General features: G+C 40.1%; 10 protein-coding genes, 1 long non-coding RNA gene and 2 other non-coding genes across 22 annotated transcripts in view; 4 read left to right on the forward strand and 9 right to left on the reverse strand.

The window, feature by feature from the left end:
• The window catches only part of baz2a (bromodomain adjacent to zinc finger domain, 2A), a 15,868-nt gene extending 15,854 nt beyond the window's left edge, over positions 1-14 (reverse strand). Inside the window, exon 1 of the mRNA XM_019276083.2 lies at positions 1-14. This exon is cut by the window's left edge and continues 111 nt beyond it. The gene's annotated coding sequence lies outside the window, so the exon portion shown is untranslated.
• Positions 15-2,793: 2,779 nt separating this feature from the next.
• Positions 2,794-8,871, reverse strand: ptges3b (prostaglandin E synthase 3b (cytosolic)). 2 transcript variants are annotated; one of them, XM_010731702.3, is made up of 8 exons: positions 8,557-8,868; positions 6,897-7,010; positions 6,681-6,750; positions 6,472-6,570; positions 6,223-6,312; positions 5,522-5,566; positions 5,355-5,382; positions 2,794-3,865 (listed from the first exon to the last, which is right to left on the reverse strand). In XM_010731702.3, coding segments are annotated over exons 1-8 (468 nt in total). In that variant the 5' UTR covers positions 8,559-8,868; the 3' UTR covers positions 2,794-3,845. The 2 variants fall into 2 exon arrangements, with proteins under 2 accessions (XP_010730004.1, XP_027133021.1); XM_027277220.1 differs by lacking the exon at positions 2,794-3,865 and adding an exon at positions 4,721-4,873 and having other exon boundaries at positions 8,557-8,871.
• Positions 8,872-11,156: 2,285 nt separating this feature from the next.
• Positions 11,157-19,225, reverse strand: naca (nascent polypeptide associated complex subunit alpha). 4 transcript variants are annotated; one of them, XM_027277218.1, is made up of 10 exons: positions 19,110-19,224; positions 18,496-18,570; positions 14,389-15,371; positions 13,212-14,304; positions 12,647-12,732; positions 12,286-12,363; positions 12,036-12,182; positions 11,699-11,827; positions 11,490-11,612; positions 11,157-11,274 (listed from the first exon to the last, which is right to left on the reverse strand). In XM_027277218.1, exons 2-10 carry the CDS (start codon positions 18,563-18,565, stop codon positions 11,260-11,262), a joined length of 2,724 nt encoding a protein of 907 aa, XP_027133019.1. In that variant the 5' UTR covers positions 18,566-18,570; positions 19,110-19,224; the 3' UTR covers positions 11,157-11,259. The 4 variants fall into 4 exon arrangements, with proteins under 4 accessions (XP_027133019.1, XP_019131630.2, XP_027133020.1 ...); XM_019276085.2 differs by having other exon boundaries at positions 13,212-15,371; positions 19,110-19,225; XM_027277219.1 differs by lacking the exons at positions 13,212-14,304; positions 14,389-15,371 and adding an exon at positions 15,880-16,560.
• On the reverse strand, positions 11,351-11,424 carry LOC113745592 (small nucleolar RNA SNORD59). Its single transcript, XR_003462216.1, has one exon. It is a non-coding gene; the product is annotated as a small nucleolar RNA SNORD59 (small nucleolar RNA).
• On the reverse strand, positions 12,454-12,527 carry LOC113745593 (small nucleolar RNA SNORD59). The gene has a single exon (XR_003462217.1). It is a non-coding gene; the product is annotated as a small nucleolar RNA SNORD59 (small nucleolar RNA).
• A 1,890-nt stretch (positions 19,226-21,115) lies between the features above and the next one.
• Positions 21,116-31,584, reverse strand: prim1 (DNA primase subunit 1). 2 transcript variants are annotated; one of them, XM_027277282.1, is made up of 15 exons: positions 31,536-31,584; positions 25,413-25,453; positions 24,926-25,037; positions 24,683-24,840; positions 23,982-24,088; positions 23,632-23,705; positions 23,393-23,529; positions 22,947-23,005; positions 22,716-22,825; positions 22,519-22,610; positions 22,290-22,422; positions 22,133-22,202; positions 21,942-22,054; positions 21,496-21,594; positions 21,116-21,405 (listed from the first exon to the last, which is right to left on the reverse strand). In XM_027277282.1, exons 1-15 carry the CDS (start codon positions 31,567-31,569, stop codon positions 21,386-21,388), a joined length of 1,359 nt encoding a protein of 452 aa, XP_027133083.1. In that variant the 5' UTR covers positions 31,570-31,584; the 3' UTR covers positions 21,116-21,385. The 2 variants fall into 2 exon arrangements, with proteins under 2 accessions (XP_027133083.1, XP_010730006.2); XM_010731704.3 differs by lacking the exon at positions 31,536-31,584 and adding an exon at positions 26,430-26,519.
• Positions 31,585-31,652: 68 nt separating this feature from the next.
• On the forward strand, positions 31,653-40,048 carry rnd1a (Rho family GTPase 1a). The gene is made up of 5 exons (XM_010731705.3): positions 31,653-31,921; positions 32,857-32,944; positions 38,458-38,567; positions 38,671-38,805; positions 38,941-40,048. Exons 1-5 carry the CDS (start codon positions 31,802-31,804, stop codon positions 39,184-39,186), a joined length of 699 nt encoding a protein of 232 aa, XP_010730007.1. The 5' UTR covers positions 31,653-31,801; the 3' UTR covers positions 39,187-40,048.
• Positions 40,049-51,630: 11,582 nt separating this feature from the next.
• ddx23 (DEAD (Asp-Glu-Ala-Asp) box polypeptide 23) lies at positions 51,631-59,511 on the forward strand. The gene is made up of 17 exons (XM_010731706.3): positions 51,631-51,788; positions 53,526-53,701; positions 53,815-53,934; positions 54,819-54,906; positions 54,993-55,058; positions 55,150-55,288; positions 55,380-55,513; positions 55,811-55,923; positions 56,018-56,161; positions 56,286-56,511; positions 56,607-56,752; positions 56,846-57,023; positions 57,322-57,564; positions 57,651-57,802; positions 57,899-58,007; positions 58,526-58,700; positions 58,799-59,511. Exons 2-17 carry the CDS (start codon positions 53,526-53,528, stop codon positions 59,020-59,022), a joined length of 2,433 nt encoding a protein of 810 aa, XP_010730008.1. The 5' UTR covers positions 51,631-51,788; the 3' UTR covers positions 59,023-59,511.
• Positions 59,512-61,426: 1,915 nt separating this feature from the next.
• Positions 61,427-83,845, reverse strand: cacnb3a (calcium channel, voltage-dependent, beta 3a). Of its 3 annotated transcripts, none has more exons than XM_027277263.1 (15): positions 83,757-83,845; positions 81,369-81,493; positions 80,591-80,683; positions 71,713-71,832; positions 70,921-71,043; positions 70,711-70,826; positions 70,551-70,630; positions 70,418-70,437; positions 69,699-69,776; positions 68,617-68,675; positions 68,428-68,528; positions 68,192-68,343; positions 68,013-68,108; positions 66,693-66,863; positions 61,427-64,334 (listed from the first exon to the last, which is right to left on the reverse strand). In XM_027277263.1, the coding sequence occupies exons 2-15, from the start codon at positions 81,447-81,449 to the stop codon at positions 63,903-63,905; spliced, it is 1,722 nt and encodes a 573-aa protein (XP_027133064.1). In that variant the 5' UTR covers positions 81,450-81,493; positions 83,757-83,845; the 3' UTR covers positions 61,427-63,902. The 3 variants fall into 3 exon arrangements, with proteins under 3 accessions (XP_027133064.1, XP_027133065.1, XP_027133066.1); XM_027277264.1 differs by lacking the exon at positions 83,757-83,845 and adding an exon at positions 66,442-66,487 and having other exon boundaries at positions 64,229-64,334; positions 81,369-81,633; XM_027277265.1 differs by lacking the exons at positions 61,427-64,334; positions 83,757-83,845 and adding exons at positions 66,107-66,227; positions 66,442-66,487 and having other exon boundaries at positions 81,369-81,633.
• Positions 83,846-83,899: 54 nt separating this feature from the next.
• LOC104919645 (adenylate cyclase type 6) lies at positions 83,900-120,398 on the forward strand. Of its 3 annotated transcripts, XM_019276039.2 has the most exons (25): positions 83,900-84,099; positions 87,751-87,986; positions 91,400-91,653; positions 91,761-92,700; positions 107,411-107,560; positions 109,727-109,848; positions 110,492-110,603; positions 111,237-111,364; positions 111,462-111,620; positions 112,216-112,357; positions 113,783-113,911; positions 113,996-114,024; positions 114,112-114,259; positions 114,374-114,471; positions 115,230-115,317; positions 115,401-115,517; positions 115,610-115,768; positions 115,922-116,097; positions 116,946-116,972; positions 117,059-117,088; positions 117,174-117,306; positions 117,454-117,717; positions 117,800-118,004; positions 118,095-118,219; positions 119,276-120,398. In XM_019276039.2, the coding sequence occupies exons 3-25, from the start codon at positions 91,634-91,636 to the stop codon at positions 119,402-119,404; spliced, it is 3,630 nt and encodes a 1,209-aa protein (XP_019131584.2). In that variant the 5' UTR covers positions 83,900-84,099; positions 87,751-87,986; positions 91,400-91,633; the 3' UTR covers positions 119,405-120,398. The 3 variants fall into 3 exon arrangements, with proteins under 3 accessions (XP_019131584.2, XP_027133063.1, XP_019131585.2); XM_027277262.1 differs by lacking the exon at positions 87,751-87,986; XM_019276040.2 differs by lacking the exons at positions 83,900-84,099; positions 87,751-87,986 and adding an exon at positions 89,400-89,579.
• A 3,673-nt stretch (positions 120,399-124,071) lies between these two features.
• On the reverse strand, positions 124,072-126,798 carry spmip11 (sperm microtubule inner protein 11). Its single transcript, XM_027277273.1, has 4 exons — positions 126,578-126,798; positions 124,546-124,722; positions 124,313-124,436; positions 124,072-124,223 (listed from the first exon to the last, which is right to left on the reverse strand). The coding sequence occupies exons 1-4, from the start codon at positions 126,777-126,779 to the stop codon at positions 124,175-124,177; spliced, it is 552 nt and encodes a 183-aa protein (XP_027133074.1). The 5' UTR covers positions 126,780-126,798; the 3' UTR covers positions 124,072-124,174.
• A 2,283-nt stretch (positions 126,799-129,081) lies between these two features.
• Positions 129,082-134,702, forward strand: LOC104919646 (polypeptide N-acetylgalactosaminyltransferase 6). Its single transcript, XM_010731709.3, has 11 exons — positions 129,082-129,161; positions 129,657-130,086; positions 130,187-130,359; positions 131,711-131,860; positions 132,013-132,247; positions 132,367-132,484; positions 132,573-132,773; positions 132,876-133,007; positions 133,797-133,895; positions 134,152-134,310; positions 134,487-134,702. The coding sequence occupies exons 2-11, from the start codon at positions 129,677-129,679 to the stop codon at positions 134,598-134,600; spliced, it is 1,791 nt and encodes a 596-aa protein (XP_010730011.1). The 5' UTR covers positions 129,082-129,161; positions 129,657-129,676; the 3' UTR covers positions 134,601-134,702.
• LOC113745589 (uncharacterized) overlaps positions 129,867-141,623 on the reverse strand; it is an 18,075-nt gene continuing 6,318 nt past the window's right edge. Inside the window, exons 2-4 of the long non-coding RNA XR_003462211.1 lie at positions 133,762-133,941; positions 132,546-132,733; positions 129,867-129,982 (exon numbers count right to left, since the gene is read on the reverse strand). This is a non-coding gene — a long non-coding RNA (uncharacterized LOC113745589). The remainder of the gene's footprint in view (positions 129,983-132,545; positions 132,734-133,761; positions 133,942-141,623) is intronic.

A 141,623-nucleotide genomic window follows, 5' to 3' on the forward strand; every position in this document is an offset into this window, starting at 1 on the left:
ATCCGGTCAGAATTATTCACGAAACTTCACAACAAAATAATACAACAACAATAACAGCTATTATAATGATTATATTAACTTTATATTGATTATAATAATTTATTACATTTGCTGTACTTTGCTATTACGTGTAAAAAAGAATGAGAAATGCACCTTGTTAATTTTTATTATTGAAGTCAAGTCAACTTTATTGTCAGTGCTGCTATATGTACAGGACATACAGAGTATTGAAATTTCGTTTCCCTCTTATCCGGTGCAAACAGCATAAACATGACATATAAAATATAAGTAAAAGATGTAAAAAAAAAAATAAATAAATAAATAAAATATATAAATCTAAAAATATATACAAGCTAAAGACATCCGTGTAGCAATATGGCACAGTGTAATGTAAACAGAATTATCAGTATAAATATATGTATTGCATTATTACTAATGAATACGTAAGCAGCACACTTTCTTAATATGTTGTTCAGATTCATTTTTTAAATATATATATTTCTATGTTTTTTTAATATATAGTATATAAAAAATATATACGTCAATATATTAGTATGTAAGCTAAGAATGCTATCAGTTAGCTATCTAGCTAGCGCATAGCTATACATATATATATAGCTGAGATATTAGCTATTAGCTACTTGCTATCAGCTAATATCTCAAGTACTGTACTCTGGGTAAACGTTAAGGACGCTATCATTAATTATCATAATTCCTTCTTCATTTACATTCTTCTGTAAATTTAATTACTAAACATTAATAAAATAAAGTGTTTAATACTGTTAATATAGATGTGAGGCTGTAGCTATAGTTAATGTCCGTCGGTTGGTGTGACGTTCTAAATTAACGGTTGGTCGTTGGTCACGCGTCCATAACCGTTGTTTTTAAATATGTGAACGGGTGATATTACCGTTAAGAAAGCAGGTTTTACTAAAAGCAAACACACCAAACCTCGTATGAACATGTCTCATCTAAGGCTTTTATTTTAACGAGCTTCAGCGTTTAAACAGGAAACTAACGCCGCACATTACAGTAACCTTCTCGGAAATGACAGCGAGGAAATAAGGCCTGAAGAGGAAGTATGCAAATTATCTGGGCCGTTGACGCCTGGAGGTGTCCGGGTCCTAGCGCCGACCTCAGGAGTCAGAGCTACAGCACCACAACATCATCATACTCCAGGAGTAATACTGCATTATAAATAAGAGTACATCTATTAAATACGAACTTAACGTTTTAAAAGTACTCTTGAGTTAAGTCAACATAAAGGCGGCAGTATTGTATCTTTAAAACTTTTTTATTATGAATATGCTGTAACAGAAATCATAAATATACACCACTATACACCTATACGATATCCTATTTTAACACTATATACACTATATTTGCATTAAATCAATACTGCCAAACTGCTATATATACTTTTGTACAATATATGTTTTTTACTATTGCTATTTTGATATTTTATTATGTATAGTTTGTTCTTTATATTTTTAAGTTGTTGTCTATCATCACTGTGTGAAATGCTGCTGCTGCTGCACTGTAATTTCCCAGCTTGGGATAAATAAAGTATATCTATCTATCTATCTATCTATCTATCTATCTATCTATCTATCTATCTATCTATCTATCTATCTATCTATCTTTCTTTCTTAAGGTAGTGTGTCATTACAGCATGACTATTTGTCTTTAAAATAGATAAAATACAGATAAATTCTAGACTATCTCTGGTTTTTAACATTAAATTGAACAAAGATCTTGCATGTCTGCCGTTTGGGCTCCCACACATGACTAAAAAATTCACACTCCAAAATCCTTATTTGTATCCTTACTCTGTGGGCAAGAAAAACGTATTGAAGTGGATTGACTGTAAACTTTCAACACTGGCTGGGTAGCACAAAGTTGTTTTTGAAATGGAATGAAGTGGATGGATAGATGGATGACATAGATCTGACATATAGGTCTAAGTGTATGAGTCATGTATTCTATAAGATTTGGTCCCCCTTCCTGAAATATATGGTACTAAAAAGGCAACCATTGTGTTCAAGGCTTTGGCAGTCATGATCTGACACATTATATCCATGTATCCATAACTGACTGTGGCTTACTTAAGTGTATTGAATGGAAAAAAAAAGTTCTTAAAGTCACATCTGCAGCACAGGACAGTTGAAACAGCTTTGGTTCAGCTTTAACAAACAGCTGCTATATGCCTCAGCTGTTGACTAACTTGTGGCCTTGTGTAGAAATTAACTGTGGTGCCATTTCTAATTTTAAAGGGTAAAATTCTACAACTACTTTTTACAGTACGGGCATTAGTAATGTGATAATAGTTTATATCAAGGACCATTGTGTCAGATTTAGTAGCAAAAAGCTAAAGGTCCTACAGCCATTGTTTCATTTCTCTCCGGGCTACTGTAGAAAAATGGCAGTTCAATACGGACCTTTAAATATTTTATTTCAAATTATTACATATTGCACCTTAAATGAACTTTAAACAAAATTCTGGAAAGAACTTGATAAATATTTCTTTGAAGAACCGAACTAAAAAAAAAACTGTCCATTTTCTGTTTGGTACTTGTTTTGTTAAAAGGAGAAAAAAGGTTGAATAAAAATGTGAAAACACAAGTATGATTGCATAAACAAAGGGAGGTACATCAGTAACCAGAACCACAATTTTCCAAAAATGAGGTATACATTTTTGATATTGATATTTGGGGGTTTAATTCTCTCCCAGAACCTCCCTTTTGGAAAAAAATGAAAACATCACAAGTCAAATATAAAAGAAGGCTTTTAAAATGATTCTTGAACAGTTTATTAGAAAGATGTAGACAATAAAAAAAGAATTTCCACTGTAATTCAACATCATTTATCTCCCCGTACATTTTATTGACAGTGCAAATATAATTTGGTCATTACACGTCGCCTATCGTTCTGTCACTCCATCCCAACAAGGGAGGATTGTTTCTAAATGAACAAGCGGAAAGAACCCGGAGGATAGCAACAAACCACACACAATGCTGAGGCCCAACCAAGCTTCAGGCCTAAATTATCAGCTGCAAAACATTTCACCTTTTGCATCTGCAGGCTAACACGAGTGTGCATGTTAGGTGGTGGTGGTGGATATGGAGAGAAAACAATGTTAAGATACTAAATATGTGGAATTCATTCAGATTACCAAAGTGGGTGATAACTGGGAAGATGCAAATACTTTCTGCAATGATTTCAGAGGAGTCCAATTTTACAAACATTAAACGAGAAGTGAAGGAAAACATGTAAGCTGGACGGTTAAGCCACAGAAACAAAGACTGGCTTCCTGGATATCTAATTCACGGCACATGGAAGGCTTTAGGGGAAACCCAATCAGTAAATGCATCTAATTCTTAAGATGTACATAGCTAGTGTTTCGTTAATCATGAAATAAACTACACTGGTCGACTAACTTAAAAACCACAACATTGGGAACAGGTGGGCCTAATCGTTTTAAACCACAATTCATTTGTAAACAAATTGCAAATCTCTTAACATGTATTGCTCAGTTGAAGACAACTATACAGCTTTTTCCAACAAATAATGTGTGCTTACTTGTAATATTTAACAGTAAAACAAGATACCCAAAAAGGTGCAGTACAGCAAATGGAAGTGGAGATAGCTGCTCTGTACAATACCATGCATATCAACCTTCGGTGGACTGATCGATTGAGTGTTTGGAGCTGAGGCTATGGATTTAAATATGGCTACTGACTCATATGTACAGTTGTTTGTCACTGCCTTCAATTTCAAGATATACATTTGTTAGGATTCCTCTTGCCCTCTGTTCTTCCATCTTCTTTTCAGAGTCTTACAGTCTTCTATTCCAAATCTGGCATTTCTGAAAGAAGAAAGTGGGACATAAATAAACATTAAACCTGACATCACCACATCGTGTGTTATCAAAAATAGTAGCCATCGTTTACAGGTGAAATTTGGTGTTAAACAAGTTAATTAGGTAAATTAATAAATTACAATGTTCTTTTTTAATACACGTTTAATACGTTCAATTCATTTGACTTTACAACACTGGAGTTATTGGAAATGTTTGGATCACATCCTCTCTCTAAACAGAGAGCTAATGGAAAAATGGCGAAGTGTCAGGGAGACGAGAATGCTGAATATCTCAAATAGAAAAAGAGAGGGTACCGGGAAAGTTACATTGAGTTTGGCTTCATAGAAGCGATGGACAAAATTAGAGCCGAATGCATCTTTTGTAGTGAGAAACTGGCAAATGAAAGTTTGAAACCCTGCAAGCTGAACCAACACTAGGTAACTAAACATCCCAAGACAGTGGGTAAACCCAAAGAGTTTCTCCTCAGAAAAAGGCAACTCGCAACAAACAATCCAGCTGGATGAAACTACCACTGTGACAGAGGTGGCAATTCTCATTGTATATGTACAGTACATTGAGGAAACAAAGCTAAAACAGGAAATTCTTATGTCTGTTAATCGCACAGGCACCACAAGAGGAGAGGACGTTTTCAGTGTAGTTGATACGTACTTCACTAAGCACAATATTCCCTGTAAGAACGTAGTTGCATGCTGCACAGATGGAGCCACCGCAATGATGGGGAAAAATAAAGTTTAAAGGAGCAGGCGCCCCACTGCTTAGTGTTTCACTGCATCATACACAGACAGGCACTGGCAGACAAACACCTCTGTGAAGATTTGAACGTAACCATAAAGACTGTGGTAAAAAAGAAAAAAAGTAAACTTTATTAAAGCTCATCGAGTCAACAAACGGATCTTTGCACAGCTGTGCGAGGATGAGGCGCACCAGACACTCCTCCTTTATATCGAAGTGCACTGGCTGTCCCGGGGCAGAGTGTTGGTGCGTTTCATGGAACTTTAAAAAAAAAACAAATAAGAGAATTCTCAACCGTTCATAACCAAAAACTATCCGACGAAATGACAGAAGACTTCATATCTAGTGGAGATATCAGTATGTACAACGAGGCAAACAAATGCATGCAGGCTGCGGATGCCAACATAATGGAGTGCAAAGGGACAGTGGATGCGTTTACAATGGTAAAAATGTGTTTCCCTCAAGAAAAAGGTTAGGAATCACTGACATAGGAGTCTACTACTACTACTACTTTTGACAGCAAATTGCCCCAATTATGAATACCTTTTGATTATACATTTTATTTAAGTTGGTAACGCCTCGGTCCTGACTGCATCACAGTTGTGCCAATAATGACAGTAAAAAACACGCTCTCGTGTAATATTGCTTGACACCTGACATCGCAACATACAAGTCATCAAAAATGGTAGCCATCATTTACAGTTGTAGTTTGGTGTTGTTTCAAAGCTTCATAAATACTTACTCTCATCATCGCTATCTGCAGACTCATCCTAAAAAGACAAAAAGATGATTATATGACAGCCTCAATCTCTACTGACACTGATTAAGATCTGCTTCATGGGCAGTATTTATTAGTGAATATAAACTTTATGCTTAGAAATTAAGTTAAAGAAAGAAAATGATTCTTACGTCTAGATCAGGTATGTCGTCCTCACCTCCCATGTTGTTCATCATCTGTAATATTAAACCAAAGGCACATTATTTACCCTTCTTACATTAAAACAAAAATATTCCTCTTTGCTGAAGTGTATAGTTGAACTTTATACAGCAACAAACGTGTATAAAAACTAACAAAACACCAGATTATAGATGAGTATTGTATGTACCAATCTCACAGATTTATGGTACCTTTAACAGTACCAAAACAATTATTTATGGGCCCTTTTTTGCCTCCATTAGATGGCGACAGTGGAAAGAAAATAAAGGGGAGACAGAGGTGGGGAATGACATGCAATAACGGTCGCTGCCACTTATAGCCGAAGTCCCAACCCCTAAACCACTGAGGGCCCCCTATTTCTTCTTTTTCTTTAATCTGTACCTCTGTGGACATACATGGTTTTTATACCGAGTGTTTTATATTCAAAATATAGACATATCCAATAGTTGGGACTCTGTATCATCAGATTATATTAAATAAATGATTAAAGTAACTTGATTCCCCTTTCTTGAAGAAAGTATTCTAAACTTTCCATCTAATTCTTTTTAACAAGGATTATGCAGTATTCCACAATATGGTCTTCTGCCTGCACTCTTTGAACGTTATATTGTGGCTTTGTGGCATTAAAGCAATGATTAAATTCTTCACCCACTAATCAATGCACAGCACTTACATCTGAGAATTGATCGAAGTTGCCCATCTCCTCATCTGAGTCATCCTCCCAATCTTTCCAGTTGTTGAAGTCAACACTGAGCCAACTCGGCTGTGAAAACACAACATTCACATCTCTCGTTATTTGATGCATTTAAAAGACATGATATTGTGCATCATGTAACAGTATCCTACTATTGATTTTTAGTATTTGAAATGTATGGTACACACTGTTCTTTAAGTTAAATGACTGTGTTTGTGTTTAACTGACCTTAGGCTTCTCTTTTGTTAGCCTCAGCCACGACTTCCCTGGCTGTGCTTTTCGTAAATAGCACAACACTGAGCGATCTGTACGTTTATGTTTGGATTCCTGCGACGAAATAGAAAGAAAAGAAATGTGGTCGATTATAATGCAATCTAGAATACAATCTAAACGTTCCTAAACAACATTATTTAAAGCAGACGTTCAATATGACTTACATTTTCATCGATGGCTTCAAAAAGGTCTATTTCATTCTCATATTTGACATTGTCAGTTCCTCCAAGACAACTGAGAGAACAAAAGAGAGATGACACTTAATATGTGGGATGGCAACTCACCAAAAACAGAGTAAGACAGTCAGAGGGGATCCAAAATTTAAACATTTAACAGGAAATTCATGGTTAAATACAGCCTGAAGTTTGAGACAAACGTACCTGAAACCAAACTTTGTTTTATCGAAACTGACTTTAACATCTTTGCTGTCTGCTACACAGAACTCTATAAAAACGGAGTCCCTCCTATCGTACCACTTGGCAGTTGCTGGATGCCTGTAATGAAGCAGAGGATATGAAAACATCAACACATGTATGTTACAGAAATGAACTGGTACAAACATTATAGACAAAAACTAAATGTCAGGATCTGGTTCAAAGCTAAAACAATTGAAATTCCTAACCGTTGCCATTTGTTGTTATAAGACTCAACAACTTGCATAAATAAATACATAATACAGGCCAGGTCGTGCTGGTGACAGGTGGACAAGTCTTCAGACACAACAGCCTGCTATCAAAAAGCCTAAGTATCAGGTTGCCACGCAGCATCCAGTTACATGGTGCACTCCTGTATCAAGCTTAAAAGAAAAAAAAGAAGTGAAACATCTGTGCACAGTAAAATGTGAAAAGTCAAATTAAAAAGGATGTTTTGGGGTGAGCTCAGGTTTCCATACATACATACCAGTTACAAATAACATTTGTCCACAGGTCAAATACCTAGTGAATCTTTAATTGATTAAATCAATTATTAAGCAATTTTGGGGGGGCTGGTAAGTGAAGAAAATCTACCATCCACTTGCATATTTTGCCAACATTTAGCAGCAGGTGGACAGTGCTAATTTTGTTTGTACAAACATGTATAATCATGCTGCTATCACATGTTATGGAGTCCTTGATAAGACTAATACCCAAAGTTCACCATCAGATAATCAGTGATGCTCGATTTAATTAGTGTTTCCTGCTGTTAGTATGTTAAGTTCATGAGTATTTATAAGGAACCCATGATCACTCTACCCTACTGGAAATCTATTAAATGATGCCTTATTCCCCATATTATTGCAAATTATGCCACATTAATGAGAAACTTCCAGTACAGATATTAACTCATCAATAAGAGCTCTGTTGTATTAATTGTTATATAATATATATATATATATATATATATATATATATATATATATACATACATACACACACACACACACACACATACATACACTAACTACAAGAGTGCTATGTTCATCTACACGTGTTGTCTCTGACACTACAGTCCTCTTGGCATTGTCCTGATGGCCTCGTTGGCCAAATCCTCTTACAAATCACCGTGGATTTATGCATGTATGTATGGGAAGCTAAGCGCTGAACACAAACCGTATCTTCATGTTTGGCTTTGTGCTTTAACACACAGGTGCCAGGTTTTCCTTATAATGCTATGACTTGTGTGACTCATGCTAATCTAATGATAGCCTGCCATACAAAGTCGTTCAATGAAGTGTGGCTAGCTGAAAACGCTGACGTTAGCCCCGCTCGTTATCCATGCGGTGCGAGCCGAGCCTCAAAGCTAAAGTAGCCGTGTCTTCAGCTAACGGTAGCACACCGTGAGGTTGATTTAATGACTAAACTAAAACCCTTTCAAAACACTCTTAAAAAGGCGCCACTTTGGTAGCAAGTTCCCGTTAGCTTCCAGTTCCCTCAAGGCAAGGCCAGCCTCCCGCCTTTAGGAGAAGCATGTTGTCACACAGCTACCGTTAGTTAGCACAGGCAGGTTGTACTTAGCGCACTTCTTTTTCTCCCTCCGCGTTAAACTCCTCCACAAACTTACATGTCTCGACGTGAAGTGAGCTTCTTCTTTTCCGCAGATTGAAACAGGTCTGGTGAAGATTATGGTAAATGCCTGCCAAAGAGGAAAAAAGAAGGAATGCTGTCCACAAAACAACCAGTGCAACCGCCTCTCTATGTCTCTCCCTCTCGTTCTCTCCTGGGGACTACACTCCGGATCTTGCGTATCCGCGGATGGAGAATGGCAGTACTGACGCAGTTGGAGCGTAGCGGCGCACTAGACGTTTCTAGAGCTTTCAGCTACAGCTGCGGGTGATGTGAAGGATAATCCGGACCACGTTTAATCTGGTTTCCACCCAGTATGATCACCTAAAAACAGCCCGTCCACGGACTAAACTATCTATTAATGAAACTAGTAGGAGTAGGTTCAGGTTGGTACATATTAACTGATTGAAACAAATAATTTTAGCTCTAAAAAAAAAAAAAAAAAAAAATACTAATTAGAGAAATACTGTTAAAACTATTAAAAGTAGTTTCCCATTCTAAAATATACATTTTAGTGAATAATGAGTGAACATTACGTATGAGTACCATATTCAAGAAATATACTTGAAATAATAATGTGAGTGTATCTTTCTTGTTTCTTTTGAAAATGCATCTAATAAGTAAATGCCCATTGTGAATATCCCCTTTAAATTATTTAAATTTAAATCATTTGAAATGATTATTTGTGTCTGCTACATTTTTATAAAAATGTTTAATAACACACTGAAAAGTATCTTAAATTTAAATTCATTCTTATTGCTCAGGGATAAGTGTGTGCACTGAAAGATGCATGTTGGACTTGGACTGGTCACATTTTTTAATGGACTTGCTACAACAGGAGAGACACAGGTGGCTTTAATAAGAGTGCTCAGTTCCATTAAGAGTCCCAGTGACAGTGAACCAGTGCGCTCAGTAGCAGGACCTCCCCTGAGTGGAACGCAGCAATGATTAATACACCTGAGTTTCCTGCTATGACTTGACAAAATGGCTGCTGTGCAACCAGTCTATTTCTCTTTCTCTTTTTGTCTCCATGACTCATCAGTTTAAAACTACAATGCTACACTAATTCACCCTAAATGAAAGTTATCTGATGGCCCTGCCAGTTTGTATCCAGTTATAATCAAAGAAAGACCGTGTTTTATGGATGAATTTGGACTTGGTGTATCTGTACTATCTCCAGAAGGGGCAGGTTTTACACACCCACACAGGTGTTTATAGTTATACTTCCTGATTGGCTAATTGAATGGTGCCATGCTCACTATAAGGCATTCCAGTAACTATTGTAAAATGTAATAAACATACAAGCTGCTACACCCAAACAGCTAAAGTACACAGGAAGAGCCTAAACATGTTAAATTACTTGAAGTGTCTTTAATGGGCAGCTTCAGTTATATTCAGCCGATTAAAACGTTTTCTGTAGTTCTAGATGAAAATTGATCAAATCTGAGAAATGATTAAAGTCACACCCCCTCAGATCTTGTATTTTGGGATCACAAATTTTAACCTCCACAGAGGCTGAAAGGCAGGGTAGGACCTGATTAACAGATTATATCAAGTTGCATTATGGGAAGTGTAGGATGTTTTTCTGCTAAATCCAAAAGTCAGGGTGTATCTTGAGTATTGTTATATATTTACAAGTTCGAGATTATAATGGCTTTCCAAGCTCATGGTGATGTGAGAGGATTGAACCTGAAATTCACAGACAATGGATACCAACCTCACTTCACTGGATTATATTACACTCAGCCCATCCTTTGTCTAAACATACTGTACCTTATGTAGTGTCAGCACCTTTTGTACCCCCTGTTGTACATTGTGTTGTAATATGTGTGTGCACTTTAATGTGGTTCTGTCTGCACTCAAAATTTACTGTGTATGTAGTTTAAGAATTCAGTGCTTGTACCCCTGAGGTTTAACAAACATTCTGAACTCAAAATGTTTGCAATGTTATTTTTTGTTTTTAATCCCAACATTGTTTAGATCCATGTTTACGTGATTATACGTTTCTTTCTGGGCTCTTCTGATGCACCTACAGCTTTATAGCACTTAGAGACTCAACAGATAACCTTTAATTATAATTTTGAGGTATTTGTATTTTTAATTTGATGCTACTTCATACTTCTACTGCATTTCAGATGGAAATATTGTACTTTAAATCCAGATTTAACATCCAAACCATTATATAATGCATGTAGTTGGGGTCATGTTGTATTTCAGACTACTTGTATCAGTTTTAACAGATATACCCTCAAAACTTCACATGTTGGGCAACAGTAGCTCAATCTATGGTGACCTGGTGCATTTCCTTATTGTGGGATTAATAGCAGTAAATCTTCTTGTACCAAGTTCAAATATGTTTGCATACAAATTTATCAGAACAATTAGCCAAACGTTTCCCTTTTCATGCCTCATTAATCATCAAGACCCTTTAGATTTATCAGATGGCTTTCTTTAATATTCATCTTTACACTACAATCACTCCATCTCCATAAACTTAATACTTTACTTCAGTGTTACACACACACACACACACACACACACACACTTGACAACTGCCTTCCCGCCCTAATTTCCCAATGAAGAGCAAAAACATCAAAATTTCATTTTATCAAGCCACAACTTTAATTCCATCTTGGGTATAAACTGTATAAACGAGCTTAAATCAGCAACCTTTCTTCAACCCTTCCTTTCCAGGGTCCCATTACATTGTCAACTCCTGCAAAGAGAATAAAAAATAAATAAAAGTGTGTTAGCTCATGTGTGAAGATGTTTCCCCCAGAATTTAAAGAATCTCTTCTCAGGACAGAAATGTTGGCTTCATTAAACTCAGAAGAACGAAAGTCACTGTGTTAATCATCACCGAAGAGTTCTCTGTACACATTCATCTACAGAGATCTCCAAACTATTTGACTACCACTGTAGAAATCTTACCATAATAGCATTGACAATGTCGTTGTTGTTGTTTTTCAGGGCGCGTACAGCCTTCGCCCGCGACACGTTGGCTTGTGACATGACAAGTTCGATGTCCTTGACCTCAACACCGGTCTCGTCAACCTATGAAAAGATTTGTTATATTTCATGATAAAACAAAGTGTGCATGTCGTTGTGTCCATCTTCCCTCAACTGAAACCACATCTTACCTCTTCTTCTTCACTCTCCTCCTGTACTGTTGGCGTCTGTGTGTTTTCCTGGATGTTTGATACAGCTTCTCCCTGTACCTTGAATTTTTCTGCGGCGGCCAGCTGGGCTTGCTGGGAGAGATCTTCGATCTAGGGCACAAGGAGTAAAATGAGAAATCAATACAACATAACATGGCAGAAAAAACGTCAGTTCAGGACATTTTGTACCATTTTGATGACCCCTATGTTTCAATTAGTGTTCTGCTGCCTTACAAGAAGACTGACCACCAAGACTAAACCAGATCAGACCATGCAGAAACAAAGATTAAGGTGGATTATATCATTGTTGGTTGTGTACCTTGGCTTCACCGAAGACGATGTATGTGTCTGATGCGGGGCTCTTGTAGACGTCTGGTTTGGTGATGACGAACAGGATGTTCTTTGACTTCCGAATGGTGACTCTGGTGACTCCTGTTACCTGCCTGAGACCAAGCTTTGACATTGCCTGCAAAAGATACAAGTAATTTAAAAAATGTTGTCAATTCTGACAAGTACAAACAGAGCAAACAAGTGGCAATTACATTGATGAAACACTAGCGATCCGTTACCTTTCGTGCCTTCTTTTCACTGCGGCTCTGTTTGGCTTTGCTGACAGGTTCCTCGTCTATTTCGGCAGCTGCTGCAAGCTGTAAGAGACAAATATTTAATGTCAACAAGCAAATGTAGACAGAGGAATTAAGAGTTTGGATGTGAACTGTCATTGTGTAAACACTTTCTCTTCTCAGGACAGAAAGAATGGCTTCAGTAGACTCAGAAGAACGAAAGTCACTGTGTTAATCATCACTGAAGAGTAAAGAACAAACATCTTTACAAAGTGTTTTACATTAGCAGAGGATGTTGTCTTCGTCTTATCTGTTTCAGTTCACGTCGACAAGGAACACAAGGCGCAAGGCCAGACTGAACTCTCACCTGAGCTTGCTGCGTCTGTGTCTGTGCAGAGTCCTGTTCCTCCAGCTCGGGGACTGAGTCATCGCTGTCTGACTCAGTGCCGGATCCTACAGAAACCACCAACAGTGATCGTCACTTAATGCTAACCATTACATATTTGCACACTTGAAAGTTATTACAGAAATGTGCTGTATCAATCCTGGGGAAGGAAAATAGGTTAAAATATTTAACAGTATGTTTGTTGTTACTCGAGATGAAATACATCCACCTGACAAATTTAAAACTGGAATAACCATAAACTTTGTGTTGCACAAGTGAGCTCTGTAACTTCACTACATCAAGTATGTTCAACTATACCCTCTTATCCAAAACCACACAACCATATAAAACCTGACTATTAGACAACAGTTTCAAATAACAGAAGCATCCATGTCAACATCTTTGACCAAGTACAGTTTAAAGACTGAAGCATACTTCAATCATGGCTCTAAGAGAGAACGACATGTTTAAGCGTCTGAGCAGTTCCCTGATAGCGATGACAGTTGGAAAAACAGATGAAGACAAAAGGAGAGAAAGAAGAAAATACCCTTGTCGTTCTTGATCACAGGCTCCACCTTGGCTGGGGTTTTAGCAGGTGTGGGGGCAGGTTTGGGTGCCGAGACGGGTTCAGAAGGAGTTGTACTGATTACCTCTACCTGAGGTTTAACAGGGGCAGGTGACGCAACTGCCTCAGCAAATGTGAGTTTACGGGGAGCTGGGGCAGGAATGGCTGGCTCAACTGGAGCAGGTTTAGAGGGAGCTGGCTCAACTGCTGGTTTGGAAGGCTTGGCAACTTCAGCAGGTGCCGCCTTAACCTCGATCACCTTAGCTGGGGTAACTGGCTCAGCAGCCTCCACAGGGGCTGGCTTAGCAGCCTCGGGGGCTGCTAGTTTAGGAGCAGCAGCTGGTTTGGGTTCAGCAGCTGGCTTAGCAGGAGCGGGTTTGGGTTCAGCAGCTGGCTTAGCAGCCTCAGCAGGAGCGGGTTTGGGTTCAGCAGCTGGCTTAGCCGCCTCAGCAGGAGCGGGTTTGGGTTCAGCAGCTGGCTTAGCCGCCTCAGCAGGAGCGGGTTTGGGTTCAGCAGCTGGCTTAGCCGCCTCAGCAGGAGCGGGTTTGGGTTCAGCAGCTGGCTTAGCCGCCTCAGCAGGAGCGGGTTTGGGTTCAGCAGCTGGCTTAGCCGCCTCAGCAGGAGCGGGTTTGGGTTCAGCAGCTGGCTTAGCCGCCTCAGCAGGAGCGGGTTTGGGTTCAGCAGCTGGCTTAGCCGCCTCAGCAAGAGCGGGTTTGGGTTCAGCAGCTGGCTTAGCCGCCTCAGCAGGAGCGGGTTTGGGTTCAGCAGCTGGCTTAGTCGCCTCAGCAGGAGCGGGTTTGGGTTCAGCAGCTGGCTTAGCCGCCTCAGCAGGAGCGGGTTTGGGTTCAGCAGCTGGCTTAGCCGCCTCAGCAGGAGCGGGTTTGGGTTCAGCAGCTGGCTTAGCCGCCTCAGCAGGAGCGGGTTTGGGTTCAGCAGCTGGCTTAGCCGCCTCAGCAGGAGCGGGTTTGGGTTCAGCAGCTGGCTTAGCCGCCTCAGCAAGAGCGGGTTTGGGTTCAGCAGCTGGCTTAGCCGCCTCAGCAGGAGCGGGTTTGGGTTCAGCAGCTGGCTTAGTCGCCTCAGCAAGAGCGGGTTTGGGTTCAGCAGCTGGCTTAGCTGCCTCAGCAGGAGCGGGTTTGGGTTCAGCAGCTGGCTTAGCCGCCTCAGCAGGAGCGGGTTTAGCCCCCACAACTAGCTTAGCCTCAGCAGGAGCAGGCTTAGCATCCACAACTGGCTTAGCAGGAGCAGGTTTAGCCTCCACAACTGGCTTAGCCTCAGCAGGAGCAGGCTTAGCCTCCGCAACTGGCTTAGCCTTAGCAGGAGCAGGCTTAGCCTCCACAACTGGCTTAGCAGGAGCAGGTTTAGCCTCCACAACTGGCTTAGCAGGAGCAGGTTTGGGCTCAGCGGCTGGTTTAACAGGCTCAACAGGAGCAGGTTTGGATGCTACTTTAACTTCTGCAGGGGCAATCGCCACCTTAGGAGGAGATATAGCAAGCTTTCCAGCCTCCTTCTCAACAGGACTTTGAACTGGCTTTACAGGGGGGATAAGTGGGGGGAGATCATCATCAGCAGGTACAGGAGCAAGAGCAGCTTTTGGTGCCATAATCTCAACGGATTTGGGAGGGCTAGAAGCAATAGTACCTGAAAATGAAACTGGAGCTGCCACAGCAGGCTTTGAGGTAATCTTAAAAGCAGGCGGGGCTGCAACAGGCTTTGCAGCCACTGGGGCAGGGTTAGCTTCAACTACAGTTTGCTTAGGGGCTGCCTCTGCTGGTTTTTCTGCTGCTGCTGCTGGGACCTTGCACTCTTCGGGTGCAGGAGCAGGCGCAAACACCTCCCCTTTCTGAACTTTTCCTTGTTTACCAGCCTTGACCACTTTTGGGGTGAAGCGGTTACCCTGAGCAGAAGAGCTGCCAGGTGAGGCAGCTAGGGGAGATGATGGCATGGGTGAAAGAGGGGTAGAGGAAGTAGATTTTGGTGAGGTGGGAGAAGAGGAAGAGGCAGACATAGAGGATCGTTTTCTTCTGCCGGGGACAGCCTTTGGGGCAGAGGAACCCTGTGCACCCTTGGCATCTTTGCCTTTGGACTTTGCAGGGCCAGAAGCTGCCTGGGGTTTCTGGGAGGAAGCTGGGGCAGGAGGTGTAGCTGAATGGAAAAATATTCTTTAAATTTTTTGGACGGAAAGGGGAAAGTCTTACTCATGCGGGTTAAAATGATCACAAACCAAGACGCAATCTCCTTGCTTGGGGTTAGGAAGAGGACACACCTCTCATAACTTTCGATGCAAACCGTTACTTAAAGATGCACAGTACATACTACTTCCACTCAGAAAACGCATACTATATTTAGTCAAGATGCACTTAGGATGAAATCTTATTTGCAATATCACACTTCCACATAGCAAGGGCTAGACCTTAGTGCATAAATACACCTGCAAATGCATCACTGAGCTGATGCTTCCAGATAGAATTGACACTTTACTGCCGGTTATAGAAAATACCATTTCAGCAAAAAATGTCAATACAAAAATAAAACCCACCCTGACGAACTTTCTGATACAGTGAAATACCACTGGGACTACGTGGCACGACCTGATCAAACAGGTTGGGACAAAAAGTGTGGCGCACCCATGTTTCACGGAGGATAAACCAACCTGACAGGTGGCGTGTGGAAAGAGGTGGGCCTTCACATTTGGAGATCCCCTTTGATTGAATGCCCTTTGAGAGAAGTGCAACAGGTTCTTCCTTGTGAGGATTTTCATTCTGAGTAACTACAGTGATGTTCACATCTTGAGCTGCATCCGGAGAAGCTTCTACTGCAGCTTTCGGGGAATCAGCTGCCTTCACATCTTCAGTTTTCACACTGACATCTTTGGGAGCAGATGGTTTTGGGTCGTCGGGTAACTTTTCTGCCACTGCTTCAACAGAAGTAACTTTTTGGCTGGCAGATTCTTCAGCAGCTACTACTGGCTCCTTACTTTCGCCCTCTTTAGTTGGAGCTGCTTCTTCGGCTTGTGGCTCTTCTGGGGATGCAACGGAAGCCTCGGCAGAAGGCACGGACGCTCGAGGAACCGGCAAACCAGCTGGATCTCCCGTTGGGTCAGCAGTTGCCTCTTGCAGAGAGACAGGTGTTGCCACCAGCTCTTCAGTTTGCTTGGTCATTTGAGTTGCAGCTACGCCATTTGCTTGATCACCAGTAGTCTGAATGCTAGCTTTTCCTGGAGAGCTTATCTCTTGAGCAGGGACTTGAGAAGTTTCTGGAGGATTCCCCAGAGTGATCACTTTGCTGACTGTAGAAGCAGCCACATCAGGAGAAGCAGAAGGATTCAATACCTCTGAAGGCGATGAAGAAATGGTAGCAGGATGAAGCAAAATCACAGTGGTTGTTTGGGAAGCAATTCACTTCATGGATATACTGTGACGTGAAAAAAAATGTGCTCCACACGTGAAGAAAAACAAGGAGTTTGTGAAAAATTCAGTGCTGTGGAGGTGGCTCTTGGTTTGACAACGTCAAAAGAGGCCATGCACTCAAAAGGGGGAAAAAAAAAAAGTCCCCAACTCCATGCAGTGGTTAAGTGGTAATTAAGTGACAGAAGATCTCCTTTATTTCAAAAATAAACTATAAAAACTATCTAACTCAAACAGAGTTAATTGAACAGCACTGCATTTTTACAGCAAAAATTATTCTACGAATCGATTTTTTTTATAAAGGCATTTTATTCAAGTCCACTGTGGTCAGCATTTATAGAGGGCACAAATGCCCCAATAATGTTGACCGAACACTTGCCTTAGTTTTAAGTAGTGTCTGGTACTGACCCATCTGAGGTTAAAGCTGCATCAGTACCACACCGTTAAGGGAACACGTTTTGTGAAATTGGATGTCCTTGCATAAATAATGTCTAAGCCCAAAATAAGAACACAAAACAAAATACTGGCCTCTGTATTTTACCGCTTGAGAAGCATTTTCACAAGCACAGTGAAGACTGTACAACTCAAACCAAATTTAAAAAGTGGTTTATTTCACTGCCCAGGATAGTAATAATTATCACTTGTGTAAATACCAGCCAATGAAGGACTATATTAAACTTAAATAAATGATGCTGTGCAATTTTTTTTTTTTATTCAACTTTAATAATTAAGACTGTTAGATTAACAATTAGTACTAAGCTTAACCCTACAGTAACTACACCTGACTATACAATGATTTAAGCCAAACCAGTGACATCCCCTTTGGGTCCACAAACTCACCCGGAAAAACAGGGCTTAAAAGATTACTCTTTATCCTTACACAAGTAATACAGAGCAGTCAAAACTCCCTTTGTCACTTAATAAAGCCATGGGCTATGGATGGCTTCATTTCATTCACTCAGTGGTACAAACACAGTTAAAATAAAAAAAAAAGTTTCAAAACTACCTCAGTATATGAATCATCCTGCTACAGTGGATGGCTCCTGCTTGATAAGCCACCCTGTTTCTCTTGTGTACAAGTCAGTCCCTGTCCCTCCCATGAATAAAAACAACTCTCTTACAGACCATCTCTAGAGAGAAAACACTGAGGTGTAAACTGGTCAAAAGTGATGCCCAATGCTATAAAAATCACTTAACATAAACCTTTAATTTACACATCCAGCCATCAACTAACACTGATCCTTTCTTCACTTTATTGGCAATTTTATAAACTAACTTTTGGTCAAAAGGGCACCATGTACAATTTTGTACATGCGTAGAAATACTTGAAAAATGTAGAATATATATATATATATATATATATATATATATAGATAAAATGAAAATAACTTTGCTACAATGGGGTTTTATCATCAGCTGTGCCAGCGCTGACAAGGCTTTGAGGCAACACAGGGTGGCTTTTTCTGGACATCGTTTGTGCACAGGGGGGAAAAAAAAAACTCACACTCATCATGCATTGTGTGCTAAATCCAGTTGTCAGTGTAAGTCATCACACACCATTGTGAGTTTGTGTAAATAAAAATAAAGAGAGCAGGGGGTCCTGGATCTTTTTCAAACCAAAGAGTATCAGCACTTCAGAAAGCAAACTAGTGTTACAAATATCCCCCGGCACATGGCTGTGGACAGTCAGAGTAACTATCACCTGTTACGTCAACTCAGTGCCCGGCCAGCTGAATCAACACCATGAGCCTGTCCTACTCAACATATACCTTTTTTTTTTCTTTTTAAAGTCCAGGACCCCCGTTACTACTTAATATGCAGTAATACATGCGCGTTTATGAGAAGTACAAATATATACGAACCAGTCTCCACTTGAGGCTGCTGCATCTCCTGCTCTGTGACTGGGACCGTTTCTGTGGCTTCACCAGGCATGGTTGCTGCTCAGGAAGATAAATTACAGGTTATTTACCTTTACTTAACTTTAAGTGGTGTTAAACAAGTAAACCCTAATGTTAGCACGCTTTTAGTCTAGACTTGTAGAGCCCATGCTTTATCTGGTGCTCTCTATTGAAGCGACGTTTAGCCGCAGTTAGCTCCGTTAGGTAGCCGGCTCTGTCACACTCAACACGGGGCAACAAGTACCAAGGCGTACCGTGACAGTTCAGCCCTGTTTGAGCTGATTAAAAACAGTCATCCAGCTGTCACTGAAGTCTAACAGACATACACATCTGATCACTGAGCTCGTTGCGGCCTTGACAGGCTGCCTGCTGGTACTCTGGTAGTCATCATGTTCCCCCATTTTGAGCAGGTAAGCCGCGGTACAACGGCAGATATCTCTGGAGGGAGACGCCAGAGCGGGGTAATAATAGCACTGGCCCGGTAGTCTAACTCTGCTTTAACACATAAAACCCTCGGTGAAGACGGTGATATACGAAAAACAGCTGGATGATGTTGGATTATCGGCGGAGACACTTACCGACTCGGGACACTATATCCAAGATGGCTGTAAGAGAGAACTTCTGACCCCAGCCGCGCGGTAATATCCGGTTTACAGCGGCGGGTTCTACATCCGGGTCATTTAAAGGAACAATCTGTTTTTTTTAACGTGAAATTAGAAAAACGTCAAAATACAGCAACTACAACAGATTAAAATAAGTGTTTTACTCTATCTACTCTAGATTTAGATTTAACATTTAGATTTAACATTTAGATCTAACATTTAGATTTAGATGTAACTTTTAGGTGTAACATTTAACATTTGTATTTAAATATTTAAAATATCTCTAAGTTGACAAATATTGTTGTGTTACAAAAACATCAAAATACAGCACACAATTAAACAGATTAAAATAAGTATTTTACTCTATCTACTCTATAGATTTAGATTTAACATTTAGATTTATCATTTAGATTTAGATTTAACATTAACATTTGTATTTAAACATTTAAAATATCTCTAAGTTGACAAATGTTGTTGTAAATGTGCAAAAAAGTAATTCTCAAAAATTCACACCAGTTTTTTAAACATTGTTTGAAGCTAAATGTGACAAAAATTGTTGCTGTTATTTTCAGCGTGAGCCGCTTTACAAACGGCACCCCATATTACTCAAGTATGATATTTAAATACAAGTTTGAGGGTTTGCACTTGCAATTTTTATTTTATGCTACTTTTTACTTCTAAAAAGAAAAAACATATTTTTTTGCAAAGTAAAGAGTACAATTTTATTTACGCTTCATTTAAATTATATTTTTCTTTTATTTATAGAAATATTAGTCAAAACAACTATACTGGTTAAAGCTAAAAGAGCTGAACCAAATACTCCACAAATTACTGGCCTTAGGGGTGTTGGTTAGCTCAGTTGATAGAGCATCCCATGTACTATGGCTCAGTCCTTTGCCGCAGTGGCCCAGGGTTCAAATCTGACCTGCAGCACTTTTGCTGCATGTCATTCCCCATCTCTCTTCCCACATTCCTGTCACTCTTCAGCTGTCTTTTTCAAATAAAAGCTTGAAAAAGGCCAAAAACAATTATTTACTATTATTACTCCACTATACTTCTGAGGAAAATATTGTAAAATGTACTCCAATACACACGCTGCTTTATATAAAAATAAAAAGTGTATGTGTGTGTGTATACTGTGTGTATATATAAATTAAAAAAATCCCCTTCTCACCCTACGGTGGGTGGTGGTGTATCTTCCTCGAGCTTGGGTCCTCTACCAGAGGCCTGGCAGCATGAGGGTTCTGCGCAGTATCTTAGCTGTTCCTAGGACTGCACACTTCTGGATGGAGACCTCAGGTGTTGTACCTGGAATCTGCTGTAGCCACTCCTCCAGTTTGTGGAGGTTTCCTCTTTCAGCCCTTGGTATTTCTCGATCTTCTCGTGTTCCTTCTTCCTAATATTGCTGTCACTGGGAATTGCTATATCATCTTCTTCTGTTGTTTGTCCACCACCCTGATGTCTGGTTGGTTAGCCATCACCAAGTGTATTGCCAGGTGAAAACAGACTTTGGTAGTGGAAGATACTGCTGAATATTGATTTACATTTTGATCACAGCGGCACCTTTAACCTTCATATCTAATGTATTGCACTGTTAAACATTTAATGTTTAACTGTGAACTAAGAATGATAATGATAGAAGTATTCAGCAAGTCTTATATCCATAACCTATTTCACATGTTTCCCTTTTTTGTAAGTCACTTTGGATAAAAGCACTCGCAAAATGACTAAATGAAAATGTAACCTAGTGTCCATGACATATCTGTGAAAGATGTAGGTTTTGTAAAATAACATCTTTATTGAGGATGTAGGAGTATTGGTATACAGTTTCTCACGTTTACTGAGAATAAATGTCAAACATAATTGTACAAAAAAGACTGACGTGGAGCCCAACACACCCGATTGCTTGCTAGATAAGTTAAACAACTAAATGTACAAAAACCTCTTCTGTACTTCTCTTCTGAAGTAGTTGAAATACCAGATTCATTGTACAAACATTTATTGACATTAACTGTACAAAAACAAAAGTAGACAACAAACAGACAAATATAAGACTGACATTGTACTTGGAAAATCTTCCAGTAAGGAGATTGATAAATGTATTATCATGAGTCCCATAAGAGTATAATAAAACAGAATTGAAGGAAATTATTGGTCATCAGAAAAATTTCAACATGAAGCCTCCAAAACGTTGTGACAGGGAGCTATTTACGATGTCTCGTCTATATCTGATGTCTGACTGTTGATCCACTTCAAAATTCTTTCTGAAGATCTAAAAGTAAAAAAGGACGAGGAAAAATCGATTACATAAAAGAAAGAGAAAAAAAATTCACTCATTTCATCTGCTGAGAACAAAACGTACCACTTTTTCTGAGAAGATCTCCTTTCCACGAACGAGCCATTCCATCCAGGAACCGATCAAAGTATTTGACGTACTTCCCCAGGCTCGTTTTTTTGTAATCTGTGAAGAAAAATAATAATGAGTGAGCGGGTTCTCTGATAATTCACAATAAACTAAAACTGCATTAGTTCTCATTGGTGGTTATGCTACTTTGTTATATAAAAATGAACCATCCTGTCCACCACTGACAGACTAGAGGCACAGAGACTGGATATTTAAGAAGACATAAAAAGCTGATTGTGAAAGGGGCCAGTTATTATTTTTGTTGTTTTTGTCTCTTTGTATATGTGAAATATATAATAAATTCAAGAGAATCTGTTACCTTCTACTGGCCTACTTAAAACTTTAAGACAAGAAAGGTAAAGCTCTTCTGTGTGACACAATAAGCCTGAAATTCAGAGTTTCACCTCTGATCTTTCGTCGCTCTGCTCCATCTTTCTCGTTCTCCTTGTCCTTGATGTCCTCTGACTTCTCATCCTCTTCGCCCATCCTGGGTCGATCCAGCTCTTCACAGATCAGACTAAGAAAATCGAAAAGGTTAAACCTCAGCTCTGATTTTATATGTGGCACCACATAAGAGCGTGAGCCTTTTAATTACCTGATTGTGGGCACAGCAAAGGGATCAAACGTATCCAGTTCTTTGATGTCCATGGGAACAGAGATGCGTCCTGAGCAGAGTTGAACAGAAAGAAATCACAGTGAGACTCAGTATTCGTGAGGCCATCTTTATTAAATCTTGTTAGATCTGTGCTCACCTGTTTTGGGATGGACACTGAAGGGGCTCTTCAGCAAGTGGTTCACCCCTTTACTGACATTTACATCGAGCCGTGGGTAACAATACTGCAGCATGATCTCTTTCTCAAAGTGTTGGCCCTTCTTGGCAGTGCTCTGGAGGAAGAAAGATTATGTCATTGTGCTTGTGTTTATCATAAATCGTCTCACCTAGTTTATTTATCATAATATAATGTAAGCAGAATTACAAACCTGTTTCCTAATGGCTTGGTCCTCGATCAGTTTCCACCGGGTCTCTGGTTTCTTCTCATTCTTGAAGTCTTGCTGTAAATCTTTTCTTACATGTAAGCACTGAGTTAAGTCCAGGTATTTTCACGAAGGCTTCTACATGGTGAAAGAGATTACATTCACGTACTTGAATCACATCTGAGACAAAGAAAAAAGGATATCTTCAGGCACAAGCGCCAGCACTTTGTCTACAGATTCCTTGCGGCCGAGTATGTCCTGATCCTGTAGTGCGTACTGGGTAAAGTAGTGGTCCACCACAGTCAAAGACTCTCTGTTGATTAAAGATGCAGACTCTTAGACAGCTGAAGTCACATCAGTCAAGAGGCAACAACCTCATTAACAGTCAGTGCAGTTAAAAAGACCTTCAGTGAGAAAATGATCTTGATTCTTACCTGATAAAAGGGTGAATTGGATCTGACAGCACAACTTTCTTCACCGTCTGTTCACCTCCCTGTAAAACAGCAAATTACAAAAATATTACAAGTAATCAACCAACTGATAAATGTAATAGCTATAGCCAGTTGATAACTGATAACAAGTATTATCCAGTTGGAGGTAGAAAGAAAGTTAAAAGTTAAAAAATTATTTGTTCAGTGCAGAGCTGCAACGGACAATTGTTCTATTATTGATTCATCTCCTATAACTGCCATAAACATTATTAATGTTTCATTTACAAATATATTGTTTCTATGACTTATTTTCATGAATATTTGTATTGTATAAACTCCATGTTCTACAGGGATACATTTAATTCCTCCCAGAAGAAGTACAGTAGCAGCAGGAGAAGGAGAAGTTTTATGCGTTGTTTCAGGATCTTCTCTCATCTTTCTACTGTTACCTTCACCAAGCTGAGGTATTCTGCGACTGCAGAGCGAGCTGCTACAGAGAGCTTCCTGGCAGCTTCGTCGCACACCCAGCAATGCACTCCTCTTCTGCCAGAATAAACCCACAGCAGGTGCTGGAAACCAAAGTCCTCTAGAATCACACATAAATAACACAAAAACAAAACATGTTGTCGATGCTAATTTTGTAAATAACTGAGGTTAAAGATGAGCAGAAATACAAACAATGACAAACCTCGAAGAGCTCTGTCCAGGATGCGAATAGCGATGGTCATCAGTGTCCAGCACTTGGAGCAAATGTCTGCAGCACTGAAAAGTTTGTTATCTCAGTCATTAAGTGAATTTATAACAGTGCTACAATGTCATGCTGGTGTTGTCTCTCTGCTCAATATTGGGAGAATTAGATAAAAGGAAGACACTTAGATAATGTAGGAGGGGTAAGAAAAACTGGAATTAACAGAAAAGGACAAATAATTACGAGCAGATTAAGAAGAGATCACTGCAGAGAGGAGGTGACAGTGGAGCATGTCCTCATAACACGCAGGACAAACGACACAGACAGAAGGGAAATGAACCTGCATCTACCTGCAGCAGCTCCTGACATCATCATAATCAGTCATATCGATATCAAACACCAGCTCCTTTTCCAGGGCCTGGAAGGTCCCTGACTTCACTGTGTTGTGTTGATTTGGCTGTAAAGTGACAAACAGATGAAACGTCATGTGCTCGATCGTCCAGCAGGTTCTCGTGGATCGTGGCTACTGTTGTGGTCCTGCACGACGTCCACTACACATATTATTACTGTCATTATTGCTACCATATCTCCATTACAGTTTATAGTTAGTTCATGATTTGCTGCTGCTGTGCATCTGTGTCTCTATCACAGGTTCCACTGCTACTGTAATCATTTCATCATTCATTGTGATTCATTGTCATTTTGTCAGTCATTGTAATTGTACAATATGTTTGTGTTGATTTGTTCTGTACACGTGACATCCATTGCACGTCTGTCCGTCCTGGGAGAGGGATCCCTCCTCTGTGGCTCTTCCTGAGGTTTCTTCCACATTTTTCCCTGTTAAAAGGGTTTTTGTGGGCAAGTTTTTCCTCACTCGAACCGAGGGTCTAAGGACAGAGGGTGTCACTCCCTGTACAGATTGTAAAGCCCTCTGAGGCAAATGTACTTTGTGACTTTGGGCTATACCAATAAAATTGATTTGATTATGACCCTGCAGTGACACAAAAACATGAGAAACAGACACAAACAGTACATGCACACACAGCCTCACCCTGTGGCTATATATGGCTCCAATGTCAATCTTGTAAGGGTTCATCTTCTGCATCTCCTTCTCCAGCTCGCCCTGGGTGCTGAAGGACTGGTACCGGACGTAGATGTCATCTTTGAGTGTGAAGGAGAACTCTCGGTTCTGGAAGTAGTTCTTCTGCACTGAGGTCGTAAAAGAAAAGATAAAAACATATCAACCCGCTCTTTGACTCATAACATTACTGTCTGCTGTGGCTTGGACACTCACCTCCTCCGTAGTTTAGCCAGCGGTAATACTGAGCGAAGGGGAACAGCCGCTTGTAGTACAGCGGTAATAAGTCCTGGAGACAGGCCTGGTCATAGTTTGAGGCCGGCATTACCTGACGATGAAGTAACAGCTACTAAAAATGATGTTAAATTGTCACAAACACGCTGGCTAGCTGACAGCTCGTTGTGTTGTTTTACAGCGCGGGAAAAAGCTTCAGGAAAAAGAGAGAACCAATGACACGAGTCTGACGTGATGACGTCACCTAAACGCGGGGATCATGGGAAGTGTAGTTATTTAACTCTGCTGCTGTTCAATCACAGGCACCAGCTAGTGTGTGACAGATTTAACATACAAAATACTGATTTACCGTTGAGTGAATTTAAACAGTGACTGGGAGTTAAACTCTGCTACCAACCAATGAAATAAATCCAACACATTTGAATGAATAAATAGAAGATTTGAAGATTTGTGCTCTTGAGTTTCTTACCTGATAAAAGGGTGAATTAGATCCGACAACTTTACACCTCCCTGTAAAACAGCAAATCACAAAAGTTAAAATTGGTTTTCTAGTAATCAACCAACTGATAACTGTAATAGTTATAGCCAGTTGATAACTGAAGTATTATCCAGTTGGAGGTAGAAAGAAAGTCTTTAATAAATTTTGTGTTCAGTGCGGAGCTGCAACGGACATTTGTTCTGTTATTGGTTCATCTCCTATAACTGCCATAAATATTATTAATGTTTTATTTACAAATATATTGTTTCTATGTCTTATTTTCATGAATATTTGTATTGTATAAACTCTGTGAAGGATCTGCTTTCATGTTCCATGTTGTACAGGGATACAATTAATTTCTCCATGAACATGGACCACCCTAACCCCCCCTGTAAAGAGGCAATAAATGCAGTTATTATATCAAACGCTATTGTAGTTTTATTTACAAACAATGATATTATGTCATCCATATTAGAAAAAAGACACTTTACACTTATGGAAAGCAAACATATAGAAACACTGTAAAAAGTAAAATACAAATATCAAATATTAAATATAGAGACAAATAATTCACAGAATGATCATTATAATAGAAGAAATATGTATAATAAAATACAGCTAAGGCAATTCTTATAATATAAGCTTAATTACAAAAATACAATGCTGTGAGCACATTGTTTGTGTTATAAAAATCTATATTTCTAACTCATAAAGACATCTAAACCTGTGAATTTAGCACTTAGCATCTATCTTTACTTTGTGAGTCTGTTTGTTTTTTTTGCTCACTTTATCCTGATAAATGTGTTGTGATTTCAAAGCTTTGTTTAGACTATAAGTTCTTCCTTGCACCCTTAGAGGGCAGTACAGTTTCATGGAAATATTTAGAGTCCCAACAAAGAGCCAGGCAACATGACACGATTTTCATCATCGCAGATAAATAGTACTGAAACACAAATTACTTTTTCCTTCAATCTAGAGTGAGAAAATAAAAGACAAGATAATAAAAACCTCAGCTGAGGATAGGAAAGAGGACTCTTCCCTGGTTTTGTCTCAGTGTTTCTTTCTTGTTTCCATCTTCCCCTATGTGTCACAGTGTGTATTTCTGTGGGTGTGGTCTCCCTTCCTTACTGTGGCTCTACACACCTGACAATCATCAGCAAGCTGCACACCTGCCTGCTATCAAGCAATCAGCATACCTACAGGGGCTCAAGACAACCTGCCAGCGCTCAGCAAGTCATCCCGCTCATGGTTTTTTTTTTTTTTTGTGCTGTGTCTCCTGCTTATAACCAAGTTTATTTTGGATCAGTTTGTTTGCCTGCCGTTTTTGAAAGATGTACACCTGTTTCCCCATTTCAGGCCATCTACCAAACATTCACCTGGATTCTTTCCAGCTCACCTCAGCCTGCTACATCTCTCCATTCCTGCCAGTAGTCTCAATAAAAGCTCTCACCTCACCTGCCTGTCTGGTGTCTGCATTTTGGGTTCAGCTCAACTAGAAACAGGTTATGATAAAGATGTTCTGGGATGCAGAGGTCTTTCTGGGTAAACTGGTGTAATTTATCCCTTCCCTCTTCAGTCAGATACAGTTGTAGATACACGTAAAAGTACAAGGACAGCCTTTGCTTTGACATTTCAAAAGGGCACTTCTGTTGTTAAGATAAAAAGGTGCACATGTGATTCCCCTTTTTTGTCCTACCTACTAGAGTCTGGGTGGTTCACACACACTCTAGTGGCAACAATGATTGCTTAATGATGATGCGGCTTTACTGTTGGATTTCCATCCAGGAACTAAAACTCCTGAAATCTGACTGAAAAGGTACTGTTCACGCTGAAGGTTGAGAGCTGTGCAGCGACAAGAGCTCTTATCAGTTATTGTACTTCTGATATAAAATACCAGTCACTCTTTGTGCCATGGCTGTACATTAAATATGATTAGCTGTGTAATTGTATTCATTCTGTCTGTTATCCTGACCGGTCCACTGTTATTAGAAGCTTTCTCTATAATTTCGTTCCGCATCTTAACCGTCTTCATTTCACACAAAATGAGAATTTGCAGAACAGCAATGTCAACAAATTTTGCATGCAAACCTTTTTACAATGTTGATGCCGTTGGATGTATTAAATCAAAAGCCATCCAGACTTAACTAGCTGCAAGCTCTTAACATACAAAAACCTCTGCTATCAATATTTGTCCAAAACTTGCTAACCAAGGCCTCCATTCATACTACATACTTCATATGTATTTATTTTGACAGGTAGACGCTGAGAGTGCAGACCATAGCAATTACGCCGCTCTTAGCATAATACGCTGCTATATGTAAAATACCTGTGCATTAGATTAATGCTAATGAACTTTATTTTCCTTTGCGGCATCACTGAACTGTGCCACGTTCAAGTGCAATTAATAGACGAACATGGCCAATACATTTCCCCCTCATGATTGCACTTGTGTTTATGGTAATATTCTTTAATCACACCCTGATTTACATAATGTAAAAGCTCTCAACCACATCTTGAATTATGTAAATTATTTTGCTGCAAGTCGGAGGGGATGTGGTGTGTCTTTTTTTGAGGGGGTCCTTCGAAGAAATTATGTGAAATAACACCCGGGTGGCCGGCTATCTCTCACTATATTAACATTCCCACTCGTGTACCTGAAGCATATTGGTCATTTCTAAACTGTTTATACTCCCGTAGCTCAACATAAATGTAGCAGACATCACATACTACTATATATTTACAGCTTACAAACATCCACTGACCAACATTAAATGTCAGTGGGGCGAGTTAGATGAGGTGAAGCTATAACTCACATAAATCTAGGTCAGATAGTTGTCAGGTGCCCATGGAGCAGCACTATAGGTCACCATGTTAGCTGTTCTGGGGATGTTATAGAAGTCACTGCATCCTCAGGTGACCAAAGTGTGGCACCTGTCACCTTTCATCAGGAAAATATTGTTGGCACATAATAGGTCTATAGAAATCCTCTCAACCAGGCTGCAGTGACGCTGATCACATGAGTCAAAAGGCCTAAGACATAACCTTTTTAAAGTCATCCTATCCAATCATCAAGAATGCCCACATGATGTAAGCTTATCTTTAAAGGTCCAGTGTGTAGGATTTAGTAGCACCTAGCAGTGAAGTTGCAGATTGCAACCACATGAATACTTTCCCACGCCTTACCCTCATTTTCTAAACATATAGGAAAAACTCTGGCTGCAAAGTTAAAACGTAAAAAGCAAACAGCGATATCTAGATCAGAGTTTGGTTTGTCTGTTCTGGGCTACTGTACAAAAATGGTAGACTCCGTGGAAGAGGACCCTAATGAGGAATGCTGCCTACAGGTACTCCTAAATCTTACACACTGAAAAGATTGGCTTTCTTTCCAAGAGTGAGTTCAGAAGTTTGATACCCCTTGGATTTTTGTGAATCAACTGTGGAGCTTGCACCAAAGTCAGGATGCTTAATTTAACCATAAAGATGGGAAGAAGATGAAATTGCTAAATTGCACGGCTCACTCCAAATGTTTAAAATATGTCTACCAGCAACTTTTAAACTCACTAATTAGCATGGATGTCATTTGCTTAATCTGTATATATTTACCATCTTGGTTAGAGTTTCAGCATGCTAAAATTTGCTAATTAATCAGTATTAAACCCAAGCTAATAAAATTTTCTTGCAGGTATAATCAACTAAAGTATTGGATAAATGAAAAAAAAAATGGTGATAATACTGGATAAAAAGTTAATAGATCACGAGAGTTATTAATTTTCAATTTCAATTCAATTTTCAATTTTATTTGTATAGCCCAAAGTCAAAGTACATTTGCCTCAGAGGGCTTTACAATCTGGACAGGGAGTGACACCCTCTGTCCTTAGACCCTTGGTTCGAGTGAGGAAAAACTTGCCCACAAAAAACCTTTAACAGGGAAAAAAGGTGGAAGAAACCTCAGGAAGAGCCACAGAGGAGGGATCCCTCTCCCAGGACGGACAGACGTGCAATGGATGTCACATGTACAGTTCTTCTTGAGTAGGCATGACTGTGCGTACCAACTTTCGAGAGTTAAATTTCAGATAGAAACGTGGTATCAGCATAACTCTTGGCTGGAGAGTCAATAGGTTTATTTCCCAAATGTGAAACTTTAAACTCAAGGTCTTTCGTCTATCCTGTGTAAATAAAGCTCATGTTTAAAGAGGTGACGCTTCTTCTTGTGGCTGTGATAACAGCACAAAACAAACAAATATGTGAGTTTCAAATAACAAATACTCTAATCTAAAAATGAAATCCGAATGGGGGCAGCAGCTTCTGTGCAACACATTTAAGACATACTGTTTTACATCGTGTTGAAAGTCACACAGTAAGACCACTTAAAGGCAAAAATGGAGCATGAGGGAGGGGAAGCATTAAGGTGAGTGTAAGAGTTAACATGTTATGTTGTGCTTGCGACAAAGGGGGGTGGGGGGGCAGAGCACGAAGATAGAAATTGCAACGAAGCAAAACAGAGAGCGGGAAACAGTTTACCTTGTTCCTTTGTGCACCAGGCAGCAGGTGCAACTGATGTCCCCATTCAGAGCTTCACGCTATACATTAATGTCATCAAAGAGCCACCTGTGACAGTGAACAGTTGTTTCCATGTATGTTCCACACAACTAGCGATGCTCCACTTCCTGTCCAAATGGCTGACACTAGTTATACTTCTGATTGATGAAGCCATCTGTCATCAGTCACATACAAACACACTTGTATGTTTTATAGCTAGACACCAAACACACTAAAATTAGAGAATAGAGCAATATATTTCTGTGTAATGTTTTCATCATGACATGTCGCTGACCTCTGAACTGAGACGCACACACACAACCAGTTGTACTATTGACACAAGACAGATAACAGACGAGACGGCCTATAACCAGAGAGACTAATCATGTTTTCCACAGAGAGAACATTAAGAGTGTAGAAATTCCCCTTTTACTCCATAGTGTTCATGGAAAAGTTTGGCATCTTGGGTTTTTCAGAATTACTTTTTCTCCCCTTTGCCTGCCAAGAATTAGATCCGCGTGCGCTGAGGCATCAGCTGGTTAACAAGCCAAGAAAAATAATCCAGCACATCATTTTCCGATAAAATCATGACTGGTCATTTTTTCACTTTTGATTTCATACAGAAACAACATAATGAAACATGCTATTTTAAGAGCTTTGGACTGATCCAGGCTAGCTGTTTCCCTCTGCTTCCAGTCATTGTGATTCATTGTTTTTTACACTCAATACCAACAAAATAATAAAAACATAAAGACCTTGTTGTGTCAGTGTGCTTTGGAGTATCCTTTACCTTCATAATGGGAAACGATGTTCTCATGAAGTATAAATAAGCAGCTAAGTTGATTGACAGGTAGATGCCGCTACAGGTAGCTTGTTTAATCACCCAGGCGTCATCCGAGCACGCCTCAGCTCCATTCATAATCCACGTCTTTCCAATTTTTAGATTAGCCCAGAGGCAGCATAGATCGACTGCTAAAATGGCTGCAGTTGGAGCCTCCACAGTCTGAGCTTCAGAACGGCACTTCAGAAACCTGTGGGTGGTGTCATGGATACAACGTCCCTCTTTATACTGTCTATGGTCTACAGCCATATGTATGAACTTCTTAGGCACAGGTACAAGTACAAGTACCTTAAATTTGTATTTATATATAGTACACTGTTTTTATGGTAAAAAACTGGCATCTGTGGTTGTCAGACCTTTACCGTAATAAATCCGGTATATTTTTTTCTGCTATGATTGTAATAGGATATTAGTACGGTTGATTTTATGGTTTTATTACATATTTTACTGTATAAACTGTTTTTTTCCATCAGAAGAAACACTGTTTTGCCATATATTTGACATGAAAAAAAAATCTAAAAAGGTTTTGCCATGAGATTTTACAGTGTTTTACTGTAATATTAACAGTCTCCAATGTAAGTTACTATATTCTATATTAATTTCTTTAGATTGCTGTTTATTTCAAGGTTTTGCCCTGATATAGCACTGTTTTACTGCTACACAATTTCATGTAATCTCTTAATGTTTTTACTGTAAAACAGTGGTATGTACTCAGTACATTCCTTTGGACATACCCTGGGTATCTCCCTGCAGTTCATCATCCACCATTACCAACAGGACCTCGTGTGCTGCCCTCCTCCGCCTCCTCCTCCTCCTTTCATTGGTTGGCGCGACAATATAAAGTTCCGCAGTGACTCCCTCATTGACTGCTGCTCTGCCTCACTCAGCGATCCACTGACTGACTGACTGAGAGGAAGAAGAGGAGGAAGAGGAGTAACACAGCTGGTTACCGAGAGGATTTACAACAACTTTATCTCGTATTGTTTCATTCAGCTCCATCATGAAGGAGAGGAGACTCACGCAGCCGTTTGTAGCGAGGTGTAAACTAGTGCTCGTCGGGGACGTCCAATGCGGTAAAACAGCGATGTTACAAGTCTTGGCCAAGGACTGCTATCCAGAGGTATGATGAGATTTATGGACAACGTTATAATGTCTCCAATGTACTCTGACTGCAACAAGCATTATTTAAAATACAACATTTAAATATTACCTAAAGGATTACTTTTTTAAAATTATAGTAATGCTTAATTTAAATGTATAGTGATCCTCTCCTATTTTTTAAAACTCCCATGGTGCCACACAGCTCTTAGTATTATTGGATTGGCATGCAATACTTGTGTAGTGAAGGATCTGTGACAATAGGCTCTGTTTTCATGGGTTTTATGCAGTAATGTAAGAACATAAAGTCCTTACAGATTGGGAATAATACTAGTTTAAAATCATTGATCATACTGTTGTTTCATTTGCTTTACAAATATATTATATAAATAAATGTTATATAATTCTAATAATTACACTTACACCTGCTTAGTCACTTACATTGTGACTGTGTGTTATTCTATATATCTTGCTAATGTATTCATATATAAATCTTAACAGTTTTAAAAAATATATATTTTTACATATGTACATTACTTTGCACTTTCCTGCTTTTTGCACTTCTTTTCAGAGGCTAAACTGCATTTTGTTGTCTCAGTACTCGCATTTTGTGCAGTGAATCTAATCTAATCTAACTGTATTTGTATTATAGCACCTTTTAAAAAACAGAGTTTGCAAAGCATTGCGACAGACAAGCACATACAGGATACTCAGTTAAAATAGCAACAGAGAGACAAACAAAAGCAAGATAAACATTAAGATTTAAGAGCACAAGGATCTAAAACAATTAGAAAAAAACAATAAAATACACAAACATATATATTTTTTTATAACAAGACAACATCACATAAAAGCAAGTTTTAATTATATATTTAAAATTCACTGGTAACTTGTAATGGACATTGGTCCTTGTAGTCTAAATGATTAACCTGGTTATAAATGACCCTTCCTTTCTAGACGTACGTCCCGACTGTGTTTGAGAACTACACGGCCTGTCTGGAGCTTGAAGACCAGCGTGTTGAGCTCAGCCTTTGGGACACATCAGGTGAGGATTAAACTCACAGTTTAATAAAACTGCCTCTTGCACAAAAGGACGAGGCTGCTATCTCCCCTCCCTCCCTCCCTCGCTCTCTATCTTTGACTGGCTGCCAATTTAAAAGTCTCCCCATGCTTTCATAGTCAGTGTTTGTGAAATAGTTTCACTACTGTATTCATTGGCTCATCTGTGGAACTTGTTTACCCTCCCAGCACCGCAGTCAGTCTGGAGTCGAGGGGTAACAACTGTAAATGAGGCTTCACCTCATTCATTGTTTTACAAACAGTGTTGTCGCTGTTTACTCAGACGTCACTATCTGCCAATCCTGTTTTGATGCAGCTAAGCAGCTTTTCACTGGTGTGAAATCTGCTGAGAGATCTTCTTTGGTGGATTGGTGGAGGTAGTGAACGTCAGGCCTGAGCAGTAACCCTGCCTGGATTACTCACCGAACAACCGCGGTCCAGTTTTGCATGGAAAATCACGTCATACATGCTTAAAATATAAAAAAAGACCCCACAATTAAAGACAAACAGGGCCCCCAGTTTGAGAAATACAACTAAGCTATTATGAAAATCCCCTTACTGGGTACTAAATACTCATCAGGGTCCTGGAACAGCACTATTTCTGTCATGATGACTGCTTTTGATCTAAATTTATGTGGCATTTCAGTTTGATGTGTAAGATTTTGAAAATGAAACTGTTACCACAGTATTATTGGAGCTTTCAGCAGATTATATTATAGTTAACTGATCTAAGGCTGCAACCTACAATTGTTTTCAGTATCGATTAATCTACAAGGTATTTTCTTTTTTCATCGCTCAATTAAATTTGTTTAAAATAACTGATTATGATTACCCAAAGCCTAAGCTGGCCTCTTCAAATTACTTGTCCCATATCAGGAACGCAAAGAAGGCGTGGGGATTTATGGAGAGTGACTTGTTCTGTAGCCAGCCTCAAGTGGCCGCTTGAGGAACTGCAGTTTTTAGCTTCACTTCACAGCCACAGCCCATGAACAACTCAAAGATATTCAGTTTATAAAGATATAAAATGGAGAAAAGCAGCAAATCCTCACAATCGAAAAGGCATAACAAAGAAATTGTTGCAATTTTCACAAAAAAAAATGAAAATAATAGAGATGATTGTCTGATGATTAAAATAAATAATTCAGCAGCTACTGTATGGATGAAGCATAAATGCCAACGGTTGGTACCAGCTCCTTTTTAAATGTGATAATATTGGATAAAATCCCAATATGTTTGGGTTTTGGACTGTTGGTCGAACAAAACAAGACATTTGAAGACGTCACCATGACCTCCAAATTACAATTAATCAAGAAAATAATCTGCAGATTAATCTATCTGAAAACAATCACTAGTTGCAGCCCTGACACATACAATCTGAAATGTTTTTTAAAGCTGCTGTCACGAGAACCTTCTGTGAACCGTGTTATCGGATGAATTGTAGCAACCTACTGACATAATGAGCTTAAACCGATAAATTATGATAAATTATGTAAATACTCTGGGATCAATAAGAGAAGCCGTCCTGTATAGATTGTTTTCATAACAGCACTGGCTGAGGCATTGTGCTCAGAGGAAGTTGAACAGTGCCAGTTGGCCTGGATAGGGGTTGTTTCACAGGGTAGAGGGGGATGCCTCGTCCATGCAGGGGGTGGAAGTCTCTGTCGGCAATCTGTGTATGTCTATGTGTGTGTGTGTCCTGTCTTACTATGTGTGTGACTGTGCATGTGTGTGTGGTGTGGAGTCACTGTGAACAGAAGGCACAAGTGAGGGATACTGAGCGACGAGATATGCATGACCTCCCCACTGTGTTGCCTAAAGAAAGGTGTTATGTAACCAAAACCAGCTCTGAACTAATGTAGGTTTGTGTGTTTGTCTCCCATGGAGTAAAAAAAACTTTGTGGACAGTCACCCTTTCCAGAGGAAACATTGCATAAGACCTATTTACATTTGCAATACACATAAACAGACCACTGCTGTCACTCTTGGTGTATATTTCCATTCTCCAACATTTTGGGCTGCAAGTAAATTTTTTATTTATTTATAAATTTGATAGATTTTTATCATTGATTAATTAATTAATTCTTGATTAATTGAATTAATAGCCAATCACAGTGTCCTAAAGCCTAAGTTCACAGCTTTAGATGTCTTGTTTTGTCTGACGAACACTCCAAAACACGGAAATATTCAGTTTAAAGTCTTATGAGTTGAAGAAAAGCAGCAAATTCTTCAAATTTATAAGCTGAAACTAGAAAATGTTTGGCACTTTTGCTTGTAAAATTACTTAAAACAATCAATCAGAATCACTTTTATTGGCCAGGTATGTGTACACATGCAAGGAATTTGACATTCAGTTTCACTTTGCTCTCAATGCACACACACACACACACACACAGATAGAGACGTAAATACAGACGTCCAGTTGTGGGACTGTTTTTGTTGGCGGAGATAAATAAATGATTAAATAAACAAACAAATCACAATCTGTGATTGATAACTGTTGTGTATAGACAATATCACACTCGAGGTCACAATGTTATACTGAATATCAACACGTCTGTGATAATAAGATAATCGTGGCTGTGCTGATATTTAGTGTAACATCATGACCTCGAGTGTGATATTGCGTAATTATCTGTTATTAAAATTTATTTTGTGGCAATCAAAACATCCTTTTCTTTCATCAAGTTCCTCATATGCTTAGCTCTACAATGCTCCAGGTGTCTTACTCTTACTTAGAGGTTCATGTTTCATCTCTTTGTGAACCATGAGCATTTTTCCAGTTATCGTTGCATCATTTAGACAGACAGACGGTTTTATCTTATTCAAGTCCTTCTATTTGCTTTCTTTCTGTGAGAATAGAGAGGGCAGCTTCAACGCATCAGTTAATGTTTGCTCAACTGAAAGTGTGTGTGTGCGTGTGCGTGTGCGTGTGCGTGTGTGTGTGTGTGTGTGTGTGTGTGTGTGTGTGTGTGTCCAGGCAGGGGGTTGTTAATGCGTGGGAGGCAGTGGGTGCTAGAAGTTGTGTAGATGTCTCTGCCTCCTCTTTCTCAAGCCTTACATCACCCTGGATAGTTATGTGATGTGAAAGTTATTGATAGTTGCATGTTGTATAAGTCTGCAGATTGAAGTCAAAGATTCAGACAGACTGAGGTAACCTGAATGGGCTTCTTGGTGGTTGTATTGTAGTACATTTTATTCATGAATGTCTTAAGAGGCTGCCAAATTCATCAAGACAACATAATTGTTAGTTAGTTCCGGTAGAAGCTTATTAGAAGTATCTATTCCTGATATAATTATAGTCTCATATATTTACAAGGAGATCTTCTGGTGCGCCCCCGAGGACAGGAGTAGGAAATTAAATCTCACTGTTGCTGTGTGGGGAGCGATTAGGTGGCAGAGGGAAGACAATAGAGAGCGGACATCCTGCCAGTCTGTTTTTAGCGCAGGAACCTTCCTGAGGGTTATAACACATAGCTGTGCTGTTTATGGAAACGTTAAGAAAAATATGCTTCCTTCACACCATAATTCACATTCTCATAACTGAGGTCTTGGATTTATGAGACAAAGGTTAGGGTAGACTGTCTGAGTGAGGTGATGGATGTGATCATTTAGAGGATTGGTGGTTGAAAAGAAAAGTTACTATTACATCCATTTTTTACCGTTTATGTGGGGTCGCGTCACGATGGAAACAGGTTTAGCAGGGTGACGTGAAGGAGCAGCATCTCTACTCCAAGCTCCCTCCAGATGTCCGAGGTCCTAACCTTATCTCTAAGGCTGAGCCCGGTCACCCGGTGGAGAAAGCACTCATTTTGGCATCCACACTCTCATTCTTTCGGTCACTATCCAAAGGTCATGACCATAGGTGAGGTTTGGAGCGTAGATGGACTGGAAAGTCTAGAGCTCTGCCCTCTGGCTCAGCTCTCTCTTTCCCACATTGATCCAACCCGCTGGTCCATCTCATGCTCCATATTCCCATCACTTGTGAACAAGACCCCAAGATACTTGAACTCCTTTGCCTGGGACAGCAACTTTCTCCCAACCCAGGGGAAGCAAAATCATTGGTAGAGTCATAAATGTGCAGTAAAACATGCAGGATGCAATCACAATAAAATTTTGGGGACATATAAACAGTCGCACTTTAAATGACTACAATCTCATGGTCATTGCACTGGTTTACTTCACATTTCTGTGCAATTCTCTGTAATATTCTCAGACATCATTTGCATGTTGACCAAAAATCATGACTATCAACCAGTCAGGTTAAGCCACCCTGGGAGCAAGTAGGGCTTTGGTACCTTGCTCAAGGTCAAACTCAAATGTGAAGCAGCTACCTGTCCACGCTCCATACTGTAGTACTGTGCCATCAAGTTTCCAAGAGAGTTAGACTTCACTTAGATATCACTTGATATCAAAAGACTTGGAAACAAAGAAACATTTGTAACAAAATCCACCTGCAGACTCCTCTAAAGCTGACTACGATTAAAGCCATTCTATGTCTTGCCTACTGAGACTCCAGGGAGTTTTTGTGTTCAGGCAAATCTGAAGATGTAGAACATAATTCACTGTGAAACAGCAAATTGTCATTCCTAATTTTGTTGCTGTTGGACAAAACAAGGTTTCCTGTTTCCTCCTGTTCCCAGTCTTAGGATAAACTAACCTGCTTCTGGCTGTACCTTCATATTTATTTAGAAAAGAGATCCTCTATTTTAACTCTTCACAAAGAGGCAAACTAGCATGTTTCACCAAATTTCATGCTTTTACTTTATGGATTAAATTGCCTTTTACTCAGTGTCTGTTTTTTGGCACTTTATCTGATACTGAGCATGCAAGCCAAAGAAAACCTCATAGAAAAAGTATCCTGTGATGATAAATTAGCTTTACAGGACATCTGGTAGGTTAATAAAAAATTGTTAAATAAAGTTTGCTATTGCCTAATAATGGAAAGGCGCACTACCTGTGACTCAGTGAGTTTACTGGAAACATTCCTTGCAGTGGGAAGGCGTCAAACTTTGTGAAATGATTTTGCTCTCTTATCGGTTTGGCATGGGTGTGCGTGACTGTTTTGTGTTTGTACTGTGTGAAAGTGAGGAGGCCGATTGTGTTAGAACATTATAATAGTGTCAGCTGGATGCAGAACATAGAAAGAGAGTTTCTTTTTTCCGCTTGCTGACTAAGGAAAATCTGTTTTAGATGTTTTGAGCACGGAGCCCACATTCCTAAACTCCTAAATATTAATAAAAGTGAATGCTTTTATCTCTCAGCTACATAAGACATTGTGTGTGCCAAACAGCAACCTCAGTGGCTGTGAAGTGACAGCCACTTGTTTGAGCTCCCAGGTGTCATTCAGTCCACCTCAGCTCCACCAATGATCCACATCTTTACTGAATTTTAGATTTCATTTGATTTAGATTTAGAATTTTAGAGAAATCTGTGGTCATGGGTATGACGTCCATATCTATACTGTCTATAATCCTGACTTTACTCTGTTTCTTTCTTTAGGTTCTCCTTATTATGACAACGTCAGACCACTCTGCTACAGCGACTCAGATGCAGTGCTCTTATGCTTCGACATCAGCCGACCAGACACAGTAGACAGTGCGCTGAAGAAGGTACGACACAGTTTTGCAACTTAATTTTACTTGATCAAGAATCTGTCTCATGTTCACTCTTCATATGTTAAATACTTGACACCTGTTTCTACTGTCCTTGCAGTGGAAAGCAGAGATCCAGGACTTCTGTCCCAGCACACGGATCTTGTTAATAGGCTGCAAGACAGACCTGCGCACAGACGTATGCACTCGCATGGAGCTATCCAATCAGAAACAGACTCCCATCTCCCATGAGCAGGTTTGTTCCATGAATCGTTCTTCCTCTGTGTGTCTATTTAGGTTTCCGTCTAGACTGGGTACTCGTAGAAATCCCCCTTTTTGTTTTAGTCTGCTCCGGCTCACATGTTTCACATATTTTTTCTTCACATCGCAGGGTTCGTCCATGGCGAAGCAGGTTGGAGCGGAGGCCTACCTGGAGTGCTCGGCCTTCACATCAGAGAAGAGCATCCACAGTGTTTTCCGTACTGCGGCTCTGGCCTGCATGAACAAACTTCAGCCTGCCAATAAACCCAGTCCCATCCGCCGCCTCTCCAAGAGACTCCTACACCTTCCCAGCAAGACAGAGCTGCTCTCCTCCACCTTTAGCAAGGACAAGTCCAAGAGCTGCTCCATCATGTGAATACTGCTGAGATCATGCTGGGGGTAAAAAAAAAAAGAAAAGAAAAGAAAGCAAGGACAAGCGGACTGCAGATGCTTCAGCAGGGTGTACAAGGGAAAGAGAGTAAAAAGACTCTCTCTCCTTTGCAGCATCCTAACCCAAAATTCCCTGTTGACTGATCATGTCACCAGCACACAGTACAGAGACAGTGTGAAACCACATTTCTGATCATTTAAATACACGTAAACAAAGGCGTAGACCTGTTAGACCTGTTGTGAGCTTAAATAAGGTGAGTGCCTCCTCTTTTCTACAGGGGGAAGTGGTTGTAAAACACGGCATTACCCTGATTTGAAATTCTGATAGCGCCGCCCTTTTCCCATCCATCTCTCTATCTGAATGACTCTTTAAGGTCATGATATGTAAAATCTGACAGTGACCGGAAGTGGTATCTACAGAAAATGCGTATCGTCGAGCCCTTGAAGACGTTATCCTCCCCTCCTCCCGCTGACCCCCCTCGCAGTATTTCATTTGGAAATTAAAGCTGACAGTGGAGGGGGAAAAAACAAAACAGGGAGGGGATTTGGCAAAGCGAGAGGGTTCACTTGCAAAAGCCGCGGAGAGGACGTACTAAGGCAGATCTGAAGGAGCGCAACTCAGCACTCACATGAAACCATGAAAAACGTCTACGGTGGACGTGTCGTGACAGAAAAGCCCGGGCCATGTAAAGACTGTCTGTCATGATTTCCCTTTCATCACCACAGCAGTCTTAATTGTTCAGTGTTATTATGATTTTAGTGATGTTACATTAATAATACATCATCTCACTGTTCCCTGCTACTTAAAGAGCTGCTTAATGGATACTGGCTTTGATATACCTTTAAAAGACAGAACAAAGATTTCTTTATACACTCAAACTGGATGGATTTTATGTATCAAAAGGAGTCTTTAGAAATCTTTTTCAATCATCCTCATCCTTTTGGACTGTAAATTTGTTAAGCCGGTCCTCTCACCATCGTTTCGTCAGGCTCCAGGTGCTTGGTTAAGCTGTTATGTAACAGTTATCTACGATGCCCCTGCTGACGTTTCTAGTTGCATTAAAGTTAAATGTCCCTGAGGTGATACATGGGAAGGTTGAGTTGAATCCAAGCGGGAATCTCCATGGCTATGAATGCAGTTTGCATAAAATTGCAGTTCCTCAAACAGCCACTCAAGGCTGGCTACAGAACGAGTCAGTCTCCATAAGTCCCCATGTTAAATGTCCAACTTCACAGCAGAAATAAACATGTTTACAGTCTCGTACAAAACAAAGTTTTGGTCTCTATAGCTAATTTCCCCGTTCATGGCAACTGTACTGAATCTGAATTTTTACATAACTCACATGTTTAAATTATATTAAGGCTTAAAGTTATGCATAATTAACAGCATGGCTGCTTTGACTGACAGATAGGCTCGTCTGAGCATCCAGGCCTCAGGTCTGCCAATGATCTACGTCTTTGCCCATTTTTAGATTAGCTCGGGAGGCGGCAGAACCACATTTTGAGCTTCAAAACGGCTCTTCAGAAACTTGTCACACATACGCTGTCCATTCTTTAAACTGTCCATGATGTTAACAGTTATCTCTGATGCCTCTGAAGTCTTAAACGTCCCTGAGGTGATCGGCGGGAAGGTTGAGTTGAATCACACAAACAGGCTGGTCCTGTTTTTGTTTTTCCTTCCTCTTTTTATGCTTTAAAAATATTTTTTTATTTTTCCCTTAAATAAAAAAAAAAACTATTCTTGACATTTTCCATTTCTTAAATATCTTTTTTTTTTCTTCTTTTCCTGGATGTTTCTACTTTGCTCGTGGCTGTTCTTTTTGTAGCTGATGTTGATGTCGTTTTCTTGTATTCGCTCGAGTCTTCTGGCATTAGCGGCTGTTGACAGCTCAGCTAATGGAGGACTTGATGAATAGTAGGTCTGCACCCTGAGAAACCCGGAGATCTCTGGATGTACGGCGCACTGGAAATTTAACGCGTTGCCTAGCAACAGTGTGAGGAGGGTGGGTGGTGGTGGGAGCAGAGCAGAGAGATGTCTCTCCGAGAGGTTCACCTCACCTTTTTATTTGTAGCATTAGGCAGAAGCCACTGCAAAGGTGACGGCTGGACATTTCAGGAGAGCAGTGGACTGCTCGGGATCTCTACGTTGGCCCCACGTTGTTAACAGCCACAAGTGGGTTGTTGGAAACAGCATGCCGTCTAAAACATGTCTTTGTAGCTCTGCTTCAGTCGTTAATTTTCACTTCTGGTGTATTGTGGTATCCTAAATAAGCTCAGTTTGGTTTAAAAGTTTCTCTCCTGCTTGTTTCTGACAGACAGACTTGTTTTGTTGTACATGTCCTTCGTCATGAAACTGTTTATTAGAAATCGCTGATAAGAATGTTACTGAAGCAAAACAACATGTGTGTCAAGTTTGCCCGTCACGGCTTAAATTATTGACTGAATTCTGTATTTGTTATTGTCTACTTTGTTGAAATCTTTTATTTAAATAAAATGTCTTAAATTAATTTACAAGTCAGTGTTTATTCTTTTAAAGATGGATATATTGATCGCTGGTAACGAAGAAATATGGGGGGGGGGGCTGTAAGATAAACAGTATAAAATGTATATATCAGCATATATCAGGTATCCAAGGAAGTCAAGGTTTGGGGTTTTGGGACACAGGGAGTGAATACACGATACACAACAAGGCAAGATATATATAGAGAAAGGAAGTTTTGCCTTGCCACTGTTGCCAGGTGCTTGCTCATGGTGGGAACTGTTGAATCTAGATCTGCTCTATATTAAAAGTGTTATGAGAAACTTTAGCACTATATAAATAAAATTACACTGAACTATATATTACACAGATGTGCCAAAAACCGCAGTTCCTCATATGTCCACTTTAGGCTGGCTACAGAACAAATCAATCACCATAAGCCCCCATGTTAAAATATAATAAACATGTTTACAGCCTGGTACAAAAAAACGGTTTTGGTCTCTAAAACTAATTTCCTTGTTCATGAAATTATATCAAGGCTTAAAGTTATACATAATTAACAGCGTGGACACTTTGATTGACAGCACTACACCCTACATGTCCGTTTAAGTCTGCGTTGCTTCATTCATGTCTAACAAACACTTTACAGATATATCAAACCAGGACAAAACATTATTTGGGTTATTTAATCAAATTCAAGGCTTCCTGAGAGAAATAAAGACTGATAACTAGACAACACATTGTCGCTTTTGTCTAAAGAAAGAATGATAACATTTACTTATTTCTCAGGTCAAACACTCTTACTGATACAGATAACACACATTCTACCATATGTCCTAATGAAAGCCCAACTGATCTAACCTACAGTACAATTACTGATCTAAAATAATATGAATTACAACAGTTTTATGTTAGTTTCAGGACATCAAACTGAACTTTTTTTGCTCAGTCCCTAAGGACAGTGTGGCCTACAATTAGACGATGACGACAGCGACACAGTATGTTGTCAAAACAGGCCCGTGGATGTTGATACCACTGAGCATGAACGCAGCCTTAAGGTATCAACTCTTAACCCCCAACACACACACACATGTGTGATGCCACATGCGTACATCGTGTTACATACATGATTAGTTTTGAAAACTTGCCACTTTCTATTGTTTTGTTTGAAAAGAGAGGATACCATGGTGTCCTACTTGAGCAGGCTTGTACCAGCTATTTAAAGATCCGTCAAGGAGTTTGTCAGTCGTTTCTAAGGTCTGGTAGTGATTTATGAAATCATGTGTAGGAAATGTATCAGCTAAAGACATAAGCAGTAGTAACTAACGGGAGGTCACTACAGTATATCTCTATATATCTTATATATCACAAAACTTAACTGCCAATCTGTAGGCATGACTTTTCACATATATAAATTATTATTATTATTAAGTATCAGTGGTGGAATAAATAGGGTACTTCATTGAGTATTAAGTAATACTGTACACTTCCATGAAAAGCTGATTAAATATGTTTTGTTATAAGTTAAACTATTAAGAAATAATAAAATTATTTTTAATTATTTCGAGATTTATATAATAATAATTGCAGCACTATACAAAATAGCAAAAAATGAGCTCCACCCTTAGTCAACTTAAAGCAATACAATTATGCTTCCTGATTATATAACAATAATACTATTTGTTTTAGTTTATCAACATTTTTTGTATATTTTCCTCATGATACTTAAATATTTTGCAATGTGGTATTAGTACTTTTTCAAAGTATCTGATTATTCATGTGGTTTACAGTGAGGATACGATTAAGCTAACATTATTTGGACATAATATTTTGTATTTCTAGATTTACTGAGTTTTTTGGTGGAATTTAGTTAAAGTCTTCCCAATTCATCTATCTATCATTAAACAGCATTTTGTTCAAGTATCATGTTTTATATTCATATTTTGACAGTCAAATGTTAGCGTTAATGCTCCGCCTGCTTGCAGCGTGGTGAAGAAGAAGTAGTAAAATGTTGGGATTGTAACACGCGCTATGCCAGAAAGTATATAGTGTACTACATGAATGTATACCAGTAGAAGTATCTGAATTGAACTGAAGACGCAGGATAAGTCTGGCTGCTACTCTGTCTCTGTATCCTGCGGAGGCCATGCTCGTCAAAAAGTTTGGATGATATGGTGATTTGATTTAGTAGTTATGGGCTATTCATTTATGCAGCTACAACAGCAAGAATAAAAAAGTTATTTTTGGCAGCCAAAGAGGCAAACAGGCAAAGTTTACCCTGCTTTGTGCACGTCCTTGCCTGACTCGAGCATTTCCTTTCACTTCACTGCAGCTGCTGTTTTTGGCTTTCCTTTTTTTTCCGTTATGTAACCAACCATCCTCCCTGACCTCCATTACTATATTTGCTTTGTCTTTCACTTGACTGATACAGACTCTTATCAGGATCTCAGTGGCTACGTCCTGCTGTCACACTCTGATGACATGGCATGGATGAAGTAGGCGAATGTTTGCCATTCCTGAACTATCACACACAGGATACAGCAGTGACTCATGACCTCCTTATCCGTTACCTTTGTACAGTAGGTGACGAGGAAACTGTGAGACTCTGCATCGCCAGGCTCAGATAAATTTAATCTCTCATCTGCTCCGATATTGATTTTCTCCGGCTGGAAATGGAATAGTGGTGTGATCGTCTTTTGGATAAACAGGGCTGCCAGTCTGTCTGTCTACCGCTCTCCTCTCTCTTATCTTTTTCTACACGTTCAGTCTCCCTGTCTCGCTCACATAGATACATGCATACATACTGTACACATTTATCAAAAAAATGGCCCACTTACATTACATGTCTCTGTAAATCAGATAAACCTCCGACAAAGGCATATTAAACCTGTCATCCATGACAGTTTGCTCCAAGGCATGATTACACTGCACGACCATAGAGGACTGGAGCCGCTGCTGTGGTGCTTTGACAATCACTGCACCTTTTTGGATGAAGACATTTGGCTTTTTATGCTATTTTTTACTGCACATTAGGTTTAAAGGGATAGATTTTCACCATAAATGGAGAGTTAGAGGAGAAGATCTATACCATAATGTAGTTAAAGGCTCAGTCTTCTGGCTACTGTAGAACCATGACGGTTAAACGTGGTGGACTGAGGCATGTCTGTAGATGTAAAAGGTTTATTCCGAGGTGCCCATTCTTCAATGATTTTTCCACTGCGATCAGGACAATCATACACACACACCTGCTACTCACCTGTCTATGCACCTGTTTACCATTAGCTCAGACACTATTTAAACCTCCGATCTCCACACACTTGTTTTTCGTTGTTTCCAAGACTCAGTTGCACTCACTGTTTGGACCTCCTGTTGTCGGCTCAGCCTGTCTTTGCCTGTTTTTCCGGTTTCAGTCTCTTTCTGTGTTTGTGTGGAAAAGCTTGGTACACTTTGCCTCTGTGGTCTTCTCCGTCACTGATTCCTTCTTGCTTGTACCTCTTGTTTATGGTGGATATTAAAATACTTCAAGAACTGTCCCCTAATCATCTATGTGCTACATTTGGGTCCACCTCCGAGTTGTTTCAGGCAGAGGCAAAATTCCCAAAATGGCAGCGGCCAAAGATGTCACACTGAGCTTCACAACGGTTCTTCAGAAATCTGTAGGTGACGTCACAGAGACTATGTCTTCTTTATACAGTCTATGGATAGCTATGAAGCCTCAGCCAGCAGCTGGTTAGTTTAGTATAAATACTGAAAACAGAGGAAAGCAGCATGTAAAATTAACAACTGTGGCTTTACAGTAAATTATTTGTCTGAATGGAGGTTGCTTGCTTAGTTTCCAGGGATGACGTTTGTTTATTTTGCTTTAATCTTTTATTTAATATTTTATGTTAGAAAATTATGTCATTGTTTTTATATGAGGTGCTCATTTTTGCTTAAATAAGAAAATAAAAACAGAAATGGTCGGCTGCTCTACTGATTTATTGACAAATTTCCTTCCTGTTCATTGGGACAAAAAAAAAGATTTGTCCAAGCTTGAAAATAGATTTTTCCAATCCAACAATGACACATGTATGGCACTGACATATTTGATGCAAACTAATGAACAGGTCAGCAGTCAGTGAGCTGTATAGTCTCTGTATAGTGTCCCTTCCTCCCTGGATGGATAGGTGCCTGCAGCAGAGACGGTGAGGCTGTATCAGGATCAGCATCCGGAGGGAGGATGATTTAGGAAAGAGTGCTGCCATCTGAAACCCTCTCGGGGAGTCAGAGAAAATGGGTGCAGTGCAGCGTGGCTCATTACCACATAAGCACATCATCTATCAGACATGGCAGCGCAGACACACATAAAAAAACACACATATGATGCAGCCACACACACACACACACACACATTCACACAATCAACCTATCAGACCTCTCCAGCACAGGAGCTGCAGAGAGGGAAACAAAAGGGGGCTGATGAGAAGATGGGGGGTTTGCAAAACTATGCTGCCTGGTTACTGATGAGCTATCTGCAGACTGACATATAGGTTACATTCCCTCACACACACACACACACACACACACACACACACATCCACTATAACAGCGAGCTTTGCCCCAGCTGCTCTGACAGTACCATAACTCCTGTCTTTGGATGGAAAATGGGGTTGTATGTCAAAGGCTCAGCTGGCTGTACAGTGACATTCTCCAGTGTCCCAAAAGGGCATCCGCCTCTCTGTGGTTCACTCTGATGTCTTTCCATGTTTTTGATTTTGTATATTTTATTCACCTATTTTATGTACTTGAGTACTTTAAAGCAATTTACTTTACACTTTCGGGAATGTATTGGCCATTTTGCCGAGAGTTAGACAAGAAGATGGACACCATTTTCATGTTGGCACAGTTAATATAGCCCACTGACTGTGTATAAAATATGGATGTCGTATCCGTGACATCACCCACAGGTTTCTGTAGCAATCTGCAAAGATGTGGACCACTGGTGGACCTGAACCGGGCTGAATGACGCCTGGTTGCTCCAAAAAGCCACCTGTAATGGCACCTACCTGTCAGTCAAAGCGGCCACGCTGTTAATTATGCATAACTTTAAGGGTTAATATAATTTTAGCAGGTGGGTTATATAAAAATTTACCCTCAGTACAGTTGTCATGAACAGGGAAATTAGCTATAGAGTCCAAAACTGTTTTTTGTACCAAGCTGTAAACATGTTTATTTCTGCTGTGAAGTTGGACATTTTAACATGGGGGCTTATGGAGACTCATTCTGTAGCCAGGCTCAAGTGGACATTTGAGGAACTGCAGTTTCTGGCACTTGTGAATTGGTTTCACTTCACAGTCACAGATTGTCACATTTGTAAATAAGTAACAATAATCATGTAAACCAAATAAATTGTAAGTTCTGGAAGGCGATAATTATTTGTATTATGCTTCATTTTAACTATAGAATGAATCATGAAATTTTATTATTTATATAATGTAAATGCAGTTTTAAGTAAAATTGCACTTTATGCATTGGAACCATCGAGGTGCCAACATACTTCACTCACACATAAACACAATGCCTTGATACTTTTGACTACCATGACTACCCTACGTGTTGCCTTATGCAATATTTTTACAGTTGCCTCTAGTGAGTTATACGTTAGTCGTTAGTCCACAAGTTAGATAAATATGGAAATATGGAAATATACTTATTATCGTTACTCTGTCATCATTTTGCTGACATGCTACTGGCTTATTTTTGGTGTTTTCCAGTGACAAGACGCAGGAAGATGAGGAGAGACATGATATCATATGAGACATGAGGCTAATTAGTTAAAGAGTCTTTCAGCCCAGAAGAGCATTAAGATGAGTGAATAGGTGTTTTTTAAGGTGCTTGAGGAAAACATTTTGTTATAAAAGATGAGGAAAATGTCATAAACGGGGAGAAATAACATGTTTTCTTTGAGGTAATGATTCTTCAGGTCAAGGAACTGACCTGCTTTCAACTAGCGTTGCGTAATGATGACGATTAGCTAATTCTGATCACTAACAGCCGACTATTGATAACGGCTTTATGCAAGCAAGCAAGGAGATCAGTATTATCAGACTGACAGATTGTGTTGTTTAAGGGAGCAAAAAGCATTGATTTAAAGATATAACATGGAAATGAATGCGCCAGTCAAATATTAACTACAGGTTTTGAATCCCTAGAAACAGACTTCTGCTGGGGTCGTGATTGGATGCCACAGATGTGTTTAACTGTTATCCAGATGTACACATCTCCAACACACCACCAACTCCTAACTAAGTCCCATCCGAAGCACCTCATGTGCCCCAGCCGTGGCTCCCTTCCCCCAGTATTCCCCGATGCCAGCCATGGGTTGTCTAATTAAAGCACCAGAAGAGCGCTGACTCTTGACATGCCCTCAGGGTGTGCCAAACAGGGCACGAGGGTATTAAGAGGAGGGGGTGGATCTGGTGGAGGTGGAATAGTGTGAGTAAATGAGAGTTTCTGGGGGTCTCATAATATGGCGGATGGGGGGGGGGGGGGGGGGGGCGCACAGGATGGTTGCACCAGGGGACACAAGGGTCTTATCATTCGAGCAGACCTGAGCTCAAGCACCCGGGTATGTGTGCGTAAACCTGGCTCACCTCGACGCACTTGGGAACGAGAAAATATGCAGAGCAGACAAGATAAACTGCTTAGTATACACACCGCACGCTGACACACATTCATACACCAATTCACATGTACATCATCATGCATGGTTAGCTGCACATACAGTACTCGCAGACACACATATGCACAGATAATGGGACTGCAATGACAGATAACACACACACACGAGACAAAGGAACAAAGAATTACAGCAGTAATAAAGAGATTTCATTTGAAAAAGTCCCAGATGAAGCCTTTCAGGACATTATGCAAATGTTAATACAGCTTAAAATGGTTAATATTAATGTGATGTCGGTCCTCAGGGTTCAGGGCTATAGAAAGGCTGTTACGTTCACTGTCTAGTGATGTCTGTGTGCCTCATTGAGTCGCCCAAAGCACAAAGATGTACACAGGGCTGAGAGCTGCCCTGCTGCCTGTACAGGTCACATCAGACCAGCTTTGGACTGAACAATCAGACAGAGAGGGATGGATTGACTGAAAGAAACTTCACTTCACTTCACTTCATAAATCCAGTACAATCAGTCAAATTCAGCTTTGGTTTTTGTTATTTTTGTGCCAGTTCTGGCTGCTGTAGTCTGTTTTTTGTGTGTGTGTCTGCATGGCTGAGCAGTTTAGACAGAGAAATGAGAATACTGTATATGATGACAGCTTGTATTTGAAAAGCTGGTTAGCTAGGTCTGGGAACAGGATACACTCAGTTGCCAGCCAGCTCTGCTTTCGAAGTAAAGGGTTAGGGTTATACTGCAAATGCATCTTCCCAGGATGAATAGCTTTATTTAAACTTCTTAAACATAAAAAGTTTTTGGAAAAAAAAGTTTACGCGTGTCTGTAACAGCACCTCCCTGGACGGGCTAAGTAACGATATTCCACACAGTGCATAGTTTCACTGAGACATATTGAGACAGAGACAGACAGACAGAGAAACAGAGAGACGGAGACAGTGAGAGACAGAAAAATAGAGAGTCCCACGAGTGGGCATGGCTTCAGCACATTCAGCGGACACACCCCCACATTCCTGGAGCTGAGAGTTCATTTTTACCTGATTTTGACACCTAATTTCATAAACTTGTTGATATTTTTAATCATTCATATTTGGCCAGGTGGTTAATAACACTTCCTTTCTTGGTCTTAACATAACGCTAAATATAACAGTTCTTGAGACAAAGGGACACACATCCCCCCCAGGGGAATGGAGAAACACAAAGCAGATATTTTGACATGATACGCAGCAAGAAAAGCACAGGTGTAATTAATAGCATTAATCATTGCTGCATGAGAGTAATCCTGAAACAGATTCCCTCCGTTATGGACATAATAGCTCTTTGCACATTAGTAGTGAGTGTATGAGACAGAGTGAATTCATAATACATTTCATGTGAAGCTTTCATCCTCAGACTCTTATTCAAACGTATACATAATTTATTAAAAGTTAATCAAGGAAAACAAATAAAGGCTAACGACCACAAAGCGCAATTTAAAATAAAAATCTGACTGTCTAACCAGTCTATTGTTTTCTTCGCCTTGTGTCTTTCCTCTTTGTGTGTTTGTGTTTTTTACACCATCAACTTTGATCTGTTCCCGCTGAAACTGTTTTACCTTCAAGAAGGGCTCTATAAATCTCTCTTGATCTACCCGTGGATGAAAAGGCAGGTCCAGAATATGAATCAAGCCAAGCTGGATTGTAGTCAAGTATAGCAGCGTCTAAAATGTCTTTTATCTGTCTGCAGGAGCATGTACACGCACACACACACACACACACACACACACACACGCGCACACACACACACACACACACACACACACACACACACACACACACACACACACACCAGAGGATAGTTTAAATTACAGGAAAAAAAACATAAGTCTGGTCTCTGCACTAACGGCACTGCTTGAATGTTAATCTGCAGAGAAAAGTTTTCTTATGTCAACAGACCACAGACATGTTTCATCATGGCTGTGGTCAGTAGGCTGATAGGTAGGTGTGGCTCCTGCTGTAGATCTTTTTAAGGGTGTGTTTCACAATTTTGATTGTTTTAAAGTTTCTTTGTTTCTGTAAAGAATCCAGATAACTGTTATTAATTATTCTTATTGTTGTTGTAGACAGACACAACCTCAAAAACAAGCCATTCATTTTAGTAAAAACAACTGTAGTACAGAAGACCTAAGGGGTCATAGATTTACACATATTTTATTACCTCTGTTTTCTCGTGATAAAAGACATAATTAATACGCGACCTTGAGAAAACAAAAAGATAGTCTAGCATATTAAATCATTGCAGGAAACACGATTCAGTGTAGCAATGTCAGAGGAGCACGAGTATATTGATCACCATGTCACATCCATCAGTCAGCATCAGTCTCTCAGGCCTTAATCACATTGGATTTATTATCTTGAGATCTGGAATTAATTATGTTGTCATCTCAAGCAAACAAAGTTTTGATAACTTGAGATCTAAAAAAAAGATCCTGTTATCTCAGGATGACATAAATTATCATTATTGACATAATAACATAACAGAATAATAAATTACTTGTTATAAAACATATGAATGTATGACTGCTAAGGGCTTCTGTACTGGAAGAAGGAAAGTGTGAATTTTAAACTTCCAGAGCTTGTCTAATGCATTCAGACGCTTGTTATTTCAGGATGTAAGATTTAGTGGCATCTAGCAGGGTGTAGTTGTAGATTGCAACCTCCTCGCCTCACCATCCACTTCCTCGTGTGAAGGAGAAATCTATGAAAAACACATAGAGTACAATTATTTAGTTGGCCCAATTAATCGGCTTTTGTAGAAACATGGCAGTTCAAGATGTTGGACACCGTGGAAGAGGCTGGAAACCAATAATTTCGATGTGAACCATGTGTACATTTCATGTACACATCAGTTTATAGTAAATAAACATATGTGATGCATGTAAAACCGAGTGAATACTTAATAAAAGTATCTCTTCTTCTTCTTCTTCTTAAGTCTGACACACTCGACCATTAAATTATGATCAAAAAGTTACAAAACAAACATCCTAAAGCCTGAAACACATTACTCCATCCAGGTAAAACAGCCATTTATTAAAATACACAGAATAAACTTGTCTTTTAGTGTGAATTTAGTTTAATTTTAAACATACAGATCTGGTATCTCTGCTGTCTCGTGATAAACTGTAACACGATTGCCACCTTGTGCCTAAAAAATGGCACACAGCCAGTCGGACTCACTTTTTGTTCAGGCACTTTAGGTGTTCCCAAACAGTTTTAGAGGTCCTCGAGAACGTTCATCCACATTGCTGTGGAAATGTAGTCTTTAACGTCGCTGTCTCCACTCTGTGTGGCGCGCTCAGTACTACAACTCCCACAGACCCTTGCTGGCTGTAAGCTCGTGTCTTGGTAATATGGCGTCTTCTTGAACCGTAGATGAATCGCAGGGATTGTTGTTGACAAGTGAATTAAGGTGAGTTTACGTGTTAAAAACACAATAAATACACATTCTGCTGCTGTGTTTGATAAAGTGCAGGCAGCAGACTTACACCAGGTGTTTGTGTGACATGTTTGGGCACTTTGTTGAAGATAATTAGCTTTTTTTTTTGTTAAGTTGGTAGCTAACAGAGCTAGCTTGTTCATACAGTGCATTACTTTTATCCTGCAGCGGCTCAGTGAGTTTATTTATCTGTATTCACCTTTATTCACTTTTGTTAACGTCCCCGGTGATAATTTAAATGACCCTTGAACCGACACGAGCCTGGAACGTTGACCGTTACAAAAGCCGTTGACGTACGTTAAGTGCGCGTTACTTTCAGGTTCGAAATCATAGTGGAAAAACCGAGAAGTTTATAAAAGAGCTGTTTATTAACAAAAAGTATGAGATCATGAAGACATTAAATATATTAATCAGTGTTAGTTATTAACCATGGAGCAGTATACTGAATATAAATGATGGACTACAACAATAAAGTACTGTAATTTAACTAACCAGGCTAACAAACTACCTTGAAGCATTGTGCAAGGCCTGAGTTGTGTTCAGTGTCTCATCTGTAAAATAAGATTTACATTATGAGGGAAAACAGAAAATTAACCGCTAAATACATAATTAACTTTAGGCTGTTCTAAAGTATACTGATAATAACGCCTTAAACTTAAAAAAATAATAATAATAATATAGCAACTTTCACGCAAACCTGCGTCCCAAAGTGCTTCTCAGTGAGAAAATAAATAAATAAAAAGAGCGAAATGGACAGCAATGAATCCATCCACCACTGCACCACAAAAATAGATATGCATGAATAATATTTAGCCATACAATTTTTTAAAAACGGTAAGAATCAGTGCATGAAAAACCGAGGACCAAATCAGCAAGACCTGAAAAGTAAAAAGTGAATTAAAATCAGGTGAATAAGAAGTCAAGTCAACTTTATTATCAATGCTGCCATATGTACAGGACATAGAGAGAATTGAAATTTCGTTTCCCTCTTATGCCGGTGCAAACAGCAATAAACATGAAATATCTAAAAAAAAGTAAAAGATGTAAAAAAAAATAAAGAAAAAATATATACAAGCTAAAAGACATCCAAGAAAGTGGCAAATCTGGAAGATATAAATAGTATAAATATGGCGGTATGAACAGAATGAACAATGTTAACAGAAACAACAGTCTAGTATGAGTATGGCAAAGTATAAACAGAATTATCAGTATAAATAAAAAATATAGCAATATGTAGTATGCAGTATAGACAGAATTTACACAGTGTGTTGTCTGTGTGTAGTTTAAACAGTGAGGTTTATCAAAAATGAAATATGTATATAGAATAAACAGTAGGAACAAGCATCAGAGAGGATGATCAAGGCTTAAAAAGCTCAGCAGTTAATGACGAGGCATCTTAAATAAAAGATCCACAGGCAGACTGATCCAGAGACGGCAACCGAAGTGTGTTTTTGTTGAGGTTCAACTAAGAGTCCAGCTGCAGAGGATCTAAAGGGACCTGCTACAGATGAAAGAGATTGGTGTCAGACTATTCAGTGTTTTAAAAATGAATAAAGAGAATCTTAAAATCAATTCTAAAACTAAATGTCAATCAATGCAGTGCTCCCTGTCTGTTATTTTTCAGTACTCAGGCTGCTGCGCTCTGATCAAAAACATACTAAAGTAAATGTCAAATAACGCATCACTCACACATGCTGCCTGTGTTTGCAGATGGCAGCTGACCCCACAGACAAGAAGGATGCTGAATCCTCGGGGACCAAAGACCGCGAGAGGAAACGCAGCCGGTCACGAGAGCGGGATCGTAAACCCTCACCTTCACGCAAACCCTCACCTTCACGCAAACGCCATCGTTCCCGTGAACGAAATCGCTCTAAGTCTCCAGAAAGGTAACTTAAATCGGAGGGGTGTAAATCTTTTAGATTGTTAGAATATTTATACACTTTCACACATAAATCGGACTTGTCCTAATTATGTATCTGATTTTATATTTTAATGACAGAGACAGACGCATGAAAGACAAGGACAGAGACAAGGAACGTGACAGAGACAAGGACAGAGAGAGGAGCCGCAAAGACAGAGATGGCCATCGACGTGATAAAGATCGCAGCAAGAGGTCCAGGTATGTGTATGCAGATGTACACAGGTAACATGTAAATGCTGAATGCTTCCTTTGGGCAAAACAAAAGACAATTTTTTTAAATATACATAATTTATTTTACAACTTTTAAGTTGTGATGTTTGTGACTCTCAAACAACTATTTAATCATTCACATTTATGTTGTCTTCACATCACATCAACGTTGTTGTAGTTGTAGTTTATAACTAACAACTTCCAAGTTATCCAATTTAATCCAGCAGCTGTGGATCTGGAGGTAGAGTGGGTCGTTCGAATCCCGGTTCCTCCAGTCTGCATGTTGAACTGTCCTTGAGCAATATACTGAATCCCAAATTGCTCCCGATGCTGTGCCGTCCCAAAAGTATGTAGTGTAAAAGTAGTCGGAAAACTAGAAAGGTGTATAAGTACAGACCATTTACCGTTTACCATGATATGGAAGTCCCTGAATACCAAACACACACCTCAAGTTAGCCAAAGTTTGTTTCAAAGTTATTAAACTCAAACTTAATGCACGTTTGTTACAAGTGTTACATTGTCAATGCACAGTATTTTTCACCCTCACACAAACATGGGAATCCTTTCACTCTATTCTCTGTTCTCTATCTAATCTCATGAACGCTACATTACTTTACTAAATGGCAACAAGACCAACTGTCAGCAGTAAATGTTTGGAAGCATCTTGAGACAAAAAACAAATTTAGAATTTCAATATCACAACAAAAAGTAAATATAATAAATCTTTTCCACATTTTCGTCTTTTGATGCAACACTTCCCTGTTTTGCTGCTATGCTCTTTTTGAACAACAGCAAATGTTACTGAATTTGTTTTTTGGAATAATAGACTGAAAACAAACTGTTTAAATTCAATCTGTCTCTTCCCTTTATAGGAGTCTCTCACCCAAGTTGAAGGACAGCAAATTAAAGAGAGAGAAGGATATAAAAGCAGAAGAGGAGGAAGACAAGAAGAAAGAGAAGGTAAGAGTCCGGTTTGGCTGATTCTTTCACAGAGTTCGTTCTCAGGTTGTTTTTTCTGGTGTTTGACCTGTGCTGCTTCTGTTCAGGTCCAACCTTTGTCTTTGGAAGAGCTTCTTGCCAAGAAGAAAGCAGAAGAGGAAGCAGAGGCGAAGGTGAGAACTTTCCTGAGCTTCACGGTTTCTTTCCCCATTTGAATCAAAGATTATTCTATCCTCACTTCTTTTCTTATTTTGTCCTTTTCAGCCAAAGTTCCTCTCCAAGGAGGAGCGAGAGGCCGAGGCTCTGAAGCGGAGGGAGCAGCAGACGGAGGAAAGGAGGAGGCTGTTAGAAGATGAGAGGAAGAAGAGGAGGATGTTCCAGGACATGGGGAGGAAAATGATGGGTGTGTTTATCTGCTTCTGGTTTGTTTGGTTTGAAACAATATCTGTTTATAGATGTGTGTGTGATCCTAACTGGGTGTGTTTGTGTTACAGAGGATCCTCAGGAACGAGAGAGACGAGAGCGAAGGGAGAGGATGGAGCGAGAGAACAACGGGAATGAAGACGATGATGGACGACAAAAGCTCAGAGAGGAAAAAGATAAAAGCAAAGAACTCCACGCCATCAAGGTTAGTCTCAGGAGCTTGTTTGCGTTATTAAGATCACTCCATAGATTTCTAACTCATCTTTGCTCAGAGAAAGTAAACCACAAAACACTAAACAAGGATATTTCTCGTACACCAGATCACACACACCAGGTACCAAATATCAAGTTAGCATTGTGGCCTCATGACAAAACTGTAATGAGGTTTTACATAACGGACATCTGTGAATGACAAAAATCTTGGTGAAGCCAACAATATGTCTGTTAAAACATGATGAAACTATGGTTTAGAATACAACATTTACATATCTGGTCTTTACAGGAGCGTTACCTGGGTGGGCTGAAGAAACGCCGGAGAACTCGTCACCTGAACGACAGGAAGTTTGTGTTCGAGTGGGACGCTTCTGAGGACACTTCAGTCGACTACAACCCAATGTGAGTCGACACGAACACATTTTGTCACACGAACATGTTTATCAAATCGAATGATGCCTTTTAAATGGTATGATGTTTCCAATCTGTCTCGCAGTTACAAAGAAAAGCATCAGGTGCAGCTGTACGGACGAGGCTTCATCGCCGGCATCGACTTGAAGCAGCAGAAAAGAGAGCAGTCGCGTTTCTATGGTGACCTGATGGAGAAGAGGCGAACACTGGAAGAGAAGGAGCAGGAAGAGTGAGTAAAACAAAGAAATGGTCAGCTCTGTTTGTGCCAAATTCAACAAATAAAACTGACTGGAAGGTAGAAAACCAACAACTTACTGACAGTTACCTGACCTCTCTAATTATTCTCCTCTCAGGACAAGACTGAAGAAGATGCGTAAGAAGGAAGCCAAGCAGCGCTGGGACGACCGACACTGGTCTCAGAAGAAGCTGGACGAGATGACGGACAGAGACTGGCGTATCTTCAGAGAAGACTACAGCATCACCACCAAGGGAGGAAAGATCCCGAACCCCATCAGGAACTGGAAGGAGTATTCACTGCCCGCACACATCCTGGAGGTCATCGACAAATGTGGCTACAAGGTCAGCTCACTGGGTCTTCACATGCACGTTAATACCTCCTTGCTTTCTTCAGTAGATTTGATCACTAATAATCACTTTTATTCCCTACAATCCAGGATCCGACACCTATTCAGAGGCAGGCCATTCCTATTGGTCTACAGAACCGTGACATCATTGGTGTGGCTGAGACAGGTAGCGGTAAAACGGCTGCTTTCCTGATTCCACTGCTGGTCTGGATTACCACCCTGCCAAAGATCGACAGGTAACACAGCTCAAATGATCTCAAAGTAAACTGTTAATAAACCCCAAAACAGATTATTCAATTCCTCTGCTCTGTGATTGGCTGTCTGTGCAGGATCGAAGACTCAGATCAGGGTCCTTACGCTGTGATCTTGGCCCCAACTCGTGAGTTGGCGCAGCAGATTGAAGAGGAGACTATAAAGTTTGGTAAACCGCTCGGCATCCGCACAGTAGCTGTGATCGGAGGAATCTCCAGAGAGGACCAGGGCTTCCGCCTCCGGATGGGCTGCGAGGTGAAACATTCAGCGCTTACACTTCAAACAGAAATAATCTCTCCAAATGTCTAAACTTTGTATCAGGTGTCATAATCCAGATACAGATCACATAATATCAGGTATAAATGAGACTGAGTCTGTTAAAGGCTGTAAATTAAGAGTGGACAGGGACAAAAAGTAGTTTTTAAAGGGTTATATTGGTTGGTAAAAGCACATTCAGTTTACCAAACCTTGTTTTAATGCAGCGTCTCTTGCCGTACGTTCATACGCAAACACGCGCTCAGGTTCACCAGCTGTGTGTTTTCCTCTCTAACAGATTGTGATCGCCACCCCCGGTCGTCTGATTGACGTCCTGGAGAACCGTTACCTGGTCTTGGGCCGCTGCACCTACGTGGTCCTCGACGAGGCCGATCGTATGATTGACATGGGCTTCGAGCCTGACGTCCAGAAGATTCTGGAGTACATCCCAGTGACCAACCAGAAACCAGACACAGAGGAGGCGGAGGACCCAGAGAAGATGATGATGAACTTTGAATCTGGAAAACATAAATACAGACAAGTATGTTTATTTGACAAACGTTTTATAAAGACTGCTGGCCTGTGTTTGGTGCTCTGTGTTTATTTGTTTGTTTTGCATCTTTTCAGACGGTCATGTTCACGGCTACGATGCCTCCAGCTGTGGAGCGACTGGCCAGGAGCTACCTGAGACGCCCGGCTGTGGTGTACATTGGCTCTGCTGGCAAACCTCACGAGAGAGTCGAACAGAAGGTCTTGCTCATGTCCGAGGGAGAGAAGAGGTAAGCAAACACAAAACTGTTAACATCAAACATCCTGGTTATTACAGTCAAAGTGTCAGACTGAGCCTTTTTTTTAATTCACTCTGTGTGCTGCAGGAAGAAGCTGCTCGAAGTGTTGTCGCATGGCTTCGAGCCTCCCATCATCATCTTTGTCAACCAGAAGAAGGGTTGTGACGTGCTGGCCAAGTCCCTGGAGAAGATGGGGGTAAGACACTGTAGACTAGACTGATAAGATAGACGATGATCCCACACTGGGGAAATTCACTTGTTACACAAGGTGGATAAGAAATTGGTCTTTACTCGCCTGTCCGCCCTCACAAGTCGAAGGCGCTACGCCCGGCGCTTAGATCCAGCTGTACCACCCCGTTGACATGGATCAGGCCTTTCCACAAGAGAAAACAAGAGAGCTGTAACTTTTTTTTTTTTTTAAAGGGTCACCCGATGTAACATGAAGTAGTCCAAACAGAAAAAAGGCAAATCACTAGAATCTCCATAGAGAGCTACTGTAATTGGCTGTTACCACACAGTGCCATAGCAGCATTCACTGTCATTGCATGTAATAGCATTCCCTCAAAGCATTTTGTGTCTCAATAAAGCCTCTAGTCTTGTTTTAATGTGGTAAAGTTTGATTAAAAATAGAAATAAGTCCTCTCCTAAGCACGTCCTTTTTAAATACTGTGAATATGTAAACAAACTGTAACCTCAGTCGTTTCCTCTCCACAGTACAATGCTTGCACACTGCACGGTGGCAAAGGTCAGGAACAGAGAGAGTTCGCGCTCTCCAACCTCAAAGCAGGAGCCAAAGATATTCTGGTGGCCACAGACGTTGCTGGTCGAGGTATTGATATCCAGGACGTCTCCATGGTCCTTAACTATGACATGGCGAAGAACATTGAAGGTAAGAAACCTCCAACTGTCTGCAGTGTTTTTTTAATTCATAAATATATGATAGTGTTCACTGAGACATTCTGATAACCGCTTGTCCTCTCCCCGCAGACTACATCCATCGTATCGGTCGTACGGGTCGTGCCGGTAAGAGTGGTGTGGCCATGACGTTCCTCACTAAGGAGGACTCTGCTGTGTTCTACGATCTGAAGCAGGCCATCCTTGAGAGCCCGGTGTCCACCTGCCCTCCAGAGCTGGCCAACCACCCGGACGCTCAGCACAAACCTGGAACCATCCTGACCAAGAAGAGACGCGAGGAGACCATCTTTGCCTGATTTCCCCCCCGACACAAATCGGACTTTATTCACTGAACACTTTTATCATGTTTCACTTCACATGATGAGCATTTCACTGTCTGGCCTCCAGGTGATTTAGACCCTTTTATTTAATCTGTTGGCAGAAAAGAACCCGTTAATAACCAGTTTCCTCGTTTTGGGATTGTACGGCTCAGTTCCAAGACGTGTAAATGTGAACTTGTGTAAATGTGAACTTGTGTAAATGTGGTAGGTGTTTGCTTTGCTTCTATAAGAGCAGGACCCCGATGATGTTAATTGATCTACGCTGTATAAACGTGACTCTTCAGTTATCAAATGTGATAAATACCAGTCAGGATGTGAGTGTAGATGAGTAATAAGACCTGTGTTGTGCTTCTTTTTTTTTTTTTTTTAAATCAATTGAGTGCCAGAAGTGTTGAGTTTGTCTGCTTCAGATGCATCCTCTGTCTAAATTCATTGTTTTAAATATAAACATTTGTATGAAGCAAATTTGAGTAACGTCTGGTTCATAACTGTCTAAATAATGTGTGTGAGGTGTGACGTGGCTGCAGAATAAAGGACACAAGGTTAAATTTAAAAATCCTTCATGGGACAGTTGGTCAAATAGTTGATTTCATCATCGGTCGATCAGATGATACCTGATACTCGATTACTGAGTCAACAGGTGATCATAGAGGATAGCTGTCAGAAATACTAACCCCCAGAAACAAACCAATATAAATAAATTACGTAGTAATAAAGCAATAAAAATAGCTATGTAGTTATTAACTCAAAGAAACCATTTGAGTTACCCGTCAACAGACCATGTAACATCCTTTTTGTGGAACGTCTTCCTCTATATCGGGGTCACGGTGGGGTTGGAGCCTATCCCATCTGACTTAGGGCAAGAGGCAGGGTACACCTTGGACAAGTCACCAGTTTATCACAGGGCACACAGAGACAAACAACCATTTACACTCACGGTCAACTTAGAGTCACCAATTAACCCGTTAAGTGGTTGTGTTTGGACTGTGGGAGGAAGCCGGAGAACCCGCTGAGAACCCATGCAGACACGGGGAGAACATGCAAACTCTACACAGAAAGGCTCCAGTTGAGGTTCAAACCAGGACAGACGTCAGTGCTAACCACTGCAGCAATGACCCCTAAAAGAGAATATTTGATAAATTTAGGACATTTCATTTAAAACCACAAATAGTGGAGAAACTAGAGGGGACGTCATAGAATCACCAAGTAACTTTGATTTAAAGTGTGTGTAAAGTCAGAATAAATGTGTTCTGAGTTTGTCAGACCAAAGAATAAAGTGTTATCAACCACCCAGCCAAATGTGAATAATTAAAAACATGGACGAGTTTATGAAATTAGGTGTCAAAAATGAGCACTACTTAGTACTCTCAGCTCCAGGACGGTGGGGGACGTGGGGATGAGCTGAGGCCAACAATTTTGAAGCGGCTGAAACGTGTCAGATGAGTTCAGAAAATGACATGACTAACTTTGAAACACTCTGAACGAGATGAATTCATCTCTATCTCTCTGCTCAGGATGGCCTCAGCGTGTCATCAAGCCACCCTTTAAGGGCCGCCCACAAAATCCTGGACTGAAAAACATTTCAGTAATATATCATTCAAAATGTTTTTAGCAACTATTTTCCAACATATTTAATGTATTTTGAAAGAAATTGTCTTTATATGGACTTTAACCTCTGGGGACTATGAATCAAAAGTACAAAAATTCAAGTTTACAGTCGTGTATTACAGTGAAACACAAAAAAAGGACTCAAACAATGAAAAGTACATAAAATGTCATGTTTATTTGTTTTAAGTCTTTTTTTTTTTAAACTTAGCATTGTAAATCTATTTTTCAAATAGAAAGCATTCTATACAGCATCAGGCAGGAAATGTCTCACTTTTTACACATTTGCTGTCTCTTTTTGATAAATAGAGGGAAGAGGCGTGTTTGGATCACGCTAGCACGCTGTGGTAGTCTGGTGGATACACGGTTATATTTAGTGCAGTTATTGCATTACAAAGCAACCATCCCAAAAAAAAGTAGTGCAATTTTTTTTTTGTTTGTTTGTTTTCTACTCACACAAAAAAGAGGAAGTCCAGATGGTCTAAGGCGTTTTTTAAAGTTTTTCAATGTTAGGCTTAGTATTGCATACAGAATAAAGACAGAGGAAACTAAATTATAACCCTTTTTAAAAATTGTGCTTCATAAATTGAAAAAACCTCAACTGCTTATCAGTTGCTAAAGTTGGTCCGCTTTGAAAAACATACTCTGCCAAAATATAATGAAAATAGCTCATTCGTGAGCTAAGACATGCAGGGCTTTTTTTTTTTTTTTTTTTAATAATTCACTCGTTCCTTTTTCACCATGAATTAATAAAATAAAAATCGTCGGCCTGATCTGGGGGAACAATTTTTTTTAAAGGTGAGTGACTTTTTGAAAATGTGCGTCAACCAATAAAATGTCGCCAATATTTAAAGTTTATGGATAAACAAAATGTTTTTTTTTTAGTAATCGTGTTGTTAGTGGTGTGAGGAGTGAGTAGCCCCAAAGACAAGACTATCACTACAAGACAACGAGTCGATGCATTACTAAAATACTTAACTGTAAAAAGAAACAACCAGATTTTCATGCAACACTTGCATAGATTTTTTTTTCGTCTTTTTTTTCAAATCATGCTGATTTTTAATTTTTTTTTTTAATATCTCTTCAAAATATACAGAACACTAGATAGAGAGAGAGAGATACCTGTGAGACATGGAAGCAGTAATAAAACCTTAACGCCGGCTGTTAACGGTTAATCGACACTGTGTGTGTGAACAGAAGCAGGTCGCTGCTCGTCTCAGTGCCACGTACCAAAAACTCATCACCGTCGGCTCATAGACTAAAAATGGTGCAGGAACAGAATGAGTATGGAAGGCCGAGCCAGGTCAAATATACGTGACTTTAAACCACTGACGTCACCCACAGGTTTGTGAAGAAGCTGTCTGCTTTGAGGAACTTCTGCATTGGTTTCACATCAACCCAAATATTTCATTTTAGCACCAGCACAACAAAAAGAAGGAAGGGACAAAGAAAGAACATGATCATTAGCATGTAAAACATCAGGCAAACCCAGGTTTACAGATGTGTGTGTGACACTCTCCTGTTTGAACTGGACACGTGGCTCAGTGTGAAACTGAAAGCCCACCGTTACAACATTGTTTGGGTCTGTTCTCCACGCAACTTTAAACCCCACCAAGAGCGTTTTAGACTTGCTCAGATCTGGTCATTCTTCCTGGTGTATGTGCTTCTAAATATGTAAATATGCTAAGCAGTTCGATTGTGTCCCTTTTGGCTGTTTTTGCGACCGGAACTTTGCACAGGTTGTTTTTATTATTGTATTTATTCTCTCTGCTAGAACAGCTGTGGAATTTACGTTAACGTGTCAATAAAACTTTAACAATGCTTTATCAGTATGTTAACGCATTGTCGAGGTGTTAGAAGTCATGTATGTTTGAACTAGCTGGCTTTCCATAGAATGACATCGTGTCACAGGGTGCTACGAGTCCTTTCAGGAGCACGACACATTCGTTGGAGTTGAGCGCGATGAGTGTGTTTTTTTCTTCTTCTTTACACCTGAGGATCTGCCTTGGTAAAAACCTAATCACCTGTAAAACTGCAGTACAGACAAACAAATGTTTGTCAAAGAAGACGTACAGGGGAGGGGGAGGGAGGTGAGAGAAGTGTAGAAACTGTGGATGCTACAATCAATAACGTGCTACAATCGAATTACAGGGCGATCGGTTGGGGTCGGAGACACCGGGTGGTGCTTTGGAGGTGCAAAAAAGGCATGCAAGCTTACATTCTCTGAAGCCTGGACTTGAAGACGAAGCTGCAGCGGCTGTGCAGCGTGTGCTTGATACATGTGAATGACTCGATGTAAACAAGCGGTTTGGCAAATAATTCACTCTTTTTTAAAGGACGACATTCCCTTTTTTTCTTAGTTGTGTTTACATTCTCTGTGCCCGTTTTTTAAAAGATTTTTTAGAGGTGTTCAAGAAAGTGATTGTGCAGCAGCAAAGACAAGCGATGCCAAGAAACGTACTGTGCTGTGCTGTGCTGTGCTGTGCTGTGGGCTGACGCTGCGCTGCAAGCTTCGCACTGCTTTACTTACGCCGGAGACTCTGACTGTAACGCGTGTCTCCTGCCTGCCGTTCACCGTCGTACAAAACTGACTGAACGCATGGATGACGACATTTCTCTGTAACAACAACAAGTCCATATCAACAAAATCAAACAAACAGAGTGGCAATGAAACAAAACCAGGTGCCCATTCAGTATATACATTGTAATCAAATGCATTTACCCATAAATGGATTCAACGGTAGACATTCCTACATTAGTTTTATCCGTAAAGATCATTCACTTCCTGTTCTGACGTTAATGTGCAAATAGTCTTAAAATAATTATACTCGTACATGCAATAATAAAGATTAAGTTTAAAAGTCTTAGGAATTTTAAGGCCAGTATATGAGACATCCTACAATAGAGAAACCTTAGGCAAAGCAGCTAAAGTTTGAGTTTGCGTACAGCTGGTAGCCTGAAACCTTTCCATTGCAGTGGTGGAGTAGCCCTGTAGACTTTTATCTGAATGTGGAGAGGTCGTGACATCCCCTCAGTTTAGATAAACTGGGAAGAGTGCGACTGGAAAATACTTTAAAAATAGACCTACAGCAGTTGTCTGCTTTATAAACTGGGCGTCTGATTTTTGGGGACAACTTTTTTTTCCATCTCTAAATGTTTGTCTGGGAACGTACAACAGTTGGAGGGCTCGGGGTGATCTTGGCGCTGATCTGGAGGCCGGGTGGAGGGGAGGGGAGAGCGGCCTTTGTTCCTCAGTAGGTGTCTCGGGGCCACGGGCGGCTGCGTTGGCGGTTGTTCCTCTGGTTGTGACCTTGCTGAGCTTCGCGTTGGAGCAGCCTGTCCTGTGACTCGTGCCCGTTGGCACTGTGGGCACTGCCTGTGTGCCCACGGTGAGGGGGGTACATGTCCCTGTATGTGCGAGCATGGCAGGGGGAGGCATACTCATCCTCCTCCTCTTCCTCCTCCTCTTCTTCCTCCTCCTCCTCCTCCTCCTCTTCATCCTCCTCGCCCCCCCTGTGGCACTGGCTCCCCCTCTGGCCGCGAGACAGGGAGTCGCTGGCCTCGTCAGACGGCATAAGACTGTCCTGCTCCAAGGGGGAGTGGGCCTCCTCGCCTGCCTCCTCCTCCTCGTCACCCTCCAAGCCCACCGCCTCACGAGGCTGCGGCTGGTTCTTGTTCTGGTTCTGAAGGAGTCGAGTAGTCATGGAGGAAAGAAACAAAAGAAGGCAGGACATTGTCTCAAAGCAGCTCCACACCTTCAGTGTCTCATATACAGCAAACACACAGAGACTGGACAAAATAATGCAAACACTACATCAAGGACTTTGAAGGAAAGGTTCAGATCTACATGCCGGTATGTGCAGTCATGTTACTGGTTGATGCAACTGTTCCTCTAGAAAGATATCCCAGCCTAAAGATCCACAGTCCTCAATTTAGCTGAAGCTGACATGAGGCTTAAGCAGTTAATTATTATCGATCTCTTACGTTGGACTTGTTTCAGAAGGACGATCACAGTGACCAGGAACTTCTTCAAACTCGATATGAGCATGTCAGTACTGGAAAAAGATGTAAGTAAACTCTTTAAAAAGGACCAGTGTTTAAGATTTAATGGCATCTAGTGGAGCAGTTGCAGCACCCTCGCCTCACCCTTCCCTTACTAGCACAAAGGAGAAATTACAATGGACGTGAAATGTGAAAAAAGGTCTAGATATCAAAAACATAATGACACTTATTTCAGGTGATTTTACACTAATGAACATTATATTCAATTTCTGCCATCCTAAATAATACACAGTAATGTGTACTAGACTTTTAACTCTTAAATAGTGATAGCGATAATTACAAACACTGCAACAAAACAAATCTCAGTGTTTATTTATTAGCAACGTTTTGAATTAGCTCTGGGTCCAGTGTGCGAGGACTCCTTATATATTTTATTTATTTATTATAGGTTACAGCATCGGTCCCACTGAGGTTTTGTGGATCTGCACGGCTACTCTAACTTTTAGTGTAAGAATGAAAAACACAACAGAAAAACTGATAAGACACATATATTCTACCTAATGCTGTCGTGTTGTTTGTTTTTTATATGCTGATTTAAATAAGCTTTGTTTCTAACAATAAAAACTAAAACTAAATAAATACTGAAGTACATTTGGTTCATAGCTGCAGAGGTCGTTAATATTAAATATGAGTGCTGCCTCAGTTTCTACTGTTCAAAACCACGAGAGTAGACAAACAGAGCAACAAAGAGGTCAAATCATCTGAGACCAGACTGCAGCTGCTCTGCTCAGAAGTGTTCTTTCAGAGTCACAGGAGTCTATTCAAAACACAGAATAAGGGTCAGCGGCCAAAACCTGCAAGTAAGCGACATAAATAAGACAGAAGTCTACGATATGTGCACGACACACGATATATGAAGGAAATTAGTGTGCGCTCACACATGGCATGTGCTACCACAGCTCCTTCATTCAAACAGCTGTCAGACTCTTCAACAGCAGCATGATCTCATGACTTTCTTCTAGATATTTCTTATTTATGAGGAATTTCTTATCAGCCTTGTGTATGCGAGCTGCTGTGACGATGTGCGGGGTCATCACAGTCGGAGGATGTTGAGGATGTTAGTAACTGGCATGCAGCAGTGTTGTCTCTTCAAAGTCCTTCTGTAAGTGTTTGCAGTGTTTTGTCTGTGTGCGTGTGTGTGTGTGTGTGTACAGATTAATACTACAGACACCAAACAAAAGAAATGCCAGTGAAACAGTTGATGGATGGTCAGGAGGTTATTCGTGGACATAAAATATCATTGTACTTTATTTGTTGGGTAAAAAAAAAATACATTTAGATTAGGTAAATACATTAATTAAGCACCGATCATTCAGGATAGCAGTGTGTGCCGCTGTGAGCGGGGCCACCATTCACAAAGCATGCTTAAAATAGTGAACAATAGTCAAGATTTTTGACATTTCTTGCAAACATTTTATGATTTTTTGGACAGTTTTGGTTTCAAATCGAAGCCGCTTTGTGAATTTTATTTTCCCAGAAAGCTTGTGGAGCCGTGATTCACCTGAGACCATCAACTAAAGGAAAGGAGGCAGGATGCAAGAAAAAAAAAAAAACACGTCATCTTTTCTGTGGTGAGATCTGAATGAATAAAATGCTGTTCATTCACTGTCTCAGCCGCTGTGTCGTGTTCATGTGTCGGGAAAGTGTGTAACGGGATTGTTGGGGTCGAGAGTGCAAATATATAAAGTGGATATATAAATATATACATATATAAACCCTACTACTCACCCCATTTTGTAAGCGATCATTCAATTAATTCCTGTGTTTCAGAAAACTGCAAAAATGTTAAGCATGGATGAGTGAGAGGACAGACAAAGACAACTGGAGACAATCAAAACAAAGGAGTGAGAATCTGAGATGAAGAGCTGGTAAAGACAGCGACAACATACAACGTGTTCAAAACAGGATTCCTACTTAAGAGTTTTAACAGCATTAAAACAGTATTTTCATGCTCTTCAAACACGTGAAGACAAACTCACCTGTAGGCTAGAGATGGCAGAGGGCGGGGTCATCAGACTCTGCTCCAATAAGGGGTTAAGAGGAGTGTTGCCCGGCAGGTGAGTGGCGCGCCAGTAGACCTCCAGGTATTCAGCCAAATGCTCGCATGCATCTTCGAGCTGGTTCTCATCCAAAATGACATCAAACATATCCTGCGAGAGAACAAACACAAATTAAACATCAAGGCTCTCGTGGATTTACATAATTTTACCTGCAGCAGTTGACAGAATCAGTTTGTGGTTAATATATCTACAAAAGTTGTTTTTTTTTAATCATAATGTGTGTTAAAGGATCATCCTACAGCAGGGATACTGAAAAATGACAGGATCCGAGGCGCCAGTTAATAAACAAACATTAATAGTATATTTTACCTAAAGTGAATAAATACAAACATTAGGATCATTGATGTGCGCTGCTCACACTTTACTGAAGTTAGCACGTTTCGACCACTGAAAGTATTAAAAATGGATGGTGGCTACAGATGTATAGGTTTGCATGGAAGCACTGCCCCGCATCACTTCATGCCACTGTCCTATTTCCAGCGTTGTTAAAAAACAAACCATGGCTTTCAGGTTTGGTTCTTCAGGTGAGTTTAAATTCTGGTGTCCACACATTATTATAAGCTAATATCTGTGGTAGACATTTTATTATTATAGTAGTAATATATCAGTTTTAGTTTGAAAAAAGTAACCAGTTGGCCTTCACAGTTGAAAAGCTTCAGGTTACATCTTGCTAAATTGTTAATTTTAATTGTTGTAATCAACCAACTATCAGTCAGAAAAAGTGTAATGGCACTGGTCCGTGTTCCTGAGCCTCAAGCGGACATATATGTACATATATAATGTATACATAGTATATAATAAGGACTGCTCAAAGGCAAACACCTACAGCCACCTGAGCAGATCTACGAGGCTGTACTAAAACACAGAGGTGCTTTGAGGTAAAAGCAATGATCACAATCACCATCTTACTTTACTGTAGCATTTGCTAATTAGCCTTAAACACCAAGTACAGCTGAGGCAGACGGGAGTGTCATTAGTTTTGCAGATATTTGGTCATAAACTGAAGAACTGAACAAATTCAAAGTTATAATTCATCTTGAAGGGACGATGAATGCCTGCAGCAAAGTTCGTGGCAATCCATCCAATAGTTTATTATAATAGTCATTTCCAAAAAGAAGAGGAAAAGGAGAGGAAAAGTCAACGACATCATCCTCTGGTCACCATGAACGGCTGTATTGTTCATATTGTGCAATTAGAAACTAGACACTAGAAAGAAATCGACCCGCTTCCTCCACTCACAGGGGGGCACTGAGAGAGTTTGTCCGCAGCCATCATCTGCACATTCAGGTGCTTGCTCTGAGACTTCCCCCTGGATTTGACCAGCCTCTGGAGCACCTGACAAAGACAGACAAAGATAAAGGTCAAAGAAGATGAAGCAGCTGGAATCCAACATTCCTTAGTAGAGTAACCTACAGTACCTTTGGTGAGGAAACTTTTACATAGACGATGATGGGTGCGAGGGAGGTTTTGGCTAGCTGTGCAGGATGGTTGATGGTGTCCGCGTCCAGAATCACCAGCTGCAGGGTTTTGGCGAGCTCGAATATCCTCTCAATCTCACTCTGAACCTCCGCTGCACAGACAAGGTGCATTAGATCTCAGTAAGTTTAAATTTATCGCTTCTTTATACTAAAAGATTGTTTTCATGCGCGGTCACCTAGGCTGGAGCGAGTGTTGGATCTCTCCATTATCGGTCTTTTGTTGAGGACAGATCTCTTGGCTAAGGACAGGTCGGCAGTTACACGGGTGATTGAGATTCTACAGAGGGAAAAATATGAGGTGAAACCTTTTTCGATCAGATTCGTTAAAGTCATGACTTGTTCTCTAATCTCTCCATTTTACCAACCTTCCCTCAAATCTGTGTTTCAGGAAGTCAAAAAGAGCTTTCTGCATCATATCCGTCACCTGCGTGGGAGGACGAGATAAAAGAAACAGATTTCTTTAAAACAGACGCAAAGAGACTGAAACAACCTCACAGAAGAACAGCTTCACTCATGAACATTGAAATGTACAGAATAACCATTAGTGTCAAAGGTCAATCTAAGCAGGCTGTATATACATGGCTGTACATATACATGCATACAGACGTGGGTCGAGTGGTCAAAAAGTGTTTTATAGAGGTTACTTACTTAGGTGAAAAACTCAGCAGTTATGAAAAGAATTACTTGAGCATGAGTACTAAAGTAGCTTCTGAAAAAACAACATGACCAGTAAGTAAATTCATGAGTGAGTGACCTTACACCTATATTTATTAATCAATATGTGAGTCTACATGTGATAATCTTGATAATTAGAGAATTAGTTGCATATAATCCAGGACAATATTTCTAGTCTTAATCTTTGTGATCATAACATTTCTTAGAAATGTAATTTTAGTAGTGGACGTACTAATTTCCCCCCCAAAATGTACTTGACAAACAGAAAAACAGGAGGCTACATTCAAACTAAAAGATGAATGAACAGTGTGTTGAACAGGCTTCTTGAGTAAAATATCTGCCTTATTTTATATTAAATTTATGTAATTCTTCTTATCTGGAGATTAGATACCTCGGCTATTATATAGCAAATGATTGACAAGATGATAAAGACATTCACAGACAGTTCCATAAGCTGTGAGCACAAGATAATATGCTTGCACATAAGTTTGGCATGTGTTCGTAAAAATAGCAGGCTATCTGTTTCACAAAACTGAATTATTGTGGCGTTTTCATCCAGATTGTGGAGCCACTGCCGTTCGTGTTTCTGAAAAAAATTGTGTGCACAACAACTAGAACTTGGAGTAAACTTCCTTACACACACTTATAGAGCTGAGTCAGATTCAAACAAACAAAATTAGCAGTGTAGGAAGAGTTTTAGCAAAGAACAGAGCGCAGTGTGAGGCAGTCACAGTCTCTGTCGGCTGGAGGTGAAATAGAGGGAGAGTCTGACCTCATAGCCCTTCAGCGATGGTCCCACGAGGACCACCGGCCTCATAGAGGGCACCACGTCGTAGGGAGGGACGTGTTCCTGCCAGAAATAGGGGACGACGAGGGGAGAGGGATGAAGAACGGAGAGAGAGAGCGCTTGTAAGAAATTATGGGGGCTGGGTTTGCTATGAACAGCTAATACATAAACATAACATAAACATAAGGGTTTTTGTAGAGTAATTAGCACATATAATTACTATTTTATACAGTGACAACAGTCAAAGAATGATTGTATTAAATCTTTCTCAGTAATTTCAGCTTTTCTTGGTAATATAATTAATTAATAAACCCATACACCCATATAAGTGGAAAAAAACTGATGAGTGGACTAACCAATTAGAAAACAGTTTAATAATTTAATTTAATGTAAGTTTTGGGTAAAGACAATGAGTTTCCTAGCTACAGTGGCAAGCAGTAATAATAATAATAGTAAACAATATTAATAAATAAGCCTCCAACATGCATAGTTCACTGTTGCACTTGTAATTTATAGATAAAGTAATATTGGTAGAACATCTCCCAACAGCTTGTTTGTAAAACATATAACTCATGTTACTCTATGACAGGCAAAATAAGTATTTAAGACCTTTGTAAAAAAGAATTTAAGTTTGTTTTTTATCATCCCTTAAAGTTAAAAGTCCAAAACTATACATTATGAGCACTTGCTGTGTGCCAACCTACCTGTTTTTGCTTCTGTTTGGCTTGTGAAAACAAGAAAATAACAATCAATGAAAGAAATAAAAAAGACAGAAGACAGCAGAGGGAAAAGTTTTTTTTTCCAAGCATAAATAAGAGAAAGATTTGCAGTACTTACATTCACCTGCAGATGGTGGCGTGGTCCTCCAACTCCCAGTCACCATGTCACCTAAACTAGAGGAGTTACCCCCTGTTTTCCTGCAACAACAACAACACTAAATGATCAAACTAATATTGTGTTAACGAATCTTCAGAGATGTTTGATACTGTTAACTGACCTTTGTTTCTGCTCCTGTTTGAGTCTCATTGCCTCCAGTCGTAAAGGGCTGGGGATGAAGGTGATGTCTGCTCCTTCTTTTACTAGCCGGCCGATCCACCAGTCATTATTATACTTCTGTTGAGTTCAGTACAGAACCGTGTCACGTATATCTGTCTTGATTTAATGTCACGGACGGGTTCGTCGTGAGAAACAACAGGTGATCACTCACTTCTTTGATGTGCAGGAAGTCTTTGGCATCGAAATTGACTGCAGCTCCCTGGACGGGACAGTCCTCATCCAGAGCTCCACAGTAACTCACATTCGTCTTTACTGCAAACGCTACAGCTTTGGACTGTTGCAGCAATAAATAAGGATTAGAAAAAAACATTTGTCAGTGATGGAAAGTGCAATACAAATGTATAAGACTGTGTGCACCGGAGGTTTAGATTTGAGTCAAGGGTCTGTTAACTTTAGACTCCTGACTTTGAATGACTTGATATCCTTCAACCAGCTTTGTGTGACATTTGACAGAAAGACGGTTAAGTAGAGGTTAGTTAAAGTTCTTTGACCAGCAATGGCTTCAGTAACCATTAGCTAAGACTCAACTTTTGACACAGCTGGCGCCATAACGAATCTAAGATTTGGTGGCCTAAATATCTGTCTGTCCTCAATAGCTGGTTGAACAGTTCAAATTAACCTGCTGTTGCTTCATTCATGATGACGTGTTCAGGACCCCAAGTTCAAAGTTTAGGACTCGGACTCGACTTGGAACCTGTTGGTCCACAGTGAACTTGGACTCTTGACTTTATAGCCAAGACTTGAGATTTACTTGAAACTTTCAAAACAATTTGTTGGACCTCAGGTTTGCACTAAAAACAGCACTATGGGTGTAGATTTAACTCTTTTATTTGACCTTTCTTTACAGATAGTTGCATTAGAGAAGGCTGACTAAGAGGAACTCATGATCTGATGACTTCACCTATACATTTTAACTGTACGTAGTAGTCCCTGCATGACGTACCTTAGCTCTGTCGAGCTGCAGTTGTGCCTGGCGCTCGGCTTCACGCCGATACGCCTCGCGGTCCTCCTCTGCTGACAGGTCTGAATCCGACGGTCTACTGGTGTATGAATCAGCCGACCCCTGTCAGGAGAGAGTCGGAGGTTGATATGGAATTGATATTATTGGTGGATTATTATTGGAATGATCAGATCATCTAGTCATACTGAGGAATAGTACTCGGAGGTTAGATAGGTAGATCTGCTGTTTGTGTTTATACTTGCCTTCATGTGTTATTGCACAGTCTTTGTGCAGGTGTGCATGCAAATATGTGTATTCATGAACACATTCATGTGTGAGCCTGTGTGAATCTACAACACAGTGCTCTCCCACACCAGCCATCTTCTGGTAAACCAAATATAGCACAAAGGAGGCAACTGCTTCCTCTTCTCTCCTGCTTGGCCCCAATCCATTCCATCATCCCCCACAGTGCAGCACATATACATCCTTTATTCCCCTGTTTATTCTCCAAGGACATCTCCTCATTAGCAAAGTATATGCTGGCTATCATTTTTCATTGTAAGCAGTTTAAGGACATATCCCAGGGATGGCTAGCACATTATGCCGAAAGCAACAGATAAAGCTCACAAAGAGACGTTTTATACAAAGTGAAATGGTGAAAAATCCCTTGATAGATGCTGCTGGCTTTTATTCAAAACCTGTAAGGTGGAACATGTGATTATATTGTCCAAATACTGTAGAGCTGATACGATTGGTTGTTTAATTGATCAGTAGAAAATCAGCTATTTGGATAATTTAAATCTTCTCTGAAGACAAAATGGTAAAAACTGGTTCCATCATCTCAAATCAAAGTTTTTCTGCTCGTCTTATAAAATGTTAACATCTTTAGGTTTCTTACCAAAAATGTCACAATTCCTTACTATGTTCTGATTTCATAGCCAAAAAGGACCATAAGTTAATCAAGAAAACAATCGTCAGGTTAATCGCTAATAAAAATTATAGATAACTGAAGCCAAAAAAAGAGATTTCTAAAAAAGAAAAAGCGTGAAAAAGAGAATATGATGTGCTGCTCTAGATTCAGTTTTGGTACTCTGTGTGTGTCAATGCGTGTCTGTGAGCTCTCCTATATTTGGTATGTATTTGGCTTCTCTGAAGGAACTCAGTCCTGAATCTGTCAGTAAAGAAAAACGCTGCAGCAAAAAAAAAAAAAGAAAGAAAGAAAGAAAGAGAGGTAAGACAGATGGAGACAAACATTCAAGAAATGAAAAGATTTTTTTAAAAAGTGAAAAATGATACAGATAAAATCTCTCACAGGTAACTCCGGTGTTCATAATTACATTCATATATACTGAGACGATCGAGGATGTTCTTGCAAATAAAGCAAGATGTAAAGAAACTAAAAAAAACAGCACACGATTCAGTTTTCACTTTGGTTTTCCTCTCCTCCACAGTGCACTGACTTGGTCCTGGTCATCCATCTTGCCAACATATACAAACGAATCCTCTGGAGGACCAATTAGCAACAACACAACAAAAGGAAATTCTGGCTCAAAATATATTAAAAAAGAAGAAGTGTCCAGACATAAAAAAATAACCACCACCTTTACTTTCTCTGCACTTCAAGAATGCATACATATAATCCAAAATAAATTTGAATCTACAGTACCACTTCAAGTCCCAGAGAAACGCCGAGCGAACACCTCTCCTCGTTTATTTGTGTGTGTGTGTGTGTGTGTGTGTGTGTGTATGTTTCTGTGTTAGATAACTAGATCTGATTTCTAGCACTCACAAGCTCTGCAGGGCAACACTGCACCAGCACCAGAGCAGCACCGAGATAGAGAAAAGGAGGGTGAGGAAGAACAGGATAGATAGATAGAAAGAGAGACAGAGAAAGGAGGAGGAGGAGGAGGGGGGGTGAATATCTTTGACAAGATATACTGAAAAGAAAAGGATGTTTACGAGGACGGAGAGTGACTGAAGGATGGTTGGAGAAACGAGTGAGGTATAAACGATTTATATGACAAGATAAAGCGAGGCTATCTCAAGGGGAAGATGAGATTAGAACATAATAAAATGCCATGAAGGAGTGGAGTGAGACCTAGATATCTATCCTCATCGCAGATAGAAAAAAAGAGGGGAAACACAGCAGGAGGGGGGGGTTGGAAGGAAAAAGCACCGCGACCACGAGAGAGACAGAGACACACAGATAGCGACGGTCAGAGAGAGTTGCATACCTGGCTGATTAGGAGGACGGCGCTAGAGCCTGATAAAGACATGAATCTGAATTTTTTCTCACTGTAACGGCGTCCCCCGTCTTCACTCAAACACACACGGACATAAAAGTGGAATAAATACGGTGGTGGTGGGCGCTGGGGAAAGGCGTTATGTCAGAGAAGCTGTTTAATGATGTAAGAACACAGAGAGCTGCCTGGTTTGTGACTGCTATTCATTATTAATGTTTGGACATGATGCTGTGGACCTTTGCTACACACCCGCTGTCCTGGCTACCTCCTCTAAAAAAAACCCCAACACATCAAAGATGTAACTGAACAGAAATCAATATATTTTGCAAGTGAAGATAAGCTGCAATGCAGAGTGTAACAATGTGAGCACATCTTTATCGTCTGGTCTGAGGATGTCTTGTTTTGTTTTTGTTTTTTTTACTGCTAATGTCCCCGTCTGGGGGCTAAATTTAACTCTGTTCCTTCCTATTCTGCTTCTGTGATTATTCTTCACACACTGCAACACTGATGGCCTCAACTCCACAGGGAGGGGCCAACAAGGAAGTGTGTCATCCAGCTAGTCGAGTCCTCAAGAGGGCCAAGACAACCCACAGTCTAGGGACAGAACAGCAGGGAATTTCTGCATTAATTTGATCGCGATTTTACATTCAAATGTGCTCTGGTTTTCTTTTGGCACGACGTGCAGCGATGCCCTACAACGTTGGCGCTGTTCTTGTGAGTTTATTTATAGGGTAGCTGCGGTGGAGTATGTAAAAAAGCAACTTTAAAGCCACAATCATTGATCAAAATACACAACAACAATACAACACGTCACAAATACATATCTATGTGCAACATTGCATAAGACTGTACACATAGGTCTGTTTTTTACACATCCAGCAGATGTGGAGCATTCATTTGGAGTCATGTTTGTGTCTAAGTCCAATATTTACTCTCCTTTTAGCTCTGTTTTGGGTCTCCACCATCTGCAGAGAAAATGATCTGGCTCTTTAGTTGCTAAATGCTCCACTATGTTCACTAGCTAGTTGCTAACTTTGTTTGCCTGCTGTTTAGCGCTGAGTATGTCATGTGCGGTGAGTTTATCAGAGCTGCCTGTTGTGGCAGAATAACAGTAACGTTAGGGGGATGGAAACAAGCCTAAAGAGGCATTATCCAGCTGAATGCAGGGTTTGGGTTGAAATGTTGTCATTCACCTAAATTTGATCTCACTGTGAAACCTCAGACGGTTGTGCAGCATTACTTGGAGATTAATGTTTTTAAATCCTCTACTTTGTGGTGCCAGCAGCACATCTTTCTAGGCAACTTCTAGATCATTCAAATAAAGGAAAATGGAGTGGATCTTTGCTTTATGAACAAAAACATATAAGTGTGTCAGGGCCTTGACAATGTATGGATGATTCCAGACTTTCATTGCCATTCATATGTAATTAACCTGAGCCTAAAATGCCGCTAATATTAGTGAACCAGTAACCAGTCTACACTCTCTAGAGTACAGACACTACATAAGCACACACATGCACACACATTAAGTGACAACCTCCGTGGCTGTGAAGTGAAACTAAAGCAGAAGTGTCAAAAACTGCAGTTCCTTGATCGACCATTTGAGGCTGGATACAGAACAAATCAATCACCATAAGCCCCCATGTTAAAATGTCTAACTTCACAGCAGAAATGTTTACAGCCTGGTACAAAACTGTACTGAGTCTGAATTTCTATTTAAATTTAAGTTCAAATTATATTAAGGCTTAAAATTATGCATAATTAAGAGTGTGGCCGCTTCGAATGAGAGATGGCTTGTTTGAGCACCCGGGTTTCATTCATTCAGCTCGCCTCAGGTCCGCAGATGATTAGTCAAGAAGCGGAAGAACAACTCTTTAGAAACCTGTGGGTGACGTCAGGCAAACGTCGTCCATTTATTATGCTGTCAATGTTACACACTAACAGGTATCAACATTGAAGTCGTCTCGGAGGGATTTTCACTGCATAGTTTAAGAGAAATCTTAACACTTTAAGAATCATCAGCGTGTACACAGCAATGACCAAAAAGCCCAGTGAGTGGTGCGTTTGTTCAGACAGGTGTAGCAATGGTTCATGTTGATGTTTGAATAAGGGAGAGCTCAATTACATATTTATCTTTGGACATAGCACACCATAATGACCAGAGTGGTAAAGCCAAACATTTGCTTACAGCACAATATCATGCTGATGTTTATCATGTTTATCATCTTAGTTCAGTGTGTCAGCGTGCTAACATTTACTTATTAGCACAAAGTACCTTTGAGACTGAATGGAATGTCATTGTTTTTTTGCAGATATTTGGTCATTCATATGTTCAATCTGGGCCAACAGTCTGACATCCTAGAGCCACAGCACCAAAACGATGTACCTGGATAGCAAAAAAAAAAAAAAAAACCCTCCAACATCTACTGCACTCATTAAGATTTTAGAGTAATTTCGAATGCAAAACAAACTTAGCTCTTTTGAATGTTAACTAAAATGCAAGGAGTGCATGCTAAAGCTAAAATCAAAGTTCTCTGGCTTTACTTGCAGGAAGGAGATTCTGCACAACAGCAGAATATATTATTCAGGAAGAAGCTGAAACACCTTTCCCTCGGAGCAAAAGAAAAAAAAAGAAAGAAAGAAAAACTGCAAGCTCAAGCGATTTGGAAATCCAGTAGCCAAATATCCAATTTTAAAAAGTGTTCGATTAACTGTGCAGTCGTAATTCAATGTCAGTGAGTTACACATGCACACAGCTCTCTGTTACACGAAGCAATAAATCACTCTGTGGTTACATCAATATCAAAGTCCAGATCAGGCATACTGTATGTTAAATTGATCAATCACAAGACTCGGTGAGGATCTGTGAAGAGCGCACGCCATGGGATGACGGTAATCAAAAAGTAAAGCAAGTGGGGGAATGGGAGAAACAACAGCATTGTTGTTGTAGAGGGGATGGGAGGTGAAGGAGGAAGACAAAGGAAAACACAGAGAAAGAGAGAGGAGCGGCGACAAATACGATGAAAAAACGCTACAAAGAGAAGTGGGGGGGAGACGGGAGGAGTTTCAGACGGGGGGTAGAAGAAGAAGCTGACTGTGTCTGAAGTCGTTTGTACTTACTCAGTTAATGTGGTGATGCTGCTGCCGCCGGTCCCTCCCTCTCTATACACTACATGCTGTAAAATGCAGACAGACTGTACTGTGTCCCATCCCTTAACCGGGGACGACCTGCACTGGAGCAGACACCGGCAACACCTTCTTTTCTATTCTTACCCCACCTCATCCTGTCCCAACACACACACACACACACACACACACACACACACACACACACACACACGCACACACACATATCCACAGCAGCCAACGCAGCTTTTGCGTCACTTGATCAAACCACCTCTCCAAATTTACATCACATTTCTTAGTTAATTTAATTCAACACACACAGGTAGAGAGGAAACAGAGGAGAGACTGCTGTTGTAACACAACTCATAGCTCAACATCTCTCCTCCTGTTTCATTTCCTACATATAACACATATATCCACACTTATGGCAGCATACTGCTTATTGTATCCTGCTGCAGAAATGAGTCATACTCCACTGCTCCTCCATAGACACCCCACCCCTATCACAGACAAGAAACTATCTGCTCTGTTTGTGAAATGTACTCCTTCTGCATTAAACACTTTGTCATATCACCTATGAGGGGGCGGGGAGGGTTGCCTATTGTGCGTGCAGAAAGAAGGTGATGATTGAAAAGAAACTAAAAAGGTGCTCGCATGAACAATGAACCCACACATCACATCGCCCGAGGCCTTCAAAATGAGCGTCATGAATATTTTAAAGCCGTGCAATATTCTCGGGGAATCTGGAGATTGTCATTAAGCCACCCCGATCAGAATAACTAATGTCCCCCTCATGAAGAAGATGTCTGCTCAGCCCTTTCTCACTAACGTCTCTCAGTTACACCGCTCCATGTTTGCCTCACGCTGGTGGTGCTTTGCATGAAACAGAGGTGTAACATGTTTCCAGGTGGCCAACAAATGACTCATTCCGGGAATAAAGGAACATCATGCCTCCAGCCCTGAAAAGATTATGAGTGGATTTTATTGTTTTAAGTGTTCCAGCTACGTTCTGATCAGAGCTACAATGATCAGTCAATCAAAAGAAAGTTAACTGGCATCTGAGTAATTTTTTTGGGCAGGATGAAGCTCGTCAAACATGACGATTTGCTGCTTGTTTGTATCATATATGATGTATTTTCTAGTTTTTGACTGCTGGTCGACCCGAAAAGCAATTCAAGATTGTTACTTTAGGCTTTGGGAAGTTATGATTGTTGATTTAATTGAGAAAGTAATCAGCATCAATAAAAATGATGATAAATTAGTTGCAATGGACAAAAGCTGTTTAAATGTTATTTCACTAAGACTTTAAAATGTATACAGGTCATCTAATCTGCATCAGTTTTCAATGTTTAATACAACAGGTTTTCGTAATCATTTTTCTTTGATTTACTTTTTTTTATTATTTTGAATATAAATTGAATAAAATATCGATCATATCAGTAACGTGTCTGTGAAGTGCAGCTAATGCAAAAGTGGCAAAAATTGCAGTTCCTCTAATGTCCACTTGAGGCTGGCTACAGTACGAGTCAGTCTCTATAAGTCCCCATGTTCAAATGTCCAACTTCACAGCAGAAATAAACATGTTCACAGCCTGATACAAAAAACAGTTTTGGTCTCTATAGCTAATTTCCCTGTTCATGAGAACTGTACTGAATCTGATTTGTTATATAACTCACCTGTTCAAATTATATTAAAGCTTAAAGTTATGCTTTATTAACACTGTGGCTGCTTTGATTGACAGGTAGGTGAAGTTACAGATGGCTTGTCTGAGCAACAATTCAGCCCGCCTCCACAACGATCTGCATCTTTGCCTATATATATGTATATATATATATATATATATATAAGCAATCAATTAGTTGATTTAATGAAAATTAATCAAAAAAATTAAAACTATTTTGGGAACTTGTGACACTTATTCCATTCCATTATTTTCTGATGTTAACAGACAATTTAGGGACAGTGAGGCTGTGACATAGTTAAAAATAATTCTGTATATTATATTTATATTATATTATATTATATTATATTATATTATATTATATTATATCTCTCCCATATTCTGTAACTGGAGCCACCTAACTCTTACACACTCGACCTTTAAATGTTAAATCAATTATCCAAATAAATATATAATTTATATCGTTATCGTTATATTCAATTGAAAAGGAATTTAAACTTCTTTCCCATCAACTCTGTTTTTAGATTTTCAGTTTCAGGATTTAGGTTTGCTTTAAACTAACATCATCTATTAATCTGATTACATTCTCGATTACTTGAGTAATTATCGTGGGCAGAATTCATAAAACAGAGAAAAGTATCAATCGCATTTTTCCTTAAGTTTAACTTGATGCTATTAAATTGCTTGTTTTGTACAACAAACAGTCCAAAACCCAAAGACTGATCAGCTAATTACAAATTTGGCAAAATATGACAATAAGAATAAGTTAAAATGATCATTCATCAAACTAGCTACAGATTAATGCCTGTGCTACTATTAATGAACTGTCTAATTGTGTAAATAATCAGATACATGGATATTTGAGACATATTCTGCAGGAATACAGAGAGTCTTTCTATCATTAGTACATGAAGCCCCTTTTGAGAAGAAATATCTGAATCCTTCCAAACTACTAGCTTTCTCTCTTTGATGTATTGAGGCTCATGAACCTCTGGGATCTTGTGGTTTGGGATGAGCTCTGCATGCACAGTCCATCTGTAGCCTGGTAAAACCTCTTGACTCCTCACAACCTGAATGTACAGGGATCAAGTTCTCACCCCTCTGCTGGACACTCTGTGAAACTACAGCCAGCTCTGCTTTACACCCAAATCGAATCAAACCCATCTTCAGAAACAGCACACAGAGGTAGATTAAAACCCTTTCTGATGATCAGAACAGCCGATCTAGATGAGAGGGTATGATTCTCAGCAGGCACGCAGTAGCAACATAAGGAGAATCTGAAGCTCAGACATCTCAATTAGAGATCGTCTTAAATAACACCAAATCTCAATCCGAGTCTTGTGCACGTGCTTGACCTGAAAACATTAATTAAAAAAACTGGGCTGTGTTGGGATAACACACTGCCACTCTCAAGCATTTTGCTGCTCTCTACTGGACGAAACAATAACTGAAAGTGAGGAGAGTGCTCTGTGGGTGAAGATGCAGAGCAGAAACACTTTTATATTTTAAAGGATAAAGGCATAATAAATACACAACTGCACACCTTTTTCTAACTACTGAGAGTCCAAAAGAGAACCCAACCACGAGCTTATACATTACAACTGCTGCAAAAAAGCCAGCAAAACAATGCAGAGACACCTGTTCAGCTGAAAAACTTCAAACCTTTATAGCTTTATTCAGACTTAAGAGCACAACTTTCCTTGCCTCCCTACAGTTGTTCCTAATCATGGTGCAACTATGATGTAGCAGGGTAAGGATGTAGCTTACAAGGCGGGCATAAATGAGGAAAGAGCAGCCAACAGCCAACAAATGGCTCCATGGGCTTTTTTACCTGGCGTTTGATGAAGCTGGATGTTGTGTCAGAAGACGTGCTGCCATCTGAGCGTTTGAAGCGGCTCTTGCGTTTAGGCAACTTCCTGGGCAGCTGTGATGAAAGAGACGCGCACATAAAAAGATGAGATTAAAAAGCATGAAACCAGCTTTTTCTTTGGAGAATATAAAAGAGCCTAAAAGAGCTGCTTGTGCAGCAGACCGGTGACTACAACCAGCTGTAGCTTTGCCAATATCACCTAATATTTCAGAACTGGCTCTGCACATGCTGTGTAATGCAGAAGACAGATTTCCTCAGGCCTCCACAGTCCATTAATAAGAAAGCAGTGGATGTGTTGCAGGGTGTGTGTGTGTGTGTGTGTGTGTGTGTGTGTGTGTGTGTGCTGACAGGCCCTGTAGATTCAGGCTACAGGTGAGTCAGAGCTATAGTCTGCCTGTAGCTTTCCACCAAATACAGGTCCAACATAAACATAATAATGAATTCATAAAAACATCTTAAGGACAAAACATCCTTGTTTGTGTGTATGCATGAGAGGAGTAATGAGCATATGTAAGCCCACTTTATTATCTCACCCACAAGCGATCAAGCATCAATTTGCAGTTTTAGTGAAGCCGGAGGTGAAAAAAAAAAGTATCTCGCTTGCCAAAAAACGCGACGCCTCAATATTTCAACAACAAGTAGCAACACATTACGCTAACCGTTTGTCCTCCATTGCACTTTTACTCGGCGGTTATGCTAATAGCTGAGATGTGTGTGTGAAAGTGTGGTGTGGATTTACCTGAAAATAGTGCGATTGAGAGCCTGTTTCCACAGCAGACAGTGGGTCTACGGGCGATTTGGACATTTTGACTTGCACCATCTATTGAGAGCGCAGGGAGGCGGGATGCACACAGACATGGGTTACTGGAGGAAACAAGCGACACCAAATACATCTATATGCAGTAAAAGACAGCGGGGAGAAGACATGCAGGGAGCGGAGGAGGGGGAAAAACGATTAATATCCAAGCTTTAGCTGGTGGAGAAAGCGAGTTTATACTCTAATAAAAAACAATATATATATATATATATCTATATATATTTATATATATATATATATTATATATCTAATATATCTATATATATATAAAAATCAGGGGATGAGGGGGGAATGTAGCTAAAAAGGCGAGCAGGAAAAATACCGGAGCTAAAATAAACCGTTACGACTGTGAAGCGTCATCGCTTGAGCAAACCGTTGAGGTCCGTACTAAGTGAGCGTCTCTGCCGGGGGTGTCAAGGTTGGTTTAACTGGGACAAAAATCAATTCATGTCGGGATACAGACACACAATTTAAATCACCGATTTTTTCAAACGTGTGTCGCTTCATTTAAACGCCGTTTTCCTCTCTAAACCGCGCGTAATATTTGTTCGTTAAACGGAGGATGTAAAGAGTCAAAAACACGGTCACAATTTATATGTGGAATCTTCAAAGAAGTGGATCTCTGAATTCATATTTACAGGGGGTGAATCATGAATTCAAATTATTCAGGAGAACACACACACAGATATATACAAAAAACATTAAATTTAAGAGTTTAGTGGTGAGTGGTACTTGTACTCAGTAGTGGATTAAAGTCCTAATATTGTGAAAATACTACTACCTTACTTAGGTAAAAACAGCAAAATGTACTTAAAGTACTCATTATGCTAGAAAATGTTCATTAACAGTTTTACTATCATACATGATAATAAATTATTTGTAACAATAGTGTAGGTGTAGGCAGATCTAAGTGTTCAGTAGTAGGATGATACTAATTTTGAGGTACTTGTACTCAGTAGTGGATGTACAATAAAAACAAGTACAATAAGTACTAATGTCACACTATGAAACTACACTTTTGTATCCCTGTATCAGGGCAGATCAGATATACAAAAACCATTCAATTATCCTCATCAAAAACACCTTTTTTCCCAACGTTTAATACTCGATTTTAACGATAATGTAGTTGTGCAATTTTAAGGTACTTGTACTAGTAGTGGATGAAGTACTAATGTCACACTATGAAAATACTACTACCTTACATACTTAGGTAAAGAAAAAAAAGTATTTAAAAGTACTTATTATGAAAAAAGGTGACAGGGGACAGTTTTTTTAATACAAAAAGCATTCAATTATCCTCATCAAAAACGCTTTCCCCCCAACGTTTAATACTCGATTTTAACGATAATGTAGTTGTGGGCAGATTTAAGTGTTCAGTGGTGGGATGTAACTAATTTTGTGGTACCTGTACTCAGTAGGGGATGAAGTCTAAAGTAGTATTGATTGGTTGTATGTATTGCAATGAATCATAATCAGTGGAAAAGAAAAATATCTCACTCTAGTAGAGTAACATAAAGTAACGGATAATGGAAAGTGCAAGTACTCTGTAATTGTGCTTAAGTTGAATAAAGGTACTACTTTTCACAACTCTTAAGTAGTGGATTGTCTGTGTGGCTTAGAAATCAGTTGTGTATGTCCATAATAAAGATGAATTTATCACATTTATGTTCAGTATGGCAGATATTTCCCCAAATTAAATGCACAGTATGTCATCAAAACATAAAAATGCCTACTTTTATGATGTAGTATGGGATCATGGGAGTTGTCTGTATGATTAAACCACCACTATTGCTGAAAAAGCAAATCTATCTGATGTGACTCAGGCAAGTTCACAGACGAGTTTTAGTTTTAGTTCCTCATTTTCTAACGTATCCTTTCTTTTTCAGAAGTGATAGCATCTAGAGGAAAGTAGGAAATGTACCATTACCTTTAACAGAATTATGGATTTCTCTTTTTAACATTGTTTTAACATTGTTGGATAACATAACATAACATAAGCCTAATGTTTACTACGGAAATATTACATATTATATTCTTTAAAAGAGAAAATGGTAAATTAACTATTCGGGCCATTGGAAAAAATATTACTGTAGCAATTTGTCATTTCAATATACTGATTACATACGGCCAACGGTCACCAGTTAACACGGTCACTCGTTAAACCCAAACACCTGTCCACCACAAACTGCAGATAGAAAGTTAGCAACTTGGAGAAACAGTTGAAGAAAATAAATAATATAGTTACTTAAAGACCTTAAAGATATTTTCTTTAGGATAATGGACTAAACTACTAAAAGGTAATGGACTTACATTTTACATTATGCGCTAACGTCTTTTAGCCGTCAACGGCTAAACAACGGTCATGGTGTCCTGCAGTGCGCATGTGAAACTCTTATTAGTTAGGACTCTCTAATGAGAATTGCACATGCGCAGTACCGATTAGACAGTGACCGTTTGTTTTTGGTTTGCTGCCTCTGGCGGAAAAAAATGTATTAATTCGGGGTTTTTTAGCCTATTTAGCATTAAATAAATTAGACAAAACTTCCACCACATTAAAAATGGTCATTTATTGGTTTACTAGCCAGGAAACACGACCTCAACTGAAGTGCTACTGGACGGAACGCAGCCGTAGTTGGACAGGAGCTTCACAGAGGTAAGCTAACTAACTGCTTTAGTACCATAGCTTTGATTATGCTTGCTGCTTCTTTAGTTAAACTGATAAAAACACGGCCTGCTGTATCCAATTCAGAACTTGACTGCCAGACTTCACGTCACATTTGTCATTCTACTTCCCTTTTCTTACTACCTGTTGCTAATGTTTGTATACCAGCAGGTGTCTGGGGTTGTTTGCTCATCTACCTGTAGCTGTGTGAACTGTGTAAATTGGGGAAAAAAAGCCCAGACTATAGGTGTAGTCTGTGCCCAAGCTAAGCCATTGTTGCTACGTTTGTTTAACTCTATTCATTCAACCTCACATCAGGTTCGTGTTAGCTGATTTTTTGTATTTTCTCAGAGATGTAGGTGGTGATTCAGAGGTTACATTTGTGCCTTCCTTCTGAGTGTACCCCACATTTTGCTTCAGCATCTGTGCAGACCTCAAACAGCTTTCCTGAGCAGTCCAGCCTGTTTCGCCAGCCACTCTACCAAGCTGCTTGTTCCCCCATTGACCTGCCTCACAGATTGACACCCCAGTTTGTGATATTCCTCACTTATAATACTGACAACCCTGCTACTGTAACCTTTACACTGACTAGGTCGAGTCTGTCTCGATCTTGTCATGTCTTCTGGTCCCACCATCATCCCAGCTTATTGGTGACCTTCCAGATGATGTAACTAGTGTTTCCAGTGAGTTGGTCACACGTAATTATACTACATATAAAATAAACACAAGTGAGCCCCGCACATGCTTGCCTACATGCAAACCAGCGCCTGCCTGTTCACTAGATGTCCTCAGCAATATAGTGGGCAGGTTTCCAAATCCATTTACTAAATTGGCTATTTTGCCTTTCTGGACTGTTGTGTATTCCTACAACAGGGCAGTAGCAGGGCTGCATTTGAGCCCTTCTTATGCCAGTTCATACATGAATAATAATAATAATTCATATTATATATATAATAATCTGCAGTTTCAAAAACAGTAGTCCTATTTTATTCCTCTGGCAGCTTGCTATTCAGACACAGATGACAAAATATTGTTGTGAAAACATAAACTTTAACTAACTAGCACTAAAAAAGACAAACCTTTCTTTCTTAAACATTTATGTGCGGTACATGCTTAGAAGTCAAATTAAACGATTAACAGGCCACTTCATGCTAAGAAAAACAAAAAGTAGCAACCCCTCTTAGACTGGAACAATACCTTTGTGCCAATTTGTGCAAATATGATTTTAAACAACATTTAGTAATGTGTACCATGTAAGGGCAGATTAAACTGAAATACTAAAGGAATTAAAACATGATTTGTACACAGGCCCTTCTACAGTTCAGAGTCACAGTTTAGGTATTTTGTGCAGAAATGTGGAATTACAGTTAATTAAATTATCAAAACCCAAGTGACATTCAGAAACTTGTAGCTTACACTATAGAAACTATTATCTATTTTTAAAAGTTGTACTCGTTCACTGTAACCTATTCATTTCTGCTTGTATAACATGTACAGTTTGGACAGGGCCTTTATCACCTGTCTCCTTTTGTAAACATCATGTTTGATTTAGTTTAGAGACACTGACTATAAATCAGAAGATTTTTCTTAGAAACCAGACCCTGCAACGAGCCTCGGTCAGTTCCAGGAATTCTCTGTGTTTGCATGGTTTGTCAGTACAAATGGATTTGTTATGACTGTATTTAAGAATTATATAATTTTGAGTTTTAAATGGACAAAACTCAGCCGACATGATTGATATTACCAAAATACTGCTTGACAAGTAAGTATTAGAATATGAGTACGATAATAGACGATAGTATGATACGTGTATGCAGCATTTTATTGTTGCAGCTGGTCCAGTTGGAGCTAGATTGAACTATTTGATATGTTAGGTAGTTTAGTCCAATGGCTCACTGATAGTATAAAGAATGGACAGTGTATGCGTGACGTCACCTGTAGGTTTCTGAAGAGATCATCGGTGGACCCAGGGTGGACCAAATGACACCAGGGTGCTCAGACAAGCCACCTGTAATGGCACCTACCTGTCAGTCAAAGTATCCACACTGTTAATTTTGCAAACTTACTCATAATTTGAACAGGTGAGTTATATACACATTCATCCTCGTCACCCTCAGTAACAAGGAAATTAGCTATAGAGACCAAAACAGTTTTTTGTACCAGGCTGTAAACATGTTGATTTCTGCTGTGAAGTTGGACATTTGAACATGGGGACTTATGGAGACTGACTCACTTCTGGAGCCAGCCTCAAGTGGACGTTTAGGGAACTGCAGTACACAGCCATGGAGGTTGTGTTGTCGGTTTAAAGGGTCACAAGATAAATATTAGGGGTCATGAGATGATTTATGAGAGAGAAAAGGAGAAAAAACAAAGTTCTGCTACAGACATTTACTCAAGTACAACAAAATTGCACTTGAGTAATGTACTTAGTTACTTTCCACAACTGCAGAGGATTTTCTAGCTGATAACTTCACCTTCAGTCAGTCTTACAAGGTTTAAAAACTATTCAGTCAATAGAAATCAAAGTGTAAGCTGACCCTCCTGTGTGTTTTTTCCCTTGTGGGACGCGTGCTGGAGCTCACAGCTGCTGGTGTTTGACCGGCCGAGCTCGCCGCAGACACGGCTTCACCTCTAGAGGGAGTGCCGAGTTACTAAAAGTGGGAATGGGAGAGTGGTGTGAGCAACGGCGCGCCTGGGCTGAGGGGAGCTGCGTCAAAGCACCTAAAGTTAGACAGGACTACACCGGAACTGTGCGGAATGCGATTTCAAAATAAAAGCCGCTGTAACACAGAAATTAAAGATTTTCAATTGATATGTCTGTGGAGAGTAAATGGTGGCATTTAGTCTATCCTCTCTATGTGGTAAAGACATTTTATCATGCACACAAGAGTCTTGCAAGTAATTAAGTACATAACTTGATACTTCTCTGCAAACAATTTTTAAGCAACCTTTGACATCAAAATATTTATTTCCATATACATTTGAATACATGTTTGTTGGGACTCCAGTGTATTAAAATTAAATAAATAGAAATAATTAAACAATCATATGGCTCTGGGCAGTTGCACTTTAGTTTTTTGGCTAATTGTTTCCCCCTGATTCAAGTGTTTGTGCTAAGCAAAGGTAACTGTCTGCTAGATGTAGACTAATATTTAACACACAAACATGAAAGTGTTAAATTAGTTCAGTCTATAACCCAAATAAAACGGCTAAGTAAAGCTTTTACATTTTGGTTTTTGGCTAGTCGGTCCCCCCCCCCCCCCGTTTTCAGTCTTTGTGCTAAGCTAAGCTAATCAGATTCTGGATGTAAACAGACTTAATGGATAGACATGAAAGTATTAAACTAGACTAACTCATAATCCCCCCAAAAAAGGGGAGTGTAGTTTTTACACTTTGTTTATTTGGCTGGCTGTTTCCCTGTTTCCACTCTTTGTGCTAAGCTTGCATAAAAGTATTGATCTTTAATTTAACTATTTCTTTAAGTGTCAGTTTCAATACAGGACTTTTGAATGAGTATTTTCATATTGCAGTATCACTAGTTTTTCTATCACTGCTAGTTGGTTGCAAGGATTTTATTTTTTAAATCCATAACCGGAAGCGTGGTGTTTGTATCCCCCCCCCCCCCCCCCCCGTTCTTGACAGTGGTGCTTGGAGCCGAGAGGGTCAGGGGGAGGAGAGGAAGGGAGTGGAGCGAGAGAAGACGACAGGAGGAGATCCACCACAGGGTGACCAATTTACCCGAACCATCCTTAGACAGGCTAGGCTACAAATGGTCCTCCACCCCTGGCCGCTCCGACCGACAACCACACGGAATCGGATTGTGTGCTGCTGCTGCTGCTGCGGTCCTGTCGGGGGAACAGAAACAGAATATGATCACGGTGAGTCCGTCTCTCTGACTGTAAGTGCTGCTGCACACTGCAGGCCGACATATATTATATATGTCCTCCTGTCACACAAACCTCTCAAACGCTGTTGCATTGAACCGTGGACACCTCTGCCACCACTCTGTCAGTACACCATTTCAGCCCGGAGTGAATGACATAGCTGGCGACAGTTGCTGTAAGGCCTCCGCTTCAAACTGCTGCTGCTGGTAAAGGATACACGGTCAGTACATGTTTTCCACTGGCGGCCAATAACAACAGAAAAAAAGAGGATGAGCTGCATCACAGTGTTTCTTATTACAGCTGACAGTCATTCCAGCTACATTCCGAGGCTGCATATGATGCTTATAATGCCTCACACCAGCCACAGATCATTTATAATAACTTTAAACTCATATACTGATCATTTATACGCACACATGGAGGTTGTAGATGGTTGTTTTTTTTGTATGAGTATTACCCACTGCTAGTGCTCTATCCATCCACTGACTGATGCTGAGGAATGTGCAGCAGCAATAACATGATTATATCTGTTTATTTACCCAAGACCCAATACATTTTTGTCAATACACTAATCCTTATGAGTGATTGCTTTACTGCAGGCTGCATGTGCATCCATATAAGTCGCTCACAAGAAGGCGTGTTTGTGTTTTTAACTTTGGACTATCGGACGAATGGTTTTATGGTCCCCGCTATGGTTGTCACATAGGCCATGGTGTTATGTAACAAGAAGCCTACGCTGTTTGAATGCGGGCCCTCACACACGGCCTGCCTTGCCTTGCCTGCCCGTGCATGGCATTTATACACAACATTACCAGGAGCAGCAGAAAATGCAAAATAAGTCTCAATTGGACGCGTTGCATGCTTTTTTATTTCACCCTAAATGCTTGTTCTGTTTTCGCATCTGTATCATCTGGATGACAACTGAGCCAGACGATGGAGAGAGGGGGGGGGGGGAGATGCATGCACAGCATCGGACTTTAACTGGAACAAGCCCGACACAATGCATGACATTTATGTTTGTGGTTGTGTCGCCAGTGTAGCAGCGAGCGGCTGTCCGGTTGAAAATGTCCCCTAGGAATAGTCAGTCACTCCCGCCTTCCCTTCTCCGCTTCTCCGGGGCGGAGAGTACAGCCAAGCTCAATGCAAACACACACACACACACACACACACACACACACACACACACACACACCAAGCGGCTGGCGATACCGCGACGTTTTGCAAATGGGTACAACAAGCTGGTCGACCTTGTGCAGGGGAGTGAGGGACGCAGCCGGGGAGGTGGAGGGGAGGAGTGTGTGAGAGAGTGAGGGGGGGGGTTCTCCTTGAATCTTGTCGATCCGCTTGCCAGGGGAGGAGGAGGAGGAGGTGGTGGTGGAGGAGGGATACGGCTCGGACGGATACGTGCCAGAGAAAGCGCATGCAGGCAAGATATAGCGAGGAAATGCTATTTTTACTTCAACAACACAGCGTGCCTCTCCGGTGAAAATGCCGGGCGAGGAGGCGGCGGCAGCGGTATCGGAAGCGGCTGCAGCGGCGGCTGCGTTGCGTTTGCACCGCTCTCTGCACAGGGCGTCTGGAGGCCTGGTAAGATCAGCTGGTAGGAGGCATATATGGACGTCTTATAATTCAATCATCTTCTATTATTATTATATTACTGTTATACTAGCGCTGTAGGGTTATTATAGTAACATTGGAGGTATAAATACTATAAAATGTGACCGGGTCAGCATGAAGCTACAATTGAATATCAAAGAAATGCGCACTTTAAGCCCCTGGAGACCATTAGGGGGATATTATAGATGTTTTCTGTCAGAAATGTAGCTTCATACAGTAAATGGGATGCATCAGTCTGATTTATTTGCTGCTGATACCTCAAGTTAGGTTTTCTGCCGATACCGATTCCCAATCCACTACCAACGCTCCCAAAATTAAAATCAGAAAATCTCATGATCTTGTAAGATGGCATGAAGGCAGACGTTGCTGTGTCAGAATAAATGTGACTGACAACACAAACATGAGTCAGTCTCATACATCTGAAGTTGCACAGATCACATTGGCTTACTAGACTTACGTTACACATATAGCAAGACATAACAAGTGATATCCACATGTTTTAAAACATAGTAGACGGTTGCTGGGGCCTGACTGCGAGACTTTGAGCAAGAGGCGGGGTACATCCTGGACAAGTCAGCAGCTCAAAGGGCACATAGAGGCCTACAGGCAATTTAGAGTCACAAATGAACCTGTTAAGTGCATGTCTTTGGACTGTGGGAGTCCCCAGACACAGGGAGAACATGCAACTTCACACAGAAAGGCCCCAGCTTGAACAAGGAACCTTCATGCTGTGAGGTGACAGTGCTAAGCACAGCACGACCATGATGCCCTAGATCAGATATGATATAAACAAATTAAACATACAACACACTTTCATACATTAAATCATCTGTTAAACCTTGAGCTGTCATGTCAAACAAACAGGAATGTTAAACATAAAATGGACAATAAAGACAGTAAACTTGACATGTGACAGTTTTTGTCGTTCTCTGGTGCTCAAAGGGTGTCTTTACGTATAAATGTCATCCAGCAACAGCAGACTGAAATTACATGTATGTTTGTGATATATAATGCTAAAAAGATGTATGAGTCACTTGGTTTTCTAGTAATTTCTAAACAGCGTAATGTTTTTAGTGCTGCATGGCCCACAGGTCCTGTCATGCTGTGTCTCCCGTTACAGTCCAGATATTTGTCTTGACAGTGTCCTGTAGTCCGGTGGCATTTATCTGTATTTATTACCTGTCGTTTATCATCGATTGTGATAATAAACAGAGCTCAAAAGGAGTCATTCTTTATCTTCAGTCCAGCTCCACGATGTGTGTTTATACCAGAGGGTGTGTGTTTTTGCACGGGGGGTCAAACTGAGCAAGTTCTTGTTCACCTTAAAAAACCGAGCCATCAAGCTATTTTGGGTTCTATCCTCCCCCTCTTCTCTTCTCTCCTCTCCTCTACTCTCTCTCTCTCCCCCATCACCACCCTCCTCGTCTCCCATAGTTTTGGAAGTAGCTTGTTCTTCTGCTATGAATCTGTCTCAGTTTTCAGACAAGCAACGAAATCTCAAGTGTCTCTGGAATCTCAGGAAATGAGATTCATGTGCGTTTAGCAGAAAATTATGCTCTCTATTTCCTGTCAAATTTGGGGGATGGAGGAGATCTTTGCTAACAAGGTATTAAAAGAGCCACTAATATGAGCACAAACATCATCACTGTCATGATCTGATGTGTCTCATCTGATCCACTTGCTGCTTAAATTTCATCCATGACACCATTACCATTACCGATGTATTTGTGCACTGGCTTTTCCTGATTGTCGATCTACGATCTGTATGTGTTTGATTTTTTTTCCTGTAGACCCAGCAGAGACTGTGGAGATAGGCCTGGCAGCAGGGACTGGTCTTCTCCTTAACCTTGGTCTTTGATCACTGGCTCTGACATCTGGAGCTTTCCGAAGCAACTGGAGCGCCTTTTGACCCCGCCCAGTCCCGCGGCCCTGCAGTGCGGCCTCTACAAACCCCTCGTCACTTCTTCAAAATTTTGTCCACGGGGATAAATGAGTGAACCGGCTGCAAGGGAAAGGGCTGGGACATGTACCAGAACCCCAACAGGTAAATGAGCAACTCCTACAGGTGGATAGAGGAGGAAATAATCCTCCATCAGTGCTGTAGCTGTTATCTGTGTTTCACCTGTGACTGTACTCTTTCTGCTCACACAGAATGTCCTGGTTCAGTGGTTTCCTAGTCGCCAGAGTGGACGACCGCAAGACTGCGTGGGGGGAGCGCAATGGCAAGAAGTCCAAACGGAAGGGAGGCTCATCTCTCTGCAACCCGCGTTACATGAGCTGTCTGCGGGACCCAGATGCTATGGAGCCCCAATCTGGAGCCCCCCTCCACCAGCACCACCGCGGAGGCGTGGCGGGGGCCGTGGGAGGCGGGGGCAACTTCGGCGTCCGCTGTGGATGGCAGGAGGACCACTATGGCAAAAGGGGAGGGGCTCCCGGGGAAGGGGTTGGGCTGAAATCCGTCGATTTGGGCTTTGAGGATGGAGAGTTGAAAGGCAGGAAAGGGGGATGTAACGGAGGAAGCGGGGACATGGGTGATGACGGTCCCAACGGCACAGCAGGGGTGGTGACGGCTGCAGACTGCTGGATCAGGGTGGTGAGGGTGTTCCAGTCAAAAAAATTCCAGTCACGCAAACTGGAGCGCCTATACCAGCGTTACTTCTTTAGGCTGAACCAGAGCTCCTTGACCATGCTCATGGGGGTACTTGTAATCGTGTGCGGCATCATGCTGACCTTCCACTGTGTCCATGCCGCCCCTCACGTGGCCTATTCGTCAGCCCTGTCTGTGGCGATGGCGCTCTTCATGGCTCTTATGGTAGTTTGCAACCGCAACGGCTTCCACCAGGACTACATGTGGATGGTCAGTTACCTGGTGATCGGAGTCCTGCTGTCAGTACAGGTGTTCGGAGTGCTCATGGTGGCACCCAGGAGTGCTTCAGAGGGCATCTGGTGGTCCGTGTTCTTCATCTACATCATCTACACTCTGCTGCCAGTGAGGATGAGAGCGGCAGTGCTGAGTGGAGCAGTGCTGTCCATCATACATGTGGTCACCACCTGGCAAATTAACCAGGAAGACAAGTTCCTCTGGAAACAGGTAGGAGAGGCTTTGACGTGTGACTGTTTGATTCTTCACTTTATGGTTGACCTGAAACTGACACTGACGGTGAACAGAGCAGTAAAATAAAACAACACATTTGTTATTGTTTATTATTGTATTTCCTGACACTCTATAGACCAAATGATTAATCACAAATATAATTGGCAGATGAAAATTAAATATAATCAAAGATAATTGTGAGTTGCAGGCCTAAAAAATGTTTCATCACAATTTGAAGCAACATTAACACAGAAGTGACTAGAAGTTGTGATATATGTTGATGCGTTTTCGCTGTAATTTGACTGAACTTGGCACACTGTTACATCCCTGCATGTTTGTGAGCCTTTAAAATGTCTCCTCTGTCGTGATCTTCGTGACGAGCTGGTGTTGTACCGTGCAAACTGGCAACAAAGCAGCGTATATTTCTCGACTGTGTCGTATCTGCGTCTCCACATGTACTTTGGGGGTCTTGCTGTACAGTGTGTTGTTTGTGCATCATGCCAAGGACCAATGGGGGCTCGCTGAAGGTCAGTGGGCTGAATGAACCACCCGGACTGGACGGCTGTCTCTGTGAGTGTGTGTGTGTGCCGTTGTGTGACAATGGGAGAATACCATGATATAAAGCAGTATCACTCAGGTCTCTGTGCTCTCACACAAGGGACGCTTTGTACTTTCTCCAAGGGTGGGGTGACGGAGATGAGGCCAAGGGGGGTGAACAGTATGGTGGCTGCTTGATTTCTGTACTGCCATCGCTGTTTTACAACTGTGTCCTTGGGGAAAAGTTATGTAAAACATAATGGAAAGACCATTGCATGGAGACAATAGGGGGATATAGGACTTTAATTATAAATCACTGATTGTTTGTGGAATGTCTCTACCATTAGTACAAGGAATTCAGTAACATATCCTCTCACATGTTGGCTGGTTTATAGCAAAATCTGTTGTCTGAAAACAACCAAAATAAGTCACTTAAACGCAGATCGCTCTGTCATAATATTGTGTTTACTTCTTATAAATTAATTACTAAAGTGTAGGACTCAGTTCAGGATTCGTGGGAACTCAGTAAGTGCTGCCTGCAGTGTAGCATCATGCATGATATACCATAGTGCAATCCATCATGGGCTCCAACATTGTTTGCCATCATTAAGTGAATGAATGTCATGAGATAGCCACAGCCCTGCAATGCTGTTTATTCCTAAGGTCGTCTGCGTACATTGTGACACGGTAAAACAGTGTCATCAATCACCGCTTCACGCTTGTGTGCAAGTGTTTCCTCTTTCTTCAGTAACTCATTAACCTCTCCTGGTTTCTGCTGGTGTTGATAGGCACAGATAATGATAAAGTTGTGTGCAAGGAATGATGTGAGCGCAGATCCTGTTATCATCACCGTCGAAACGGTGAATTGAGAAGAAATCTGTGTTGAGTTGAGTCAAGATGGTTACTGTTGACCGAGACAGGAACTAGATTTTGGATGGGACTCTTCTTTTTTTTTTTTGTCATGTCGGGATGCAGTGATGAACTTCACTATTAAAACGTGATGGTGTTGTTGTCGTGGAGGCTCAGCTCAGAGTGTTTGTGTCACTTACAATCAATGAAGTAGAGACGAGTTGAGCGTGAGTCTTTCAGCGTAAGTAAACAGGAAAAGAAGCATTGTACCGTTTATAAATGGTGTATGTAATCCCCTCAATCAATCAAACAAACAAACAAACAAAAGATGCTCATGTAGTATTGTGAAATAAATACATAATTCTGAAAAAAATTAAACTGGGATTTTCCCTTAGAAGTATTAGAAGTTCATTAATCTCCATCCTTGTAGTATGAGATGTTTGTGTTATTTGTATATTACACTGTAGATTCTGTAGTGGGTTACTTATGGGTTATTTTTAAATGCCCATTCCCAGAAAACTTTATTTATTTCAAACTTCATAGTTCATATACAGTGAGAGTGTACACCGACCGGCCACTTCAACAATCCAATGTGATCCAATACAACAACTCCATAAATCTGCCATGAATTCCACTTTTACGAAGCTTTTATAACATTTCAGTTTTTGTTGAGACTGTCAGAGAGGTTTCACTGTTGAGGTTGGAGTTTGCATTATATTGAGAGATGTTTCTAATATTTTGGCCACCCCTTTTACAATTATGAGAGGGCTAAAATATTAGAAACACCTTTTAATATAATGCACTCCTGACAGGGTCAACAAAAACTGAAACATCATAAGCTTCATAAAGGTAGAATTTATGCTAGAGCTGTTGTGTTGGGTTACATTGGATTGTACGAGTGTACTAATGAAGTGGCTGGTCAGTGTACATGGCTGGGCTATGAGAGTCGCACACGCACACACACACAAACACACACACACATTTAAATTTGTCGACAGCTTGTTCAGATATCACAGGCAGCGCCTCCAGCTGCTAAAGCTCTTCACCTGATTTAAACAGCTTGAAAAGGGTCAGAGGTCAACATCAGTGCTCCTCATGATGAGCCCCACATCTGGGTCATCAGCTGTGTGAAAATCTCCAAACCTGCAAGAGCTGCATGAAGGATCTGTTAAAGCCATGTCCTAAATTAACATATTTACATCACAGTTCCAACTATTTTTTGTGATTTTTTTTTTGTGTTTTTTTTCTGAGCTCTTCTCACTGGTAAACAGTTCAGTTTGTCAGCATTTGTGATGACAGTTATGTGGTGGTTTGCTTACGCTGGCTTATAGTCAAATCTGATGAAACTAGACTCACACAGTCCCAGTGAAGCAGATTAACTCTTTTTGACTGTTGAAATGTTTTATTCTTAATTTAAAAACATCAATTTTGATCGTCACATTATCTAATTTTTATGCTCTTTGTGCAACATGCAGCAGCATTCAGTTTATACAGTGTGTAATTAATTCCTAGTAAAATCTATTCAAAGAAGAATGAAGCCCAAAGCTTAGAGAATCCAGTTGATTTTCAAAATAAAACACCCCATGCAAACTTAATGTAAAAACAGCTAAAAGGGACAAACTATATCACATTTGCACATATAGAAACACTCAAACCATGGAAAAATAACCAAATCTCAGCAAGTTAACAAAGTCTGGTGGGTAAAGCGCTCTGCGTCTAAAACGCTTCATGCAGAAAACAGTTTAACCATTATCCATGTACATGAACTGTCATTTTAATAGACAAGCTGTCCTGTTAAAGGTGAAATATTAAATTAACATTGTCAGTGACTTCCAGTATTTAGTCAAAAACACAAAACAAGTGTTTCAAAGCATGAAAGTCAAACAAACGTTGACAGAATGAATTGAAAGCACAATTCTTGTTTTTTTTTTTAGCATGATTCAAAACATATATGAAAATAGAACATTAAAAATAGGTTGTTTAATTTGGCCAAAGTATGCCACAATATAATCACAATCTTGAATGAGATTTCAACATGTTTGGACATGAAAATTAGTTATTTTATCCTTTTTTTGTTCTCTGTTAACAAAACATTTAAGAGCAGAGGAGACTGAGGCAGACATCTTGATGGTGTCTGTCTGTTATATGAGAAGTATTTCATGATCGTCTCTTGAAATTTATGGCCCTTAATCCCTTCAAACCTTTCAAAACACATGCAGTCCATCCGTTTTGCTTCCTGAGCTGTATTACTTTTGGCGTTGGTTGGCATGTGTGTTTTTACAGCTGCGCACGGTGAAAATTGACTGTCTGTTCTTAGCTTCACTTTAAGTGTCTCATCGTACACACTGGCTTCTATAAACTGCAGAGCATCAAAAAAAAAAAATGCAGATCTATGAAAGCTTTAACGCGTGGTTTGTGATGGAGACGTCCTGTTACGTGTGAGCTCACGTTCCTGTGTGGCACTGTGTCTCTGATCTCCTCAGCTGAAATGAATTAGCCGTAGCGGCACAGTACACATGTGCACGTCCCACCTATCAGTACACACGGCACACGCACGGCATCCCATGCTTTGTTATGGTTGTCACCTTCTCTTCTAGCCTGTATTGAATGTTTGTCAGTTTGTTTGTTCTTTAGGACATCCAAAAAAAGTATTGTACTGCCTATATGTGTAGGCATGTATGAATACAGACATTGTCTGCTTCTGTCCAGGATTAACTCACTGCCAATCCGACGTGAAATTTTAGAATTTTCTCGCTGAAACTTGCCCTTCTACGCGCCGGCGTTATTTGCTTTGGCTATGCAATGGCTACCATTGTTGTATGAATGTTGTTGACACAAGTGATGTGAGAGGCCAAAGACTGGTTCCTAAAAATACCTGGCCCTCAGCGTTTCTGCTAACTGTTGCGTCACATGGAACAGTCTTATCAGAGCCTGCGTCAGAGCAACAGGCAGGTCACACTAACCCCCACTTTTTTCTCTGCACATGCACACGGGGCTTGTGTTTTCACATACCCTGAAACGCTACACGGGTGTAGTAGCTGATACCATGCATTCACAGATACTACAACAGTTTATTTATCTTTTGTGCGCTAATGAAGCGTTAACATAATGCATCTTTGACCACAGCAGAGAGTCCCTAAAAGCCCATTAAACACAGCACAGAAGGCAAATCAAGCATCTACGTGGTGACTGTGGGTCAGAGGACAGTCAATGTGTTTCTCCTTGTCAAGCTACTGCTAAGTGTTTTTTTTTTATTCAGTTGATAAGATAAGGGAATATAGTTTAAATAAAAATGTTCTGCTCATGTAGCAATGCGCTTAGTTTATACGCAAGTCCACGTCAAACTTTCCAAACGGCTGTTTACTCAGTTTTTTTTTTTAATTTCCATGATGTTAGACAGAGAATAAATGCATCTTAATCAGAGCAAATCTCACGCCGTATCAGCTGTTCACAGTTTCACAGCAGGCTCCCAGTGCTGGAATAACCTTGTGTGTGTGCGTCGTGCATCAAGATGGGAGACTTGGACTCCCGGCGGAGGAAGTGTCAGCCTTTGATGATCACCTGTGCAAAGCTGCAGCTATAGAATAAGACACCCTGTATACAGGAAGAAGGAGGTGGAGGAGGAGGAGGAGGAGGAGGGAAGCGAAGCGAGGCGGTGAGATCGTTGGAGGAGAATCCGATATTCTTTCAGTCCTTCCACAGCCTCCTTGATAAATAATTTGTGTTTAACACGGCATCAGCATTTTAACGAGGATACCTGTCACATGTACACTTTGCTCACGATCGGGATGGGTGCTTACTGATGGCATCCCTCACACACACACACACACACACACATAGAAAACACACTTTACTGCACGAGTGTATCAGAAATTAAGCATCGATACACCTGAATGTGATCCCTCATTGCGTAATTGTTTCACTTGCATGAGGATTACACGGACACTCACACACACTCACACACACACCACCGCTGCCAATCAGCCGATCTTTGGACCAATAAGAGCGCTGGAAATTTAGTTTAGTTTAGGATCACTTCTGAGAATGATGGAGGGGAAGGGGGGGTGGGTGGGTCGGGGGGGGAATTTGCCATGGAAACAACTACGACTCAAGCTGCCGAGACCCAGTTCAGCCTCTAGCTGGGTACAGTTTGGTAACGGTTTCGTCTTCGAGTAAAGAAGAGAAAGAAATCAGGTCAAAATTGATTTCTGCCGTTCACTTCTGAGAATCTGAAAGGAGAGAGAGGCCCGGGTGTTGTTGTTGTTGTTGGAAATGTGGAGGGGGGGGGGAATTCAATAGTCACACTCTCTCCGCGGTATTCACGCCCACCTTGGTTGCCAGCAGAAATGTGTGGTGTGTAGTTTTGTCAGTGTTAGGACCCGCAGCATGTCTCTGTCCATGTTTACTGAAACGTGAGGAAACAGGAGTTTGAACATGGAATCAAGCTTTACATTACAAGTAATTGTTCACGACCCGACTGTACATTATTGATGCTGTGTGTAGTCTTGTGTTTCAGCCTCTAAAACACTCAAAACAGCTCAAGGAAGTGCAGAAAAGTCGACAAATTGAAGTATTAATAGAAATCTGTCAGACTTTCATGTTGATAGATATAAAAAAACAAATACCGGCACAGTGGTGAAAGAGGAAAAGAGTTTTCCAGCTGTTTATTTATGTTTATTGTCATAAAATATATTACACTTTGGGGAGCAGAAACAATTGCCACATATTTGCACCATTTCCTGTTTTAAAAGTTAACCACCTAACCGACTTTCTGCTCTTTTGTCATTTATATTACGCATCCCATATTTGTTTATACTCTATATTTTTTACTTAAATACACAGAAAAATACAGATTACAGCTGCTAATGCGGTCAACAGTAAACTGTGTTTATTATATGGCTGAATGTGGATGTTTTATTGTCCCCTGTAGATTATTTTTGGCTCTTCTGTGGCTCACTCTCTATTTACTGTAAATGGTTTGCGAACTACTTTCTGTTGTGTAGAGCAAACTATTGTTTAGTTGTTTAGTGTTTAGGAAAGCGGGCAGTGAATGGGAGGGTGATTTTGGACACAGTATAACACAATCAGATCCGAGTGTTATGAAAAGTTTCCATGTTAACCTTCAGCACAATGTGTCTTTTTTTTGTTTGTTTCTTTAAGTATAAATAGATAGAAGATGAGGGTGTGTGGGCTGGACTTTGTCACAGTCCTTCCATGTGAAAGTGAATTTGTCTGTATCTGTGATATTTACGCACGTCAACATTTCCTGCAGTATATTTCTTCCCTTGTTATATGTGCTTGTAAAGATCTACGATGGGAACCCAGAGACCATCTGCATTCACATTTTCAGAGTAAATACAGTATAAATCAAAAGAAGGAATAATATGTTCGAGCTCCTCACATCACAACGGTGCAGTTTTGTTTAAATGACACTGCTTCACATCACCCACGATGAAGACAGATTTTAGAAACTAAGAATATCTTTAAATAGTTTGATTGATGTTGTCCTGGAAATGTCATGGAAAATGATTTCCTGAGAAAGGACAAAACTCTCTGCCCTGCTATTCCTCACAAATTGCAGAAATGACAAGACTGGACAGGTGATTGTGCTCTAAAGTATCTTTTTCTTATGAAGTCTTTCCACAAATGTCTGATTGTAGTTAGACGCTCACCTCCAGACAGTGCGCAGACCACCGAAAAGGGAGCAGAGCGAGCAGGCGGGGTTTGACTCTTTATCTGTCGATGTGGTTCTGGTCATTTCAGATAAGGGCAGTGCGAGCTGTGTGTAGACATGAGGCTCAGGCTGAGTACACAAACCGAGCAGCTGCCTGGCACCACACACACAGACTCTTTCACAAAGGCTCAAAGTGACAGTGAGCGCGAGTCGGGAGTGGGAGGAGGAAGGGAAAAAAAATAAATGAAATGAAAGAATATGGAAATAAATAACTGACACTCTCAAGAAAAGATAAGGGGCAACCTACGGGGGAGACAGCTCTCATGGTTTGTCACTAGTAAAGCACTGTCATTGTGTTTGGGGTCTGAGAGTGTGTTTTACAGAGCCTGATCTAACACAGATACTCTAAGGAGTTCCAGATGCTCCTCAAAGGCCGATGAGCTCTGACTTGCACTCTCACTGGCCCTGGTTCAACAACAATATCCCATCCGTCACTGCTCCCCTCTGGGGAAAGGTCTTAAATTCAGCGTCTTGTTCTCCACACAGCTTTCTGGACAGTATTGTCCACTTTAATGTTTTTTCCATGTCAGCATGAAATATGGTTCTCAGTGTATTTAAGTGACCTCACAGAGACAGCTCCGAACCATTTGAAGTTAAACAGTGATGAAAGGATTAGACGATTAATTGGCAGCTTGCATAACCCCTCCATGAAACAGCGAATGTCCAATAACAGCTTAGTAACCGTACCCAGTAGAGGTGTTGAAATTTCAGACCTGGAAGATTCTGCATTATGCACAAATTATAGCCGGCTAATACTTTTTTCCGGCCTAGCTTGGAAAAGTTTTTTCCAGCAAACTGTTCCACCATAATGAATGAAGCTCTGCTACACAAACTTAAGATGTATGTAATGTATGTAATTCCTCTGTGGCTGTGAAGTGAAGCCAAAAACTGCAGTTCCTCAAATGTCCACTTGAGGCTGGCTACAGAACAAGTCATCTCCATGAACTCCCGTATTAAAATGTCCAACTTCACAGCAGAAATAAACATATACTTGTACATGTTGCTTCAGAGCGACTCTTCAGGAAACTACAGAAGCATACGATGTCTATTCTTTATATTGTCAGTGGTCCCCAAAGGCTTTTTGACTGGTGAGGACTTTTAGAGACATGCAGCTTCAGCTTCAGTCTTGTAGCACCATCATCCATGTAGCCATTCAGTGTATATTTATCTTTTCCAGGGTCACTTTTTTTTAGAAATGTTAACAGCTAGAAATGAGAAGCATGCTTTTGTCTGAAAGCCTAAATCTATAGTTTCAAAATACTTAAAAGACCTTTAATAGTAAATACGCCTCCGTTATCACTAGCACTGTTATCACTTTTGTGCAAGAGCAACAAGATTGTAACTAAGAGAGGTTGATTGTGTGTTGATTGTCTCGTGTGCCTTTTTTATAGATCAAATATTTAATTTATTAAATAGAAAAATAGATTTGTTGATGGTGAAAACAATTTGTTGGCGTGTCATAACATGTAGAGAATACTGTATGTTCCTACAGCTGTACGTCAGTGTAATCAGCCTGTACAACAAATTCATCCACCCACACAACACCCTGCCGGTCCCCCCCACTGCACCTTCTCTGAACCTGGGTGGGGGTCTTTGGAGGGAGGGTGTGGAATGTGGGTGATAGTTGCGAAGTGAACGCCGCAATGCCATCTCTAATAATTCAGTCTTTGTGGGTGTGAGTCTCGGGCCAACACTAACCAGAACCTTTCACAAGACTGAGAAAGAAGCACACGCATGGAGTGAGGGAGAAAGAGACAGAGACTCTCCAACAACATTTGAGTTATATATATATATAAAATCAACACCATCGTCACATCTCCAACTTCCACACTTAAGAGGTGTAATAATGACAGCTGGCTTTGAAATGAGCTCTCTATAAACATTATATCGCATACACTTTACACAAAGCTTGTTTTTGTATATCACTGATGATTGGCCATAAGAGACAAAGCATATGTCTGAATAAAAATTAATTTAAAGTGTAAATTTCACATCCCAAACGAGCATTCATAAGTCTCTGAACCTTTAATTCTGTCATCTTGTGACATTTAGGTGTAAATGTGTTACAGTAGTTATGTCAGGTGTCGGGGGAAAATGTTAAGATCCTCCCCGACCTGTTCATTTTGTACATTTGTATATATGCACACACATATAGACACCTTCCTGTGATCAGTATTGGCTGGTGGCTGAGTATTGTTAAGGAGGATAGAGGGGATTAAAGGAGAGGGCATGTCACCTACTGTGCTGTGCCGTGTGAACATGCATACCAAAGCAGTAAAGTTATGGGGCAAACAACCAAAACAATGAGCTCAAACATGCTATAAAGCCACTGACACTATAAAGAATGGACGTTGTATGCAAAGCGGGTTCATTGTGTCCTCTTCTGGTCCCTTTCACATACAAATATCCATGTGATCCATTAATATAAAAATTGTGATCACAGCTGCTTTAAATATTACTTTTGTGGCTGTCTTGTGAGATGCTGTCAAATGTGGCATTTGTCCATATTCTCCCACATCGCTCTCTCTTCCACTACACTCTTTTTTTCCCAGTCTGAAACGGGCCCCCATGGCCTTAAAAGTCAATGTTTATAGACTCACTGTCAGGACCACAGACTTCCTGCTTAAGTAAATGGCTGCTGTGCTAAATCCATCATAAAGGAGGAGAAAAATTATAAATAAAGTTTCTGAATGTTCCATTAGCGCCCCGCTCGTCCTCGTCCAGTTCGTCCAGCCTCGAGACGATAGCTTCGAAAGGGTTTCAGAGGACATGGAGGGAAGGTGTGGTGTTGCTGATGAGGCTTCCCCCTTTGATGGACAGGTGGATGTCATTGTTGCTTTGTTACAGACACCATGTTAGCACTGCGGCTTTAGGGGCAGTCCGTCCACCACTTCGGTACAGACAGAAATATCTTAACTATTGAGTGGATTGCCATGAAATGCCATCATACTTTAGCTTATGACATAATACCAGCAAAACTATAGTGACATCCCCAACAACCTCAGCTGTACTGTGTGTTTTGTTAACATACTTACACACTAAACTAAGATAAACATCATACCTGCTAAATATGAATGTAATCTTGTCTTTGGAAGCACGCCTCACAGAGCTGCTAGCCTGGCTGTAGACTCTTGGCCTCGTTTCAGCATTAATACCAACAATAAAGAGAACATTTTGTCATAGTTATAATGTCAATACTATAAATGAAGTATCTCATGATTATGAGGAAGTAAAACTTAGATAACAGGTTTGATTTGTTTTTTTACTTCCATCATATTTCAGTTAAACCGCAGCCACATTAAAGCCACGCAATATAAACCCACAGTGATTCACTGAGTGAGAGACACAGACACAGTTCACACCTTAAAAAGAGAGATCATGTTTCCTGATTATGGGAAACTTGTTCACAAATATTAACTTCATTAACAAAGACCAACATGGATTTAGATTTAGAGAGGTTTATTGTATGTTCTGGTAAAGGTGAACCAAGGTGATGTCCTCAAGGAGGGATGAAGGGATGAATGTATGAGGGTTGAAGGGATATGGGTAAGGGAGTGAAGGATGAGGGGTCGAGGGTAGAAGGATAAAGAGGTTCAAGGGTAGAGCGATGAAGGATGAAAGCATGAGAGTAGATGAATAAAGGGATGAGGGTCAAGGATAGAGGGATGGATGAAGGGATGCAGGTAGACGGATGAAGGGATGAGACCAGTGTTGGCGAGGAGACAGGACGGAAACAAAGAGGGAGTTGAGACTATGAGTCAAAGAGGGAGTGAACCGATGAGGTGTGCTTAAGTACATGAGATGCCGAAGGTGTGCTCGTTGTTCCTGAACCTTGTTATAAAAAATTTAAGTACGTCATACTTAAAGTAGCTTTAGGGTTGTTAAAATCATCTTATTTTACACTGCATGACACTATTTCTGCATCAGCATGTCCCAGTGCTTCACTGAAGCTTATATGATGATGTTTAAACCCAAGACTTCATCGTATTTAAGGCTGTACAGTTCCATCAAATGGTAACATTATGGAGCATGATGGAAGAAATCAGTCAAATATGCATTGTTACAGAGATTTTGATGTATTTCAGGTATGTAACAGACTCAGAGAAACACACCCATGTTGATAATTTATTGATTGAAGCCTGTATATCCTCTCTAAGCCCTTTGGGAGCCTTTTGTAGCAAAATACATTTTAATCTATGTTGTACTGAATAACCAGTATTGGTGCAGTTTTGCCTGTCCTGCCTAGATCTGAGCAGATCTTACATAATGCCATTTTGATATCCAAGGATTAGTCTAAGGTCCTCTTTTACAGACTGGCTGGCTGCTTCCATCATGTCATCCTCGGGAGGAGGGGGGGTGGAGGGTGACGACTGCTTTTACGGCAAGAAAATAAAAAAACAAAAACATGATTTTCCAATTACGTGATGTTCGATTTCTGGTTTATTTTAGTCTTCGCTAACCCGACGTAACCCTGTTAGTCAGCCCTAATCACATTGGTAACTCAGTCATGAACCCTACCTGAGCGATGAAGATTATAATATGTAGTGGTGCGATTATAATGGACCAAACCAGGTAATGAGTGAAGAGTTTAGATAAATGAGCGTGTTGTTGAGCCAGGGACGTGAGCAGGTGCTCTGGGAGTGTGTGTGCAGGTAGTAGCAGGTAAACGCTGCCGAGCAGAGCTCCTAAAGAAGTGGAGTGCTGCTGCGTAAACACAGGACCTTACTGTGTACTCTGTAAACCCACTAGCCCTTGCCCTCTTGAGAAAAGCAAGCAATTAGTTTGAGGCCGTGAGCTCGGACACATTGGAGTATGATCGGCACGTCCAGTGAATCTCAACAGATAAATACTTACAGTAGCCGAAGCTCATTGCATGTAGAGGAGGGGGACAACACATGCAGGCTTTGACACCTGAAAGTCGTGCCACAGGGTTCACTTTAGGCTCATGGCTGTTTTTGCTTGATCAGTGAGAGTAATGTAAACAGAGCCGAGCGCTCTGAGCCATCTGCCTAATATCACTGTGGCCCATATCTGTCCTGCTCACTCGCTCTCTCTCTTCCTCACTCACTTCTTACTCTTCTCATCCTCACATTGTCTTCGTCCTCGCTTCCTAACCACTCATTTCCTTCCTACCCTTCAACATCTGTCAGTCTTTTTACTTTATCTGCGCTGTCCATTAAACCTCTGGTCTATTTTTTACTCCGCCTCTTGTTTGCTTTCTTTTTAAACTTAACTGTCCATTACCCATCTGTTTCTATTCTCATGTCTGCCATGTACTGTAAACTATGTCACCTTGGTGTACATTCACCCTCCATTGCTAAGACCGGCCGACTTCATTAGGTACACTTGTGCAATCCAATGTGATCCAATACTTTCCAAACCTTTTAGGATTATAATGTTTCATGTTGAGAGGCTTTAATTTAACTATTTTGTTTATATTTCTTCTGTTTACCCCCTTAAATATGTTTCTTTGGATTAATATTAAGACAGTAGAAAAGATTTCTATATTTATCATCTCTGCTCAACCATCTTTGTTCTACAGTGTACACAGTCAGTGCTGAGATAGATATTGGCCAGATATTTAAAAATATAATATTTATCCTTTTGATGACCTTTCCAGTGAAATTTCAGTAAAAAAAATAAATAAAATATGAGTGGTGATCAAAACACTTGAGGATCAAAAGCGAAGCGACTTGGATCATGGATCAAAAAAGAAAAGTTTGTTTTTGTTAGACATTAGACACAGATTACATATTTTTTCTCCAGATTAAGCCTTTAAGATGAAAAATAAACATTTTTCCTTCCGATCTTAAAATTTCTGTTCTTAAATACAATATTTCCATATTTTCTTCATTAGTTGGTTTTGTAATAAAAGGCACAAGCGCTTCTCTCCAGTGTTTAAACTTTGTGATTCAAAGATGAAAATGAAAATAGAGACAGTATTATTATAACCTCTTTTTGTGTGTATTTCCATTTTTACCCAGGAGATGTCAGTATGTCAGAGTTTCTGTCTACATACTGTTCAAGTATCGATCAGAAATACTTGAGAAATAAAAGGAAGTAGGAAGATTCCAGTGCCTTCACATTAGATCTGAAACTCTCCTGTTGGTGCACACGGAGTGTTGTGAGTCTGATAGATGAATTACAAACAGGCAGACATTCACATCCATCATTTCCTTTAACTTATCCGGGGTCAGGTCGTGGTGACGTCCCTCTCCCCAGTAACACATTCCAGCTCCTCCGGGGGGATCCTGAGACATTCCCAGGTTAGATGGGCTATGTAGTCCCTCCAGTGTGCTTTGGTTTTGCCCCAGGGTCTCCTCCCTGTTGGACGCACACGAACACCTTCAAAGGAAGACGCTCAGGGGGGGCATCCTAATCACCTCAGCCTGCTTCTTTTGACGCAAAGGAGCAACAGCTCTACTCTGAGCTCCCTCCGGATGTCTGAGCTCCTCACCTATCACCATCTCTAGTCAAGGCTGAGTCCAGCCACCCAGTGAAAGAAGCTCATTTTGGCTGCTTGTAGCTGCGATTTTATTCTTTCGGTCACTACCCAAAACTCATGACCTGGGTGAGGGTTTGAATAACTTTTTCATATTTCTAGAAAGCTTTGACACAAACATTTGGATAAACATGTCTGTTTCATTAACTGATCTCCTGAACACATTGTCTCCTTATCGCGTTGACGTGGTTTAAAGCCCTTTAGACTGTCCAACAACGATCATGGGAGTTTGTTGTGCGAGACGGGTTTGATAAAATCTTGGTAACAGTCTGTCAGACTGTACAATATCAATTTGAGTTATGTCAGTTTGTGCAACGACTGTGTGGCGTATCAAAGCATGTATATATAAAAAAGTACACGAGAGCAGAGGCACATCATCAGCTCACGTTATCCATCTGTGCTGCAGCAAAAAGATAAACAGTGTTCAGCCAGAGCTTCACAAATGATTGTTCCTTTTGCCTCCATCATTTGGTTTGTGTGTGGGAGTGTGTGTCCTAAATTTCAAATCAGACCAGACTTGGATTGACCAAATATTTTATCACGTTTTTCTCACGGTTGTCATCTTTCTTATCTGACAGGGTGAAGGAGCCTTAAAGCACATGCAGTATGTTTTGAGTGAGGTGACAGGGAGCTGAGATGTTTGAGAAAAGCAGTAAACGGGAATAAAATTCATGACACGAGTGTTATATTTTAACCCTTACAAAGAGGGCTATAAAAGCCTGCCAAGAGTTACTGTTTGTTTATATGTCTCTTTATGTTTGTTTATGTCTGTTTATGTGAGGGTTTTCCGGTAAAGTCAAGCACTTAAGCTCTCTGTAGCCTAGACAGTTTTTAAATATATAATTTCCGGTTAAACCACCAAAAGAAAAGTGAAATAATTTATTTAAACGCGTCTGTCTTTGATTTGTGAAACCATTTAGTCCCGGATGCAATAACGACAACATTGGTACGTTTAAAATGAATAATCTTTGTCTCGCTTGATGAGAAAGCTCTATCTGTGCTTAAATCATTCAGCTTTATTCCTGTTATCTTGTATCTTAAGCCTGATGACCTCTCTCTTCCTCCCTCCCTTCTCTTCTCTCCAGGTGAGTGCTAACGTCCTGATCTTCCTGTGCACTAACATCATTGGAATATGTACCCACTACCCCGCTGAGGTTTCCCAGAGACAAGCCTTCCAGGAGACCAGAGGATACATCCAGGCCAGGCTACATCTGCAGAGGGAGAATCAACAACAGGTACATCTGCACAGATGGATGTATTGGCCAGAATATTACACTTTCTGTTATAAAAATGAAACATGAAATACTTCCATTAAATCACAACGTAAATTTTCTGTAGTAGGGGTGGGCGATATATCATATATACTCGATATATCGTATATACTCGATATGTTTACTCGAAATGTTTTAAGCCGTCGGTATTTAATTCTCCGGAGTTTTGCCTGTGTCACTCACTCCCGGTGCTGCTCACAGCACGCATCACAGTTCCCCGCCCACCCAGAAAAATCCCCTGTGCGCATGCGTACTTTTTGTATCAAGTGAGGAGAGATGAGGACCACTGGCCCACTCCGGAGTGGCTGCGCCGCGGTCACCGGAGCTGATAGCTGCCAGTCTAGTCAATGAGAGCACTCACACAGGGCCTCGTAAATTTCAACAGAGCACTGCGCACCAGACAGGAAATCCGACACAGAATCAACGTAATAAACTTCCGCCCCCTTTCAAAATAAAACAATACGCAGTTCATGTAGCTTATCACAACTTCACATCAACGTTACGTCATGACCGGTGGCACCAGGTGAGCAGTCAATCAATCAAAGGGTCTCAACATGAACGACGAGAGACTAATTGTTGAAGTGGAACAACACACAATCATTTATGACACAACAGATCCTTTTTATAATCTCCTCCACGTCGGAGAAGCAAAGTCAGCTGTTTGTTGTTGTGGTTTTTTTATACACAGTTTATCACGGGGTCTCGCGTACGTCCAGGATTCTCACGTGAATACGGCTGGCTCGCTATGCTGCCAAGACATGCCCGGTGTGAGTTGACACAGGGCAGAGGACGCAGCTAAAACGCGGCGCAGCCATTACTAATCTAATAGAAGGGTCTACTTGAATCATCATACTGATGTTATTTTTTGCATCAAAGGGTAAATTTAACATTCATAGTGATTTACAGGAGAAATAAAAATATCGAGATATATATCGTGTATCGCGATATAGTTTAAAAATATTGAGATATTGGTTATAGGCCATATCGTGCAGCCCTATTTTGTAGCCTGTCCAAATGCAGCTGATTCTTGATATCTTCATACTTTGTTCCTTCTGAAGGTGTAAAATCATTAAAATTGGGTCATGAATATATAGTTTCTTTTTTTTATTTAAAGGCTCAGTAATTTTCTCAAACAGCTGCAGCTTCTAACGTCAGTCAAACAAAAGTAAATAGCCCATTTCATTTCTGTCCGATGAAAACAACGTCAGGAGGAGCTCATAGTTTCTTAGAAACTAGCTCACAGAATAAACAAATAAAACTGTAACGAGCCTCGTTTAGCAGCAGAAATGAAATTCCATGTTTACATGGATTCACATGGATATGTGGTTTTCTTTATATATAAATGGTTCTGACGACATGTGAGTGTTGACTTTCCTGTTTATGTCCACCTCAGTTGGTTGTCCTACATGTTTCCATACAGCACATTGGCCCCATCGAAGCTATTTTACTATTTTAGATTGAAATCAGCATAATCCAGGTTAATGGCCGTCTGACACTGACGTGTGTGCATCTGTCTAGGAGATCACAGAGACTGTGCTTGAATCACTTAACACTTAAAAAAAAACTCATGTTCATGATCAGACAATATGGCTTGTTATAAAAATTAGGATTATACTAGGGTGCAGATGTTTTAACTCCTATAGATGGTGTGTGTCTATCCTGTCTTTTGCATGTCTTGTTCACTTCCCTTAGTTGGCCTATGATTTACTGAGGCTGGCAGGGAGAGATAATTATAAATCAGGCCCCCCCCCCCTTCTACTTAAACTTTGATACTTTGAACCCTGTCCTCCTTATTCAAGGGTTTTTCTTTTCCCATAACATGGCTCTTGATATGTTTTTGGACAACAATGGAGCTCTATGACACAGAGAACTAAGATATCCATCTGAGTACATATATTTCTCAGACGTGTGATGGACAGTACATGCTGCGATCAAGAGACATTTACACGTTGTTTGTACCAAAAGTTTGAATATTCTGCACCCTCAGACTATTTTACAGAACAAAAGTTATCGTCACGTGTTTAAAATAACAAGAACACAGAACACACTCAACACTCCACACACACAGTAACATTGTGAATGACACAATCTGCATTTTGTTTCTCCTTTTGTGTGTTGTGTTTTTTCCAGGAGCGTCTGTTGCTTTCAGTGTTGCCAAGGCACGTTGCCATGGAGATGAAGGCTGACATCAATGCCAAGAAGGAAGACATGATGTTCCATAAAATCTATATCCAGAAACATGACAATGTCAGGTCAGTCAGGACTCCTGGCCCTTGCTGCTTTAATTTGTGTTTTACAGGTGAATTCAGATTTCACTTGCTTGCACTTGGTCTACCATGATGCATTGTGGTCATGCTATCCTCAAAACTATAAAAATACGTGCTAAAACGTGTCGCTTAATCCTATAAAATTACACACAAAACCCACCCTTATTCTTCCTGTAAGTGATTCAAACTCACACACACACACACACACACACACACACACACAAGCGTGTTCACAGAGTCAGAAGAGGGTAGAGTGGTTTGGCAGAGTGGAGGCTAATTAACACTAGTGAGGGAATACTTAATCACCAGCAGCCAAGATAAGATAATCCCCAAAGATGGAGAGCTTTAGCACACATTCAATTACAGCACTGAGAAAACACACTGCACACAGTCGCTCTTTCCCACCTCTCACACAGACACACACACACACATACATAACACTTATTACACTGGCACAGCTCTCCTTCAGACTTTAAGGTCAAACTTCCTGCGTCTTTCAAGGTCAGCCGCCCTGATAGTAACACACAGTGCTCACTGATGCTAAAACTTCAACATTAACTGAAGATGCCTGATAATAGTTGACGTTTCTCACCGTCTCTCACGCTGTCTTTCTGCCTCTCGTCCTCAGTATTCTGTTTGCAGACATCGAGGGTTTCACCAGCCTGGCGTCTCAGTGCACAGCTCAGGAGCTGGTCATGACACTCAATGAACTCTTTGCCCGTTTCGACAAGCTGGCATCAGTAAGTGTCCTTTCTCCTTCAAATCTGGCCGGTTGGTTAATGACAGTTTATTATTTGGTCTGACAAACTCAGAACACGTATTTATTCTTACTTTACGTGACTTTTAAGAAAATAGTATTTATAAACATGTCTATGTCTCTGTCAATTTTCTTTATAACATGGTCATTGATCCTTGAATACAAAATGAGGCCAAAGGGGCCTCCATTGTGAGGCAAATTGTTCCATCTTATGATAAACAAATGCTGTTATTTTGTCCATTTTGTAAATGTGCATTGTGATTTCCATCCATGCATTCATTGTTGAACTCTTCTGTGACAACCATTTTTTGGTAATAGTCTTTTAACCAGCCACCAGTGGTACATTCATTAAATGTTTCTCCCTTGTCAGACATTTGAAAATGTCTCGTAGGGCATTATATATCCCTTTCCAGTAGTCTTTGATAACAGGGCAATCCCACATAACATGGTAATGGATTGACTGGAGCCTTTCACCCTAAGTCAGGTGAAAAGTCAGGAGAGAGATCACTGATTTTGTTAAAAAAATGTCCAACTACTCATTAATTTTTCTCTCTTAAGATACATTTTGGACATTTGGCAGCGTCACTCTCTCTTGTTCTGCCTCTCCCTTTCACAGGAGAACCACTGTCTACGTATTAAAATTTTGGGTGATTGTTATTACTGTGTGTCCGGGCTGCCTGAACCGCGGGCCGACCACGCCCACTGCTGTGTGGAGATGGGTGTCGACATGATCGAAGCCATCTCGTGAGTAGAAATAGAGTTTGCGTTTGTGTGTGTGATGTTTGTTTTGAAAGTTTGTTTACTTTGCCGCTGATCTTCTGGGTTGTGTGTGTCCCTGCAGGCTGGTGCGGGAAGTGACCGGGGTTAACGTTAACATGCGTGTCGGCATTCACAGCGGGCGTGTGCACTGTGGCGTGTTAGGACTTAGGAAGTGGCAGTTTGACGTGTGGTCAAATGACGTCACGCTGGCCAATCACATGGAGGCGGGAGGCAAAGCAGGGTGAGGGAAATAAGCATAGGTTCACACAACAGTTTGCATATAAGAAAAAACATCAGCATAGAGCCATTTACTGGTGGTCAACAGAATTTGCATGTTTACCAAGACCTTTATGATATAATGCAGCAGGAGAAGCAGCCTGATCAGAGCTTGAAAGACCCGCGCCTGGTGATTTCCACTAGTTTAGTTTAATTAGTTTTATTTATTTTGCACAGATAAAATACATAGAAATGACAAAGATAACAAATAATGTAAACTGCAGGTAGAGGAAGTAATCCCAGATGAGGTTTAAAAGTTTGACTTTAGAGAAAACAAAATTAAGGTGTTTCCAACTAATCAGGCTGCTTTTCGGGTACCTGCTGCACTAAAAAAACAAAAAGTAAACAAACCGGGTGAACTACGTAAACTAATTCATCAGTAAATATAAAGAAAATACTTTGAAAAGCACAAAAACATTTACTGTTTTGTCAGTTTTATTACTTTATGTGTTTTTTCACAGGTGTGAGTCCAGCGTTCCTAAGTTCTGTATAATAATAATTGTCTTTTACTCACAGAGATGCAGGTATTATATAAATCTCGTGTTTTTGTCTCTTTGTAGGCGGATCCACATCACTAAGGCCACCTTGCAGTATCTTAATGGCGACTATGAGGTGGAACCGGGTTTTGGAGGAGAGAGGAACGCGTATCTGAAGGAGAACAGCATCGAGACCTTCCTGGTCCTTGGCTGCAGCCAGAAACGGGTCAGTGCACAAAAACACACACACACAGCTTAATGAGGACATAAAAACAGGTTTATTGCTAAGTAGGTTTTAATGTAGAAGGAATTTGTCTTGGTGTTTTGATGCAAAAACAACCATGGAGAAAAAAATGTAAGGAAGATAAATGATTACGTTACCATCTTTTCCACCACCCCTGCTTAGATCCAGCACTGCATCCACGTCTCCTATTGTCTAAGAGCTCCAAAAATATTGATATTATCATAAAGTTTCATGTTTTCCTTCAATTGTTCCTGAACAGCGTGCAATAGTTTACAAATGTGAAACATTGATTAAAGTTCTTCAATCAGGGCTAAAAGAACCTCATAACAGACTGATACAGAACATGAGTAACTAGGTGTGATCCAGATGCTTCAAGCTGGTGGTAGTGAGGTACAGGTCAAAAACTATAATTGCGAAAGAAGTAGAACAGGAGAGGAGGACGAGAGTAGGGATGTGACTTTTGATCAAAAACACTATTCGAAATTCGCTAAACACTATTCGAAATTCGATTCGAAAATCGACAAAACCCCTACCCAAACGCGCGCACACATGACAGACAGGGTGAAAGCGGTAACGGTTTAATGAGTCAATAAACAATGATAAACAAATAAACAATAAACTTCCATTCACATCACATAGCCAACAGTCTCAAACAATAATATAGGCTTCCAATTTTATTATTTATATTTACTATTATTTACTATTTACGTCTGTTAGAAGGAACCGCGGGTGAAACTGCCCGTTTAGGGAACGATATTGAAAGCGCTCGAACAGAGTAGAATAAACCTAAGACATATTTTTGTTTAGAAAAATTAACATGTCGACGTGGTCGGGATGGAGACGGGTACGCAGCCTATTGACAATCAGACCGGCTGCGGAGAACACACGTTCCGATGGAATGCAACACAGGTAGGCGGTGCCTACCTGTGTTGCATTCCACTTCATTTTCATTTATCAAAGTAAATGAGGACCATACGGAACTTTTGCTACCTCGCTGCATCTCTGCATCACACTACACGTTACCGATTGCAATTCTTCTTCTGTTATTTTGACTACCTTTACTGTACGATAGCGGCACCCTCTGGCCGAATTAATGCTAGGAAACGCCTTTCCGTGCTCATTTTTTTTAGTGGAATGCAACGTAAGCCAAAACGGCATTCGAAATTACTATTCAATATTCGAACTCGTCACGAATATTCGACTATTCGAAAATCATGTCCCGTCCCTAGACGAGAGTGGACATTATTTGTGAATGAACAAATCTTCTAGCTCCTGAACTGACTGTGCGCTTCCCTCGTGGGAGTATTCAACCTCTTCCAGTGTATTTTGTCATTGATATGGTCGTCCACTGTGTTGTGTTTCATGAGTCACACTTGGTCAAGCTTTCATGTTCTTCCCTCTGAGCAGAAGGAGGAGAAGGCGATGATGGCTAAGATGCAGCGGACGAGAGCCAACTCTAACGAGGGGCTGATGCCACGCTGGGTCCCCGACAGAACCTTCTCCAGGACCAAAGACTCCAAAGTCTTCAGACAAATGGTGAGATTCAACATCGACACACTGAATGTTGACAGAGGCAGACTGCAGCTTCTCTGAGTCATATATTATGTCTTTGTTCTTCAGGGGATTGATGAAACCTCCAGTAAAGACAAGTGAGTACTGACTGTTGATGCTCACACACTGAACACTGCTGCGTTACTTTGCTGGATTTTATTCATTCCTTTATCTTTTGTTTGCAGCCGTGGCGTTCAGGAAGCCATGAACCCGGAGGACGAGGTGGATGAATTTCTGGGTCGTGCCATTGACGCTCGCAGCATCGACCAGCTGAGAAAAGACCATGTTAAGAAGTTCCTGCTCACCTTCCAGACGTCTAGTCTGGAGAAAAAGGTTTAAACTAAGACCCCTGATTATCTGGGCTTCTTGAACGTAAATATAATTCACATGTACGGACAAGGGAACAGCTCATATCTGACTCTCTTCTTCTGCTGTTTCCTGCTGCAGTATTCCAAGAAGGTGGACGATCGTTTTGGAGGCTACGTCGCCTGTACTCTACTAGTATTCTGCTTCATATCATTCATACAGATTGTTGTCTTTCCACAGTGAGTATTTAACACAAATCCTCCAACATGTATCTATCTGTAGTTTGGTTAATTTGGTCTGGACAAAGCAGTAACCTCTGTGGCTGTGAAGTAAAGCCAGTGCAAAAGCACCAAAAACTACAGTTCCTCAAACGTCCACTTGAGGCTGGCTACAGAGCAAGTCAATCTCCACAAACCTCAATGTTAAAATGTCACACAGAAGAAATAAACATGTTTACAGCCTGATACAAAAATCAAAAATCAAAAATGTTTTGATTTCTATAGCTAATTTACCTGTTCATGGCAACTGTACTGAGTCTAAATGTTGAAATTAAGTTATAAATAATTGACCGTATGGCCGCTTTATTGACAGGTAGGTGCCGTTACAAGTGGCTTGTTTGAGCAACCGCTTTACAACGACAAATCTTCAGAAACTTGTAGGTCACGTCACTGATACAACGTCCATATTTATACTGTTTGGACTAACTACTATGGTCAGGAGTTAAATCGGCCTTATAATTCTGGTCTAGTTCGTGTCCACACTGACCGTTTCGGTAACAGTTATTGCCATTTCGCATTTTGTACAAGCTAAACACATCTGTTTGCACTCCCTTTCGTTTTATGGTGAATTAATGGGAGTTTAGTTTTAAACCTTTTCTTTGTTTCACAAAAGAGAGTTTGATTGATCGCCATCACAACAGCCCAAATGAACCAAACCAAGCAGGTTAGTAGTTAAAGCACCACCCTCTAAATGTCTAATCTGTACTCTTTCTTTACAGCACCCCGGTCATGCTGGGAATCTACATCAGTATCTTCATCATCCTCGCCAACATCCTTTTCATCTGTGCCATATATTCATGCATCAAGGTAGCACACAAACAGATATATTGCTAATGTGTGTGTGTTTACTGTGTGTTTAATGTGTAATTAATATATTCTTCCTTTTGTAGCTCTTTCCAGCTGCAATGCAGACTGTTTCAAAGAAGATTGTCCAGTCTCGCACCAACAGCACCTTGGTTGGAGTATTTACCATCATCCTCGTCTTCATCTCTGCCTTTGTTAATATGGTAAGTGTTCGCTAACCAAAGAGGCAGTATATCCACACAGTATGCAAACCATACATGTTGATCATTTGTGTGTATGTTTGTCTTCGCTGCAGTTTGCCTGTGACACCAAGAGCTTGGCGCAATGCGTTGCAGAGAAGCTGAACACCTCTGCAGCCATGGTGACGCCCTGTTTGATCCGCAGCTTGAATGTGTCTGTTGAAGGAGGTCTAGAGATCTGTCCTAGCGAAGGCCCCTCCTGCCCCTTTCCTGAGGTGAGCTCATCACTTCACTGTTCACTGTGCGTTCTCTACGCAACTGGTCCGAGCCATTTCAAAAACAAAAATGTCATATTTGCATTTGTGTTTTCTCTGAGATCCATTGTTGATAATACCTCTTTGTGATGCCACTCTCTTGTTTTGTGCCAGTATTTCAGCTACAGTGTGCTGCTGACGCTGCTGGCCTGCTCAGTGTTCCTGCAGATCAGCAGCATAGGGAAGCTGGCCCTCATGCTGCTCATCCAGCTCACCTTCCTGCTGCTGGTGGAGTGGCCACAAGTAGCACTGTTCGACAACGCAGACCTCTTTGTCACCTCCAATGCCATGTGAGTGCCACAGTCTGGATGCTATTGCAGAGGGGGGGGTCAAGATAATGTTGTACCCTGTCTTAAATGTCAGACAGAGGTTTGGACTTAACCAAGCAAAATATTCCTGTAGCAAGGAACCTGTGGAGTTTAAGGTGGCAGTTAATCAGTTTAAGAGTGCAATACCACTGTCATAAATACTGGCAGTTGTACATGTGTACATGTTGTGATTATATTACCTATGATCAGAAACTAGTGAGCTTGCTAACAACCAAATGTCAAGCAAGGTCAACAACACAAGACAGTCGGTTAATATTACTTACTAGTCCAACAGCAAGAAGTCCAGCTCAGCGTCTCTCTTTCAGCCTTTAATTTCATGAAGCTCTCGCCGACTCAAAGTTAGTCCCACATTTTCTCTTGTCTGACATTTTCTCCATAAAATATGATCCAGTTTCACCAAAATCAGTGAAATAGTGGGTGTTGTGTGACTTGAAGCGTTACATACTTCTCGTGGGTTTTTGTACCTGGAGCACAAAGTTTAAAATCTACAAACACAATCAATAAACATGATTTAAAATCTGTTTATGGTCAAAATGTTTTTCTTTAAATCAAAGCGATTATATTAGCCTGGATGCACCAAGCAGTTTGCAAAATGTTACAGTCCTCAAACTAAGATAATAAAAAATATTGTTTTGGTATCAGAATTGAATCTGAGGTATCACATTGGCACCAATATTGATCATTTTGAAACAATACTCACCCCTACTATGTTGTTGTTGCTATTTGTGCCAAGAATTAAAGAATATATGGCTTTAAATAAACATTATTTTAGTTATTTGTTATAATTGTTCTATTTTTCTTCTTTTTAGTGATTTAAATGAAACTAGTGCTCAATGGTAAGAACTTATTTTAATACCCTCTTATTATAATGATTATTTGCTGTCTTGTGTTGACCCTAATGTTTTTATGTTTGTACTTTCAGGTCCAGTTTCAATGAAACTACAAACCAGTGGTAAGATTACATTCAGTGTTACTTTTGAAGGTTGTTTTCTGAGTTCATCTGTCTTTAATCTAACCATGTGTCTGTCACTCTGCAGCCCATTTGTTGTGACCAAAGTGTCTCTGAGGGTCATGACTCCAGTGATCCTCACGGTCTTTGTCCTGGCACTGTACCTGCACGCCCAGCAGGTTGAATCTACTGCACGCCTCGACTTCCTGTGGAAATTACAGGTATGTATCACGTCCACTAGAGGGCACCATCCGATTATGTTGACTACAAACAGACTCTGTTTCCAATCAATAAACAACATGATAGTCTGCAGTCTACACCATGCACTATAGAAGCTGAATATATCTAATAAAGCGGTTTGCTTTCAGGCCACAGAGGAGAAGGAGGAGATGGAGGAACTGCAAGCCTACAATCGTCGCCTCCTCCATAATATTCTGCCTAAAGATGTAGCCGCTCACTTCTTGGCGCGTGAGCGGCGTAACGATGAGTTGTACTACCAGTCCTGCGAGTGTGTGGCCGTCATGTTTGCCTCCATTAGCAACTTCTCTGAATTCTACGTGGAGCTGGAGGCCAACAACGAGGGAGTGGAGTGTCTCCGGCTGCTCAACGAGATCATTGCTGACTTTGATGAGGTAAAGTTTGCTGAAGTGTGTTTGCACATTTGATCTTCGCTCGAAGCTGAATATTAAAAATACAATTGCTGTCTGTTCTCAGATCATCAGTGAAGAGAAGTACAGGCAGCTAGAGAAGATCAAGACCATCGGCTCCACCTACATGGCGGCCTCCGGTCTTAATGACTCCACCTACGACAAGGAGGGTCGTTCCCACATCACCGCACTGGCCGACTACGCCATGAGACTGAGGGAGCAGATGAAATACATCAACGAGCATTCCTTCAACAACTTCCAGATGAAGATAGGTAAAAAGCTCAAGACTCAAATGTTTGTAAATCAACAGAATAAAGTTTTTTAGCAACAGCTTTGTTGATGTATTTGTGTTTAATTCTCAGGTCTGAACATTGGACCAGTGGTAGCCGGGGTCATTGGTGCACGGAAGCCTCAATATGATATTTGGGGAAACACAGTCAATGTGGCCAGTCGTATGGACAGCACAGGTGTACCTGACCGCATACAGGTAAGTTTCTTTTTGTTTCTTTTCAGGTCTTATTAGATTTTTGACAGGTAACCACACATTGTTGCCGTGCAGCATTAGAACAACCATTCAGGATTATGGTTAGAGGGGTTTATACCAGTGTACACTAGGACTCGGTCTTGGTCTTGAGACCAGGCTCAACTCAACCTTTTAAAGGCCGCTGTCTCGTCTTGGTCTTAGTCAATAAGGATTTTAGTTGAAGACTGGTCAAGAGAAGTATGTTACTTAATTGCCTGTGCATTGTCTGATTGTCTGGAAGGAGACATCAGAGTTGGTCTGGTCTCTGTCTTGATACTCTCTGGTCTTGGTCATGACTTGGTCTCAGTTTAGTTGGTCTTGACTATAACACTGGTTTATACAGCATTATATATTTAGAATTAAACAGTGTATACAGTGTACAGTTGGGCAAAGACCATCAGTTTACTGTTTAAAACAGCATTAATTTTTTGGCCGCTCAAGGGCAGCGTAACAAGCTGTGACCACTTCATTGACATATTATCACCTTTTAAGGCTGATATGATTAATGTGTTAGCAAACAGATGAATATATACACAGCCCGTAGGTATGAAGTCAGATTGGCATTCATTTAGAGTTGTATCTGTGGCCAATATGAACATATTTTAACCATTTATCCAATACTTTTAGCTAATATTTGTCAATATTCACATCCCTAGCTGTGTTTTTGTCTTTACAAACTCCTCCTTAGCTGCTATGTTCACAAGTTAATCGCTATCTGTGCTATCTCAGCTGTTCGGTACTGTGTACGAAGAGTTTATCACAGGTCTTTAGTTTAAAACAGCTGCCTGCAGTGGTGAGAGGGTGTGACAGTGAACCAAAACAGAAAAGTTGAGGGCCTTAAAACTAAAATAATGAGCTGAAAAATGTTTAGAAACTGCAGACCTGATGATAATACAGTGATAAATACCGATTCTAGTCCATCCTGGTGGCTAAGTGTTAATATTGATTAGAGCAGCTTTATTTAGTGTTAGATATTCATACAGCTTCATCTGAACCTTCCCTTCTCCGCCCTGCTCACAGGTGACTACAGACCTCCACCAGGTGCTTGCAAGCAAAGGGTACGTGCTGGAGTGTCGTGGGGTGGTTAAGGTCAAAGGTAAAGGGGAAATGACGACCTACTTCCTTAACGATGGACCGCCCAACAGTTAGCAGCCATGGCAGCAGCAGCACCAGATGCCGGGATTGATCTCCTCACCCCGACTGCAAGGACACAGCACCACTGAGCGAGGACTCACAGTGCGAGCGAATGGCTAAAAAAACTAGAGACGCCATCCCTTGAATCCCCAAGCAAAGAGGAAAAAAAATAAACTTTTGAGACTTCAAAAAGGAAAAGTGTTCTTGATGAGAGGAAAATGTTTGACAGCCATTTTGGCCCCACGTACATGTTGAAGGACAAGTGTTTTTCTCATGTCTAGCCTCTCTCTCAGGCTTCTTGAAAGATGCAAAGTCTGTTTATTTAAAACAACGCCTTTTAGCCTGTGTCAAAAGAAGATTAACGCTGTACATAAGGCTACTTTTTATTTTTTTTCTTTGTGTTTTGTTTCAGTTTTTTCCGGTAATTTTTAATTTCACATGAATTCTGAACAGGTACTCATATTTTTTGTTTTCTCTGGATTTAATTATTTATTTTGATCTCAATGTTTTTGTGCAAAAGGTCCTTTATGAAAAAGTGTGAATACATACGTGCACAAATATCCAGTTTATTACACGTTTATAAGTGTGTATGTACATGCATATTTGTGTGTGTATGAATATGAATATGAATATGAATATGAATATATGTATAAACTGAGGAGGAATATATTGACCAAAGACTAAAGTATTTACTAAAAGCAAGGCAAGACATGTTTGATATGTTCTCGCTAGTCAGCAATGATCACCGCCTCTTGTTTTTGTTAGGCAGGAGACCTTGAACCCTTTTTTTTGTCCTTTTTTTGCCCAATTGCTGGCAGCAAAGCCCGCTTAGTTGTTTTCATAAAATATGTAAAATTTATTTATTTTGTCTGTCATCCAGGCTAAATTATAATGTCACCCTCAAACCTCTAAACTAAAACTGATAAAATGACTTAAGGATGTTATAAGATCTTTAAAATCTATATTTTTTAAGGAATCATCCTCATGTCACGTCAGGACCCCCCCCCCCCCCCCCTGTTTTTTTTATGTTTTTTTTTTTTTTTTTTTGGAAATGAAGGAATCCGATCAGATCGTTGTCCCAGAGTCACCATGAAAGAAAGAAAAGAGAAGGGGGGTGTAAAATAAATTTAAAAAACAACCTCGGATTTAAACGCAGTGTACCACAGCTTGATCTTCTATGAAGAAGAAATAGATGAAGGAAACAGAAAATATATGATTTTGACTGAATACTGTGCTTTGTAATCCTGAAGGGCATAACTATTTTCACTGTGAGGTTTTATGATACAAAAAAACTGCTTTCTTGCCAAACATAACCGCTTTGAAGCATGTCTGATTGTGATTTTAAATTTTTTTTTTGTTTGTTTTGTTTTGTTTTGTTTTAACTGTAGGGTATTTTTGTATCACTTCTGTATCCATCATTTGTATATTCCTAATGTTGTATTATTTTTATTATTATTATTATTATTATATTTATTTTATTAATAAAATATTAATTATTATATGCTTATTATGGTGATTCCATTCCAATGAAAAGGATCAAAGACCAGCACGCTTTCTTGTAAAAACAAAACAAAAAAAACAAAAACATGCCAGTTGTTAAAGCTCAAGCTCACTGGTACCAACTGATCAACTGCAGCCAATGAATCCACATGTAACAATACAGTATTTCAACTTGGCGATAGGTGTGATCATGTAAGTAAGTAATAACCATTAGCTGCCTTCGCAGTAGACCCTAAAGTGGTGTATGCTCACATAAGCAGTAAAAACACACACACAAATACACGTGTGTGTGTGTGTGTGTGTGTGTGTGTGTAATGTATGTATATTATATATATATATATAAATATTGTAATATAGAATATATTATAATATATTATATATATATATATTTCTATATATAATCTATATCTCTATTATATTATATATAATATACACTATATATATAGTTCATATATATGATGATGATTCATTGTGCTTTTATTTTTTGTTTGTATTTATGCCACTACTGCAGTATTGTAAATCAGTCAGGCTTTAAGGTGACCTCTCCCTTCCACTAATAAATCACATCTCTGGTATTTACACTACATGAAGGCCCCCCCCTCACACACACAAACACACACACACCTCACTCAGCCTTTTAGCAAACAGTGGAGGTACTAATAGCTGAGTTTGATTGCCTTAAGTTAAAATCATAAAAAAATAACACTGAATAGGAACTGTGCCTGCTTGCCCTGTCTGGACTGCTGATGTTTGGACGGAGGAAAAGGGGGTAGATGGATAAGGGCTCGTCGAGAATAATTTCCAGTCAATGTTCTCATCGTCACTGCAATTTTCTCCAACTTCGAGTTTTTTTTTTTTGTTGTTGTTTGTTTTGGGAGAATCAACCCTGATTTAAGCTCTTCCGCTAACACTCAACAATGGCAACCAACAGTTGATCATGTTTGTACCAAAGCCAGCTCAACGCAGCCTTGTGCTATTGGTCCCTCCTGTGCAATGATATATTTGGGCCTCACACGTGGTGGTGGTGGGAGCACCAGAGGACAGTAATGTAACGGAGATCACCAACTATCAAGCGAACTGTGACCAATGAAGAGTGATCCATATAAGCAAAGAGTTTATAGAATGGACATGAGTTTATAAAAATGTGCATTGTATGTATTCTATTTCTATTGGCTGTCCATAGACTTGTGTTGATTGTTAACTCTTGGGATGTTTTTTGGTGGGGGAACAAGAGAGGGGAGGAAAGTTGTCCCCATAACTACTGAAACAGTGTTTTTTTGCTCAGGCCTGATGAATCCTTCCGTATTTGTTTTTGTTTTATTTGTTTTTTTCCCTGAGTTGGACGAGGAGGAGTTGAAAAGGGGAGTGTGTTTTTTTTTTGTTTTTTGTTTTTTTGTTGCAAAAGTTGAAGGACAAGAAGAGCTGAGGACTATGACAGAGAAAAATAACATTTCCCCTTGAAGAAAAAAATAAAAAAAAATCAATGGCTGTTTGCGTGTTCATGTATTTGTTATTAAATGTACTGCAGATTTGTATTACCTGTGGTTTATAACTTCATATTCAATATACACATACTTAAAGGTCCAGTCTGTCAAATTTAGGGGAATTACTGTATAATCACCTGAAAATAAGAGTGTATGATTTTGTTACCATAGAAGGAGCACCATGTTTCTTCCAGTGTAGTAGTACTCAAGACTGGTCTTGGTCTCGAGCCCACTTTTTAAAGGTCTTGTCTTGACTCAGTCTCGGACGGAAATTTCAAGTGTGCTCAAGACCACATCTGCAGATACATCATCAGTGTTTCCCATTAATTGCCTAGTAATGTCTAGTTTGTCCTGCTGCAGCTTCATAACAAACCATAATCATTAATATTATGCAGTTGTTGAGCTGTAGGACCAGCAATCTTAGTCCAGCCTGTACCGCTGATTTTCAACTTTGCACCATCTACCGACAGTCTTTGTGACAGGGATTTTGACACAGGTGATTCTTGCAGGTGATTACTGTGCCTTTGGATTCGAGTTGGGTTTGATGCTTGGACTTCAGTGGACATGCCTGCATTTCTCTTCAACTGTTTGAACCAGAAAGGCTTTCAGGATCTATCAGTTGCCTCTATTGAAGCTTTTGTATGTCCAGGGGATCATGAACTTTTCACTTGAGTGTGCTTCACATACATTAATCTGACACTTAGTGTGGTACTGAGGTTCATGAAGTCATTTTGGGACTCTTAATGGCTTAATGTCTTTATCTAATTTGACCTTTTATGTCTCTCAAACCTCAGTGTTTCTTGACTTTTTGCAAACGCTGTAATTTTTCTTTATTTTAGACGCTTGGGGCATCTGCTGTGCATCAGATAAGGAACCTCACATGGTTCAGTTACTAAACTTTCTAAAAAAAACTCCCAACTATTCACATGAAGAGTAGTCTACTTGAGAAACCCGATGGATTTAGATCCTCAGCTGACTCATACTGATAAACTTTGTATACTAATCACTGTATTCAGGTTGGGTGTTTCCAGCCTGAGCCGGAGTTTGCTCATGAGACTTAGGTGATGGTTTTTTAGGGGGGAAATGGTAACACCTGCCTTTGTTCAAAGATAATCTCTGGTTGGATGTGAATGTATGCCTCGATTGGCCATCCACTGATGACTTGTTGATGACCTTTGACCCCTTCCCAGTGTACACAGGCAGCACAGGCAGCTAATATCATTCTTCTCCTGTAGAGGGCAGTACAATCTCACTATCTCCATGCACCACTCCAGTAATGCTTTTGAACCTGCAGGTCTGAAGATGACGTCTCACTTCATGCTGTGTCAGGTTTTTAAAATGTATAATCACTTTCTTTTCCTGGGGTTTAATGCTTGAGCATTGTGCACTAATATTTGTGCTAGAGGTTTTACTGTCCATAATTCTATAACAACCTCATTTCCAACCCTGACTAAGACAATCAGGTTGGATCTGTCTGCTGTGAAACACTGTAAAATTGTCATATATATATATATATGGTATATACGCAAAGGCAAGTTTCTCTCAGCACCTGCCCAAGTCTGACTCCAATTCCAGAGTTTCTCATAGTGACACCTCTAGACTTTTTAAAAAAAGGTTGTGAGCTAAAAAGGCTGAGAGGTTTGGTTCTTTACAGTTTAAATAAGCTTTTGAAAGAAGGAATAAAATGAGGCATAAACATCAAGTGTGTCCGTTATCAGTTTAATGTCAGAAATCCACATCAGAAACAATGCTGTTTTGTGTGTGATGGTGTGTAATAACTGAAGAAGAAGAAATCTGTTTGTCAAAACAGGCTGAACTCCCGGTCAGTCATTGACATTTCATTAACAAACCTGTGAAAGTGACATATGGATTACACTCACAGAGATCTAGATTATATGTTTAAAATAAATCCAGTGTTACGTTTGGAAATGTTACCTACTTTGTCATCTCACTGTTCTTCCGTGGAAACCGCTTGACTTTGGTCCACAGTTCAGGACTCTGGGACGTTATCCACCCATACTGCTGGCTGTCCGTTAGAGGCATTTTGTACAGTTGGTGTGGCGCTGGAGAAGATACGGAGATGTTCATTACCTGTCACAGCTCCTCAGTGTAAATGCACTTTATTTATGATTTATCACCAGGATCTAATTTCATGTCTAGTTTTTTACTCACATCTTGGTGTTTGAACCCGTTTGACCATCTCTCTGTATCGCTCATGGCTCCCATGGTGTATGTCTGTGCTGTTGGGAAGTGGCCGGTGGTAAACGTTGCATGTGTCCGTACATCTGAGGGATCCCTGTTGTTGTTGAAAAGACGGAGGCAGCTCTGCTCTGGTTTTAATCCCACTACCTGTGAGAGATATGTTAAAATACATTAATAAATCTGTGTTTTTTACAGAAGACGCATGTTAAACATGTATTTTACCATGAGTGTACTGCTTAAGATTTCATAAAAATGCCAAAATATAACATAATGCATGTTTTAGGGCCCTAAATTTTAACATAAAGCCTTAGTACTTGATGGATTATTGTAAAAATGAAGATGTGCAAGGAGAACATAAAAGTTATATGGCTTCAGCTAAATTCTACATCCCCCCTTTGAGAGTTTAAAGCTTTGCTGTCTGACGTCTTTTATGACTCTTGTAATTGACTGGTAGCACAGCAGATATTTCGACATAGGTGGATGGCTCAGGTCAGGGCCGGTCCTAGCTATGGGCAATGTGGGCGGCCGCCCAGGGCGCAGTCTCAGTGGGGGGCGCACGAGCGCCCAAAAAAGAAAAAGACCTCGTGAATTTTCGATACCGCTCATTAAGTTAGCAGAGCGGGCGCCCCCGGGAGCGGGGGGTTGACAAGGCAGAGGGGGGCGCCGGACAGACTGATGGGGGGGCACGGCGCATCCAGGGCGCACGGGCGGCCGTGAGGGCGCACGAGAAAATGTTCGCCTCGGGGGGGGGGGGCTCGCCCAGGGCGCAAATGTGGCCAGGACCGGCGCTGGCTCAGGTCCATAAAACATGCCAGGATCAGTGACAGAAAATAAGCAGCACAACAGCCGGAGCTCCCTTAACTGGAATGCATTAATACAAGCTGTCCATTGTTTAATTGAATAGGTTTGTCACTGGATTGTTGGTTGTCTGGCTTTGCTGAATGTTTCTATGTTTATCTCAGGTCTCTCTTGAAAAGAAGATAATCACCATTATAATTTTTAATGCAACTTTATACTTCTTCATTACATCTCAGAGGCAAATATTGTACTTTTTTACTCCACTACAACACAAAACGTACATTTTTTTTTATACCCTTTCTATCCAATTGACAGCTTGAGAGTTAGATTAACTAAGTACATTTAGTCAAAGACTGTACTTTAGTATAATGCAGAGATACTTTATTGGAGTATTTTAATTTTCTGCTATCTTATATCATAGTACTTTTTACTATATAGGCTATATAAATATCATACATAAGCTTTAGACACTTAACATAATCAACAAAATTAATAAGCTACCCAGCAGATAAAGCTCCATGATTAACAACATTATTAACATCCACTACAGAGGCAAATATTGTACTTTTTACACCACTACAACACACTATATAACATTGTTTTCTACCATTTCTATCCAGTGAAAAGCATATTTCTTCATATTTGGTGTTTTTGAATTAGATTTTTCTGATAGAGCATTAGTAGTGTAGTATTTCTTCTACATAAACTATTTAAACCCCCCTTGAATTAGCTGGAAAATGCATTGTCAGGGCTGTTTTTCTGAGCTCATAAGGATATCATATGATACAATACAATACATTTCTGTAGAACAAACCACCCAACAGCATACAAAGTACATCAGTAAAATACCACATACACATTAAAACAGCAGTACTGTAGTAATAATCTCAACACATAAATGTTTTAATGAGTATGAGTACTTTTGATACTTTAAGTACATTTTGCAGTACTTTTACTTAATAAAGCTTTGAATGCATGACTTGTACTTATAGTGGAGTATGGTATTAGTGCTTTTACTGATCTGAATACTTACTCACGTTACAGTTACATTAACTTTTTTATCTCTTATGGCCTGCAGACACTTAAAGAGTTAATTTTAGTAGCTTCTTGTCAGCGTGCATGCAGGATCAGCTTTCTCTGTGGCTGTAGATTAAGATCGAGGAGCGATCGGATCTAAAAACCTAAAAAGTCCAGCTCGTCTTACCCGCAGGAGGATGAGACGCTCCTCTGGGATTCACTATCATTTTGTCTCCTATTGGGTTTTGATAACCCATGTTTGTTAAACCGAAGAACGCCATAGTGAGACAAAAGAAGACACCCGATAAACTCGCTTCAGAGGCCGGACACAGAAATAAGGACAACCCGTTAACAAAATCACTACTCCGGGGAGGTTTAGACGTAAACATGGCAACAAGTCCCGCCCAGCCGAGATGTCTCACGAGGGAGGCGTTGAAACTCGATTTAACTGTAAACAAATACACAAAAACGCAAATAAACCGAGTATAAATGCACACATTTAAAAATACATTTATCTTTTTTTATATTCTTTTATTTAAAATTATGCATATAAAAACAACACAAAACAATACTCTAAAACCAAACAAAACACAACAACAAAAAAAGGAACAATTAGTGTCTCAGCAAACATACAAACCCAAATCAAGATATATTACACAAATGTACACCCCATCAAACTAATACCAAAATAGGGGGGAGAAAGTACCTTCCACAGGAGGCCTCCACAAAACAACAAAAAACACAATACAGACAAAGCTTCTTACGACCAGCTGTTACCAATTTATCTGTCTGTCCATCCAAAGTGGGAAATGACAGGGGCCCACAAAACCAAAAACAAATCCATTTTTACATGAAGTTTTGCAGTTATCTTTTCCATCAAATACATTCTTTAGTCTCCCTCGCCATTGTTGAAGGTTGGGAGGTAGAGGTCTGAGCCAACACAGGGTTACATTTATCATTTTTATAAAGAATGGGTACATTTGTCTTCTATTTAAAAGTGTTATTTATGTCTGCCGTTACTACAGAGAAACCAACAGTCTGACCAAACAACCTTAGTATGGATGGATTATGTGGCTCACTGGCTCTGAAAACAACCTTACTGATGAAGATGATGTTGATGGTATTGGTGGTGGTGGTACTGATTTTTTCATGGTCCTGACAGTGGTGGATGGATATGTGGCTCCTAAAATAAGTGTACTGAATGAGATGATGTTAATGGCACTAAAGGTGGTGGTTTTGACTGTGGTGGTACTAATTTTGATAGTTGATGGAGGTCCTGATATTAATGGTCCTGATGGTGGAGGTCCTGATGTTGATGGTCCTGATGGTGGAGGTCCTGATGACATTGATGGTGGCGGATGGATATGTGACTCTTAAAACACCCTTACTGATTGAGATGATGTTAATGGTACTGATTGAAGTGTTGTTGATGGTCCTAATGGTGGAGGTCCTGATGTTGATGGTCCTGATGTTGATGGTCCTGATGGTGGAGGTCCTGATGTTGATGGTCCTGATGGTGGAGGTCCTGATGTTGATGGTGGTAGATGGATATGTGACTCTTAAAACACCCTTACTGATTGAGATTATGTTGATGGTACTGATTGAAATGTTGTTGATGGTCTTGATGGTGGTGGTCTTGATGTTGGCGGTCCTGATGTTGACGGCCCTGATGGTTATCCTGATGTTGATGGTACTAATGTTGGTGGTGGTCCTGATGTTGATAGTCCTGAAATTGATGGTCCTGATGGTGTTGGTCCTGATATTTATGGTACTGATGTATATGGTCCTGATCTGTCTTGTTGCTCAGCAAAGCACATGCACACCTGGACGATGAGAGATCACGTTCCACACATCTTTCACTGGTCTTGTCACTGTACAGAGTTTTACTAAGTACATTTGCTCAAGTACTTTACTTAAGTACAGTTCTGAGGTTTTTTCTACTACCTTATGTTTTGTGCTTTTTACTATATATTACTATATGAGGTATATTTTACTTTAGCTTTAGGCCGAATTACAGTTATTTGACTTTGCATGTTTAAAATTAAGCTACCCAGCAGATTAAGCATATAAATCCACTATTAACAACATTATCAAAATTAAAGTGACACACAAATACAAATTAATACATAAATAATTATTATCCAGTAATATAAGATATATTATTTTAAAATGGACCTGCATAGTAAGGACTTTTTCTTCAGTGCTTTAAGTATATTTTGATGCTTTTCTACTTGCCCCCCTTACTTGAGTGTTTCTACACTGAAGTATGAGATCTGAATCCACCTGAGCACATACCTCAGACAAATAGAGAGACGTCTCATCCTTCAGACTATGTCATGATTATACTCCTTGTCCTGGACTCTGTCCAACTTCCCTCATGCTCCGTCCACTCTCCCTACATACTTCAGCCTTCTCTTTGTCCACAGTAGGTACATTTTTCATTCATTTTCAGTAAAGCACATTCTTGTGTCCACTTTCATGGATTTATTTTGTTTATATTTGCACTCTACATTACACATTACACTATTTTCCTTTTTTGTAACAACTGCTGCTCAACATTTTTTCTTCCGTACTTGGCTGGTATTTTACTCAGTGGTGACCTGAAATCAAACAAGCATTTCTGAAAAGCATCAGACCGGTTTGAGCAGTTACCGCTCATGTTGACTAGATGCAGACCGCATACAGTAGATAAAGGTTTATGAACGCCTGAGCTTAATGACCAAATGAAAAGACAACAGAGGTGAACAGACTTGTTCGTACCCTGCAGCTAAGTAAGTACTGATTCAAGAAAGATTTTTAAGAGAAAACCTACATAGGTTTGTTATGACAATATTAGATTTTTTTTTATTACATATTTACCTCAAGATATTGTTGTTAATTTCTAAACTTTTTCTCACTTCACTTTTTTTACTTTAAACTAAAACCATGTTTTTGATGATAGCCACTTTCATATTTCTTATTATTATTACATATTTCTTTATTTTCAAATACCACAAAATTAATTACTGTGTATACTAATACCTTGCAAAACATTTGTCATTTGTCAAAACATAATGTAATGTATGAACTGCTTATTTTACAACCCAAATGATTGTTTAATACACTGTATTATATGTAATACAATAGAAGGATGTATAGAGTTTTAGTAAGTATAATTCGTTTAGAAAGTCGTGATTTGTTGATTTGCTCTTATAAAGTGTTTATAAACTTTATGCTTTCTCTAATGATGTATTTTATGTGATCTGTTTTCACTTCATTTGTTTCAGATAAGTACTTCCTTCATACCATGCGTAAATTTGGCTGTCGACTCACCTTTCCAGGAAAGGTTGCAGTTTCCTTGTTAGCGGTTGGAGTTTTCATCATATTTCGTGAAAAAACATTCCCACAACCAACACACCTACTTGTGACAGGTGAGGTGGAACACAAAGGATCCACTTTCCTTTCTGTTGTCCTGTCACCAAATCCCAAATGTCTAGGTGGCTTTTACACTGAAGAGGAGCTGAAGCCTCACCTCCAGAGGCCTATCCAAGATCTCAGTGCACCAGGCGCAAATGGTAAACCCTTTGTGTCAACCCATATGTCTCTTAAAGAGCTGAAAGAGAAACAAAATGGGTTTAAGAAAAACCAGTTCAACCAGTTTGCCAGTGATCGTATCTCCCTTCACCGTGATCTGGGGAATGATACACGCCACCCAGAGTGAGTATACCATTTCTTCATATCAATAGAGGGTCAAAAACCATTCAGATGACAACAAAACAACTTGCTGCATGTCTAAATTTTAGTTTTGCTCTGACAGCTGCTTGGCACAGAAATTTAGGCGTTGTCCTGGCCTCCCTACTACCAGTGTGATCATAGTGTTTCACAATGAGGCCTGGTCCACTCTGCTTAGGACGGTCTACAGTGTCTTACACACAGCTCCTGCAGTCCTGCTCAAAGAGATCTTACTGGTGGATGATGCCAGCACAGACGGTGTGTATCTGCATGTCAGGATGAATCCAAATTAATTGACAGATATATTTCTACTTCATATTGCACAACATGATTCCTAAAACGTCCTTCAAATCTTATATTGTATGTCTCACTGTATGTCATTGGTGGAGGTAGTGTTCACATACATGACGTAAGTAAAAGTAGCAACACCACACTTTTAAAGTTAGTTGTTCGAGATAAAGCTAATTATAATTTTAATATTAAAGAATGTTTTGTGGTTGAACCTATAAGCAAAGTAACTTGTTGCTATACAAATGTAGAACAGGAAAAAGTATGCAATAAAGTGTCATAAATTACGTACACAAGTAAAGAATAAGCAGTAGTGTAGTGCAGGATATACAAATATTTTATACAGAGTATAAGTGGGTATACTTACTTCTAAATCTACTGTGAGTACCATTCAAAATCTGCACCTCCTCTGTGGCTAATATTGCATAATGATCCTCACTCCCTGAAGTCAAGTAGCAGAAGTTGAGTGTCAATAGTAAGAGTAGTATTACATGCCACTGTTAATAAAACAGATTATCTTTTGCTGGATAAACACTGAGAGCATCTTTACCTCTCCAGGCACCACTACACTGGTACACAGGTACTTCAAATTTGTACTTAAAGAAGCTATATAAATATCTTTATATAAGCAATGGATCACATGAGCACCCGAGTGCAGTTTCTCTCAACTATATGGTAGTTTTACAGCCTGCACATTTACTGTTTTGTTATCGTCAAAGACATGGATCATTGGTGGACCTGGAGCGGGCTGAACAAGCCATCTGTAACACCACTCAACATTCATCCTGTCAATTATGCATAACATAATTTGAATGGTTGAGTTCTATAAAAATTCAGACTCAGTACAGTTGTCATGAACGGGAAAATTATCTATAGAGACCAAAACAGTTTTTATACCAGGTTGTAAACATTTTAATGTAGGGACTTATGGACATTGACTCATTCTGTAGCCAGCCTCATGTGGCCATTTAAGGAGCTGCAGTTAAGGTTGGCATTTGGTTGGAACACAGGACTAATGTTTACATTTATTATATTACATTCTGTTTACTTTAGCTCAGTTTCACACTGGCACCTTTCAGCCCTGTGTTTAGCTGATTTTCAGGCCCAGCCAGCTCTAGGCTAAAGTTGTAATTTGCCAACTTTGGAATGTGCTGGGATTGCATCAACTCCATTAGACTGTTGTTGAGAATGCTTTTAGCCCTTCTAGGTTACTGCAGGTTTAACAAATGCAAGTAATCTTTTCTGTACTACCATGAATATCTGAGTTAGCAACATCTGTGAAATAACTTTCCTTCCCTTAATATACTTGTTGATTCTTTAGCACACCTTAAGACTCCTCTGGATAACTATGTGCAGGATCTGAAAATAGTCCGTGTGTTACGACAGAAGACAAGGAAAGGTTTAATTGCAGCCAGATTGTTGGGAACACAGGCCGCACAAGGAGAAGTCCTCACGTTCCTGGATTCCCACTGTATGTATCCCATAATGCAACACTCAATTCGGATTCATGCTGGATTAAGTTGGTTGTTTTGTGTCTGTTGATCAGAATAATTAAGGTAGTGGCAAAAACAAGTATCTACTCCTGACCAATGTTCCACCTTTCTTCTATAACCCTGCTTATAGGTGAATGCTTCCCTGGATGGCTGGAGCCTCTTCTAGCACGGATAGTAGAGGAGCCTACTGCTGTGGTGAGCCCCAAAATCGCCAGTATTGACCAATATAACCTAAAGTTCAGTAAGCCAATCCCAAAACCACTTATTCACAGTCGAGGAAATTTTAACTGGAATCTCAAGTTTGGATGGGAGCTCCTCCCGAAAGAGGAGAAGAAACGAAGAAGGAACGAGACTAGTCCCATCAGGTACCATACATACGTGAGAGTGGTGTTGATTTTCTCATCTAACTTCCAGCAAGAAAGCAAATTTGTTCATTTAAATTAAATAATAATTGATGGTGACTGATTTATGCCTGATTTTGTAGAACTCCTACTTTTGCTGGCGGCCTGTTCTCCGTATCTAAATCATACTTTGAGCATCTTGGGCTGTATGATGACCAAATGGAGTTCTGGGGAGGTGAGAATTTGGAAATGTCTTTCAGGGTAAGAAGGTTTTTCTACATATATACATGTATTTACATAGTGTTAACAGCTTCAGTCTTACTTTTGCTGTGTTGCCTCTCTACTGCAGGTCTGGCAATGTGGAGGTCAGCTGGAGATTATTCCTTGTTCTGTTGTAGGGCACATTTTCCGCACTCATAGCCCCCACACATACCCAAATGGCAAGGCTGTAATTGCACGCAACCTGGTCCGCCTGGCTGAGGTCTGGATGGACGACTTCAAATGGGTTTTCTATCGTAGACACAGAAAGGCTGGTTCAATTTTTAAACAGGTTAGTAGAAAATGTATTGTAACCCAGGAAGTTTGTCATTTATATTACAATGCTGCATGCCCTTCCTCAACATAAGTTGCTTTTATTTTGTCACTTTGGCAGAATTTATTTGGAGACGTTACCAAACGTCGTGAACTCAGGGAGAGATTAAAGTGCAATAACTTTTCATGGTATCTTAAAAACATTTATCCAGAGGTCTACGTGCCTGACATCAGACCAGTCATGCATGGAAAGGTAAGTTTAACTTCATCATTCATCAACATTTGATCTTTAATGGGATTTAAGGTTTTAATAAGTTTTTCTATTTATGTAGTCTATAATTGATTCAGTTTTACATTTTGTTTGCTGTCATAAATTACATGCATTAATGTCTTAAAGATCCAGTGTGTAAGATTTAGGGGGCACTATTCACAGAATTTGTCAGAAATGGAATATAAAAATGAGTCATGAGTCATCCATCATGTTTAAATGGCATGATCCTATAGTAGCCCATGCTACACACTGGCTCTAGATTAAGCCTTACTAGATTGTTTCTTACATGAATGACCTCATACAGGCATATGTTACCTCCTGACCGCTCCGCTGCCACCTGTACAGTCAGGGCAATGCAAACTTTTGGATTGGACACCATTGGTGGAACGTCCTTCTCTACCTTCAAAAAACTCCTGAGGACCCAGCTCTTCAGAGAATACCTCCTCTCCTAGCATTACCAACAACTGGACAAGCTAATTATATCCCCCTTCTACAGCCTTGTTGCACTGTACCTTGATTGTTGTCTAAATGTAAATGTTTCATGGCCACTGTAGTTTCTTCTTAATGCTAGGAAGGAGAGTGCAAGGTGACGGGGTAGCAATTGGCACTAAATCCTACACACTGGTCCTTTAACTTTGCCCACAAGGTGTTTTGTATAGAATATATTATTTTAATTTATCTAAACCACAAGACAAAAGTTTAAAATTAGACTCAGGACATCCAGTAAAAAATGTACCTGGAACACAATTGTATTTTTGTTTTTTTCTGCAGTTGGAAAACATTGGCTGGGAGTGCTGCCTGGATGTGGTGAACCCAAAAAAGCAATGGCCTGTTCAACATGTCAGCTGTAGTATTGAGGATCAGGCACAGGTAACTTCTGTTAGATGTGTGGCTCCCAACCTGTAGTCTGAAAAATCTAAGAAGCAACAGAAGATAAAAGGATGAGAAATTGTTAGACAAAGTGATGATTCATTTTCCGATTTTTTGTTTTTGCACTTTTAATAAAATCTCTTCAGTAATCTAAAATCCTTTAAATTAAGAAACATAAAAAGAATAACTCACTCTATATAGATATAAATCCATTTTTACTCATTTTAAAAACACTATTTGTCTGTGTGACTTGCAGTATTTTGAGTATACATCACTGAAAGAGATACGGCTTAGCAGCAGCACTGAGATGTGTCTACATGCAACTCCTGGAAGAGTTAATGTGACTCTTAGGCACTGTCATCTGAAGGGAAAACAAACCAGAACAGCACCTGAGCAAGTGTGGATCTTCACACAGGTAAAACTAACTAAAATGTATTTCTACATAAACTCAAACTCTGCTGAAGCTCATGTTACAAAACTTCCCCAAGCTTCATAGGGAAGGTTTCCTTTTCCTCATTCTTGTCAGTCTACAGTACCTGTCTAAATATAAATGGAATGCTCCTAAACACATTTTGTTGTTGTTATTTTCAGGACAACCAACTGAGGAACCCGTCAACAGGAAAATGTTTGTCAGTCTCAAAAGACAATGTGATTATAACTTCCTGCATATCCACCAGACCCAGCCAAAACTGGCTCTTCATCTGACTTTTGTCATGGATTTGTACAACGTTGATTCTATTGCTGCTGTATAAAATTTTCTTTTTTTTTAAAACTGATAATATATATATATTATCAGTTTTGACATTTAATTTAGTGAACGTTGGTCAACTGAATGTCCTGTATTAAAGCAGTTGTTCTGAGACTGTTGGAGTGAGGCTGCCTCATAAAGCAGGAAATATATTTATCATTAAGATATCCACAGATCTTTTGGTGTTTCCTAAAACAGTCAACTCTAACTGACTTTGGACTCCAGCAGCTGAGGAGGCCTGGTGCTTTATCTTGGAGAAAAATGGGCGTACCTTCGATACATGTATGGATAAAGGAGATGGCATCATGTATTGTGTTGGAGAGACTGACTTACATGACAAAAGGGAAATGTAAATTTTCAAAAAATGTGTGAAAAACTTTAAAGTTTTAGTTTGTCAGCTTGAAATGCTGTGTGTTGATGTGTATCGGTGAGTGTTTTATTTGATCTGTTTTGTTAAAAGGTGTGGGGTTTGTGAAATTTTTTGCGGAAACTGTGATTAATAAAGTAATTAATTTGTTAAATATTGTTGAAAAACAAGTGTTAGTGCTGTTTTGGAGTTGGAGTTTCTGTTCTTCTGTTTAGCCTTCGCTCTCTACACAGTGGTAAAAGTCTCCAGATCGCTGCCAGTACTTCAGGGTCACACCATCTGGAACAGTTAAGCTGCTTCAGCCAATGTGAGAATTGCCCAACCTTTATAATCCACTGGAAACAAGTGCCAAACGACCAACAGACAGGTCTGCAGACTAAAGCCTGAAATCCCACTGGAAAACCTTTGAAGAACTATAAGATGTAAATGTAAGAGAATCAAGTTCTGAACGTGTTTCACGTGTTTACAACGACATACGAGGCCTTGTATGTTGGGTGTTGCCACTCAGACAAACAGGGATGACCTGAGGCAAACATCAATAATAAAGGACAGGACAGGGACATTAGAAGAATCGAGTTGATTAAAAAGTGATTCCCACAAAGTATAGTGTTACATCACAACCTGACATCTCCCTTTAAAAAAATTTCATCAGCTGCAAAATCGCTACTTGTTTTAAGAGTGTGAGTGTTTTAAAATAAACAACTTCATACAAGAGGAACTAAAAAGAAATGTGTTACAAATGTGGTAATCTTTAATGTCACACTAATAAGCCTGTAATTAATTTGAGCTACATACTACTGGATTAGTGTGAGTAAGTAAATGAAAATGTGGTTGACTGTGTGTATTGACTTGGTGATAAACCTAAAAAAGAAAAAAAAAGAAAAACACTAGTACACCCATTTAATCAAGCTGCAACACAAACACAAAACACACAACACACACACACACACACACACACACACACACCAACACCACACACACACACACACACACAACACACACACACCACACACACACACACCACAACACACACACACACCACACACACACACACCACCAACACAAAGCAGAGTGATACCGCACACCGCCGAGCCTCCCTTTGACCTGCCTGAATGAAAACGCTGACAGTCAGTGACACTGCAAAAAATCAACGACAGCGCCGCTCTCCTCTGCCAAGAGTAAACAGTGCAGGAGAAGAAAAGAAAAATACAAGGAAACGGTGAAAGCTACAAGCTTTGCAAGCATGTGAGTTCCTCTTCTGTGCTCTCTTAGATACAAGCGCGTTAAGCACATCATATTAATTACAGAAAACAGAAAAGAAAAGACTGAAGCTCTGACAGAGAAGCAGAAGGCAAAGAGAGGAAAAAGAGTTTACGCAACAAGGAATGAAGAAACGTATCTAAAAAGATTCCTGACATGTTTTTTACTTCCTGAACTCAACACCTGAAAAGGTATGAGGAAATAGTGAAAGCGAAAAGAGATGTTTCCTGTTACATTATTGGGAAGGATCAATTTTTACTCTTTATTCTTTCTTTTTTACAATTAGGTGCTAATTTTCAACCCATTTTCTGTAACTGCTTATCCTCATCAGGGTCACGTAGGCTGGAGTTTGCTGACTTTGTTACACAAGTTCATCACAGGGCACATAGAGACAAACAACCATTCACTCACATTCATAATACAGGCAATTATAGTTACCCATTAGTAACCTATTAAGTCCTATTAACCCATAGACGCAAGGAAGAACTTACAAACTCTACAACGAAAGGCTGAGGTTTGAACCAGGAACCTTCGTGCTGTGAGGCGACAGTGCCAACCCATCGATAAAAAACGACTGCAACTGTAAACTCTGATACTCAGCTTTAAATTTACTATAGTATTTAATAAATAGTGGTGTGTTTATTTTCACTTAATAAATACGAAAAGGTTTCCATTAGAATATGTTCATGATAAGCAAAGTAAGGTATTAAACCCAGTCAGAGGTTACACATTGCTGAACTGATAAGAAAAAGAGGAACGTTGAGGTTTTTCACTGTCTCAATTTTAGCTTTTGAAGCTCAGAGTGGTGTTTGTTTGCAAGAGCTTGGTGAAAATCAGTTTCAACATTTCCTTATCACTCCGTGTGCTATTATTGCATGATTTTTTTGAGTTTCACAACACTTTCTTTGAAATTATGGCCAACAGTTCTTGCCTCAGTCGCCTACATTGTGCCAAAAATAATAATACATCAAATAAGGAGAAAGTGACATGACATGTTGCATGGTTGAGATTATTATTATTTAAGTTGCACAGTAAATTGCTTCAGATATTAAAAAGGCTTTTCATTTTCATTTCACAAGTGTAGGTTGCATTATCATTTCCCCCTCTACCCCCACCCTGCTCTCACCGATGCTCCCATGTGATGAAAGACGTGAGTGTCGGACTGGTGGAAATTTTATCATCATGCAGCTCCTTCCTCAGCTCACCAAACACCTCCGACGAGAGAGCGGGATGTTCGTCATTTTCTCTAAAAAGCATAACAGAAAGAAAAAAAAAAAAATTAAACCAACTACAAGAAAACAAATACGAATACACCTCACACATATACGAAGACTGACGCAGACTGTTTGCATGAATTTAATAAAAAGAAATATGCGGCGCGCTCACCTAATATGTAAATTCAATTTTTGTTCTGGCTGGTTTAACAAGACTAAATGTAACAGTGAGTAGAACCTGCTTTGCTTGAGTTCAGTATTACAATATGACCATTATCTGCAAATATGCTATGGTTATATTGCAGTATATGGGGCCAGTACAGTTGTCATTAACGGGAACATTAGCTCTAGAGAGTGGCCGTTCAGTTTTTGGCACATCGGCTTTACTTCACAGCCACGGAGGTCACTACCTGGAAACATTGGTATCTTGTGTAAATGCTGCAGCTGAACATTGTGGATAATAAAGTTGTGACAAAACCAGATATCAAACTTCAATACATACTAGTATTACACACTTGAGCCACAGGGAGAAGAGAAAAGTTCCGGTAACACAAAGTTCAGGAAGTTAATGAACACGTATTGAGGACGAGCTGTATGTAATGTATGTACATTTCTCTCCATCTTATTTTATGTTTACTCACAAACTACTTTAACTTGCTCAGCCTGCCATTTACGGTTTACTGTTGCTGTTCATGCACATAAAATAAACACTACGTTGTGTGCACACGTCTTCGGCCGTTAAAAATTTTATTGAAAAAGTGTCCGAGTATTGATTGACGACCCTAGCGGCTATTGAGAATTTAGGATTACACGACTGCAGAAAGTTTCAGCATATGTAAAAAGAATATTATAACATGTGAACAATAAACAATGCGGAAGCAATTCAACAATAGGTGATTAATACTTTATATGGAAATTTCATCTTCAAAGTTCTGAATGAAATATGGATTCATTATTTCAGTGTTTTTTTACCATTTTCTGACCACGTTGAACATCACAAAATAAAAACTGACAGCTGTACAGGTAAATGATTAATCGATAAAAAAAATACTTTGTATACTTTTGATATGAATTTATTGCTTGGATCCAGATCTATGAGCCTGCACACTCCACCTAGTTAAAAATATAGATAGACGAAAACTATCAAAATTCTTGGTTACGGCTTACAAACAGTACATACTTATTGATCCTGAGGGAAATTCAAGCATTGAGTAGCAGTACATGTAAATATACGTTAAATATACTTTTAAAAGTACCTGTGAGGATTTAAATAAAACTGTGTGCTAAAGAAATGAAACTATTTCAGAGAAATTAAATTAAATTATATTATTAACTGAGCTTTACAATTATACCGACCAAGCAATTCACCAAGTTTTAAAGAGCATGGCATAGTTTCGGGATGGCTGTGATGTTAATGAGCTATTACAAGAAAAAACAGTCATGCATTACTTCCCTCATTACTCAAGATTCAAATATAAGGAGCTGCATATTTCACAGACAAAAAAAAACTTGTGACTCATTTCAAGGGACCACCAACTAGGAAGTAATTTCATCACCGACTTCTTTAATAAACGTCTGCAGGCCTGACATAAAACAACACAAGCAGGGTCAGCACGTGTATTTCTGTCAGATTATTAGCTCCCAGAATAGCCTCTCTCTGTCTCTCTGTCTCTCTCTGTCTCTCTCTCTCTCTCTCTCTCTCACACCACACACACACACACACACACACACACACAACACAACCAAACTGTAATGAAATTAGTCAATCCTCTGTGAAAGGTGCTAAACCTCGCTGCGCGTACAGCTAAATATATTCGGCTAAACACGGGCTGACATTGTTGATGCTCTTCCGCTGGACAGTTAGCCACAACAAAACAAGTGTTAAGACAGCTCCATTAAACCTGTAGTGACTGTACATGCAGTGAAAATCCGCCTGTCATCAACCTGTTAGCTCCACATGCTGTTTTGACAAAAACCAGCAGAAAAAAAAAATACCTTTAAAAAAGGCTAACTGCAAACTAGCTTCGCACGTAGCAACGGTTACTCACGCGTCCGTTAACGAGATGATGAGTTAACCCCCCTGACTACTAAACCCGACGGCAGGATGCAGACTTTCGTAAAACACAGCGATAAACAAGTGAGAGCTGCTGGTGTTGCTGGTGGTGTCTGGTCCTGTCTACTTCCTCGTTGTAGTGACAAAAGAGGATTGTGAGATTTTAGGTTTAGAGAGAAACTCACCAGCGCTCGCTCGAGAGCCCATCACGCTGCCGACTGACGTCCGGGTACTGTATGTGTGGGCGTGACTTAACTGTCCCCTCCTCACCCAACCTAACAGCTTATACACTAAAAAAAAAAAAAGTTTTCTCATGCATTTCAATTACATAGAAAATGTCCATCCAATTGTAGTTTTAATATAATTAAACTATCAACAAACCTAATGTGAAACAAGTAATACGATTTATGTAATACTACTAATAAAACTGCATTAATTTTCACTGTTGACAAAAAAAAAGTTAGCTTTATTATGCTGAATGCATAAACCTGGCTACTACACTACGTGTTAGTGGAGCACATAGTCTTTAGAAATAAGAGGGTGTCAGACTTTAGTCCTTTCAAAGTTTTCTACTTCATGGCAGCTGTATGAGTTATTTCATTAGTTTTTTATTATGTTATTATTATTATTATTAGTAGATAGTAGTAGTAGTAGTAGTAGTAGTATTATTTTTGCATATATTTTATAGTTCACGCGTCTGTTAACAAGATATCCCGGGCAGTTAAACCCCCTGACTACTAAACCCGACGGCAGGATGCAGACTTTTTAAAAAGTGAGGGTTGGTGCTGCTGGTGTTGGTGGTGTTGGTGTCTGTCTGAGTTCTGTCTACTTCCTTGTTGTAGTGACAAAAGAGGAATTGTGAGATTTTATTGGTTTAGAGAGAAACTCACCAGCGCGCTGTAGACTCGAGTGACGTCACGGGTACGTATGTGTGGGCGTGACTTAACTGTACCCACCTCACCATGTACTGATGGAACTGCAGCTCCTTTATATCGTCAGTAACAGGTTTTCATGCATTTCAATTGCAATTCAATGCAATTGTAATGCATAGTTTTAATAATAATAATAATAATACATTGGATTATATAGCGCTTTCAAGAACTCAAAGACGCTGTACAGTAAGGAAAAATAAATAAATAAATAAATAAAAATAAAAATAAATAAAATGAAAATAGCATGGGGTGGTGAAGGGGAGTCAGGGGCTGGGGTGAGGGGAGTGAAGGCTTGAGCAAAGAGAAAGTTTTTCAGTCTGGTTTTGAAGATTGAGAGTGAGGTGAGTCACGGACAGAGGGGGGGAATGTTTTAATATATTTTAAATGAACTAACGACAACCTATGTGAAGCAAGTATTAGATTTATGTAATCGTCCACTAATAAACTCAAAATGACTGCAGTAATTTTTCACTGTTGGATTTTGACAAATAAAAGTTAGCTTTATTAATGCTGAATGCATAACCTGGCTACTACTACATTACTGTGTAGTGGAAGCACATTGAGTATGCACATTGTCTTTAGAAATAGAGGGTGTCAGACTTTGTCCTTTCAGAGTTTTTAGTTCATCAGAATAGAATGAGAAATACTTTAATAATCCCAGGGGGAAATTATTTTTGTTACAATACTCCAGGTATACAAACAAACAAAACAAAGTATTTTTTCATGGCAGCTGTAGGTGTTTATTTCATTAGTTTATCATTAATGTTATTATTATTATTATTATTATTATATTATTATTATTTTAGTAGTGTAGTAGTAGTAGTAGTAGTAGTAGTATGTTTTTTTACTGGGGCAAGAGAGGCAGCACATCTACAGCATGTTTATTCTTAACCTGGAAAATAAATAAAATAATAATAAACATCAATGTGAATCATGCCTGGACAATCGGCTTCTTGAGTACAATTTACCTGAAATGGTGCATCAGTGGCCTTGTGTAATATTTGATTATTATTTTTAAATTAGTTTTTGAAGAAAACTTTTGACAAAAAGCTGTATATGCATAACAAGAACAAATAAACAAGGATTTCATATTTTTAAAATTCTTTTCTAAAATTCATCTTTTAACCAGTGCAATAGAATACAGTACAAAGCCA

The sequence above is a fragment of the Larimichthys crocea genome, unplaced genomic scaffold (assembly GCF_000972845.2).
Source record: "Larimichthys crocea isolate SSNF unplaced genomic scaffold, L_crocea_2.0 scaffold97, whole genome shotgun sequence".
NCBI classification, from domain to species: Eukaryota; Metazoa; Chordata; class Actinopteri; family Sciaenidae; genus Larimichthys; species Larimichthys crocea.

Bases quoted from the DNA above. Each gene is read 5' to 3' on its own strand.
- ptges3b (XM_010731702.3), bottom strand. The intron at 5,383-5,521 runs GTAAGAATCATT...TTGTCTTTTTAG, and splicing joins ACGACATACCTGATCTAGAC to GATGAGTCTGCAGATAGCGA. The intron at 3,866-5,354 runs GTAAGTATTTAT...TTCTTCTTTCAG, and splicing joins TGCAGATAGCGATGATGAGA to AAATGCCAGATTTGGAATAG.
- naca (XM_019276085.2), bottom strand. From the start codon at position 18,565: ATGCCTGGTGAAGCCACAGAAACGGTCCCAGTCACAGAGCAGGAGATG. The intron at 12,733-13,211 runs GTATTTTCTTCT...TGGTTTCTGTAG, and splicing joins TGTGATCAAGAACGACAAGG to GATCCGGCACTGAGTCAGAC. The intron at 12,364-12,646 runs GTGAGAGTTCAG...TGTCTCTTACAG, and splicing joins CACAGACGCAGCAAGCTCAG to CTTGCAGCAGCTGCCGAAAT.
- prim1 (XM_027277282.1), bottom strand. From the start codon at position 31,569: ATGGTGGATGATGAACTGCAGGGAGATACCCAGG. The intron at 23,706-23,981 runs GTAGATGCAGGT...CAAACTTTTCAG, and splicing joins GATGTCAGGAGCTGCTGCAG to TGCTGCAGACATTTGCTCCA. The intron at 22,611-22,715 runs ATATCCTTTTTT...CTCAGTGCTTAC, and splicing joins GCTGGCGCTTGTGCCTGAAG to ATGTAAGAAAAGATTTACAG.
- rnd1a (XM_010731705.3), top strand. From the start codon at position 31,802: ATGAAGGAGAGGAGACTCACGCAGCCGTTTGTAGCGAGGTGTAAACTA. The intron at 32,945-38,457 runs GTGAGGATTAAA...TTCTTTCTTTAG, and splicing joins CAGCCTTTGGGACACATCAG to GTTCTCCTTATTATGACAAC. The intron at 38,568-38,670 runs GTACGACACAGT...CTGTCCTTGCAG, and splicing joins TAGACAGTGCGCTGAAGAAG to TGGAAAGCAGAGATCCAGGA.
- ddx23 (XM_010731706.3), top strand. From the start codon at position 53,526: ATGGCAGCTGACCCCACAGACAAGAAGGATGCTGAATCCTCGGGGACC. The intron at 56,753-56,845 runs GTAACACAGCTC...CTGTCTGTGCAG, and splicing joins ACCCTGCCAAAGATCGACAG to GATCGAAGACTCAGATCAGG. The intron at 58,701-58,798 runs GTAAGAAACCTC...CTCTCCCCGCAG, and splicing joins CATGGCGAAGAACATTGAAG to ACTACATCCATCGTATCGGT.
- cacnb3a (XM_027277263.1), bottom strand. From the start codon at position 81,449: ATGGTGCAAGTCAAAATGTCCAAATCGCCCGTAGACCCACTGTCTGCT. The intron at 70,438-70,550 runs GTAAGTACTGCA...TGTTTTCACAAG, and splicing joins GCCACCATCTGCAGGTGAAT to CCAAACAGAAGCAAAAACAG. The intron at 68,529-68,616 runs GTTGGTAAAATG...TTCCCTCTGTAG, and splicing joins AAACACAGATTTGAGGGAAG to AATCTCAATCACCCGTGTAA.
- LOC104919645 (XM_019276039.2), top strand. From the start codon at position 91,634: ATGTACCAGAACCCCAACAG. The intron at 111,365-111,461 runs GTGAGTAGAAAT...GTGTCCCTGCAG, and splicing joins GACATGATCGAAGCCATCTC to GCTGGTGCGGGAAGTGACCG. The intron at 113,912-113,995 runs GTGAGATTCAAC...TTTGTTCTTCAG, and splicing joins CCAAAGTCTTCAGACAAATG to GGGATTGATGAAACCTCCAG.
- spmip11 (XM_027277273.1), bottom strand. From the start codon at position 126,779: ATGTTTACGTCTAAACCTCCCCGGAGTAGTGATTTTGTTAACGGGTTG. The intron at 124,723-126,577 runs GTAAGACGAGCT...TATCTCTCACAG, and splicing joins AGCGTCTCATCCTCCTGCGG to GTAGTGGGATTAAAACCAGA. The intron at 124,224-124,312 runs GTAGGTAACATT...TCACTTTCACAG, and splicing joins AAGAACAGTGAGATGACAAA to GTTTGTTAATGAAATGTCAA.
- LOC104919646 (XM_010731709.3), top strand. From the start codon at position 129,677: ATGCGTAAATTTGGCTGTCGACTCACCTTTCCAGGAAAGGTTGCAGTT. The intron at 130,087-130,186 runs GTGAGTATACCA...TTGCTCTGACAG, and splicing joins AATGATACACGCCACCCAGA to CTGCTTGGCACAGAAATTTA. The intron at 132,485-132,572 runs GTAAGAAGGTTT...TCTCTACTGCAG, and splicing joins ATTTGGAAATGTCTTTCAGG to GTCTGGCAATGTGGAGGTCA.